This window comes from Abramis brama, assembly GCF_963993115.1.
Source record: "Abramis brama genome assembly, chromosome: 17".
In the NCBI taxonomy this organism is placed as follows: Eukaryota; Metazoa; Chordata; class Actinopteri; order Cypriniformes; family Leuciscidae; genus Abramis; species Abramis brama.
Window position 1 is genome coordinate 2,899,449 of NC_139979.1, and position 144,179 is coordinate 3,043,627.

Genomic DNA, 144,179 nt, shown 5'->3' on the forward strand with positions numbered 1-144,179 from the left:
TTTTTATACAAAGTCCATCTTAATATGAAATAGTGTATAATATGGTAAATGTGATAAATAGTTATCATGATGAAAGACATTCCGGTAAAATAATTTAAAAAAAACACATTTTGGGTTAGAATTGTTTTTATATATATATATATATATATTTTTTTTTTTTTTGTCATTTGAATGAAAAATTGTATATATACACATGATTTAATTGGTAAGTAGCCATGTAAAAAACTGTTTACACAATTTTCAGTTCCCAATTTTGTCTCATATGTTTATTTCTGAGCTGGATATCAGATATTTCAGATGTGATTGGTCACATTTTCCTAAAAATGACGATCAAAACTCGGAAAAACTCCCATTTTCTCAATCAGACAATCTTAAACCGTCAGTTTTAACCACAATAATCTGCATTTTGGACTATAATTTATAAGTCAAAAGTGGACACCGAAGACTAGACGACTTTAACCTTGATATTTCATTACAGATGACAAGTGGGTGAGTTCTTCTGGACAGTAATCAGTATAAACTACATCAGCATGACATTTGCATAATGAGCTCTTTTGTATTCTATAATTATAAAAGTTTACCAATGGGAAAGACGTGTAAAGAATGGTGATTTAAGTATCATCGGTTTCTCTCATTCCTGCACTTAAAGGAATAGTTCACCCAAAAATGATCCCATAATGTACTCACCCTCAAGCCATTCTAGGTGTATATGAAGGTCAAGGTGAAGGTCAAGGTGTCTTTATTAGTCTTTATTACCCAAGGGTAAGTTTGTTGTGCAGACTGGAGATTCAGCGATCCATACTTAAGACAATCCAAAGAACATCAAAACAAACAATAAACATAGAACAATATCCAAAGCATAAAAAACTTATAAGAAAAAGATTATGACAATGTGCCTCTACACACCACCCCCGAATTACCAAACCAAGATACAAGGGAGAATGACAAGACCAATTCAATAAAAGTCTGATAGAAAAGGGTCATCATAGATGTATCAATGTGAAATCTGATGTCCCTTTATACATACAGACTCACAGTTCTTTTCAAAAGTCAATTTAGAGTCTATGACTGTCCCAAGGATGATCATAGTGAAGCACAATTTCTGAAATCTATAATCATGTTTTATGTTTTAGTTATGTTTAACTCCAAATACGATGACCGGACTTCATTGTAACCGTGTCTTCAGCAAATTTCACTATCGTCTTATTTGCATACCTGCTTTGGCACATGTTAGTGTATAAAATATAAAATCAGGCTGAGAGAGAACACCGCCCTGGGGTGAGCCGGTGGATGTACATAGTAAATCTGATAAAATGCCATTTACTTTCACCCTCTGGGATCTGTTTGCCAAAAAATCCAATATACAACCCACCAAATGTTTTGCTCAGCTCAAAATGCTCTATTAATCTCGAGGCTAAAATTCTTCTTTCAGCCGAACACAATCAGAGTTATTATTAAAAAATATCCTGGCTCTTCCCAGCTTTATGATGGGAGAGAATGGTTTTGATTTTGAAGCCCAAAAAACTGCATCCATCCATCATTAAAGTGATCCATACGACTCCAGGGGTTAATAAAGGCCTTCTGAAGTGAAGCGATGCGTTTTTGTAAGAAAAATATCCATATTTATAACTTAATTAACTATAATCACTGGCTTCCGGTAACGGCTGTATGTGAGTCAAGTTCCGGCGGAAGAGTGACCTCTGACCCGACGCATGACCAGTGACCTCTGACCCGACGCATGACGAGTGACCTCTGACCCCACGCATGACCAGTGACCTCTGACCCGACGCATGACCAGTGACCTCTGACCCAACACATGACGAGTGACCTCTGACGCCACGCATGACCAGTGACCCGACGTATGACGAGTGACCTCTGACCCAACGCATGACTAGTGACCTCTGATCCGACACATGACGAGTGACCTCTGACCCCACGCATGACCAGTGACCTCTGACCCCACGCATGACCAGTGACCTCTGACCCGACGCATGACCAGTGACCTCTGACCCGACGCATGACCAGTGACCTCTGACCCGACGCATGACCAGTGACCTCTGACCCGACGCATGACCAGTGACCTCTGACCCGACACATGACGAGTGACCTCTGACGCCACGCATGACCAGTGACCCGACGTATGACGAGTGACCTCTGACCCAACGCATGACTAGTGACCTCTGATCCGACACATGACGAGTGACCTCTGACCCCACGCATGACCAGTGACCTCTGACCCCACGCATGACCAGTGACCTCTGACCCGACGCATGACCAGTGACCTCTGACCCGACGCATGACCAGTGACCTCTGACCCAACACATGACGAGTGACCTCTGACCCCACGCATGACCAGTGACCTCTGACCCGACGCATGACCAGTGACCTCTGACCCGACGCATGACCAGTGACCTCTGACCCGACACATGACGAGTGACCTCTGACGCCACGCATGACCAGTGACCCGACGTATGACGAGTGACCTCTGACCCAACGCATGACTAGTGACCTCTGATCCGACACATGACGAGTGACCTCTGACCCCACGCATGACCAGTGACCTCTGACCCGACGCATGACCAGTGACCTCTGACCCGACGCATGACCAGTGACCTCTGACCCGACGCATGACCAGTGACCTCTGACCCGACGCATGACCAGTGACCTCTGACCCGACACATGACGAGTGACCTCTGACGCCACGCATGACCAGTGACCCGACGTATGACGAGTGACCTCTGACCCAACGCATGACTAGTGACCTCTGATCCGACACATGACGAGTGACCTCTGACCCCACGCATGACCAGTGACCTCTGACCCCACGCATGACCAGTGACCTCTGACCCGACGCATGACCAGTGACCTCTGACCCGACGCATGACCAGTGACCTCTGACCCGACGCATGACCAGTGACCTCTGACCCGACGCATGACCAGTGACCCGACGCATGACCAGTGACCTCTGACCCCGACACATGACGAGTGACCTCTGACCCAACGCATGACCAGTGACCTCTGACCCGACACATGACGAGTGACCTCTGACGCCACGCATGACCAGTGACCTCTGACCCGACACATGACGAGTGACCTCTGACGCCACGCATGACCAGTGACCTCTGACCCAACGCATGACCAGTGACCTCTGATCCGACACGACGAGTGACCTCTGACCCCACGCATGACCAGTGACCTCTGATCGACACGACGAGTGACCTCTGACCCCACGCATGACCAGTGACCTCTGACCCAACGCATGACCAGTGACTTCTAATCCGACACATGACGAGTGACCTCTGACCCCACGCATGACCAGTGACCTCTGATCCGACACATGACGAGTGACCTCTGACCCCACGCATGACCAGTGACCTCTGACCCGATGCATGACCAGTGACCTCTGACCCGACGCATGACCAGTGACCTCTGACCCGACACATGACGAGTGACCTCTGACCCCACGCATGACCAGTGACCTCTGACCCGACTCATGACCAGTGACCCGACACATGACCAGTGACCTCTGACCCCACACATGACCAGTGACCTCTGACCCGACACATTACCAGTGACCTCTGACCCGACGCATGAACAGTGCCCTCTGACCCGACGTAGGATGTAGCGTAAGCTTAGGTGAGAGAAGACTCTCTCGTGAACGTGCGTACGGTCGTTGCTGGAAGCCAGTGATTATAGTTTATAAAGTTTAAAATATGGATATTGTTCATACAAAAACCCTTCAAAATCTCTATTGCACTATTCAATGCCATTATAAAGCTGGGAAGAGCCAGGATATGTTTGTAATAAAACTTAGATTGTGTTCGGCTGAAAGTATAAAGTCTACACCTATGTAGACCTATGATGACTTGAGGGCGAGTAAATCATGGGATCATTTTAAATGTTTGGGTGAATAATTCCTTTAATTTCCGCTTGTATTACATATCTTGTTCGTGTTCCGTATCGTTAGTCTAAATTTGCTTCTGTTAATGTACAATGGAAAGCTGTACTAGCATATTCACAGGTCTTTTCTACCGCTCAATAGCTTATTGCTAACATGAAGAGCGTAACATGTCAAACCGTCTCGGAGGAGCGTACATCCAGCCGTGAGATTCTTCCAGAGACGAATTAGCATTTAGCATATTAGCACTACAGAATCTGAAACAGAAATCACTGTTTTGGCGTCGACACACTGACCCTGTCAGACGAGGAGATCCGGGTGGAGCTTCGTCTGTCACAGAATCGCGATTCATCCCACATAACTGACCTTAACCCACACATGATGGACTGAACGAACACTTTATCCATCACTGCGACAGGACTTTAATATCGGCTGTTTAAGGTCAGACTATTTCTCAGTCTCGTAAGTGATTTATACAGCTTTCATCTCATATTTCACAATAGTTTTATTTTGTACTGTTATCATGTGTGTTAAAAAATCCCTTTCGGTAATTGAAATAAAGATGAGATAAAATGAAATATAAATAATAGGTGAAAAACTTAAAGAAAAAAAAAAATAGAAATGTTTCCAGGCAACTAACTCAAAATAAAGTTGAAGTGCTAATATATTACTCAAATTAAAGCATATATATATATGTACACTATTTAAATGATTTAAAAAAAAACATGAAACGCAAGAAATTCTCTGTATTTCATAAAGCAATGCACTTGACCTGACCTATTTTTATTTTAATGCATCATTATAGATTCATTATTCGATGCGATTGCCAGAAGATAAAATGTGGTAAAACAAAATTGGATAGAATATGAAAAAATAAGTTAAATAACTGGAAACACTCACTGAATTAAACATGCACAAAGTGAGATCATGTGAGCATGCTACTTTAAAAAAAAAAAAACATTTGTTGCATAATCTGCAGTTTTACACACACAAAATGTAGAATTTAATGCAATATGCAACCCATTCTGAACAGACAGCCAAGAGTTAAGACATTTTACACTCAATTAGATTTAAAAAAACAAATGCAAAACAGCCATTTTTAAGTCTAAGCTGAGTGGCCATCATGGTCGTCTTAATGCTCAAGTGTTTAATTTGGTCCATTCTGTTGATGTAGGACAGGTGAAGCTCATATAGTTTGGATGTAATGTCTGTCGATTTAGGATTATAACACAAAATCAATGTGGTGATTTAATCTCCAATGCACGGATGAAATGGACGAAGCCAATGCGTTTCAAAAGCAAAGCTTTTTATTGCAAGTATTAGTGAAAGATACACTCCAAACTGAAGCAAAGCAACACTAAAAGGCCATTGATCTACAAAGAGAGTATTATTAAACAAAGAAAGACATTTCAAAGTAAAAGAAAGATCCCTTGGTACATTAGAGAGACTCTCTGCAAACACTGAGAGAGAGAGGAGAGAGACGGAGACACCGAGATCCCGGAGACACACGGGGAATTACACGCCACATCCCGACTCGCACGGAGAGGAACGGCTGAACTTTGGCTCTTTCGTAAGCAATGGAAATCGCCGACCTCGAGTACCAAGAGACACGGGACGTGAAATGACAGAGACGGAGGATGGACAGACTCGAGGATGGTTCACAGTCTTTTTTCTTTTTGGAATGCTGGAGCTTTGCGTTGCAGTAAACCGTTTTGTAAACATTTTTTTTTTTTTAGGGAAATCGACACGCGCCATTCAAGCGATTTCAGAGCAACTTCGTCCCGGATCTCGGTGTCTCCGTCCTCCTGGAAAATGACAACAACATGACTGTTTTGAAACACAGACTCAAGAGTCTCGAAGCGATGCTTGCAACGAGATCATGGTTTCGTCGCCGCAGTTAGTGGTTTAAAAGAGAACCGAGATGCCACATAGGGAGTTAGTATGCTTCTCTACGCACAACTAAGGCGTTCGACAGATGTCTCAAGTCGAATGGGAAAAACAAAAGAGTACAGTTAAGGCTGAGACTCATATATATATGTATAAATATATATTTCTATATATTTATATATATCTGAGTGGAATGGGACCCCCTCTCTGGCACGAAGACAATTGAACTCAAGCAAATGATGAAGGACAAACAGCATTATCTGCTTCTCGACTCCACTTAAAGCACCGGACGCATCCAACATCCTTCCAGGGAAACGTGTATGGCTAAGAGTTTAGCAGCTCTGGATGAAAACAATCAGCTTTTATCTTTTTGAATAAAGTCAGTGTGGTTCTCCGTCCCATAAAGAGATGAGATGCAACGAGTGGGATGCGACGAGCCTCTTCGCCGGAGAGCTGAAGAATGAGGTGGACCATCTAAGTCGAAGGGCAAGGAGGAAGTGATGTCTTCGAACACTTCGGGCTTGTGCCGGCCCCGCCCACTCTGTGGTTGTGCTTGTGAGAGGATGTCAAGGGGCGTCCGACCCCTGACCCCCAACTCGACCCCCGTGACTCTGGCCGACAATGCGGAGACTCCAGCCGCGAAAAGCACTCCCTCAATAAATACACCGTTAAATATTTCCCATATATATTTCCAATATATTAAAAAAAAAAAAGAAAAAGAAAAAAACACATTTAAATAGGACAACAAAATAAAAGTTGGCTCAATAAAAAGAAGAAAAAGATACGTGTTATGATTTAAAAACAACTCGTTTTCTGACAATTAGACAATTCTTGCTCTAAAATTGTTACGGATATTGTTGTCAGGCATTAGTCAAGCAATATACTGTAATCAAAGTAATATCTGGCTGAATCTCAAAACAAACATAACCACCCCAAAATCAAAAGAAAATATATATATATATTATATATTTTCCACAGGGAAAATGAAGCCTACTTTAATTTATCTTGCATTATTTTCACGACAATTAAGCACATTTTCCCCAAAGTTTTGAGCTGTTTTGTAATTCATCATTCTCAGTGGCGATGGAATGATATTTGCTGCATTGCATTAAATCAGCATAAATGCAACAGATCCTACCATGATGCATGAATGCATTATAATATTATTATTAAAATGTTTGCATAATGAGCAGAGCCGGACAGTAACGGAGTACATTTACTTGAGTACAGTACTTAAGTACAATTTTGAGGGATCTGTACTTTACTCGAGTATCATTTTTGGGGAGTACTCATGACTTTACTCAAGTACATTTGAGAGGCAAATATTGTACTCTTTACTCCACTACATTTCTATCCATAACCGTGAGTACCCGTTACTTCTTCTAAAAAAAAAAAAAAGGAAAAAAGAAACATCTCGGAAACCCTCAATTTGTTGTTTCCCTCTCAAATGTGATTGGATTGTGCAGGCGCCACTGATTGGGACAGCCTATCAGCAATCACCTTCAGCTTTCCGCCAAAGTCAACTCCATGGTCAGATTTAGATAAGAGACGAAACCATGGATGAAGACGCAGCAGGTCCATACCGGGAGTGATATTTTTTTTCCAGGATGGTAGGGGAAGACTCATGAATATTCATTAGGGAAGTCATCCCTGATTGGTCTTAACCCCAGTGACGGGTAGGTTTAGGGGCGGGGTTAGGGAGGTCATAAGACCCCCAGTGACGGGTAGGTTTAGGGGCGGGGTTAGGGAGGTCATAAGACCCCCCAGTGACGGGTAGGTTTAGGGGTAGGTCATCAGACCAATCAGGGATGACTTCCCTAATGAATATTCATGAGTCTTCCCCTACCATCCTGAAAAAAAATATAAAAAAATCGCATCCCGGGAATGTGCCAACCCGTGGCCCACCTCGCCAGACTATTTAAATTTTCTGAACAAGTTAATGATAGTTTTCGCTTCAAGTGTTTGCTGTGTTTACCAATGTAAGCACTGTGGCAGTAGTAATGCAATATTTAGAAAATGTACTCTTGATACTCAAGTACTTTTAAAAACAAGTACTTAAGTACTTTTACTTAAGTAGACATCTGACTGTAGTACTTTTACTTGTACTTGAGTAAAATTTAGCAAGGGGTATCTGTACTTTTACTCAAGTAATGAAGCTGTGTACTCTGTCCGCCTCTGATAATGAGTATTTAAGAGCAGGGGGGAATGCATTTAATCGTCACAAAAATAATCACAATGCCAAAAATAGGCTTCATTTTCTTTATGCAAAGAAATAAATGCTTATTTTTGTTTTGTGATGAGATAGAAATCACATTTTGCATGACAAAAATGAAGCATATTATAGCAACCAATACAATGGTTACATTATTTGTTTTATTTTCGTAACAATTAAGCACATTTCTCCCAAAAGTTTTGAGCTGTTTTGTAATTCCCATCAATCTCAATAGTGATATTTGCTGTATTACATTAAATCAGCATAAAATGAAAAGCAATGCAGCTAATATTAGTGTGTGTACAAATGCATCACAATTTATGCAGAATTTGGGGACGGAGAATTTGTTTAGTTGTCACAACGCAAAAAAATAATAAAATAGGCTTAATTTTTGTCATGCAAAATATAGTTTCTTAGTTTCGCCATGAAATGTGAGCAGGACATGTTCTTTCGTGAGATTCACCCATTCACTATAACATTTGCAGCATACCAAGGTAAGTGAGGTGCAGTGTTTTGAGATCTACATCGAGGTATATCCTCCTGGGCCAACGGGCACCCATGTGACAAAATACAGGCCATGGGGGGCAAACTCATGTTTAAAACATAAACTGTATGTATTTACTGTAGGTTTATATGGGCCATTGCACATTGAGAGGGATCGATAAGCCACGGCATTACAAAAACAAAAACAAAATGACATTTTATAGTCCAAAAAGACGTCACCGGAGCCTTGTGTAAACCTCAATTAATCTCGCTCAGCAAAGATTGCAAGAGCTAGAGACTTTTGCTGGAGGACATGAAAAAAGGGGCTTATGGGGGTAAAAGGAGAGCAAAGCACCGTGACTTTGTTTCCTTGTTTAGGTGGCAGTCTTTAAAGTGCTGTGCTAGGCTTTTCTGTCCAGGGTCAGGCCGTGTCATATGAGTGTCCGCTCTGCCCAATATCTAAAGATAGCACATTCACCTATAAGAACGCTTCCATTGCATTGGTCCGGACTCCTAATACAGTATGATACAGAACTCAACCGTTCGCTCGTATACTTGGCATATATCATCGTCAATATAATATCTGAATATACAAAGAGCCTCCCGATCGAGATAAAAATGTGTTCGTGTGTGTTTGCGTGTGTGCAACACCTTCTTCAAGGTAAGAATAAGACTAATATGCTCTTTGATTTCTCACTTTAGTCTCAGATTATTCAGCACCATCATGAGGAAAGGCACTTTCTATGAACTCTGAACTCGTGTTACGTTTTAGACCCTAAAAGAAGACCCTCCCAAAAAAGCTTGAAATTAAAAGACGAGACATGGAGAGGAGAAAAGGGGGCCGTTTGACTTCGCTTCTGGGTTTATGGGTAACGGACGCAACAAACTCACGCACTGGAACTCTGCTACGCCTTCCCTGCAACATCATCTGCTACCACAGTTACTCCCTCCACTGCCGACACAAGACAAACACACTGTACAATCTTCGGTTCAAAAAAACGTGTTGTCGCTTTAAAGACTCGTTCAGCTAGAAATGAAAAAGTTAAATGATCACGTCGTTCAAGAATTCACTTCTTTCGTGAGAAGCAATTGTGCAGAACGCTTCAGTCTTGAGCTGTTGCAACAAAAAAGGACTGATTTTTACAAGCAAGCCCCTAAAACGAGTGTAAAAATAGTCCCGTTCGCTTTTGTTGCAGCTCACACACTCATTCAACACCACGTCCAGCGACAGAAGAGTCACGTGACGTGTGGCCGAGTAAGTCATGAGAATCACTTATAACCGAACTATCCCTTTAAAGAGACACTTCTTGCCAAAATAAGAGGCAAGGGTTAGTAAAATATATATATATTTGAAGTTTAAACTACACAAAAATAAAATTGCATGACACCTCATCAAGATTGCTAGCTGTTTGGCATCCGCACACTGACGGCTTTACTTCCAAGGCTCTGAAGCACCAATAGTGGTTTCATTCGGGAAGGCAAAATAAAAGAGGGCGCAATTTCAGTAGCTGCTATTTTGATGCTTGCAGCTTCACTTAAACCACTTTTGACAGGCAGAAAACATGATGTACCTTTTCCTCTAACAGGTCCGACCTCTAATGCACACTTTAAAAAAAAATAATAATTAAATAGCAGAAAACCCTCAAACTGCGTTAGTTTCATTCTTACCAGGCAATTATTTATCATTCATACATTAGAGTCTAAAAAGCAAACATCTGATTGCATAAATAGTTCTGGATTTTAAAAGGGCTGAAATTGTTATTGAAAATTCATAATTATGCATTGAAATGTTCCACTTTTTAGCGCTTCGTGCAACTGACCGTAATCGTAATCTGACTGGACACAGTGCTGTACCGCTCTACACAATAAAATCAAATGCAAATCTAACAAACAAACAACAACGAACACACAGGACGACCAAAATGTCTGTCCTGATGAGAAATGTCTCCTCGGAGTGAGAGAAATATATGCAACCAGCACCATTTATGCATCCCATGTTCCCATCTCACACATTAAGTCTCTGCCAATTTCTGATGCCGCCATGGGCCGCACCTTAATAGCACCATGCATTACGCATTGTTTAGTGCAGATTATCACCTTTAAACAGCTGGACATGCTTCAGATGGCGCACAGAGAGACGGTAAGGCACCCAACGCTCACTGCACCGAGATGCACTCTTCAAGTAAAACACTATACTGACCCCTAGTGGCCCTCCAGTGAACGAGCACACGTCAGGTGCTGCGAGAGCTTCTCCTTGAACACGCGGCCCAGAGCTGCCAGTCAGTCCCTCGTGCTTGGGCGAAACCGAAGCATGAACCCGCCAGTCCGGCTTTAACAAGTACAATAGCAGCGAAATCCTTTGAACAGGCAGGGCAGTGAAAATCAAGACGTTGAAACCGCTCTGGCTCGCATTTTAAGAGATTTTGTTAAGGCCGTAGTCGCGTGCGTTCGCAACTGTGCCCTTGGTTGGACTAGATGAGGTGCGTTTGTTAATTCTGACAACATCTATCCGTTTCTGTTCGACATTCCCAACATCAAGCGTTTCTAGCAGGCACTTGTTAACACACTGTGGTCAATCATCGCCTCCGCTTTCAGAAAATTGAACTATAAAAGTGCCAAACATGCACATCTCCACCTTAAAAACCAAGCGCAATGCTCATCACATGCTGCCCTTTTTCACCTCTACGGAGTCTTTGCACAGGAGGTATTCTCATCCCGCAAATGAATTATTGCACTAAACTATGATCTGTCACATAACACGGACTATGCATTTTAAATTGAGACAAAGTGCAGAAGGGAAGTGAACAAGACAAATCTGCGAGGAGCTGCGATTGATCGAGACAAATAAATATTGGAGGGAATTTAGGCGTAAAAAAAAAAAAAAACATATCAAAACATGATCACTTTGCATTGTAGTACATGAAAGCTCACAGGCCAGGTAGATATTACTGAGCGTAAAACGGGAACATTTGCTTTAAAATCAACGGTCAGTTTTCTGCCCCCCCCGGCGGGGTACGTCATAAAGGACTTTACGCTCGGCAATGGCACTTTTCTAACAATAAAAGCTTCTTTTTCTGTTTTAAAACGCTAACGCACGATTGGTTCTTCACGACTGACACTTTAACACGTAGTTAAGTCACCATTGGCTACAAAAATAATTGAGAGCGGGAGAAAAGTACATTGAGAAAAATTGCTAGTAAGAGCGTGTGACGCCTCTATCCCCAAAACTTTCTTTCTTCCCAACTCAGTCTTTCCATCAGCTTCCTTTCTAATCTCATTTTTGGGGGGGAAGGGGGAGGACAATAGGGGGAAAAGTGCTGTTAGAAAACGTTGAGGTACAAGGCGTGACGGGCAGGGAAAGTAATTAAACGGTACGTCTACAGACAGGAGGAGGAGCGGGGATATAAACGGGCTTCCCTTTTGGTTGTTCTCGAGGGTTTGGAGGGGATATGACAGAACGGCCTCAGTTGGCTGGTTTAATATTGCATAATAGTGCAGAGGTCCACGTGTGGAATTAAAGCAGGCTTTCCTCATCCTGCTGCACAGTGTCGGGGTGAGCCGTGCTTCCATCACCACAGAGATCGACCCTTCGGGACGCACAGGCTTTTGGGAGGTGTGACTGCGTGTGTATGTGGTTGTCGGGTTTGTGTGCATGACTAGTCAAACGTGGGCTTGGTGTGAGCTGGCTTAGGCAAAGTACATGGTCCTCAGGGTGTCGTGGTGAATCTGCACAGCTTTGGCCAGCGCTTGGGGATCCCGGCCGTTGCTCTGCCCGGAGACGTGGCTTCCCTCGGCACTGGAAATCAAAAGAGGGAGACTGTGTTACAGAAGGCAGTTCGCAGAACACAACACATAATGAACAAAATTCATTCAATCCTGCATTGTTTGCAAGGGGTTTCTGCAGGTTTTAAGAAGGTAAATATGACACTTTAAGGGAAACACAACATGTCTCTAAATGTAAACGTCTAAGGAGAAACATAATGAGTTGTATTAGCAACACTTCAGAGTTTAAAAATTCAAAATGAGATACAAAATGACGTTTTTTTTCCCTGTAAAATCGATCAAAATGAATTTTACATTTGCATCTCAAGTAAATGTATGGATATTTTATACCTTTGCATTGGGTAAAAGGACAAAAAAATACATGCAACATTTAATGCCATGACTTTTTTTAAGGCCTTAATTTGTGTAACGGCGAATTAAGACGTTTTTAAGACCCGCAGAAACACTGTTGCAATTTAGGGTGAAAACAAAAGTAAAATGTATTACAATCAAAAATGGCTTTTTAATTTTACTAGACAAAAATGCAATAAAAAAAAAGGCCACAAACTCTAATAATGAAAAAACAGACACTAAATGTGAGATAATAGTCACTGCTTTACTGAAAGACAGCAAATGTCTCTCAATGCCCGACTACAATGCTAATTACAGGGGCCATATTAATACCAAAAAAAAAACACCCATCACACACTAAAGTGCTACATTTAACTACATTCAATGCTACATTTGATTTAATTACATGGCAACAGTTAATTTTACTCAAATTAATGTTGTGCAACTGTAAGAGAAAATCTCTCACTGCTCTTTACTGAATATATTTAATTCGTACAAAGAAGAATATTCAGCGTTTTTTTTTTTTACATTTAATTATTCGGTTTCTGTAGTGTTTCCTACTTGGATAGCACAAAAATAAAAAAGCTTTCTGCATTTTCTTGTTTTGTTGCCAACTGTACATCTAACATCATATATATATATATATATATATATATATATATATATATATATATATATATATATATATATATATAAACATCACAAATGTTTGGAAATTACAGCCATAAAATCAGTTATTTTGATCGCAAAAAAATAAAACAAATCCTGGTGGGACTGGAGCAATATACTGAAAATTCACAATACAATGCATAATGTTTCTGCTATATCCCCAGTAACAGTGCAATGCTGAAACACTGGCACACACACACACCTGTCGTGTTCTTTGTCCACCAAGTGGTAGCGGGCACGGAAGGCCACCAGGTGGGCGTAGTAGGCTGGCGCAGGGATGGAGACGGAGCGGGTACAGCGCACGTACGTGTGGCACAACTGGTAAGTGAGCAGCTGGAACTCATCAGCAGTGAAGCAGTTGTCGTCCCACAGGACATGGTAGTGGGAGGGTCGGCTAGTGCCCTGAGACGAGAGGAAGAAGAGTCAAACTCGTGCCGAATGCCTTCAAAAACATCTTATACAATCCTGTAGTTTGATGATGTCTTTAAAACATCCTAGTGCAACAGCCCTGACAATTTAGAGTGACTTTTTTTGTGATAATTGTGTGACATTCAGCCTTTTTATATACAGACTGGATGCGTGTTCTGGATTACGTAACAGTTCTTTGACCTGATAAATCCAAAATCTGCGTGCAAAATCATTTGTCAAGTAAACAAGGAGCCATTTAATACGCAACACTAGACCAGAGGGCAGCTTAAAGACAGGGGGCGGTGGCATTTCAGGCTGTGAGAGTGTGTGTGTCTGTACCTGTATTCCAGCATGACTGCAGAGGTAAAAGTCAAACTCGTAGGGGTGCGTGATATCCGTGTCTACTGTCGTACCAGCAGGAATGTTTCCGCTGCGACCCACCTGTGCGGGAAATACACAGAGTCATTAAAAAACACAACATGTGCAGCCTTCAGGTTCGTCTCATAATCGCCCCTGAAGACAATTTACCAGATGGTAATCATTCCAGAGCTCTTAATAAACTCACAGGTTTTCTGTTGACTTGAATATAGTTATTAACTCATACTCGACAGATAAATCAACTTACCGATAAAAGCATTGTTTTAATAGTGTATCAAAATAAACATTTTAAAAATGTTTTTTTTTTAAAGCATTTTGAGACGCTCTGTTCTTGGTCTACTTGTGTTAAAGCAAGCATTCTTGTTATTGATATCGTTGACTAAAACTAAAATTTGTTAATTAAAAATAAAGCTGAATTTTTTTTTTTTTTTCACTTAGTTGCTAATGCTAAATTTTTTATTCAAATTTTAAGTTAAAGTACAATTTTTTTAAATAAGTTTAAGTACTAAACTTAAAAAACTATCACAAAAAAAAAAAAAAAAAAAACTTTTAGCTAAATAAAAAACAATGGTTATTATATTTAACTAAATCTAAAATATAAAAACATTTCCGTTACTTAAAAAATATTAAAATACTTAAACTTGTTTTGTTTTATTTTAGCTAGTTGATGAGGCAATATTTCTCATTTTTATTTTATAGTTTAACTTGTACTAAAATAACTAAAACAAAAATTTACAATAACTATATAGACATGATGTATGACAAAAACACAACAAAATTAATTAGTAAAATAGACTTTAACTGAAATTAAAATGAAAAAATATTTTTTTTAAAAACTAATAATCTCAATACAAAAATAAAAATACATTTAAAAAAGCACATAAACAAAAATGAAAACTGAAAAAAAATAAAAGCTAATTCAAACTATTAATAAATAGTATAATAACACACATAGTATATACACAATAACAATTTACACATTATTATTATTTTTATATTGTAGTGTTCTCTAATTATAACAAATTAAAATAACCGAAATATAGGCTATTACTGTTGGAAATGTATATATAAAAATGTTTTACACTACGTTACAATAATATTTATATCCTAAATTCTTAACTTTCAAGAGTTCAAACCCTCAAGCTTTTAAAATGTATTTAAATGTGTGTATATATATATATATATATATATAAAATACTAAAATAACACTAGTAAATATATGTCCTGTGTGTTGGCCACTGTCGCTGTCCCAGGCTGCAATTCACCATGTGTGTTCAGTGCAAGAACAACCTGCTGTTTAATGAAGTGGACAGCCAGAGATTGCTCAGTCTCACCCTCTCGTTGCGATCGGCACAGAAGAGGCGCGTGTGGTGCCGTTTCTGCACCACTATATACGTGATGCCGGGCTGGTACTCCTTCTCCAGACTGATACAGGCCTCTCGGATGGCCAGCAGCTCGTAGTACAACACCTGCGAGCAGAAAAAACACATTTTCAAACGAACATGAAACTAGTAATAGACCAATATGTCAGCAAGACAAATGAATCCACACCTGTCTAAACTGGCCCTCGGATACGCCGTCCCTGTAGAAGATGATTCTGGTGGGTTTGTAGCGAGTGGACTTGTAGAACTGAATGAGTAGCTCTCGCACCATAGAGGCCAAGTCCTGAATCACCTCCTGTCTGGGTCTCTGGACACGCACTGTGGCACAATACCTGCTGGGATGAGCGTCCATACTGCCCACAACCTACAGCAAAGTACATTTTATAGTGATTATGTTGCTCAGTTTTATAGTATATTTAATATATGTGTTACATCATCCAGCCTTAAGCTATACTGACTGCTGCAATGGATGGTTTCTTCCCATCTCCTGCTGGTGGATGTGTGACATCCGCCCCCAGAAAGATGACTGGCTGCTGGAACACCGAAGGCCTGAGAAACAGCACACATAAATGTTAACGAGTCCACCATATTGAACACCATCAGAAACCGGCCGTAAGCATGAATACTGCATTTGATAGTGTCTATAAATCAGCTGTCGGTCCTAGGCGGAGGAATAGCCTCCCCTTATCCTTGAGATCCCTGTCCTCTTTACATGAGTTTAAATTTAAGCTAAAGTTTTATCTTTTTGACCGGGCATTTCACTAAATCTCAATTATGGTGTGTTAATGGTTTATTTTGCTCCTTCTTTCATGTTTCCTGGACTTTTACCTTGTAAAGCACAGTGGTCAACTTCTGTTGTGTTTATTTGTGCTATATAAATAAAATGAAATGTAATATAGTCAATAAATTGTGGTTTCTTGATTTGATTTGATGACAAGCAAATAGTTAATTAAATGGAATGTAAAAGTAAACCAGTATTCCACCAAAATAAAAGCTAGAGGGTTTGAACATTTGGAAGGTAAAAATGTAAGATAAATATTAGTATAGTAACTTTTAGAGTGTATATATATTATATAAATAAAGTAATAGCCTTTATTTCTGTTTTATTTATTTTTTTATAATTAAAGATACAACTACTATATAATAATAATAATAATAAAGTTATAATAGTAATACATGTATTATTATTATTGTTGTTATATGTTAAAAAATATCTGACAAAATATTTGCAACAGTAATAGCCTATATTTCTGTCTTCATTTCATATAATTACATATAAAACTACTATATAATAATAATAAAAATGTATTGTTTTTGTTATTATATGTTATGAAATATCTAACAAAATAGTTGCACTTTTTTTTGCCAAGATACAGAAATCCTAAAAAAAAAAAAAAATTCAAAATAAAACACTTGTTAAAAAATTAATAATAAATATGTATCTGTTCACTTGCATGTCATGTGACCATTAACCATCATCTTTGATTTTATGTCAAAGGCTGACAAAAACATTTAGGAATAATTAGCAGCCTGTTTAAAAACAGCCAATGAGCAGAGCCGATTATGTTCTGTTAATCAAAATATGGCCGGGGAAGATGTTTACACACCGTTGATGCGGGACCAGGATGTTGTTGATGCCGCCGAGTTTGACGTTGATTTTGAGGCAGAGGTTGGAGAGCGTCTGAGGCGAGGTCTTCACCACGTTCTTCACCTGCACACACTGAGTGGCCATTCCTAGAAGAGTGTCTCCAACACGCTTCACTTCCGCTGCACAGATCAAGCGTGAGTTGGTTAGTCTGAAGGCATTTGGCGGGAGGTTCGGCACTGCGTGAGACGCTCTTACCGTAGACGGGTGTCTTTCCCGGCAGGATGACGATGATGAGCTGCAGTCCAGAGTAGGTGTTCTTCAGGTGCCGGAACATGGGCTCCACGCTGTCGGCTCCCTGTGCGTACTTACAGAAACACGGCTGACCCTGGATGGGCATCCCAGCATCCTTTGAGATCTTACGCAGTTGGTCGGTGAAACCCCTGTGGGGACAAACATAATTCAGACACTTCGAAGTATGGAAAGTACATACTGCACGATTAAAAGAAATAAAACCGAAAAATTATTGTTGTTTTTCTTAAATACTTGACTTTCTTATTTTACAGTGAAATATTACAATTGTAATATTTCTTATTTTGCTTTTATTTAGAAATGCTAATAATTTTATTTAATAATAATAATTGTATTATTATTATTATTACTACTTCTTAATTTATATTGATGTATAATCACATAATTTTGGCAAAATGTGCAGCCCCAAAAACAAACAGCAAGCCTGAAATCTGTTTTTAAAATCACTTTTTAAATTGCAATTTTTATCAGACAAATCGCAATTAGCAATTACAATAGAAATATTTCTTATTTAGTTTTTATTTAAGAATTTTTTACATTTTATTTATGGATAATTATAATAATAATAATAGATAAGAATTATTATTAGAAGTATTATAATTATTAACAATAACAAGAATTATTGCATTATTATTAAAATTATTTTTATTATTATTTTACAATCATCTGTAAAACAATTATCTGACTATTCATTGGATTATGAACAATAATAATTATAATTTTATAGCCATGTTGATATATAATCACAACATATTGGCCATTTTTTTATCGCATTGCAATCACAATATTTATCAGAAAATTCTTAATAGTTTCCCTTCCCACAAATCACAAAGCCCTTCGGTTGATGAAAAGGAATGCACTTTTAAACGTACAGTATGGAATTTTTTCTCCACTAGGGGTCGCTAACCTATTTACAATAACAAAGGCGTAGTTTGATGACGCAACACTTGCTAAGAATTATGGATCTTGTCGTCAACGTCAAGCCGACCGATCTAATAATGTTTATGGGTGACTGAATACATCAATGTTTTTATCATGACTGTAATATGAAGCAGTTCGGGATTGCTAAGAGACAGCTATCAGCTCCACAAGCGACGCGAGTCCCGCGGATATAAAAGGAATATGGACATTTCATTCTACCGAACTACACGCAGAATCACTACTCACAGGTCAGTTTATTAGACAAATTAAACTTGTGAGGTAACGCAGCGCTGTTTCACTTGGTCTAACATTACACTAGCACACTAAACTGCATTTGAATGTGTTGAAATGTATGTGTTAGTTTGTCTGTATGAGACTAGCAGTAAACTAGATCAACATTAGAATAACATACAGATCATATTCTGACATTTTATCATTGTTGAACTATATAACATTGATTAGTTTTATGTAAATGTGCTCACCTGTTTAATAAAGTACATGTAGGAGCGGTCGAAGTCTCGGACGTGGAGCTCTCGTTTATATACTGTCTATGGGAGCTCTCGGCATCTCGAAAACACCGCGCTGATATTGATTCTCGTTTTAGTTCTCCTTTTTTATCCAAAGTCTGCTTGCCATGGTCCATAATGTTTGAACGAAACAACAACAGCGTGCAGATAGACATTGCGAACTACAGTGGTCCACGTCTGTCGTCTTGGTTACTATCAGAGGGCTCTGGTTCATAGCTCTGGTTGCTATGGCAGCACGAGCGGAAACCAGGGACAACGCGGGTATGACGCCATTGACTGCGACAAAACGGAAATAAAGAAACGTGCCGTGTCTTCGAATTAAATTAAAATTTCTCCTGGTTTGAAAGTTGTTGGAAACAGTCGGGATAATGTAAGTAAACAACTAAAAATATATATATAACATAGATATAGTGATTTTTGCTATTTTTAAAGCAAAAAAGTTACATATTGTGCCTTTAAGTCAGTATGGCGTGGGGTCTTACTTGAGAATCTCTTCTCTGCACTGTCTCTGCGTGGCGAAGCAGGCGATGGCCCACATCTTGATCTCCACCCCGGTGTGAAACTGTTTCCCTCTCATGTCCCAAACTCCATGACTGGGTGTGGCCACAGTGCGATTCTGCAACGACAGCTCAAGGTTGATCTGCTGCACAAGACGTGTGTGAGCAAAAACACAGGGCACACAGATATACCACTGATACTGGAACTGAACATGACTGGAACACATGAATAAATCATTACTAGACTGAACTGGAGGAAAAATACAATTAAAAGTTAACTTTACAAGTACATTTCACAAAACAGGCCTGCACATAGGGAAGAACGGAGGCAATTATAACACATAAACAAAATTATTCAATCATGCTAGTAAAGCTAGTAAGATGACACATATTGAGCACATGATCACTAGATTTATATACATTTTCTTTAAATAAAAAAAATCTGTAAATATGAATATTGTAAGTTTCAGTCAATCAGTATTGCAGTTTGTAGTCAAATTCATTAACTGCACACACAGATTTCTAGAAATCTGTTCCTACAGAATCATTAGGGGTCACTTTCACACTTAAGCTAGTTAACCCTGGGTCATTCTAAACCCCGGGTTAACGGAATCTGGGTTAATGAGTTATCTTGCTTCACGTTTCATATTGCTCATAATTCACCTGGTGTTGACAATTAATCCTGAGTATTTATGAGATGACTTTTCACACTGCACATTTCTAAACCCTGGGTTTAAGTCCTTGTCGCTGATTGGGCAAACGCAGAACATGATATGTTCACATAAAGGCTTTAGCGTTGCGCATACTGATATTATATATTGCCGACTGTACTATCAAGTTTATCCTTAAAATCTGGGTTTAGAACGATGATAACCCTGAGTTAAGCACAGTGTGAAAAGCCCCATTGAAGCCCCTAAACATTATATAATTGTAATTCTGATCAAATATATTTGTAACTTAGAAAACGGTCACTTATTTTACAAAAAAATTATAATATATAAATAATAAAATAATTGTGATTCGACCTTAGGTTTATTAATTAGCCATAATTTCAGACTAAAAAAAAAAAAAAAGTCAAGGTTATTTTTGTTTGTTTTTTGGGATGTCCAGTATTTTTTCTTCTTCTGCCGTCTAAAGTAACGTTCAATGCAATGCAAGTAACTTTCTGCCAAATGCATAAATGTAAAAGTTACATAAAAGTGTTAAAAATGCCTCCAACCACTTTTACATCATAAGTTACCATTGCCTCCGATCTCCTGTCATCTTAAAAAAAGCATGTAATTGTACAAAAATCACACAAAACCATAATTCATTCTCAGACTATATAGACAGCCAAACTGAACTGACTCAAAGACATCAATAAACATTCTTTCGTTCACTCATTTATCTAAAACAACAAGAAAAATCACAGCAAGCTTGTTTACTTTAGGAGTTATTGCACACTTCACACATCACAGCATCAGTGATTAGGAGCTGTTAGTTCCTCCAGGAGAGGCTATTCACTCATTCAGACAGACAGACACAGAGAGATGTGGGTGATTGAAAAGAAGGGTACCATAAAGTGCTCTGTGCTCACCCTGCCCCCGTACTGCAGCATGGGCGCAGGCAACACGCGCCCCGTCACATGGGCCATCTCGTCTCGCACCTTGAACTGAAACTCCTGAACAAAAGGGTCTGCCTCATAGTTAGCACTGCGCACCTGGAAACACACAGATAAAGATCATTAAGGCCTGAAAAATAAATTAAAATTATTTTTTTTCTGTAGTTAATATTTAATTTGCTCTCAAATACTTTGTTTTAAATATGTGATGCATTCGGTTAGTTTTAATGCATCTAAATAAAACAACTTCACTTAGAAATGCATGAAATTATGGAAGTAAAATATGTTTTATGTTGCCTGTAATGTTACAGCCGTTCTCCAGTACAATAATGCTAGTGCCAATATTACGCAATTCTTACATTTCTTACATCCAATTAGTAACAATTAGTTACGAAAGTTATAACAACAGTAAAACAGATTTACCTTAACAGGCACCAAATAATTAGGTTTATATTTAGCACGATTAGCAAGGTTGTTATTGTTAAATAAAAAATTTGCTAATTGTTTTTAAAGCAGAAATAAAATAAGATACAAATATTACTTTAAAAACTTAAACTTTGAAAATGCTGCCTTGGCAACTTACTAAAATAAAATAAGTTACTAAAATTGCAAAAACTTAAAAATAAAAATAAATTCAAGCTTAACAGAAATACAAAAACTAATAAAAATGACACAGGCAAAAACTTACTAAAACTGAAAATATACAAATAAAAGCTAATTTAAAATGTACTATAATAATATATAAATAATACTAAAACATCACTGTCTATTAGGGGTGCGCCAAAATATCGATATGGCGATATCTCGCGATATTTACTCCCACGATCGATTCTCGATGCGCTCTTGCCAAGTATCGATCTTAAAAGCCGTTAGGGCGGGCGTATACGGTGCGAGTTCAGACACTCGGGAGGTCGTGAGATATTGCACACGTTGCGAGTCAGTTTAACTGATAATCGCGTCAAAGCAGCTGGTACACGGCACGACTGTCCTGCATGAATTTTATCCCGAGCCGGCAGCAATCACGTGGGCTTTCGCGATAAACACAGAGACCGTCATGTTGCATGCATGCAGGCAAAGCTTCAGATAGAAAAATGACATAAATGTGTGTGCAAATGATTTGTTGAAAAGCAGAGAACAGTAGCCATTCCTTTCAACATAAAAACTTGTGAGAGAGAGAGAAAGAGAGAGAGAGAGAGAGAGAGAGAGAGAGAGAGAGAGAGAGAGAGAGAGAGAGAGAGAAAAGTGTGCGTGTGTGTGTGTGTGTGTGACAGTGTATGCGCACGCTGTATGGTTGCTGCCACTGAGGTATGGCCCCATCGACGTGGTTGTGTATGATTTGGCAATAGGGGACAGCTGGTGAAAATCGGGCCGACTCCCCGAATTTTTTTAACGTTTAAAAATTATCGGGAGGTCGGGAGGTGCTCGTAACGTGCTCGGCTCGGCTTGTAATTCCTCTCACACGCTGCGAGCCGTGACCATGCGAGCATCACCGATTCCACTCGATTTCTCCCGAGTGAAAAAAATAATCTGCAGCAAAACAAAAATAGTGTCTGTGACTGTTTTGTTGCAACTGATAAGACACAAGTTGTTTTTGTTATTGTTTCATCCAAAAAAATAAATGGAGATTCATTTTCCTAATAAAAAAAAAAATCTTTTTATTTCTTAAAACATGATATATTTTGAGTTATTACTGATAATATATCGATTATCGCAGTATCGCCATATCGTGATATTATCGGTATCGTGAACAATGTATCGCGTATCGTATCGTGAAGTACCCAGTGATTCCCAGCCCTACTGTCTATTAGTCCTAAAATCAATCAATTTTAAAACATAACTAGTTTTATCATATATACACATACATATACACACACACACACACATATATATATGTATATGTATATGTATATGTATATGTATATGTATATATATGTATATATATGTATATATATATATATATATATATATATATATATATATATATATATATGTGTGTATGTATGTATGTATGTATGTATGTATGTATATATATATATATATATATATATATATATATATATATATATGTATATAATATATTTGGATATGGTATCAATTTAGTGTGAATAAATGGTAAAACTGCATCTTAAATTACCCAGAATTCAGATTATATTAGATTTGAAATGAAGAACCTTTCACTGACTGAACACACAGGGCGTTTGTCAGAAACATTTCTTGCTACGAGCTGATAAATCCCAGCTCAGATCCTGCTGTACTTCGGAGTGTGAAAATACTCTCAACCGTGGTATTTTTAGCGCTGTCTCAAAGCTAGACTTTTTCATTTGGGACATTTCATTGGCCTCGTCAGTTGCATTCCACCCACGCGGTCTCTCCGCTCTTGTTTGGAGATCTAAATGAGAAATCAACCACGGCAACACGCAGTCAGCTGCTCGGATTCAGCGCCTGATTGGCTGTCATTTTAATAAGGTATAAAGAGCAGCAGTGCTTCATTTACACGTTAGCAGCTCAAACCCGACGGTAGCGGCAGCAGGCAGACTGTAAATCTGCAGGGACTGAGGTAAAGAGTTCAGAACACAGCTAATCAGCTCGCTATGAACTCGCTGACCTCCATTAATGCAGACAGCAACCTGACTTCATTCAGATCCACCACACGGACACGGCTTTAATACACTGCTGGAAGATCTTACGTGATCCTCAGAAGTGTGCATCTGGATTATTATGCAACCAAATTATGAGCACATCTGGATTATTATAGTTACCTAAAACTGTAAAAAGAATTGCTACTTGAGACAAATTTAACTTGTTTTATTTCAGCTAGTTGCCATGGCAACATTTCAACATTTCATTTAGTTTAACTTCAGGGTCTCTACACGTTTTCCATTTCAAAATTCCATACTTTTCCAAACTTCTCTGCGGATTTTTCAGACCATACGCATTTAACTTTTGATAAATGGTTTTAAAATGAAACTTAACATGCATGTTACATTCTGACTATGTATGCTATTATGTTGCCAAATAATTTACAGAATGTATATAGGTACTGTAGCTGATACGAATCAATTTACACCAAACCCAGACACGCTCAGTGCTTTTTATTAAATCTATAAAGTTAAAATACAGGATTATGTTTGATGCACTTTTTAAAAAATATTTAAAAATTTATATTATACATTTTAAAATTATATAGTGTTTGATCATTTTTTTTTATTATTATTTAGAAGATATTATTTTCATTATTTTCATTTTAATGTTTGCTATACTAAAAATTTACTGCTAAAATAATTTATTATTATTAAAGTCCTAACCCATATAGCATTATTTTCAGTATGATTCAGTATTTTAGTCTATAAACACTCGCACAGTGCAAATCTGACTAAATGGAAATGACTAAAAATCTAATTCCATAATGTGTAGGAACCCTTTAACTTTATGATAACTAAAACTAAAATAAAAACTATATAGACATTTAAAAAAAAAGTCAAAAAACAACAAATTTACTAAAACTTTAACTAAAAAAAAAAAAAAAAAAAAAAAAAAAAAAAAAAAAGGAAAATATAAAAACTATTTCAAAATATTAAAAACTATATAGTCTCTCAATGACACTAAAATAATGACTTTAAAGGCACTCACCAGTCTGCTGATCTCCTCCTGTCGGTCTGGTGCTGATCTCGCTGTGGCTTTGATCATGGTGGAGGTTTGATTATCTGTCAGTTTCTTGATGCACCGCTGCCCTGCTACAATGTTGCACACCTACGAGAACAGCAGAGCGTATAAGAACAGAGACTGTGGTCTATGTCCATCACAGCGTGAGGATGACAGGACTCACCTCCAGGGGCAGGTAGGTGTGTTTCTGCTCCTGGCCCACCTGTAGACAGGGCAGGTGCGGGTATTTGAGCTGCAGGTTGTACTTTTCTCTGAAATACTGAGCTACTGTTCGTTCTACAGTTTGGCCATTCTCCAACTGCAAAGGGAACCTGGAAGAAATCAGGAAACTTGATCAAACAACACACCACCACTAGAGGGCATCAAAAACCAGAGCTAAACTGCTTCCCTCAGTCCAAACATTTGGGCTATGTTTGGAACAACATGCAACTTTTACTATTTCTGCAGTGCATAATGTGTGAAGTGTGCAAATATCCTGCATGCAATGTGATGAGGTTGTGTGGCAACAATGCAATATACATGACAATGCAGTTTTACATACTACACTATTTTTCTTGTAATTATTATAATACTTAATAGTATTACAGTAATAAGAATCATCATTTAAAATATAAGGACCTGTAAAAACAAAATGCTTTAATAATAATTATGAGGAAAATGTAATAGTCAAGAAAAAAATTCAAACCATTTTAATGGCACAAAACTTCATTTTATTTTATTTATTAAAATAAATAAAATAGATAATTAAATTAAGATATATAATGGATGGAAGATATATAAACAGACGGATGGATGTATAGACAGATGGATGGATGAATAGGTGAATAGATGGATGGATAAATAGATGGATGGATGGATGTATAGACGGATGGATGGATGGATGGATGTATAGACGGATGGATGGATGAGTAGGTGAATAGATGGATGGATAAATAGATGGATGGATGGATGTATAGACGGATGGATGGATGGATGGATGTATAGACGGATGGATGGATGGATGAATAGACGGATGGATGGATGGATGTATAGACGGATGGATGGATGAATGGATGGATAGGTGAACAGATGGATGGATAGGTGAATAGATGGATGGATAAATAGATAAATAGATGGATAGATTTCTTTGTCCTAAAACGTATCGCAATAACACGCTTCAGTTCCGGCGGCGGTTTGACTAACGTTTGGTGGCTGGCGGGGCGGCGGGTCACATTGCAGACCCGGTACTTCCTCCGCATGGTTCCGCAGTGGGTCACCTCCACTTTCAGACCTGCACAGAAACCAACCAATGAGAAAGAGACAAGCACATACAGGGGGTTGGACAATGAAACTGAAAAAGCTGGAGGTTTCACTCCTATATATGCGCGGCCTGATCGTAAGAGGAGAGTGTGAAGGATGAATTAGCAGAGCAATAGCACAGCTGTACATAAACTACTGCAATCCACACAACATAATTGGAGACATATGAGAGTTCAAAAGAGGACAAATTGTTGGTGCACGTCTCGCTTGCTCATCTGTGACCAAGTCTTTGTGGTGTATCGAGAGCTATGGTATGCTGGGTAATGGTGCAAGACGAACCACATCCAACAGGAGTAACTGTCGACGGAAGAGGAAGCTGTCTGAAAGAGATGTCCAGGTAATCAAAAACAAAACCACAGCTGCCCAACTCACTGCAGAATTAGATGCACACCTCGACTCTCCTGTTTCCACCAAAACTCTTCGTCAGGAGTTCACGGTCGGGCTGCTATAGCCAAACGCTTGGTCATTCGTGCCAATGCCAAATGCTGGTTTCATTGGTGCCAACAGTGCAAATCTTGGGCTGTGGACAATGTGAAACACGTATCATTTTCTGATGAGTCTTTCCCACATCCGTGTGAGTTTCGGCGTGGAGAAACCCAAAAGAGGCTGAACACCCGGACTGTCGCTGCCCAGAGTTAAGCCAGCGGAGGATCATTGATGGTTTGAGCTGCAATATCATGACAATCCTGACTGTGCTTGATAGACGCGTCACTGCCAAGGACTACCGAACCATTCTGGAGGACCATGTGCCCTGTATCAGCATGATAATGCACCAATACACCGCAAGACTGGAGACCGAATGGTTTGATGAACATGAAAGTGAAGTTAAACATCTCCCATGGCCTGCACAGTCACCAGATCTGAACATTATTGAGCCACTTTGGGATGTTTTGGAGGAGCAATTCAGAAAACGTTTTCCTCCAGCATCATCACATAGTGACCTGGCCACTGTTCTGAAAGAGAAATGGCTCAAAATCCCTCTGGCCACTGTGAAGGACTTGTATCTGTCATTCCCAAGACGAATTGCTGCTGCATTGGCCGCAAAAGGAGGCCCTAGACCATACTAATAAATTATTGTGGACTAAAACCAGGTGTTTCAGTTTCATTGTCCAACCCCTACACACAAACACACAGGAACACACAGGGGAACACGTACCTTTGATTTCTTTGGTGAATTTGACTCTGTGGGAGTCTGTGAGGGGGCGAGGCTGCTCATCGATGTTGTGGATGTCCAGTACCTCACACATGAACTGAATAACTGGCTGTGCTTTGTAGAAAGCCGTGGCTGACACTGCGAGACAAAAGAGATGAAAACTGATGAAAACGCAGTTCAAATCATCATTTAGAAGAGGTCATGAGGAATCCATCCTCTGCAGTAAAAAAATACAAATGTTCAGTGATGTAGAAGCATTGAGGGAAAATTATATATATATATATAAAAATCTTTTTCCCTGGAAATATTAGAAAATCAAGTTGTAACAAAGAGGAGAAGTGGCTTGTTTTTTGTCAGTGATCGCTATTGCAGGGCTTTATGCCAAGTGACTGCTTATGATCTACTTGATGAATTATGACAATATTTACTTTATGGTGTTTGTACTGTAATATGTTTCAGATGGTTGCAAGAGTGCATATTTTATCCACCGCTTCTTTTTGACTGAGCAACTTGATGTAAAGACATTTCAAGATAAGAAGTCCTGGTTTATGATGAGCTTGTTTAAAATTAAAATTTCCAAATGTAATTTTTTTTTCTTTCTGGTTATTATTCGTATTTCGGTTATATAAGAAATTGTACCTGGCATTTAATTCAATGCTTTAAATTAAATCATTTTACTTGTAAATATCTCCTCGTATCCCTTGATTTAATAAATTTCACTGCACCCCTAAAGTTCTTTAAACACGCCTAAAATGTTAAAATTAGGAGCACATGTGCTCCCTGGGAAAAAAGTAAGCGTAAAGCCCTGTATTGGGTGTTTAGCTATAGGTTATCTATATGGTTTTTCCAATTTGACTTCACTAAACTTTAAGCGTACTAAAATATCTGATCCGGTTAAGATGTCGCTCTTTATTAGTCCTGTGAGAAAACAAACACAAATGTTAAAGTGAACTCAAAGCCGGTCTTTCGCGCTCTTTCTGAGCCCATTCACTCCATTATAAGCGTTACAATGAGCCAGTGAAAGGAGAGACGATTTCAGACGGTTAGACTTTTCCCTGCCCTTTAGTGGAGAGGGGGAGGAGTAGGCCATGCAATTGACTTATGGGAGACTGAGAGAGCGGGAAAACATGCAGACGGAGAGACACAGAACTGGTGAACTTGGAGAGAGAGAGAAAGAGGGACTCATTTAACGCCCCCCTTCAATCAAACAAACCCCCACCCGCCATCTTTCATCCCCAGGGCAACAGTGTGAACAGTTCCCACACTCTGTGCTAACACACATGCTAAGCCTCGTCAGGAAACTCAAAGGATGCACACCGTCGATGTTGAGCATCATCTTCCACATGGCTGGCCGAACAGACTGGTGGAAGCCGAACCACACCTCCCTGCCTCCACCCAGAGGATGGTCGTAACCCTCCGGAGCAGAGAAGAACGAGCGGCCCACGGGTGTGTACCTGAGAGAAACAATCACAGAATGTTATATACTTCATGTATACACTAAACCCAGCAGTTCAGAAAGTTATAGTGAAGAAAACGTTCAAGACGGCATGAAATCAAAACTGACTCTATTTGTTTTCTTAGTTAATGCTTAAATGTTACTGTGAAAGATTTATTTATATATATATATATATATACAGTACCAGTCAAAAGTTTGGAAACAGTACTATTTTTAATGTTTTTGAAAGAAGTCTCTTATGCTCATCAAGCCTGCAGTTAAAAAAACTAAAAACTAAAAAAAACAGTAATATTATGAAATATTATAACAATTTAAAATAATGGTTCTCTTTTTTAATATACTTTAAAATGTAATTTATTTTTGTGATGCAAAGCTGAATTTTCATCAGCAAGTACTCCAGTCTTTGGTGTCTTATGATCCTTCAGAAATCATTCTAATATGATGATTTGATACTCAGTTATTATCAATGATGGAAACAGTTTTGCTGTTTAATATATTTTTTTGGAATACTTTTTTCAGGATTCATTTATGAGTAAAACATTAACAGCATTTATTCATAAAAACAGCATTTATTCAAAATAAAAACATTTCTAACAATATAAATCGTTACCATCACCTTTTATCAATTTAATGCATCCTTGTTGAATTAAAGTACTAATTTCTTTAAAAAAAAATAGTTATTGTTCCCAAACTTTTGAACGGTAGTGTATATTGTTACAAAAGATTTCTATTCTAAATAAATACAGTTCTTTTTAACTTTTTATTCATCAAATAATCCTGAAAAAAGTATCTCAGGTTATAAAAAAAATATTAAGCAGCACAACTGTTTCCAACATTGATCATAAATCAGCATATTAGAATGATTTCTGAAGGATCATAAGACACCAAAGACTGGAGTACTTGCTGATGAAAATTCAGCTTTGCATCACAAAAATAAATTGCATTTTAAAGTATATTAAAAAAGAGAACCATTATTTTAAATTGTAATAATATTTCATAATATTACTGTTTTTTTTTTGTTTTTTTTTACTGCAGGCTTGATGAGCATAAGAGACTTCTTTCAAAAACATTAAAAATAGTACTGTTTCCAAACTTTTGACTGGTACTGTATGTATATATATATATATATATATATATATATTTTTTTTTTTTGTGACTAATCTTTAATAAAAATGTCATTACTTGATTTTCCTGTGATATGTTCAAGTCCTTGTAATCAACAACCAACAGATAAAATCAAGAAGACCCAGCCGTTTCACTAGATATTACACTACCGTTCAAAAGTGGTCTATCTTATGAGAAAAATAAACTTGGGAAAAATGCAGTAATATCATGAAATGTAGTTTATTCCTGTGATCCGCATCATTTCTCCAGTCTTCAGTGTCACATGATCCTTCTGAAATCATTCTAATATGATGATTTGCTGCTTGAGAAACATTTCTTCTTATTATCGATGTTGATAACAGTACAGCTTAATTTTTGAATGAATAGTAAGATCAAATAAACAGCATTTTTTGAAACATAAATCTTTTGTAACACTGTAAAATGTCTTTATTGTCACTTTTGATACCGTAAAGTCGATCACAACCTTTATCACTTTGATCACAACCAATTTTAAGCATCTCTTGTTTGCAGAATCCACTTGCTTATTTGCAACTTGATATTTTGATATCTAATGCATTGCCATATGCAAACTGTGTTCAAATAGCTCCGGGGTCACAGTTTAACAATAAAATATATTTTATGAACTATAAGGTGTGTAGGCGTGTCAGGGCGACCAGCTAATGTTTATCTGTGTGTGAGACATTCTGAGATATGGCTGCACGTGCACTCACTTCATGGAGGGTAGATGGCGTAGAACCACATCCACAGCGTGAACTGGGTTGGTGCTGATTGGCTTGTCCAGCTCCAAGGGCTCTGACATACTGCGACCAGTGAGTACCTCGTGCAACAGGTGCCAGCTCACCAGGGACACAAACTTAATACTGACTTTAAAGGGTCGGTCCTTGCCTCCTTCCCCTGGCAGCGTGACATCCAGATCCACCTGTGGACACATAACAAGTAGTAATGCAACAACACTTTTTTTTTTATATATATATATATATATATATATATATATATATATATATACAGTACCAGTCAAAAGTTTGGAAACACTACTATTTTTAATGCTTTTGAAAGAAGTCTCTTATGCTCATCAAGCCTGCAGTTAAAAACAAAAAAAAACAAAAAAAACAGTAATATTATGAAATATTATTACAATTTAAAATAATGGTTCTCTTTTTTAATATACTTTAAAATGTAATTTATTTTTGTGATGCAAAGCTGAATTTTCATCAGCAAGTACTCCAGTCTTTGGTGTCTTATGATCCTTCAGAAATCATTCTAATATGATGATTTATGATCAATGTTGGAAACAGTTGTGCTGCTTAATATTTTTTTATAACCTGAGATACTTTTTTCAGGATTATTTGATGAATAAAAAGTTAAAAAGAACTGTATTTATTTAGAATAGAAATCTTTTGTAACAATATACACTACCGTTCAAAAGTTTGGGAACAATAACTATTTTTTTTTAAAGAAATTAGTACTTTAATTCAACAAGAATGCGTTAAATTGATAAAAGGTGATGGTAACGATTTATATTGTTAGAAATGTTTTTATTTTGAATAAATGCTGTTTTTATGAATAAATGCTGTTAATGTTTTACTCATCAATGAATCCTGAAAAAAGTATTCCAAAAAAATATATTAAACAGCACAACTGTTTCCATCATTGATAATAACTGAGCATCAAATCATCATATTAGAATGATTTCTGAAGGATCATAAGACACCAAAGACTGGAGTACTTGCTGATGAAAATTCAGCTTTGCATCACAAAAATAAATTACATTTTAAAGTATATTAAAAAAGAGAACCATTATTTTAAATTGTAATAATATTTCATAATATTACTGTTTTTTTGTTGTTTTTAACTGCAGGCTTGATGAGCATAAGAGACTTCTTGCAAAAGCATTAAAAATAGTAGTGTTTCCAAACTTTTGACTGGTACTGTATATATATATATATATATATATATATATATATATATATATATATATATATATATATATATATATATATATAAAAGTAGGAGTGCACAATTTGGCCCAAATTTTGTGATTCTATATAAATATGACCATAAAATAATAATAATAATCAGCAGTAGTAGTAGTATAAATAAAATTACAGTAAAATTTCACTGTAAAAACAAAAAAAATTAAAACTAATATGATTTTATTTTACATTACAACAGTAAAATTACAATACTAATATTTATTGCTTGATAATTGTTTATGGCAATTTCTTCATTTTCAAACGTTAAACCATCAAATTTTTATTTTGATGGAAAACCCCTTTAAAGGGATAGTTCACCCAAAAATGAAAATGATCCCATAATTTACTCACCCTCAAGCCATCCTAGGTGTATATGAGTTTCTTCTTTCAGCCGAACACAATCAAAGTTATATTAAAAAAAAATCCAGGCTCTTCCCAGCTTTAATATGGGAGTGAATAGTACCTGAGATTTTGAAGCCCAAAAAAGCACATCCATCCATCATAAAAGTAATCCATACAGCTCCATATTTATAACTTTATAAACTATAATCTCTGGCTTCCGGTAACGGCCGTACGCAAGTCGAAATCTGGCGGAAAAGTGACCTCTGACCCGACACCTAGGATGGCTTGGGATCATTTTCATTTTTGGGTGAACTAACTTTTAAAGCTTCTCTTATGTTGATAAGTGCTTCTCATCACAAGTTTGGGAAGATGGTTGACTAGATCAGAGATGGATAATCACCCTAAGCCAAGCCATATCAAGATTTCGGTTTCATTTTGATTAATCATCCAGCCCTAGAATATCATGATGATTTTAATGTGCACATTTCCTACAGAACATGTCATTGAATAACTGGTGCATCCAAACAGAGTGCACCCATGATGCCTAAATGGGTCGCTCACTATGCTTTTGAACAGAGCGTGTGTTTCTTTACCCCAGCTGGCGCCACAGGTAGTGGGTTGGCGGTGTAGAGACTTTTCTTCCCATCATAAACTGGCCTTCGATCCCCAAAGATGGTGACCTTAAAGTGCTGCACCATGGAGTCCACAACCTCCCTGCAGAGACAACATCACTCATCAGGAGGGCGTCCACAAGAGCCAGTCATAAACTTTGAGTAATCCCTTAAACATCCTACCTGTTCACACGGCGTGGACACTTCTCAGGCTTGATGTCCACCTCATACAGGTAGACGTCCATCTTGGGGATCTCCACCTGGAAGCAGTTGGCCAGCAGCTTGATGGGTTTCCCCATGGTGCCATAGCCGGGCCTCCGTGGCACGGAGAACAGGGACTGGGCCCCAACGGCTCCTGGAGTGAGGAGGACAGAATTTAAGAAGACTTTAACATAACTGGCCAGGCGAGGTGGATATGTCCTCAATCAAGAACAGCTTTCAAAACAACAACGCAAAATAAAAATCCAAAAGAAATCCAAAAAAGCCAAATCCCACCCATCATATAATGAACAAATGCATCAACAATTCAAGCGTCTGATGCAACACACGTTCAGCTGATGGACACACCGTTTCTATTTTTGTTTGCATTGCTACTTCAACTGGTCTTTAATAAAATCATTAGAAATTATCATAAATAAATACTAAATACTTAAATATTCAATATATATTATTAAATATAATATAAATAGCATGTGTGTGTGAATTTACTTTTTAAATTAAATAGTTAAATAATAATTCAATAATAAATAAATGTAACAATAATACTAATAGTAATAAAAAAATATTATACATTTTAAATAATAATGATATTATTAAATAGGGGTGCTCCGATCAGGATTTTTGGGGCCGATCACCGATCCCCGATTGCTGGACGCTGTATCACCCGATACCAATAAATAAATACTAAATATTTAAATATTCAATATAAATTAGTAAATATAATATAAATGTGTGTGAATTGACTTTTTAAATTAAATTTAAATAGTTGAATAATTGTATTTGTTATATATTTAAATAATAATAAGTTTAATAATAATTCAATAATAAATACATTTAACAATACTAATAGTAATAATAATAATAATTATAATTATTATTATTATTATTATTATTATTATTATTATTATATATTTTCAGTAAATTATATTAAAAAAATTATAAAAATAGAAGTAGTAAAAACAATACCAATTCAAATATTTTAATACTGATTACAATAATAATAATAATAATAATAATAATAATAATAATAATAATAATAATAATGACAATTTGTATTATTACAATAATATCAACAACAATAATATATTTTCAAAGCTAGCTTGTAATGGCAAAAAGATGCTGAATCAAATCACATTCTATGTTAAAATAAGGTCTCAAAACAATGAGTAAGAGATAAATTATGTTGATTTATGGACCGACTACAGTCAGTTCAAGCCAGTTACATCATCGCTCAGCTCTCGAGTGAATGGAAACGTTCGTTTGTGAGTTTCACAGTTCCCCTGGCTGAGCACCGGCACCATTTCAGTACAAATTGGGAAAGGGACTAGTTCTGAAGGCTGTCTGCTAGTGACAAAGAAGAAGCCATTGCCCTCGACAGCCGGCTGATGCCCACAGAGAGATGCTGAAACTGTAATACCAGCTTCATGATGGAGTTTGACAGTGATTGCAGTTAATGGTTCCCTGACTGCGAGACGCCCAGGGCACACTTGCAGAGTTCAGCAACTTTGTGGAGGAAGGGGAAAAAAACAATGAATCAATGCTGCCATCCTCAGAAATGGGATTTCTGACCCACAAGTCACTTTTGTGCAGTGACATCAAGCTGTAGTAAACTGATCCTCATGGCCCACACATCCGGCCATACACACTTCGGTTTCAAATACATCTCTCCTGCATGAGCAGTGGTTAGATGTCATCCATTTAAAGATAAAGTTAAAGGTGATGCATGCACCTGATTTCTCCCTTTGCCAGGTTCAATGTGCAAAGACGGGTTAGCACAATAACAATAATTTGAATTTGAACTCCTCAATACTAAATCAAAACCTTGATACAAACAGACTAATAGGCAGACTGTTGAATATGCATGATAGATTTGCATATCACATAAATGGTCCATTTACCAATCCATTTTGATACATGCATGTAATCTGTTATTTTCATTGATCAGCAATGTCCAAAAGCATTTCCAAATACATTCTCCAAAAATTCCACAACATAAACATAATATATTGTGAAGCGAGGGAAAGGTCAAACAGTCGAAAAGTAATGAAAACTCAATTAAAAGGCAGACAAGTTTATTTATATGTCATATTTCACACACAACAGTAATTGTATGTATTTCACCGTAAGGGACCAAAAATAAAATCACAAGAGGCAAGAAATAAAAAGAACAAATTTATTTAAAACGCATTAAAATGAATGAGAGAATAAAAAAACGATACACAAATAAAATAGTAAAATATTTCAAAAATAATAATAAAAGCATATGAATATAGCTATAAACAAAATGAAAAAATACAAAAACACTGAATGTTTGGTTAAATGGTCCAACATGTTCAGGTTCAACAAATGGTGTATTTTTATTTAAAGGAATTAATTAATTATAAAAAGCGATTTTTAAGGGAATAAAGAAAAAGAAAGGCTTATTGTATTAGTGAAATAATTGTAACCATTTGCAAATAATATTTTATTTTTAATTATGCATGCATTCTCTCTAAATGAATCAAGGAAATTAGCATATTTTCAATTCAAAAAGGCAAAATTTTATAAATAAATAAAAAAAGTTGAGTAATTTGCGTCACCGGATGCTGTTGGTAGTTGAACATTTCTATTGTAAAACAGTCAAATATTAAATGTTTATCTACTTACATTTTACCAGGCATTCGTTCATTTCTTTAATCATTTTGACATTGATGAGCGAGACCGCTGAACTTTTAGTCTTCCTAACAACAAAAAGAGCGGTGCGTAATGGAGCGCATCAGAGCAGCATCAAGAATATCAAATATATTGCGGTGAATCTCTTATTTGCATCTTAAGTTTATTGCCAATAATAATGACAGGTTTGCGAAAGTGCAGAACTCGGTGAGCTCGTGCAAAACACATCTTCAGCACAGCGACTCTCTGATTGGCCGATGCGTTCAACAGACATGTCTGTGATTGGCTACAATGCTCAACGCTGCAAAAGCACGGCGTAAGTACCTTTAATGCACAGGGAAAAATATAAATAAAACTGTAATATGCACTTTTCATGATTAGGTAATCGCGGCTGCTGTAATCTTATTCACATTTGTTTTTCTGATTAATTGTTTTGCTCTATGAGAAAGACAAGGTAACAAAATATTCGGGGCTTTACTAAAAACATTCGGGGCTTAAGCCCCCTCAGCCCAGCCCTAGCGCCGTCCCTGCCACTAGCAGACATTATACGCTTCGCCTTTAAGATGAAAACCCAGTGTGTCAAAACACAAGCAGTCTGGCTTCCGCAGCATCTAACAAGATTCTGGTAACGAGACAGCAGAAGTTTACCCAAGGTTCAGTCCGGCATTACCCATCAAATGGCCTCTGAGAGGCGTCTGTGCTAAACGCGTGTCGGGCTGAGAGTGATTCATCCCGGTTTGACTCATAACCGCTGCTCAAGAGGCCCGTCTTCAGAGCTGAAGAGAGCAGGGTCACGTTTAAAATAACAAGACTCGCTCACAGAAGCTGGCGAGGGTCAGAATGAATCATTAGATGGTGTGTGTAATGAGTGCAAACATCAGCTTCCAGGAGAAAAACTTCATTGATTTTAGTGATAACGTACAAACCCTTCATGACAAACCTAACATGAAGAGGTTTGCTACAAAATAACCATTACTCATCTTCTTTTATGTTGCATATAATACATACGCATGTACTCTACCATTCAAAAGTTTGAGGTCAGAAAGTTTTTAAAGATATTAATACTTCTATTGAGGAAGGGTGCACTGAATTGGTTAAAAGTGACAGTAAAAACATTTATAATGTCAGATCTCTATTTCAAATAAACATCGTTCTTTTGAACTTTCTATTCATCAAAGAACACTGAAACAATGTATCAGTTTCTACATAAACATGAAGCAGCATCACAACTGTTTTCAACACTGATAATAATCAGCAAATCATCATATTAGAATGATTTCTGAAGGATCATGTGACACTGAAGACTGGAGTAATGATGCTGAAAATTCAGCTTTGATCACAGGAATAAATTACATTTTATAGTATATTCACAAAGAAAACAGTTATTTCACAATTTTTTAATGAATTTTATATCCAATAATTTCAGCGTTATTTTCATAAATCCCACTGACCGCAAACATTCGTGTACATTTCGTCTTGATATACCCAACGCAAACATCAATCATTAAAAATGCATTAACATTTAGATCTCCTAAATAAATAAATTTAGCAAGTTTGGTGAAACTCAAAAACATTTGATTTGAAAAGTCAAATGTTTCAATCATACAATGAATAAATTAAGTAAATTGTAATGCAATCAATTAAATGTATATAGTGAATGTCCTGTATACTGAACAATTGTTTTTATTCAATTACTTAAAATTTATATTGATACTGATTCATAAAATAACTAAAGTACCATTGGCCGCTTCTCTAACGCTAGTTGTTAAGAGGAATCGTTCTGCCTCCACCTAAGCTCCGCCCACAAAAAACTTCACCATGTTTACTAACTAAAAAAGGGGTCTATACTAAATTGTTTTTATTCAATTACATAAAATTGATATTGATATTGATTATAAAAGAAATAAAGTACCGTAACCCCTATTCGCACGGGATAAGTATTACGTGGTGACCTCTAGTCATTTGTAATAATTGCGGAGGTCGTCTGTGATCTTAATCCCGTGCGAATTGGCCATGTCTGTAATTTGTAAAGTAAAAATCTCCCCGCTAATGACCTGCCATATTTCGCCACACATCGAGGTCCTGTGATAATATTAATCCCATGTGAATCAGCATCTCTGTGATTTGGCAGAGTCGTTTATAATTTTTTCAAGGTTTTTGTTTCCTGTGCGCTTTTTTATCCATCTTTCATGAAGAATAAAGGCTGCGTTGGAGTGTTTTGATAGTATTTTGGGTGCTGGGTCATATCGCTATACACCACACAACTATACAATTTGCAGAAAGAGAAATCTGAAAACCATCAGAAGAGCAAAAAAGAAAAAGAGTGATTAGATGGAGATGGATGACATGTATATCAGCATGCGGTGAGGAACATTCTTCTGTTTATGATATATCATACAGCTAGACCTATAATAACGACAAGACATTTCCAAGCAATAGCCTATCGACAACAAATCCGGGAGATAAGTCAGTAAATTCAAGTAAAATCACAGGATTCGCTGATCCCGTGCGAATGCGCCACACGAAATTCAGATGTGGGGGGTGATTACTAAATCACACGAGGTCCCCAGATAATACTAATCCAGTGCGAATAGGGCATTAGTCTTATTTTCTAACAAATACTTTTTTAGTATTTTATGCAATAAATTAAATTCAATTAAAATTAAAAGTGATTAAACGCGTTTCATCTCGGATCTGGTTGGTAAGGTTCAACTGCACATAAATAAGAAAACTACTTTCAGAAGCGGGGCAGCTAAAAGTGTGCGCTCACTGTTCTGTCAGGAATCTGGTTCCCCTTTTTCACCTGGTGGGCCTCTTCCAGCAGACACGGGCCAGTCCGAGAGACCCCAGCCTTTCACACGCAGCCAGACCAACAGGGGCGTCTGAAACCCCAGACCATTGTGTCTTTGTCATGGAAATCACCCTCTGCCTCCAGAAGACTGATAACCATTTGATTCTATGCCGAACACAGACTCGTGGATGTCTACACCATAGACCAGTGGTTCTCAAACTGGGGTACGCGAGTAGACAGAAGGGGGTACGCGAACAAAATACTGAGTTTTGACATTCATTTAATTCTACCCCACCTTATAAATAACATTAAAACTGAGCATATATTTCTATCAGGTAAAATGCGTTAAATACACGACATCCGGTCAAATTACCTCATCTTTTGCAGTCAAAACTGACTGCATTCACACAAGCAGCGTGCATATGATACTGTAGGCTACGTGCAGATTACGCTGCCTTGGCAAATCCCGCTATACTGCCGTTCTCGACAATGTAGTCTGCCTTTGTAAAAGTGGGGATTTAGTACTTACTAGCACGAAGAACAAATATAGACACTAGACTGTGCACTGAGATCGATTTAATATTCAAACTCTCTTCGATACAGACGCATACCCTGCGTGAGTTCCTGTGTTTAATGTTGATCACATATTATACAAATATCCACACGACTGCAAATGTGACAGTGATTTTATACAACAGCTCAACAAACAAAAGGTATTGATATATTAAGTGATGATCAAAAAACAGTATTGTCAGTATTTTTTGCAACAAAATAACAGCTCAAATGAAAGCCACAGCAGTGTTTGTGAATGAATCTGCGGCTATGAACAAATCGTGAGAGTCAATGATTCAATGATTCATTCATAATTACAGCCACTTGCTTCGTTACTGAATGAATGAATGACTCGATGACTCACTCATAAAGACAGTAGCCGCGTTTCCATTACCCTTCAAATTGCGCAAATTGAAATTGCGAATTGAAAATACGCCCAATGGAAACACGTCAATTTCGCAAAAACTCCCATTTATCGCAAAAAAGGTTTTACGCTCACATGAGGAGGTTTTTCAGGCAATTCGGAAAAGAAATATTTCGCAAAACTGCAATGGAAACCGTTTTTGCGCATTTACAGGTCACCTGACGTAGATGACGCGGTGTGTTTGGACAGAATACGAGACAGAGTTCTTTATTACATTCATAAAAGAATTACAGGAATAATGGATTCTAAACCTCAAATAAATGCCACAATCAAGACCTCGAAGCAGATCTGAGGGAGAAACACCCAGAAACTCCTCATATGTGCCGCTCACAAGGATAATAAGGGTCGTTCCTCACCATTAATGCTTTGAAAACACACATACATCTCCTTTGATTAATAATAATGGCCAGTGCGGTGGCTGGGATATAGTACATAAACCTACCAACGTCCGTTACAATGGTTTTTGGAATGATTTTACTGATCGCGAGAGGAAACAATGAAGTTTTAGTCGCATAACATCGGTTAATGGAAACGCCGTCATTTCACAATATTTTTTTGTCGACATTTAGAAAAAAAACGCAAAAGTTTTGCGCAAATCTGTAATGGAAACGTACCTAGTGAGTTACTGCCACCTACTGGCGGTTTTAATTTAATATTTCATCAGTTCGTTTTACCATCACTGCATATTCCTCTATTGAACTTTTTTTAATTATTTAAAGCATTATTTCTTTTATAAAGGTGTTTGTAAAGGTCGATTTAAAAATCGATTTAAAGGGGCAAATATTGTCCCTTACTGAAAAAGGTGCGACTGCAGAGAGGGGGTACGCAGAGGATGTTAAAAGCCTCAGGGGGTACGCCACTCTAAAAAGTTTGAGAACCACTGCCATAGACTGTAAAAGAAATATGGACGACGCCCCTTCGCTCTCTTCCATTGGTGAGAAGTGAAGCCGCCAGTGTCCCGATATGGCGCTGACATCTTGGGGCTGGAGTCTGCGCAGTAGCGATTTCGGGACCAGACCTGCGCAGAAGTGAGCAGGAAGTAAAGATAAAGAATTATAGAAATTTAGATATTAAATTTAAAGCTCCAATCTCCTCAGTCCTCCGAAGATCCCGAAAAAAAGTCTGTTGGTGCTTCAGTGACTACTTCGCTCAGAGAACCTGTCAATCACAGCTGTCAATCATGACATCACACCACCGTTTTTATAGCATCAAATAACTAACTAAAAACAAACTTATTTTAAAAACAAACCCTTGAACATTTTTGTTCATTCATTTTGTCCTTGACATCAGCGTGATAAAAACTACAGTAAATGACAGAAACCACCTTCGGAAAAAAAGATATTTGAAGTGTAATTAAATTGTTTAGTTGGTCTCAAGTCCCGTTGAATAACACGGGGAGGCGGGGCTTATGACCTATACTAGGACCAGTCACCAGGGGGCAATCGAGACGTTTTGGCTTCACTTTTCAGGGCTTGTGCAGGACGCTTGGTCTACACACACACACACTCTGTACCGGACATCTGGATTCAGAGCAAGTCATGAGGGAGTGACGGTGATCTTGGGAAATGTGTGAGCCACGCTCGGAGTGGGTGGAAAAGGAGGCAGCGAGGCCTTTTCATCCTCCGCACACGCAACCACACACACTGTACTCTACTAGTGAGTCAGTACGCCACACTTCCTCGACTCTGGTCTCGGGGCTGAGCTTATTTTCCCACCGCCACCCACTCACGAGCATACGTGCACCACTCTCTCTCTCTCTCTCTCTCTCACGAGCTCACGGGCTACAGCGTCATCTCCGTTTGTAAGGGAAACATAGTCAAGCGCCAAGGCCGCTCAGATAAAGGAGGGAGAGAAAGCAAGAATGAAATGTGTAGAGATCAGAAAAGGCTTGGCATAAGAAATCGTCACTCAAAATCTGTTAATTTTGCTCTGAAAGATTGATGCATTCAACTTTAAAATGTAAAAAATGTGAAGTTGTTGCTGCATTTTAGAGCTGCACGACTCTTTGTTTGTTTCAAGCGGCGATCACGATTCTCCAACGATTCAAAACTAAACATCGTAACATGTAATTTACTAGAAATTCTGACTAAATGTTATTTGCTGCAGTCCATTTGAAATGTTCAGGCCTAATTACTCTGAATGAATTGCAGCACATTCAAAAAAAAAAATAGTTTTGAATGAATACTTTGATGACTCAATCATAAGAGAATCCCTTCTCGTTTCATTACTGGATTAATCAGCTTTTTTTTTTTTTTTTACAAATCTCTTGAATTAATGATTCAATGCCAATTCAATGTAATCAATTAAATCGCTATTTGAGGCACTATGTTACTTTCTAATGGTGATTTACTCTTCTTTTTTTTATCGCTACCGTGGACATCAGTGTTTATACCCAAACTATAAACTTTTTCCCAGTTCTTCTGTGATAATATGAATATTTGTAACAGAAATAATGATAGTGTGTGGTTTAAAAGACTGTTTGTGAAGCCGTTTCACACACATCTGCTCTCTCTGGCTCAGCGGCAGCATAAACACATTTGAATGTTATGGTGTGATTTTTTTTGTCAAAGGTTTAATAGACACATGCGAATCGTTGTCATTAAGAAATGAGATTGTGTGGGTGTTTGAATCGAAATCAGGATGTTTGTACAGCTCTATTACATTTGCATTTAATTAGATTTATGTATGTTTACTTGAAAACTTGATCTCCAATAACAAAATATCATCTTAGCCTAAATATTTGCCGATCACTATCGTGTCAGGTCATTATGCTCTAAAAACATGAGTTTGTCGGAAATTACTCTGTAATTTCAACATCCTGTCATCCAAATGCCTGTAAAATTTGGGCAGAGACAGCCTGCTTTTGGCATGTTAAAAATGCCTCGTTTGCCTGGCCAAAAACACTCGATGTAACAATACAGAAGCCCACAACATCCTAATGAGAGAGGAGAAAGCTGCCACCGGAGCCATTAGATTACTCCAATCTGTGCTCCTTACTGGCAAAACCCTCTCTGTCCTCAGGTGACCCATAAACAGGGACTAAAGCGGGCGAGAAGTGACCATGTGGTGACCATGGAGACAGACATTTACAGCGAGTACAGCATCAGATACAGCCTGTAATTTTAGGAGGACAACGATCAAACAAGCAATGAGAGAAAAATATTAATAGCCCTAAAAGGAGAGCGTAAGAGTGATTAAGAGCAATTCATCAATCCGCCGAGCTGCTCTGTGCAGGCGGTCCTCTGAATCATTAATGCGAGAGCTCATTCACACTGTGGAGAACACTGTGAGCATGGACAGCAACAGCGACTGGCTGACTGCAAAGTAACACTGTGTCTAGTGATGCACCGATGTGAAAATTGTGGCCGATACCGATAACCAATATTAATATTGCTGTTATGGCCGATACCGATATTTACCGATGTCGATATATCTCTGTATAGAAAACACATTTTTATGATAATCAAATAAAAATCTATTTTCCAAAACACACATGCATTATATTGCATTGCATATAATGTGTGCTGGTCAATTAACTAAAATTAAGAAACCCCTAGAAAACAGTATAAAAAAAAAAACATAGGAACATTGTGTATAGGATAGGCTACTTAATTTATTATTCCAATATCCAAATATGATACTAAAAAATACCACAGGGAAAGGGGCTTCTATTTGTGACGTGCTGTCTTTGCGTTTGAACATTGCACATTTTAAACAGGACACGCATTAGCTGAATAAATGTTAGCCAATACAAACATATTTATAGAAAACAGTTGACAATGAATAGACAGGAGTCCAATAATAGCATAACGAATCACTTATTCTAAAAATAATAACAAGTAGGCTATAAGATGAATCCGACATATGGGCTGTGTTAACAGTAAAACGTCCGTCATTTAACGAATTTTAAAAACACGGATGGATAATACAAAATGCTTTCTGACATTTTGACAGAAAAAAAACTAGCAAGAACAAAATTTAAACTTAGCCCACCAATTTTTCATTTTACAATGATCTTCTCTCTCTGTGTGCGTGCGTCTGTGTTTGTGAGAGAGAGAGCTCGCGCAGCACTGATACAATGGTAGCCTACTTTTTAATCCATAGGCCTAAGTAATGAACGCGCTAGTTTTCATACAAAATAAATATGTAACATAATTAGGTAGGCTACTTTAGTTATTATTAACACAATAACGTAACACATGAAGGCTACGTTTCTCAACACTGAGAATGAATAAATAAACGCCTGTTTCTCCACTCGCGCTTAACAGTAATCCACAAATCACACGTGCTGTCACTTTTGAGCAATAAATATCAAGTCAAATATCAAGCAATATATTCAAATATCTACGAGTCAAAAAACGATCAGTCAAAAATGAAGAGGAAAAAAACATAAGTCGCACTGGACTGCGTTAACAATGTTACGGACGGGACAGTTCTCCGTTATGGACGTGAGCGCTCTGAAAGCGGCACTAAAAGACTGCTTTAAAACTTTCACAGAGACCTCAAACAGAAAGCACAAAATTAATTTAGTTTTGTATTAATTGTATCTTAATTTTGATCAATGTTTCATGGTTTCTGTTTCATCTTTCATTCAATTGCCTGGATTTAATAAATAAGAAGTAAATATAGTAGAAAATATTTAATCAGGACACGGAGACGACGGTGCGTGAACCTGGAGCGCGTCTCATAAATGAAACGAAACCTACCTGCCTCACAGACCTGAGACATATATAGAAAGCTTGAAATGTCTATTTTTAAACAGAACTATTCAAAACGAAAGAAAACAGACTGTTCTCTGCTTATGTCATCTGTATGAAATGTGCATTTCTCTCAGGTGCGTTCACTACTGCAAAGATCAGCATCGTCAACTTCATCTTCAACTTCACACGTCAAATATCGGCCTGTTCACATCGGCCATATTTTGACATCGGAACGATACCGATGTGTAAAAAAATTACCATATTGGCTGATATTATATCGGCGGCCGATATATCGTGCACCACTAACTGTGTCTACACTAGAAGCGGCCGGCGTCAGCTCTGGTTGGAAGCACGTCATCTCAACGTCCAATAACCGGACGAATCAGATGTGAGCTCAAGGCTAAATCTTAACAAAACAAAAATTAGCTGAAAATAAAATCCTATTATGGAAAAAAAAAACACAATATTATCCTATTAATCCAATTCTTAAACACGCATTCTTTGATCAATTCAGACAGAGCACCGTTCAGTGTTTCCTGCATAACTATTCATGTGAATCTTTTTTTCTTAAATGCTCAATCTTTGTGATTAAATGCTCATTAAAAGTAACAGAAATCAGATTAATATTAGCTGATCACATTGTTAAAATATTGGTTATTTGTATAAGCCTCAAATGAACCCTTAATAAAGAGGTTTCAAGCATTTACCAAAGCAAAATTGTCACAACAAAATGAAAAATAATAATAATATGAAAATTATTTTGTGGAGTTGAAAAAACACAAGTTTAAGAACTAAAAATATATGAAAGCTATATGCATGTATATATTTACCAAATAAAAATTACATAAGCACATAATTCAATAACTAAAACAAAATAAAACTGATTCTTTTAAAATAATAACAACTAATTAAAATAATAAATACTAAAATATTACATAAATAATCCTAAAATAACACTAACCCCAATCATGAGAAATCTGAACTGTTTTGCTTTGGTTTTGAAAATAAATACAGGCTGAGCAAAGGTTGCCCGGAGAAATTCACAACTAACTACACTAACTACTGACTAGCCAACCTGGTCAGTTTCCAGATGTCCAGCGATAAATGCACTACTGTATTCTGAGCTCTCTACCTCTTTAGCAAACTACAGAATCACACACACACACACACAATACAGCTGTTGTGGCCCTAATCCACAGAGGCTTGGGTTGTGGGAAAAGGCCGAGTGCTCAGCGGCAGGACACAATGGCGTCAGTCACGGCACCGGGTTCAGACGCATCGAGTGACAGAACACGACGGGAAGCGTGTATGCCTTTTTGCGTGTGTCCAGTTGGCAAACCGGTCGGCAGAGTAACTGTCACCAAACAGCTCTCAACACTTGCTAGGGTAAAGATGTAACCTTTGAAAGACACAGTAATCCAGAGATTAGCACATGGTCAGAACATTTTGCCAGGTTTTTTGTTTTGCACGGTCTGTCTGAACTGCACAGCTGTGGAACGTCACAGAATTTGGCAAACTTTGGATTAATAAATCGAAAGTAGCCGAAAAATCAATGTTTGATTAAATTGGTAAAGTAATGAATTAATTTGACTACCACCATTTTTAACGATAAACGCATGAACGCAGACAACACATTAATTTAATAATTAATTTATATAGTTTAAAGTAGTATAAAGAATTCAATTGATTAGGCATACGTTTTGATTAATAAAATGTATTTCATTTGTATTTCAGAAACGGATTTCATAGAGACTTAACACACTGATTTAAGCCTCACAATCTTAAAGTAATATAATACAGTAACAGCTATTTTAAATCAAACATGATGAAAGCAATAACCTGCAGTTCAGCAAGCAAGTCAAATGAACTCAGTAACCGCTCCGACTGCTTCACAATTGATTTGGTTCACACACACACACACACACTCACTCACAAGTCAACATCTAGGCTACATTAAGCTCAAGTAAATGGAGGTTGGCAAAACAGGGGGTCCGGGGTCTGCAGGGACAGAGGTTGGCCGGTCTACATGGCAGAGGAAAACAGCCTGAACCCTGACCACACCAAGAGTTCGGCTGATGAATAAGATCTATTCTGGGTTGAGACTCCACCACAGCTAGCCTAGGTGAAAGGCTCTCTGTGTAGATAACAGGCTAAAGCCCCGTGCACACCGCCAGCGACTTTGTCACTGTATGTCGCTAGTCTCTGTACTGTGAAGTCGCTTGTGGCCGTTTGTGGTGCTGTCGCTCTAATGTTACTGGTAGACTGCACGTCTGGCCGTATCTATACAAAATACCATCACAAGTGATATACAACTATATCATTTTAATTTGACTAGGAATTAGGCTCAAAAGAAACAGTATGCTGTTGGGAGAGTGTTTTTATATTACCACAGCAGTGTTCAGTGGATTAAATCATTTAGCCTACTAGATTAACAATCGATCAATCAACAAATTTTCTCATACTGTCATCATAAATTACTAAAACGTCATTCAAATTTGACAAATAATCAATTTTCTTGTCCCTAATAGTCAACATAATGCAGGGGAAACTGTAAAATGAACTGCAGCAGTGCTAAACTTGCATCATAAAATTACAACACTCGAACTAAATGTGTGAGTTAAACTCTTTTCCATACACTATTTTATTATATCCATGTATGTGGTTGCAGTCAAATCATATAAAACAGTGAAATCAAATCGCCCTCAAACTCTTCTCTTGCCTGCACTCGAGACGGAGACGTGAGCTCCACTGAAAGTCCTCTTTCCTATTGGTTGTCGCTCGTGAAAATCACTTCTCATTTGCATAAAGACATTTCTGAAGTTTTGTCGCGTGTCTCGCGCCGCTTGACACGCCCACATTCTGTCGCCAACGGTCAATGTCGCCGGAAGTCGCCAGCGCTCCATTGAAATGAATGGGATCATGTCGCTTTGTGTCGCTGGCGGTGTGAACAGGGCTTAATTTGTTACGAGCACAGTGAGAAAAATACATCTGAAAAGTCATAGTTCAGAGTGGGACTCAGAGACGTAACCCAGGTCAAGCTCTTTCCCCCATGTCTACCTCTCATAGTTTAAATTCCCTCAGATCGCCTTTGCCTTCCCCCAACTAACCTTCAAAGGGAAAAAAGGGCCTAAAAGCCAAAGAGGGCCTCATGTACATTTTTTAAGTGCTTTTTATTTGGCTATTGCGTTTCCTAAAAATGAGATGTACTGATCATTTTTAATGGCTTAATAACCAATATTCAGAGATGACAAAAAGCATAAACAGAGCGATAAGTTAATAACCAAAATGTATTTATTGTCCTATTTATGCTTCTTCACACAATAACAAAATCATTCATCAGTAATTTATGAAGGTAAACAGCTCATGATACTGCATTGAATGATAGCAAAAGTAAAATAATAAATGCAAGAGGCCCGTTTGAATATTAAGTTACTTTTAAGAAATGATAACTAAATGTTCATTTAGAGGAATATTTAAAACATGCTTTGATTATTGTTAACTAGACGTTTTACTTAGGGCCGATACCGATAACTCTTTATATCTGAAAGCCGATAACCGATATATTGGCGGATAAATCTAAATCCAAGTTTTTATGTAATTTTTGAGAGCCTTATACAAAAACAAAAGTTTCATCATTATAATCCATGTCCAAACACACCATTATATATAATTTTATGTAGCCGACTTTTTTGTTTTAAGTGACTCCAATCATATTTCAAGCAATTCAAAACCATCATGTTGAACAGTGCACATCTGAAGTGTCTCAGCTGAAGGAAAGAATACATAATTTATCAGCCTTAATATATATCGCACATTTTCTCATCAGGCCAATAATGATAATAACATTAAAAATTAACATATATCGGCCGATACCGATATGGTGGCCGATATATCGTGCATCCCTAGTTTACATAACTGCATTATCCATAATCCAATTAGCTACACTTTTCGATGTGGTAAACAAAACAAAATTATTGAAGAAGGTTTTACAAGAAAAAACTATTTCAGTCTGTCTAATCCAAAATTTCATGTTGAATTCAAAGTGCTACTTGTGAAATATACAAGCAATTTCAGATAAATCAAAAGGGTTCAGTTTTTGATTCAATGCTGACTGAATCTTAAATCATTCAGTGTACAATGACAGTGAAACTAGGTTGAAATTATGGTTCAAAATCACCCTTTTAAAAGTCATGTAAGCGAAGAGATATTGACAGTGACAGACAGCACCGGCGGCACCCAGACTATTTTACCATCACCCAAAAAAACCTTCACTTATACTAGCAGCCTGTGACACCCTCATCCACAATACCAGTGCAAGTCAAACTGCACTCACCATAGAAACCACCCATAGTATGTCATCCGCTTATGGGCGATCGGAGGAGAGAGAAAGGGGCTATTGTTGAAAACTCTCAGAATGAGATGAAGAGCGAAGGACGTAACTCTTCCCCTGCTTTGGCACTGCCATCAAACAAACAGCGACAATCAGAACTCAGTACAACCGCACAAACCACTGGGAAAACCTGGACACCTTGATCATAAAGCGCTGAAGCAATCGTGACAACATGTTCTCAAAAGGTTCGGGTTTATTCATCCTGTGCGGGAAAACAACATCATTTTGTCCTGTACCCACCCACCTGTAGCATTACCTAGAAATGAGACAGACCGGGGCTTCCCCTAGGCAATGGCCCTCTTCACGCTGGCAACAGGAAACATCTGGTATAATTAAACACCTCGATGCCATATTAAGCATCAAACCTAATAAAAGCGCACAGGTTTGATCTCTTCACGGTCACTGGACACTTAGTTCCCACCAGCAACGATGCACAGACTCACAGGGACACAATCATGCACTTTTTTAGGCTGCCAATTATGTTGCAAAAACCACTATTTTTAAACAATCTTGAAAAAGCATGATTTCTCACAATCAGTATAGACTAGGGCTGGGTAAAAAATATTGATTTCTCAATTTTAATCGATTCTCATTTTTACGAACCGATATCGATTCTTAAATCCCAAGAATTGATTAGTCATCCTGTTTTCAGTTGATGAATGAATGTAACATCGTAGCGCGCATCCCATCCAATAAATCGCAATAATCTTTGTGCTTTGTTACTATTGATATGAAACAAAGTCTCAGATTTCAAATTATGTCCATTTTCTTACGAAATTCATTAAATACAGTTTCGGCGCTGTGGCGTGAGATCGCTCTGGCGCAGCTGAAGAGAAGCACGTGCTCTTCTCTTCCGTCTTAATAATACCAGATACAGTGCGAAATAAACATGAATGAGCCTCTGAAAGTGTGTTAAAAGATAGAGTACAACTTATCGAAATCCGTATCATGTCTCATGGAATCGCTCAGTGTTTCAACCGTGGAAAGACGTCAGAGTAAAACAGCTTTTAAACAATGTCATGTAACGTCACATTTACCTCAGAAAAACCATATCCAGTGACCATAAACTCATAAAAAGTCAGCTTGAAAAATTAACTCTAGAGAGGAGAATTTTGTTAAATATATGCACCATATTACATATTCATTATAATTTTTAATGTTCTTCTATTTTGAATGCATGTTTGAATAAATCTGGCAGGTTTTTATGACAGCCACCAATAAAATGTTTATATTTCATATAACTTTATTATTATAAAAATAAGTAAAAGTGTAATTTAAGTGTTTGTATACAAATCAGTTAATTTTTACCTTCAATATTATAGTAGGCTAATGAAGCCTATAGGCTACAACTGACTCCCATTACAGCATTAGTTCAGAGATGTTTTCCTTGAGAAAATTTGCCATGTATTGTATCTGATATCCAAAATAATCAATATTGAATCGAATCGGAATTGAAATCGAATCAAATTGCAAGCTTGTGAATCAAAATCGAATCGAATTGTGAAATTTGTGTCAATACCCAGCCCTTAGTATAGACCTTATGTAGCTCCGCCCCTTTTCAGCACTACGCTTGTTGTCTTTTGTCTCCCGGTTTGTATTTCCACAGCGATCTTACGTATTTATAAATGAACTGCCCATTTTAAAATTTGTTAAGACATCTGCTTTAAATACTTGTGATAACTCTACAATAAGTAAATCCATTCACCAGCTAATTACTCCTCGACAGCGATGCCATTGATATATAGAGCGAACGCACAAACCCAAGTTCAAAGACAATATCCTAAGGATGGCTGCGTGCATGTTTCTCTGGCGCATAAGTCTATAGAACAAATTAATGTGTTCTTAGGGAAAATCCAATGCTGAAGCTCACAAAGCCCCTTCACATGGGGGTATTTCACAGGTGATGAGACAATGAGGACCACCAGAGACTTCTGACATATCGACTTAGTCAACACAGAACACGTATAATTCAAGAAAACAGCCACGAGCAAACAGGAATATGTGACTTAAAAATGGAAATCAAAATGTTGCTGGCTCTGCCAGTAATGAACTTCTGACCTTGTGGTCAGCGAGGCTTCGAGAGGTCACCAACCCGACCTGACTCTAACCCTCTTACAGCTCGTTGCATCATGTCTGAGCAATGCTTCTTCACATCGCAAAATGACTCATACTCTCATATTCAGCCTTTAAAATGCCCACGATGAGGCACAATGAGATAATTGCTCTGATCTAAACCACACTACAACAAGATGTCATGTACTCAGTAATATTGTTTTTCAATCTTGAGTCCTCCTAACGAGAACTCGATAAATCTTTTTTATAACACTTAAAAGTAGAAATTGACCCATACTAACTTTTTATGACAAATAGTATTAAGTGTCTGACAACCTTGTTCAATTAAAAAAAAAATTGTATAGCTTTTTGACAATTATGGCTAAATGTTCATTAGGTCATACGAATTAAAACAAAAACGATATAACTAGTATAATAAGATAATTACTCCTGATAGAAGTAGTAGCATTGTTGTTATGAGTCATGATATTATAATTGTGCAAAGTTGCTTTACAATTCAATTGGTCGCAAAGTATTTTTTCTAATTAATTTTCTCTTTCTCTAACTGGCCGTCTAGTTAAGCTACAGTACTTATTTATTTGAGAAAGGCTGAATGGCTATTTAATAAAAAGTACATTAATTAGTTTCTTGTGTTATGTTAAAAGTTAAAACACTAGTCAAAGCAATCAGTCTCACCCTTGGTTTAAGAGAGTCTCTAAATATTTAGAAAAATGAATTGTCAAAATCATTCAAATTCACAGCAAATTACCTAAAGAATCATTCAGACCAATTTATGAATCGTTTCGACCATCAAGTCAAGTAACTGTCAATCATAAGTCAAACATATTCGGGTCAATGACATGACGTGCATATTTTTGAGTCCAAGTGCATTATTTGCTTTTAAAATAATTTGATAAATTCATGACATATATCACGTTATTCTATAAAACCCATTTAGTTTGAACCCTCCAAATTAAGTGGTGTCTTAATAATAAATAGAAAAATACTGTCATCATTTTAGGTTTGAAACCTAAACAAATTTTATAAATATCAGTAGTTTCAAATTATCTCTGTTGAGATAATAAATAAATAAAATGTTGTACAGCAATTTGTATAATTCTCAAATGTGAGGGTGGCACAACTGCAAACATGGCTCTATTATTATGAATGGACAAGGCAACAGTAAACATGAAGATGCATCATCCAGAGGAGCTCAACTGATCCTGTGAATCAGTGAAAAGGTTGGTAGATCTCTCTAAAATACTGGTAAAAACTGCTCATTTCAAGTATGGGAAGGTTGGTACACTTTCCATGTCAGGTGGTACAACTGCAGTATACAGACAACTATTTGGTTGTACCACCTGACATAGAAACAGTGAAAAGTAATACATTTAAACACTTTGAAATGTTATTTAACAACTGAAACTTGTTGCAACATTGTTCATGACTCAAAAATATGCATTACATCAGTTTTGTAAATATTTTTTGAAAAACACCTTTTTTGAAGCTTTATTTGTCAATGGCCCATTCATAGTTAATGTCATGAACGTCACATCCTCTAAAAAATAATTTTCTTCTAGACGTCATTTAATAGTCAATGAATAAGTTCATATTGTCACAAGAACTGTCAAAACTGACACAGACACCTGCTCAACCATAACGATGCTCAGCATACACACACTCATATAAGGTTAACTAATCAAAGTAACGTTACCCTTGTCATGACGTTAAAAGCATCCAGATGTGCGCTAAAGACCCCACATCATACACACCTGTAGTTCCGATTTCCATTCATGAGGTCTCTGTCCGGTTCCGTCCCCGGCTCGCAGTAGACGAACTTCAGAAACTCTTCTTGGATCCCGACGGCCCCCCGAACCGGTTCCGTTAACCCAATGCGAGCGTCTCCTCCCGTGTTTCGAGCTCCTAATCCACCTTCCCCAGAAGCCCGTAAATCAACGGAGGCCGAGAGAGAGGAGAGAGGTTCGGTGCCTCAGTATCTGTCTCGAAAAATCTGTTCGGGATTTCAGGTTCGGTTGACAGATTGACGTTACGGCCAGCTAGCTAGACAGCTAAAACGAAAAGTTCCCCTCAGCCCGCTCAAATACAGTCCCGAATCGCTGTTTCTGTAACCGCGACGCCTTCAGAAACGCGTCTTTGGAAAGACTGAGGCGGTTTGTTGAGGTGTTATGACGTTATAGCGAGTAAAAGTCCACTTATGTCGCCTCCTCTCTTCGACAGCGCTAGCCTGCTACTGCTAGTGGCCAGGCTAACCAGCTAAGCTACATTCCCATCTGAGAGGAGAAAAAATCCCGTCAAACGCCGTCTTCTCTTAACTTAAAGTCCCCGATCATCACTGGCTTCCACGGTCGAAGCTAGCGGCCTTCCAAAAGCGTATATTCCTTTCGTTTTACGCCAGTGGTGACATTAAATAAGTTGAGAGTTGAACTCTCTCTCAGGGTTTCTCTTGACAGTCTCTGCGAGACTCGCTACGGCTAAATATGGAGCGTCTGATGGTCCGCGAGCGCGACGCACGGACCTGGCGCGAGAGCCGCGCGCTGATTGGCTGCGAGGGGAAGCGCGAGTCCGCGAGGGAAGGGGCGGGGTTTGAGGCAGCCTCCGAGTGACCATCATCATCATCATCATAAGCTTGTGCGAACAACTTATTAGGCCTCATTTATCTTGTTATAATCTATCTATCTATCTATCTATCTATCTATCTATCTATCTATCTATCTATCTATCTGTCTATCTGTCTATCTATCTATCTATCTATCTATCTGTCTATCTATCTATCTATCTATCTATCTATCTATCTATCTATCTATCTATCTGTCTATCTATCTGTCTGTCTGTCTGTCTGTCTGTCTATCTATCTATCTACCTATCTGTCTGTCTATCTATCTATCTATCTATCTGTCTGTCTGTCTGTCTGTCTGTCTATCATCATCATCATCATCATCGCCTACATTGTCATTAGCTTGTGCAAACAACTTATTAGGCCTCATTCATTTTGGTAAAATCTATCCATCCATTCACTGACTAATTTTACTAAGAATTTTCTTGAATAAAAATACTGATAACATGAATTATGATGTTAACTCATTTAATAAACCAGAATAGGAGTGATTGTACTTAGTTCTGGTTGGAAAAGGATGCAGGAAAACAGCAATTATTAAAGTCAACATGACATCAAATTTGACCACATTCGTTCTCTGTCTTTTTGAGCATGATTCATCGATGCATGTTATTCCCAAGAAATACTTTGTCACGGTCATCATTTATCATAATGTAAAAACTTGTTTGTTTTTTTCCCCAATGAATATCTTGGTTTTTCTTGGAAATATGACATTTTGGAAGTAAAGTTGCCAGCAAATGCAATCTACTTCAATAGATAAACATATGAATTACAAATGCTGAGCCCAGGATTCAGCCAGTGATGGGCAGTAAATATTGACATGCCGTTGTATAGTTCAATCCCCAGAACACCTCACATCTGAAACAGGACTCAACACAGTGTTTAATAAAAAACAACTTTAATTTTCTTTAAAAAATAATCATCCTGAACAAAGTCTTCTCACTATTACATACAGAGCCAAAATGACTTGCTTATGTCTCCATTCACTGAATCTATTGGGAAGTGCTATGATACGGACTGTTCTTTATCAGTGGCTTGATATTGCTTAGACGTTGAGGTCGGGTGAAGTTCACTTTCCGATTACGCCGTTACACACCTCCATCTTGTTCTTCACCCACAAGGTGCCTGTGGCTTTTGAGAGTCAAGTACTGCATCAGAATATGTAGTCTAGGACAGACCAGATCAACATTATACAGTGGGGATCGATAAAAATCACCTCGTTGGGTTGGTAAAACCTAATATATAAAGGCATGTCTTTGTATACATTTCATAAACAGGAGTTAAAAATAAAGCATGGTCATCTAAAAATCCCAACACAATTTTAGGTGCTTTGAGGCGTCTTCCAACAATGCCGCCTTGTGGAGATTCTATGCCACTTTTTAGGTTTCCTTAAAGAGACAGTTCACTAAAAAAAATGAAAATTCTGTCATTATTTATTCACCCTATGATCTGTTCTTATACGGAGCCATGGAAAAAAAATGCCAATATCTAGATTTGGAATGACATAAGTGTGAGTAATGACTGAATTTTCATTTTAGGCCGAACTATTCCTTTCACAAGAGGTGAGAAAGTATGGCATCAAATGTTAGTACGGGCACAATCTTAACATGATTACTAAGAGGCTCCGGTTACAACACAAACTCAGTTTAAACATGCATTTCATACATCCACCATATGACATGATTACATGGCATAATGTTCCCCTAACCTTTGTTTTCCTGCATGCTCACTGCACCAACGGGCATCAGGCGAGGGTAAAAGGTGCAATGGTACTGGCAAGTGTGTTGTGTGTGCATGAGTTCAATGTGCTTGCTGGGAAGGGATTGTGGCAGTGTTACCGACTATGGCGGGTGGGAGTGTGTGGTCATGTGACCCAACCGCCTTCACGAGAGCAGTGGGTCACTATATACAAACAGGTATTCCTGCATTGTTCGATTTCTTGGTGGATACAAACACATCTCATTCTCTTCTAGCATCTCAAACGTGCCGTGTGTTTTTCTATCTGACGGATCTCGGTGACCTTGTATTGCTTCGTTTACAGAGGTCAGTGGAAGAAACGTTTTAAAGGAAAAGTTTACCCAACAATAAACGTACACAAACACGTCATATCAAACCCTTGTTATTTACAGTATAACAGGGTTAGTGTGTGGGTATGTGTGTGTGTGTGTGTGTATCTATCTATGTATCTATGTATGTGTTCATGTACAGTAGTAAACATTTGAAGTGGATCCAAAAAGTTCATCAAAGTTCATATTCACCAAGAATGGGTATTGTTCAAAATTCATGTTTCACTTTGATAAAAGGTTTTGATCCACTTCAAATGTTGACTACTGTATATGAACACATACATATATATACACACACACACACATACATATATTTATCCATATGATTTGTGTACTGTATTCCAAGTCTTCTGAATTCACATGGTAGATTTATGTGATGAATAGAACAAAATGAATTATTAACTGATTAACGTCTTCATTGCAGCTCTCAAATCTCACTTGCAGTCACGTTTTAAATGGCCACATGAAACTCGGGAACAAAAGAATAATAAAAACAGTGAATAATTTCAATCTGAGTTTTTTTCTTTCGCATAGCTAAAATATGACTTCAGAACACTTGGACAATAGCATGCAAGGCATGCAGACTAGTTTTATGATACTTGAATGCTGCTTTTTGTCCTTTACCTTGGTGCTGTTTGTCCTTTTTGTATTGAAAAGAGCACATATTGGGCCCTATTTTAACGATCTAAGCGCATGGTCTAAAGCGCACGGCGCAAGTAAACTTAGGGCGTGTCTGAATCCACTTTTGCTAGTTTAACGACAGGAAAAATGGTTGGTGCTCCCGGCGCATGGTCTTAAAGGGATGTCCCTATTCTCTTAATGAGTAATGGGTGTGTTTTGGGCGTAACGTGCAATAAACCAATCAGAGTCTCATCTCCCATTCCCTTAAAAGCCAGTTGCGCTCGCGCCATGGCAGATTCGCTATTTACATGACAGAATTTGCAAGCGGAAAAACTGAACGCTTCTCTAGCGAGGAAACGGATCTGCTTGTACACGAGGTTAAAGATCCGCCTATAGGCGCACATTACTAACGTGCTCTTTAAATAACAAAAAAAATAACAGTCTATTTCAGTTGCCTCAAATGCGCCAGAACACACACCTTGTTTTCATTGGCGCACAAATGGGTGCAAATGCATTTAATATTTAAACAACGTAGCGCAGGACGTGAAAATGATAATTGCGTCGGGCTGAAACTAGCAAAAAACACTTAAGTCGCGCCTGGCCCTGCATTGCACCGGGTGTATGATAGGGCCAATAGTGTTTCATGGAAGAAAGGAAGTAATCCAGGGTTTGCAATGACACGAGGGTGAGTAAATAATGAAAAAAATTGTCATTGTTGGGTGAACTATTCCTGTAAGTTCAAGAAGATTTATGTGCACTGGAAGTGAAAAAAAAAAAAAAAAAAGGGCAAAAATCAAACCCTTCCAGAAGAGCATAGAGGAATCAAGTGCAGAAAAACGCACATCTTACAGACGAGGGCTCTTTTAACGGGTGGCATCATGTTTGGCTGGTGCATAATGCTGGTTTGGGTGTTCTGCTGATGTGAGAGTGCATGTGCAGGGAATGCACTCAGTGGTCCATCTATCGTTACGCTAATTCGGCCACTCTTTAACTAACGAGGCGAGTCTAAATCCGATAAGCGGACACCGCTGCGACCGCTGGAGAGACACCTGCGTCTGCTACAGTTGATCACTGCCTGCGCTGCTTCTGCTTCACAGACAACACGTAAACGCTGGGCTCGCGGTGCTTTACAACTAAAACTAAGTGCTAATGTACCATGTCTTTCACAAAAATAAACATTTTAAAAGAAAATCTCACAACAATAAAAATAATGCCAATGGAAGTAACAACAATTCCTCCACTTCGGGCATTTGAACTCTGGCATCACCCAGACGGACAGGTTAAGAGGCAGCTTTGTGGTGACGTACAAAACGACAGGTTCGTCTGCGTTCCTTCCCTCCGTATTGCATACATACGTACATGTGGGAGTGCGAAGGTAGTATACAATAATACACAATTAAATAAAATAAAAAAAAGAGCATAGTTCAGCCAGACTCAACAAAACGCAAAGAGTGAGACTCCATGTTCAGTTCTGTGGGCTTCGCTGCACTGGTAGCACCAGGTGAGCCGGCTCGAGGAGTGTGTGTCGGTCCGAAGCCCTCCGGCCTGATAAGGTGTGGCAGAGAAGCTTGGCTTAGGCAAAGTACATGGTCCTCAGGGTGTCGTGGTGAATCTGCACCGCTTTGGCCAGCGCCTGTGGATCCCGACCGTTGCTCTGCCCGGAGACGTGGCTTCCCTCCCCGCTAGCAGACGAGAGAAGAGACAGAGGAAGGTTTAACAACTGAGAATGAGACAAAAACCTAGTTACTTTCACTGTCAAAATTAGAAACAGTAAAGGCCTTTATAATGTTCCAAAAGATTTCTCTCTCAAATGAATGTTGTTCTTTTGAACGTTCTGTTCATCAAAGAGTCCTGGAAAAAAATGTATCACGGTTTCCACAGAAATATGAAGCAGCAACAACTGTTTTCAACATCGATGTTTCTTGAGCATCAAATCATCATATTAGAATGATTTCTGAAGGATCATGTGACACTGAAGACTGGAGTAATGATGCTGAAAATTCAGCTTTGATCACAGGAATAAATTACATTTTAAAATATATTCACATAGAAAACAGTTATTTTAAATTGTAAAAATATTTCACAATATCATGTCTTTTTTATTTAAAAAATAATGCAAAGGAGACAATATACAGTTTTTTAAATATTTATTTATCTAATTAACCATATTATCTCATTTATGCATGCTTCTCTTCTTATTATTTGTTATTAATCCATTTTAAATTATTTTAATACATTTTTTTTTTACTTTGTATTGTTATTTTTTATTTCTTATGCATTTATTTATAATTATTATTTAATTCCCTTTTATGTAAAGAGCTTTTAATTACCATTGTGTATGAAATGTGCTATATAAATAATCTTGTAAGCATGTAGTCGAGTTCTAGAATCAAAAGGCTATTCCAAAAAAAAATTAAAATTCGAATGAAAATTAATGCATGTATCCTTTTAGAGAAGGCAATCCAATAATGCATTGTGAAGATCTCAATAAATAAAATAAATGTATAACGGCATGTAAAGTGAGAGAAATGTTGATTATAAACAATTATTCATTCAATACTGAAAGTATACTAAAATTAGACAATTGTTTTGTACAGTATTGGCCAAAAGTGATGTCCTGTCTATAGGAAAATTGACATCTTCACTCTTTATTAGAATATTATTAAAGATTTTGTAAGCATATTGCATAGTTGTGCTTGGAGTCGATTATTTGTTTTATTTGTAATAACACAATGAAACATGAAAAATTGTGCCAGGCTGTCATACAAAGAAATTATAAACACATGCAAATTAAATGCATTTCTAATGCAGTTTAATGGCATCAAAGCTCTCACCTGTCATGCTCCTTATCCACCAGATGGTAGCGCGCTCGGAAAGCCACGAGCCGGGCGTAGTACGCTGGCGCTGGGATGGACACGGAGCGGGTACAGCGCACATACGTGTGGCACAGCTGGTACGTGAGGATCTGCAGCTCGTCGGCCGTGAAGCGGTTGTCGTCCCACAGCACGTAGTAGTGTGAGGGCCGGCTGGTGCCCTGAGACCGGGACAACAGGAGATCAAACCACATTCACAAGCACATTCACAGCCATGAGCGTTTGCACCAGGTCTGTGCGCTTACCTGAATACCTGCGTGACTGCACAGGTAGAAATCAAACTCGAACGGATGCGTGATGCTGGTGTCAACCGTAGTTCCCGCTGGAATGTTCCCACTCTTCCCGATCTGAGCAAAAACACAGGAATTAGAATTAATTATTATCGTTCACTAAAACTAAAACCATAAAAAAACATTTTCATTGCTTAAAATAAACATTTATTTTAATACAAATAATTACATTTTAATGGGGCGGTTTCCCAGACAGAGATTAAGCTTAATCCTAGAATAAAATAACCTTTTAAACCAGATTAGCAGAAATCTGCTTTCTCTCTCATGGTTTTAAATAGTCCTAGACTTAGTCCAGCCCAGAGTTTAATACGCTGATTTCCTGGAGGAAGACTAGAGCAACTCCAGGACTAAACTGAGTCTTACACTAAACCTACGAGGAGGCAGACTTCAGATTAATGTTGCGAAAAGAAGACACATGGATTACTCTCGCACACACACTCTTACACACACACTCTTACACACACTCTCACACACACTCTCTCACACACACTCTCTCACACACTCTCTCACACACACACACACACACTCTCACACACACACTCACACACACACTCTCACACACACTCTCACACACACTCTCACACACACACTCTCACACACACACTCTCACACACACACTCTCACACACACTCTCACACACACTCTCACACACACTCTCACACACACACTCTCACACACACACTCTCACACACACACTCTCACACACACACTCTCACACACACACTCTCACACACACACTCTCACACACACTCTCACACACACTCTCACACACACTCTCACACACACTCTCTCACACACTCTCTCACACACTCTCTTACACACTCTCTTACACACTCTCTCTCGTACACACTCTCACACACACACTCTCTCTCTCTCACACTCTCTCACAAACTCTCTCACACACACTCTCTCACACACACTCTCTCACACACTCTCTCACACACACTCTCTCACACACACTCTCTCACACACACTCTCTCACACACACTCTCTCACACACACACACACTCTCTCACACACACACTCTCTCACACACACACTCTCACACACACACACTCTCACACACACACACTCTCACACACACTCTCTCTCACACACACTCTCTCACACACACTCTCTCTCACACACACACTCTCTCACACACACACTCTCTCTCACACACACACACACACACACACACTCTCTCTCACACACACTCTCTCTCACACACTCTCTCTCACACACACTCTCTCTCACACACACTCTCTCTCACACACACTCTCTCTCACACACACTCTCATGTATTGAATAACTACTATAATGTCCACCCGCAGATTTCAGCAGTAAAAACAGTAAGGTAATCCAGCTGATGATTTAATCTTACCTGAAGTTGTAGATGTGTGTTCATTTGCATTGACTTCATTACAAATAGATTTCCAGGCATTCATTTTCTTTGCTGATGTGTGCAGTTTTTCTCTGCCATTTGCTTTAAAAGAGTTACCCATATTCTTCAAAATATCTTCTTTTGTGTTCATCAGAGGAAAGAAATTCATACAGGTTTGGAACAACTTGTTGGAGAGTAAATGAGGACAGAATTACAATGTTTGGGTGAACTGTCCCTTTAAGGCCTACTCCTGTCTTAACTTAAACCCCGTCAGGGAAACCGCTCCCTAAAGTATAATTCAAAATAATAACAAAAAACTATAATATAGTATAGCATATCCATGAAACTAAAATAAAACACTGCCTCTGGAAATGTCAACTTTAATGTCAACTGGAAATGTCAACTGTTTTTGAGAAACTCACTCGTTCAGATTTATCAGCGCAGAAGAGGCGTGTGTGGTGGCGTTTCTGCACGACTATATATGTGATTCCCGGCTGGTAGTCCTTCTCCAGCTTGATGCAGGCGTCTCTGATGGCCAGCAGCTCGTAGTGCAGGATCTACACGAGGAACACACGTGACAAATCATCATGAGACGCATTCAACTGACCAAAAGTGACAGTACAGACATTTATAATGTTACAAAAGATTTCTGTTTCAAATAAATGCTGTATTTTTTACTTTCTATACATCAAAGAATCCTAAAAAAAAAGTTTCCAGCTTTCCACAAAAATATTAACCTGTTTTCAACATTGATAATATTGATATATAATATATAATTAAACATTTTTGGTGGTTGAGGAGATTCCCTCTTCTATGTAAAGTGCTTTGAGTGCCGAGAAAAGCGCTATATAAATGTAATGAATTATTATTATTATTATTATTATTATTATTATTATTATTATTATTATTAATAATCAGAAATGTTTCTTGAGCAACAAATCTTAATTTCTTAAGGATCATGTGACACTGAAGACTGGAGTAATTCAGCTTTGCATCACAGGAATAAATTACATTTTAAAATAAATCCACATAGAAATTTAAATTGTAATACTATTTCACAATATTCCTGTTCATACTGTATTTCTGATCAAATAAATGCCTTGTTAAACATTGGAAAAATCTCTTTTGAACTGTATTGCACTTGATTGTTTGAATGAATGATAATAGGGCCTTACTTGTGGTAACTGTCCTTCTGGAACGCCGTCCCTGTAGAAGATGATTCTGGTGGGTTTGAAGCGGGTGGACTTGTAGAACTGGATGAGCAACTCTCGCACCATGTACGAGAGGTCTTCAATAATCTCCTGTCTGGGTCGCTGTACTCGTACTGTAGCGCAGTATCTGCTGGGGTGAGCGTCCATACTGCCCACAACCTGCAGAGATCAATGTCAGAAAACGTTTAATAGAATAGAATAGAATAGAATAGAATAGAATAGAATATATTTCATTATATTATATTATATTATATTATATTATATTATATTATATTATAATGAAATAGAATAGAATGGAATGGAATGGAATGGAATAGAATAGCCATAATAGGATGTGGCATTTATTTGATCAAAAATACAGTAAAATTCTGAAATATTATTACAAATTAAAATAAGTGTTTTCTATGTGAATATATAATAAAATGTAATTTATATGATCAAAGCTGAATTTTCAGCATCATTACTCCAGTCTTCAGTGTCACATGATCCTTCAGAAATCATTCTAATATGATGATTTGCTTCTCAAGAAACATTTCTAATTATCATCATTAATGTTTGAAAATTGTATAATATTTTTGTGGAAATCGTGATACATTTTTTTCAGGATTCTTTAATGAATAGAAAGTTCAAAAGAACAGTATTTTGTAGCATTATAAATGTCTTTACTGTCCCTTTGACGTATCTTTGCCGTTATAAAATAATGTTACTGACCCCAAATGTTGGAACGGGACCCTAGTGAAAAATATACTAAAATGTATTTGAAATGCATTTATTGTATGCTAAGTATACTACAAATACATTTACATATTAAGTACCCTGGAATTGTACTTTTGCTATACTAAATAAAGTCTGCAAAAATTGGAACAACTAATTTTGTACTTAATGCACTTTAGTTATCCAGAAACAGTGCTGAGGTCCATAAAGATATGAGCTACAGTGGAATTATTGCATGCATACTTTAGGTACACTTTGAATATCTTGCATTTAAAGACTGATATTATACAGAGATCATACTATCCTTACTAATAGTGATATTAAAACACATTTTAGGCTTAATATTAAGAAATCTGCATTGTGCAATAAAAAACTACTCCAAATAAAGTTGAATTACAGTATAATACATATATCAGTAAGTCTCAAGCAATATGTCCCTAAATATGTTAATGGATTTGTAGTATACTTAGTATGAAATACATGTATTTTGGTATAGGTATTTTCCACTAGGGTGGTGTATGTATTAGATGAAAAACTATATTTCAAAAGTGGCACAAATCGAACGTTTACACGTGTGACAATTTTTTTTTTTTTTTTTTGACAGTGCACATGTGTCAAGTCTGTTTCTGTCTAGTAAGCAACCGCCAACCAAAAAGTGCTAAAAATGAGAGAGAAAAAAATTCTCATCACTTACAAAAAGAAAAAGACCAGTAAAAGAACATGAACAGCTGTTTTCAATGTAAACACAGCGAAAAAGTAAAACCGCATACACCAGAGCAATGCATGTCAGCATCACTAAAAAAATGCAAATAATGCAAAACAGACGCGATAGAGTCAGACGCCTGTGGAGGAGGCCCAGAAACTGAGCAGTTTCCCTACAGAAAGCGTCCTGTCGCCACTCCCACCACACACACGTCCTCTCCATCCGTCTGTGTGACTCAGGCTCTTTGTCACCATCGCTTAGCAACCGGCAAACGAGAACACGCTTTCATGTGGTTGCATGCGCAGGGAGGAAGGTGACATCATTTCCTCCTCGTCTGTGAGTCACCGATGAGCCATTTTCCCTTTTCAAAGCTCCCATCCTGTCCTGTCCACCTCCCTTTCACTCCCGTGTGTGTTCTGAGACACTTCCAGGGTTGTCCGCACCATTAAGTACAGCAAACTGGGCGTCTCTCCGCCACAGTGAGCACTGGGGTGCTAATTACAGCCCTCTATATAAGACTAAGACTAAAATGAAGTGCCTTTCGGCTCAGGTTGGGTTTCGGAGAGACATAACTTCATTATGTCTCAGATCAATAATAGCTCCTCTTGTTATTTAATATATGTGATGACAGGTTAATACAAGAATGCTGCTAGTCTAAACCATCCAAAACGATCATGCATTTTTGATCAGGCTTTGTGTATCTCATAGAGGCGTAACAATATATCGTGTCACAATATATCGCAATACAAAAATGCATGTATCGCGGATAGTGACAATATGTATTGTGTATAATTCACCCAAAATAAAAATTACTGTGTGAGAAAAATGTCTAGTTTTCAGAGTTTTAGTGTCAGTACTACATTAAACAACTATATATAATGTTGAATATAATGTATAATAACGCAATGGGGGAATATTTGTGGGTCCGGATAATGCCAAATGTCTGATTTTACCAGTAAAACGTGGCCTTTTATATTTTAAATATATCTAGTCAGTGACAGAGTGTAAGCATATTCATCTAAAATAATTCTGTATTTTCAGCTTCAGAATCATGAATATTTTAATTCTGGTGTCTCTATTGTCCTGTTCATTGGGTTTCCAGCACCAAGTCCAAGCCTATTCATTTACACCCACAATTCTCCTCATATTCTCCATTGTTGCGGCTCCTCTCTTCCCAGTCTGTCAGTAACGCTCTGTTTAGTTCCTGTCTCTATGAAGCCCCTCCTTCTGAAAAGCACACTGTGCTCTGATTGGTCGACTGGAGCAGTGTGTTCTGATTGGTTGAGCGCTTTGAGCGTGTTTGGGAAATGTCCCGCCCCTTACCATAACCACCAGTTTAACACACTACTAACTAACTCAACCAGGCCCCGCCCCTTTATTCTGCATATTAATTATTATAATGAGGAATATTGTGACGTGTTTATTCCGGAAGAAACTCAAGACTACAATGGAGGCGTTTCAGGGAGTTCAGAAACAGTGACACTGATTGCAAACCTTTTTCATGCTCAAACAGCAAAATTACACACTAATAAATGCAACAAAAAAAGCATAATAGGACCCATTTAACTGTGTAGTTGCTGTCCTGATAATGGTTTAAACCCAATGGTAAATTGCATCCAGACTACCAATCTAACCAACTACCATCAAATGTTCCTTTGACGCAATGATTGTTATTGCTATTATTGTTGCATGATCCATTTCAGATAAACCTGATTCTAGCTTAAACAGCTTCTCAGCCCTACTTGGGTTTAAAATCTCATTCAAAATGCAAAAGAGAATTCATAAGAACATAAGAATGTGTGTGTGTGCCATGCTCACGGCAGTGATAGACGGCTTCTTCCCATCACCAGCCGGCGGGTGTGTAACATCTGCTCCGAGGAAGATCACTGGCTGCTGGAACACTGCAGACCTGTGCAAACATTCAGATAAACTGTTGATTCAGACTGCAGCATTTATGGAAAAATGCTTCTGATAAAAGTGCAATTGCAATTTAAAATGCGATTTTAAAAAAACATATCTAGGTTTGCATGAGGTTGTTTGAAGGGCAGCACAATTTGGCCCAAATATCATAGAATTTATTAAATTTATAATTTAATTTATAAATGTATATATCAATATGGCTATACATTTAATAATAATAATAATAATAATAATAATAATAATTATTATTATTATTATAAAATACTAAAATACTAAACAAAAACAAAATAGTACAATAGTAATATTTCTTATTTAGTTTTTTTAGCATTTTTATTCTTTATTTATTATTAATTATAATTCTAACAAATAATAACAAATAAATAAAATAATAAAATAAAATATGTTTTTATTTAGTATTTTATATTTTATTTATTATTAATAAAAATAACAACAAATAATACCAAATAAATAAAATATAAACAATAAATAACAACAAAATATTACAGTACTATATTTCTTATTTTTGTTTTATTTAGTTTTTGTTTTTACATTTGATTTATTATTTCTACTAATAATAACTACTACTAATAAAAACTATTACAAAAGTAATAGTTATTTTTTTATTTAGTATTTTTATATTTTATTTATTATTAATATAATAAATAAAATAATAATAATAATAAATATGAACAAAATATTACAGTACTAATATTTCTTATTTTGTTTCTAGTATTTTTATATTTTACTTATTATTATCATTATTATTAAAGATAATAATAATAGTAATAATAACAAAAATAAATACAATATAAAAATATGAAAAAAATATTACAAAAACAAAGTATTACAAATATGTTATACAAAAGTTCTTTAAATAATAAAGATAATAAATTATCTAATAATAATAAATAAAATGTAAAAAAAAAAAAACTAAATAAAAAAATAAGAAATATTGCTATTCATGTAAAATAATAATTTGAGATAAAAAAAAATGTAATAACTATTATTATTTTATCTTTCAGTTCATCTGTAAAATTGCAATACTAATATTTATGATTTTCGTAATTTCTTCATTTTCAAACATTAAACCATGGGGAGGTAACTGTGGGGAGGTAAAAACAGTGTAACCACGCTTTACTCAGAAACACATATACTGTATGCATTTAATATAAATGCATCCTTAAAGCCATATCGCGATTTCAGTGAATCGTGGAGCCGTAGTGTGAATGCTTACAGACTGCATGTTGAATCTAAACACATCCAGGCAGAGATACTTCAGTAACACTCTCACCGTTGATGCGGGACCAGGATGTTGTTGATGCCGCCGAGTTTGACGTTGATTTTGAGGCAGAGGTTGGAGAGCGTCTGAGGCGAGGTCTTCACCACGTTCTTCACCTGCACACACTGAGTGGCCATTCCTAGAAGAGTGTCTCCAACACGCTTCACTTCCGCTGCACAGATCAAGCGTGAGTCGGTTAGTCTGAAGGCATTTGGCGGGAGGTTCGGCTCTGCGTGAGACGCTCTTACCGTAGACGGGTGTCTTTCCCGGCAGGATGACGATGATGAGCTGCAGTCCAGAGTAGGTGTTCTTCAGGTGCCGGAACATGGGCTCCACGCTGTCGGCTCCCTGTGCGTACTTACAGAAACACGGCTGACCCTGGATGGGCATCCCAGCATCCTTTGAGATCTTACGCAGCTGGTCGGTGAAGTTCCTGAGGAAGAGATCGTCACAAACATCACCACTGATGTATTTATAGCTGTATTATTCTGAACTCTATGTGGGCGTCCTTACTTGAGCACCTCTTCCCGACACTGTTTCTGTGGGGCGAAGCAAGCGATGGCCCAAACCTTGATCTCGATGCCGTTGTAGAACTGCTTTCCCCTCATATCCCACACACCCTGGTTGGGAGTCGCGATGGCACGGTTCTGTTCACCGACAAGAGAGAGAATTTAGGGATGTCACACTGGAGGTGATGATGATGCTTCATCACGGGAGTCTCTCTACACTGGAAGTGTCAATTCTGCACGGCAACAGTTATGCTTTTATCCACAGTGACTTTGCATTTAAAGTTTTTGATGAATAGAAAATATTTTTTATGTTTTTGAGAGTCTCTTCTGCTCATCAAGGCTGCATTTATTTAATTAAAAATACAGTAAAATCAGTAATATTGTGAAATATTATTGCAATTAAAACAGCTGTTTTCTATATTGTAAAATGTAATTTATTCCTGCGATTTTCCGCATCATTACTCCAGTCTTCAGTGTCACATGATCCTTCAGAAATCATTTTAATATGATTTGCTGCTCAAGAAACATTTCTGATTATTATTAATGATGAAAGTCGTGGTGCATCATATGTTTGTGGAAACTCTGATACATATTTTACAGGATTCTCTAATGAATCAGAAGTTTCAAAAGAACAGCATTTATTTAAAATGCACTGCAAAAATGCTTTTCTTACTTAGTATTTTTGTCTTGTTTCCAGTACAAATATAAAAAAAATTCTTAAATCAAGATGCATTTACTAGATGTGTAAAATTACATAAGATATTATGTCTTGTTTTCCAGGGGAATTAATCAAAATTAAGTGAGTTTTTGCTTAAAACAAGCAACATTATCTGTCCATGGGGTAAGAAATATAATCTTAATTCAAACAGAAACAAGATTATTTTTCTTACCCCATGGAGAGATAATGTTGCTTGTTTTAAGCAAAAACTCACTTAATTTTTATTTATTTCCCCAGAAAACACGACATAATATCTTATGGCGTTTTACTACTTTAGTAAATGCATCTTGATTTAAGAATTTTTTTTATATTTGGATGGGAAACAAGACAAAAATACTAAGTAAGAAAAGCATTTTGCAGTGTGGGATCTTTTGTAACATTATTATCACTTTTGAACAATTGAATGCATCCTTGCTGAATGAAAGTATTTATTAAATGACTTTTGAATCGTAGTTGATCACATTTTCCAAAAATATTTCAAAAATCAATACTCAGAAATGTTTCTTGAGCAGCAAATCCTCATATTAGAATGATTTCTGAAGGATCATGTGACACTGAAGACTGGAGTAATGATGCTTTCAAAATCATAATTATTCCAAACTTTTGACCGGTAGTGTATTTTATACGTTCATGCATTCACTGAGAATCGAACCCATAACATAATGACCCATAACCCGTAATGATCTCCTGTTTAAGCTACAAGAACAGAAGTGGAACAGGAGTCAGATACCGTCTAAAGGCTCTTACCCGACCACCGTACTGCAGGATCGGAGCGGGAAGGACTCTGCCGGTCACCTCGGCCATGTCGTCCTTCACTTTGATTCCAAACTCTTGAATGTAGGGATCCAGGTTAAAGTTAGCGTTCTTCATCTGAGCAAAAAAATTACATAAAAAGATTATAAAAATGTCTGTCATTCAGGCAATATGAACCTGCATTCACAACCCATTTCACTTCTGTACTGTGATGCATTATTGACTGAAACCGGATAGTCGAGAATGAGGGGGAAAATTTAATAATTTCATCCATCAGGAATTGATTTGAAACGTTACAATATGACATTAGAAAAGAAAATAATTTCAGAGGCAGAGCAAGTTCACAAAAGATTACAAAAACTTAGAATAACTTGCGGTGATGAACTGCAAACAATAAGACCAAAACTGTGCATTAAAAAAATAAATAGGAAAGTAAACATTTTCTGTAAAAGTCTACATTGAAAGTTTGTCTTACAATTAGGGCTGCACAATAAAAAAAAACAATAAAAAACAAACTAAAAAAACGACGTATATTGCAATATTTAGTTTTTCTGTGATATATATTGCAATATGAAAACAATTTCTCCAGATGACTTGAATAGCTCTATTTAGAAAAAAATAATGAATCATTCTAGAATGATTGGGGTGATTCTGCGGGCGAGTGAACCTGCATAATAATTGTTTTTTAGCTAAATACAATTATAGAACAAACAGTGCTTTATATTTTTAGGTAAGTCTAACGGAAATTGAACAATCAAAAGTAAAATAACACTACATGGTCCGCTCTGTATAAATTAAGTATAATTAATCGTTGTTAAAGCAACAAAAAAGATTTTGTCTTTTGTTGTTTGATTAATACCAGAGACTATTTATTATGAGACATGCCACTTCCTCAATCCTCAATACAACTATATAAGGAAAACCCGTAACGGCAAAGATGGCGGTTGTGTGCACATGTCCCGCCCCTCCCGCTGGTAAGCCAATCATCTGCTTTTAAAAGTCAAGCCAGGAAACATTTAAGCCTATCGTCTGGTTCCACTGGCGCATGCGCACAGTTGAGGTTTTGCGACAGCGGAGAGAGAGAGAGCGCCCCGGTCGCGCGCGCGCGCGCGCTCTCTCTCTCTCTCTCTCTCAGAGCCAGGCAAAAGTGTAAACAAGACTTCACCGTCTCCAAATTAAGCGCTGTCTTGCTCTCTCTCCCGCACGCGTATTAATCAAAATAAAACAACATTATGGTAAAAGGTCGGAAGACCGAAGTTTCATGTGAAGCATTCTGAGATTTTTTTTCCTGAATTACCGCTGGGTGTGATTTGTGCTAAAATACGTTGCCTTATCTTCTCTGAAATGCATTCCGCACATTCAGCTGACATAAAATTACTCTCTAAATAAACGAAAAAACCTATCCAGTGATGTAATGTTTTCTGTGTTGACACTAACCTTGTGGGATGTCCATGTCCTAACTGCTGGGATAATCACACAACCGTATGACACGTCCAATTCGCGAACTAATGACTCTTTTGAACCGATTCATGTAAATGAATAGTTAAAACAACTTATCTATACAATACATTGTTATTACTGATAAAGTGCAAACCTGCTTATATTTAAATAATGGAGAACAATATTGACATTGATTATTGCACAACACCGGCATTCTGGATAGAGACGTAAATGCCTAAAAGGACTTTGTTAATACTAATGACACAGACGGCATCAGGTTTATTAGGCTGCCGTCACTTTAAGATACGCATCCGTTTTCTTTCTCAACTGTTTACATTCACGTAAGCCATAAGCAACTGTAATACGAGGATACTCGCCGATAAGGGCATTGTGACACCATATTGCATGTAAAAATGTAAAAGACGATAAAGACAACTGAACTGGGTTTAAGGAATCCAGTTTTAATGGAAAGGGAAGTTAATGTGCATTACAAAAAAAAACATAAATTGAATAATGTATCTAGAATACATAATAATATTGAATGATATTTGGGTTTTTTTGTAGAAGAAGAATTTAAAGAGTATTAATGAGTTGTTCTCCCCCTCCTTCTTACAGCCTGCTTCATCACATGAGGTTATGACACTATTTTTATTCAATAAGCATGCACAATGTGGAAATTGAGAATCACAACCTTTTTATTTTTAAACTGAGATCACAATTCTCCCACGACTTTGAATAGACAACTAAACAAAATAGCACAATTTACGTTACGTAATTTACTAGAGGTTCTGACAAAATGTTAATTGCTGCAGTCTAAAAATATTTTAAATATTTATGAATTCAAAACAGTTTGAATAAATGATCACTCTTAAAGATTAAAGGAATCTCTTGAATGAATGATTCCATGACAAATATATTTTTTAATAGTCACTTGTCGCCACCTACTGGCATATCATTGTAATTGATTCAATCTATTTGAAGCGTCAAGTTACTTTCAAAAGGTGATTTGCTCTATTTTGATCGCTATACCGTAGTAGACATCAGTGTTTATATCCGAAATGCATCAGAGAAAATAATATATTCTTGACTCTATATTTGTATAATCAAACCTAAAACAAAATTGGATAATTGCATATGTTTGTCAACACAAAATGGAAGTCCAAGGAGAAAGCACTGGCTCCCATTAAAGGTGTACAGCCAGGGGCGTAGTTTGTGGGGGGGTTGGGGGGGAGATAACCCCCCCCCAATATTTAAATCTATGCATTACAACCCCCCTAATATTTATACCATGATCACATGAAAAGGAGGCATACCCAAACTTCAACCCCCCCAATGTTCAAACCAAATCTACGCCCTTGTGTACAGCAGTGGCCAAAAGTGACGACCGACATCTTCACCCTTCATCCAAATATTATTCAACATTTGATCTTGTAAGCAGATTGCGTAGTTGTGATCGAAGTCGCAATGAAACGCCAAATTGTGCGGAAATCATTTTTATCCAGGCTGTCAATCAAAGAAACTATGATGAACACATGCAAAAACAAGAGAGAACCGAGGAAATATTAATAACTGATCATGCCGTAGTCAATGTACGCTGTTTCCTCTGAGCTTCTATGCATTTTTTTGCCTAGTAAAATAAATCCTGTAGCTGTGGTTTGCCTTTTTTTGCTGAATAATTTTGTCATATTTAAAATCTATTTTAAAATATTTCCCTCATATTTTGATGGTTTAATCGAACTTGTAGGATTATTAAAACCAAACATCCCTCCCGGACATCACTTTTGGCCACTACTGTACATCTTGTTGAGGCTGAAAAATAAAGGCCATATTGTCCAGCCCTATATTATCCTATGGGTAAAAATACTCTGGCTATGTAATGACAATAAACAAGAGGAGTGGCTAGCCGCACACTGATCCACTCAAGACTGGAAGTCTACAAAAACATATTTTATTTTTCAAATTGCATCGTGCAAAAAAGTGCAAAGTGCATGTGGGTTAAAAACAGAATAGACACCAGCAAACGTTTCAGCACATTGCTATCTTCAGTGCTCGCGCTGGTCCTTGTACTACAGGTGCGCGAGCACTGAAGATAGCAATGTGCTGAAACGTTTGCTGGTGTCTATTCTGTTTTTAACCCACATGCACTTTGCACTTTTTTGCACGATGCAATTTGAAAAATAAAATATGTTTTTGTAGACTTCCAGTCTTGAGTGGATCAGTGTGCGGCTAGCCACTCCTCTTGTTTATTCTATATGCCATTGGCTCTACGCACCTGTAGTACAAGGACCTGCAGCACAAGAACTTTTTTTTCTGTTTGGAGCGCTACATATTTTTTCTAGTTTTATATGTAACAATGACAACAATGACACTTAAAGGATTAGTTCACTTTAAAAAAATGTTGCTGATAATTTACTCACCCCGATGTCATCCAAGATATCCATGTCTTTCTTTCTTCAGTCGAAAAGAAATTAAGGTTTTTGAGGAAAACATTCCAGGATTTTTCTACACAGAATGGACTTCAATGGCAACCAACTATACCAATGTTCAAAGAAGGTCCAAATGTCCGTCTCAATGCAGCTTCAAAGTCTCGACACGATCCCAGTCCAGAAATAAGGCTCTTATCTAGTGAAACAATCGGTCATTTTCTAAAAAAAAAAAAAAAAAAAATATATATATACTTTTTAACCACAAATGCCCGTCGTGTACCATCTCTGAGATGCGCCACGCATTGCATATATATATATATTATTTTTTAGAAAATGACCGATCGTTTCGCGAGATAAGACCCTTATTCTGGACTGGGCAGTGGCGGAGCTAGGGGGTGGCCAGGGGTGGCCAGGCGCAAGTCAAACGAGTGCGGAAATGTGCAAGTGCTGAATGAGTTTCAGCAGAACATCAGACAGTGATATGCACATAGTAAATATAGAGTCAATCTCAACTGGTGGGTTGCAAGACCGTTTTGAGGAAGTCGAATAGTGTGCAGTCAACAACAAACGTAATTCTCTTTTTTTCTGATGCTACTTTTATTTTAGAAAATGTGTGTGAAAGCTTGTGACACTTCTGTCAGATGCTGAGAAAAGCGCGTTGTCCTTATTCAGTTGGCTATCTTCGGTAAGATGAGATGTTGTCAGGCCAAATGTCAGTAAAACTAACTAACTTTCCTGTCATACGGCTGACAGCCATTGTACTGTGCTTGCGGTACGCACATCACGCGCAAATGCGGCGTGCTGTAGCCGTAGTTCTGTCGTCAATTAACTCATGAATCAAAAAGGCGATTAAAGCTGTCAAAACTGCATGCATGTATTTGTTATACATGCGTCACATGTGTCTGGATTAAAATATTCTGCTATGTGAGATCACAATATAAGGCACAAATGGATATGTAATGTTTTAATGTCCAAATAAATGTGAGCACTGTGCATTTGTACTAGAAGATAGGCATTCATTTTGCGTTCATTTGTAAAGGACAAACAAAAATGGATAATTTTTAAATCCATAAAATAACTTAATTTTACATTCTGGAAACATTACATTATGAAAAACATAACATTTCACATTATGTGCTGTTGACTTCCGCCTTGTTCACATTCTTGCACATGGGGATTCAAAAGAGAACTTTTGTTTTCCTTTTTAATTTAGGTATGATAGAACTGTTGCAATTATTTATTTTGACAACTAATATAGAAAGTTAAACATTTTTTTTGACAAACTCAGAATTGGTTGAAGAGTTCATTGATTATATAAAACGCATTGAAGGTTCAATAATCTTTGGACTACATATTATCTGCATGTTATCTCATCCATGAAGATGCAACAATGTAGAACAAGCTATTAGAGATTTTGAGAACCAGAACCAAGCTAACAGAGCAAGTTGAACTTTAGCTATAGTGTGTGCCCTTTTATTACTATTTAATTAATTTTAATATGAGGTGGTGGGTAATAATAAAAAATATATAAAATTCACTCAGTATTCCATGATTCCTAATTTACTATTATCTCAATTACAATTAAGTACAAATTAACTTTATTCAGTTGTGTAGGCACTAAAACAGTCCAATACATTATAGTCAAATTATTTTTTATGATAAAATGATTAAGATTTCTGTGCCACCCCAGACTGGTTGCTGGCCCTTGCCTGGCCACCCCTATGAAAAAATCCTGGCTTCGCCACTGGGACTGGGATCGTGTCGAGACTTTGAAGCTGCATTGAGACGGACATTTGAACCTTCTTTGAACATTGGTATAGTTGGTTGCCATTGAAGTCCATTCTGTGTAGAAAAATCCTGGAATGTTTTCCTCAAAAACCTTAATTTGTTTTCGACCGAAGAAAGAAAGACATGGATATCTTGGATGACATCAGGGTGAGTAAATTATCAGCAACATTTTTTTTGAAAGTGAACTAATCCTTTAAAGCACCACTAGCCAGTGCTGGCTATATGTAAACCTGGCCATGTTTCCCACATGCACTCACCAGTCTGCTGATCTCCTCCTGTCGGTCTGGTGCTGATCTTGCTGTGGCTTTGATCATGGTGGAGGTTTGATTATCTGTCAGTTTCTTGATGCACCGCTGCCCTGCTACAATGTTGCACACCTACGAGAACAGCAGAGTGCATAAGAACAGAGACTGTGGTCTATGGCCATCACAGCGTGAGGATGACAGGACTCACCTCCAGGGGCAGGTAGGTGTGTTTCTGCTCCTGGCCCACCTGTAGACAGGGCAGGTGCGGGTATTTGAGCTGCAGGTTGTACTTCTGCTTGAAGTATTGAGCCACGGTACATTCTACCGTCTGTCCGCTTTCAAGCTGCAGGGGAAACCTGGGACATGATTGACAGGATCAAGAGTTAAATCCAGACAGTTATTTTACAAACTATTTGACGGCAGAAAACAAAGACACACTTCATTCGGATACACAGTAAGTGTATGTCGCACATCAATGTTAAACATGCAATGTTAACCCAGGGTTTACTCGTGCACAATGTGAAATTAGTGATGCACCGAATTTTCTACAGAAATACTGAAACCAAAATGAAAGATTTAATTTAGCCGAAAACCAAATAATAATAATTTAATCATGTTTATCAATGCTCAAATAAAACTGTTGCATATAAAAATTTAAATTGCACACAAGTAAATTTTCAAATCAACTTTTTAATAATATGAATTCCAGTTCATTGTTGATATATAGATATTTAATCTATATACAACTCTTTGGTTCACTGCAGTTTTAAGGAAAAAGTACTCAGCAATGGAGTTGCCAAAACACCAAACAGACATTTAAACAACATTAAAAGCTTGCTTTTCATCACAGGGGGAGCTTATATTTAGCAAAATGCTCCTAGAGTTATATAAAGAGACACTGATAACACTGAAATGCAGTTAAAAATGCACCATGTGAGAAGCGCTAAATAAACGTCACCATTTCGGGTTATGATTTCGTCCCTCCAAAACTGTTTTGGCCACCACCGTAATTCATTTTCTAAGAAATATTTTCAGTTGCATCACTATGTGAAATATCAAAACTAACTCAAAGAATGCACATTATGAAAAATGGATCAAGTGTGAACTCCCATATGAAAATGACACTATTGCTCTGTTCCCAGAACTATACTCACGTTTGGTGACTAGCAGGGCGACGCGTGACGTTACAGACGCGGTACTTCCTTTTCATTTGACCACAGTGCGTGACCTCCACCTTCAGACCTGGAAATGTCCACCGGAAACAAACTTAAGCAGCATTAAGAAGCTTATTATGGCTATTGTTATTTGAGGATTTCAAAACAACAGCAGCTCAAACTACAAAACTAGACTGAATGCATTACAAATCAAACAAATCTGTCTACACTTCAAGCATTCGGTTTAATTGACAGACACCTCGTTTCTGTTTCTGTCATGCTGCTCCTCTAGCCAATTTATTTTACAGTTCCCTGCACCAGAACCTGCATCATTTCGGCATTTCACCAGTGTTAGAAACTGGGCGGCACTCACAGACACAGCAGGGTAGCAATTACAGTCTTCAGTATAAGTCTAAAAAGAAGGGTCGATCCACAATAACTCCCTTTGGAATGCTTGATTTTGTTTTTGGGCTCTGCTAGAAGAGGTTTTCATGCTTGAATGTTCAAAAACACATTATTTTCCCCATATTCTCCATTGTTGCAGCTCCTCTCTTCCCAGTCTGTCAGTAACGCTCTGTTTAGTTCCTGTCTCTATGAAGCCCCTCCCTCTGAAAAGCACACTGTGCTCTGATTGGTCGGCTGGAGCAGTGTGTTGTAATTGGTCGAGAGCTTCAAGTGTATTTGGGAAATGTCCATGGCTGGACTGGCCATTGGGCATACCGGGCATTTTCCCGGTGGGCCGACGTGCTTTTCGGGCCGATACATCTCATACTCATATACATAATTATTTTTATTTTTTTTACGGCCCATAAAATTTGTACATCGGCGGCCCATTCGTTTGGTTTTGTTTTGCTTAATTGGCGGCGCTGGGTTTGTGCCGGTGTAATGCATTGGTCCAAAAAAGTCAGTGTTAGTTTTTTTTTTTCTGACAGACCAGCACATGAAACACGCAGATCAGCGGCCCATTGGTTCTTTTCTTGATTGACACTGGGCTGGCCCAATCACAATTTTAAACGAGTGAGCGAGCGTGCAGCAGTGTCAGTGTGTATCTGTCAGAATAGTCAGCGAGATGGAGAAGAAACGAAAGGAATGTGCAGAGAAATAGCGTGAAAAAATAGAACCAGGCCCTTAAAGCAGATGCTTTATGTGTCAAAATATATGTTTTCTGCCCTTCATCAGCTCCTGTGATGATGATGATAGTGAGGAGGATCAGGAGAGAGGTGAGAGAGTGTAGAGTCCTCGGTAAGCAGAACTACTTTCAAAACACTTAGGCTATGTCATGAGTGTAGGAACCCATAACCCAGTTACAGATTATTTCCACATCTGCATAGTTGACGATTACCGCAATTCACTAGAAATCTAATGAGACGCGTTTGTAAACCATGTTTTCCGCCAAAATAAAAGCTTGATGCAGTTTGCGTCAAAATAAAAGATCATGTGCTTATCTCTTTCAAGTGTAGAAATTGGTACAAAACTAATTATGAAAGTTTCCTTTATTTTTTAGTGCATTTGTTTTACAAAATATGGCAATTACTGTCATTGGATTAATATTATAACTATTATTATGTAGTAGGTGTAATGTAAATAGACACTGTAACTAAAAGAGGTTTGAATTTTTCTTTGTTTAATTTGCACACTGAATATGGGTTGGAGCTTTTAATTTTGAACTCTCAAAGTGCACCAGATTGATGAATTTAACATTAAAATGCACAAAATTTTCTCACGGGGGGGCATGCCCCGAACCCCACTAGAAGGACCGAGGTCCACCCACTACAGTTTTACCAAAAATCCTGTAAGAAAAACTGTATTGCTATGCTAATGCAGATTATAGCTTGTTTTAGGATTCACCACTGTGAAGTAATAGTTCAACTGTATTAATAAATGTCAAATTTTTACTTATTTCATCTGTTAACTCTCACTCGTTCCTATACTCACTCATTACATGGCATTAGTGGTTTTAATGAATAGGAGTTGGTATGCATATAATTAGGGGCGTGCAAAGATGGGTGGTGTTTATGATCATAGTGGGCCGGTCTGGGCCAAAATGCCTGGGCCGATTTTTTGTCCCAGTCCAGCCCTGGAAATGTCCCGCCCCTTACCATAACCGCCAGTTTTAACACACTACTAACTAACTCAACCAGGCCCCGCCCCTTTATTCTGCGTATGAATTATTTAAATGAGGAATATTGTGATGTGTTCGTTCCCGGAAGAAACTCAAGACTACAATGGAGGCGTTTCAGGGAGTTCAGAAACACTGATATAGAGAATAACTCCCGCTGGAGGGACTTTGCAGACCCTTTTTCATGCTCAAATAGCAACATTACACACACAGAAGAAAGATGAACAAGCAAAAAAACATTATAAATCGATTTCTGTATAAAAGCATGATATCAAAATGACTCATCCAATTCAATTTAACAAATAAATTACAAGGCAAAGCCGTGGCGGGATGCTGAGATCATCCAATGACCTCACCTGATCCTTCATATCAAACTAGCAGGAGTGTAAAAGCACACATTTTTTTCCCGAATGCAGCATTGTTTTAACCACTGCACATGTGTGCGGAGTAAAAACTCTCGAGTTTCCCACTTGGATGGGATAATACCGTTTATATTGATATACTTTGAGGCGAATGCATCTGAAAAACAATAAAGGATACAGAGTGAACTGCTGTGTGAGAAGTGCATGATCCAAGTTATCCTAAACATGAGATGTGCTTTATATGAAGTGCTTCAAACTCACTCATAACCATACAGTTTACAGCGGCTCGCCCTCCTGTCAGATGTGTGTGCTGTTTAATGATTAAAGTCAGCATGAAACGGAAGCTGCACTAGTCTTTTCTTCTCTATCTGAGTGAAACGCTTCTAGAACAAGAACAAATGTGGGCGGGGCTTAATTATGTCCATGGGGAATTGATTGCATGGTTGTGGTTTGCTATTGGATGATCTCATGTGATTGACAGGTTGCCCCGCCCTCGTCATCAGAGAAGAGAAGAGCTGCAAGAGGGAGGGGAAGTTATTCTGATTCAAGACTATGAGAAACAGAAATTTAACACAATAATGATGTGCACGGATAAATCATTCATAAATACTACAGTATTCCATAAAAAAAAAAGAAGAGAATTGTCATTATTGATTTCATGGTGACACACTCGTTTTCCTCAGTGAATAACTCATATCTTACGGTTTTATCATTTATCTGTAAATGTTAGTATTTCCATTTTGCATAAAGGCTCTTCCTGACAGCAAGCGAATCTCCAATAAACTTCACTGAGCGAACGCAGGCGTACGTCAAACAGACAGAGTGCATTAATAATATACATTTTGTCAAAAACATTTGCCTCTAAAAGTGGAATCACTTTAAATCTCTTCCCTTTTTTACAACAGCACCATAAAGTGTAGTATGAGGAGTGTGTTGCATTGGATGCAGCAGTATTGACAGACCTTTTTATTTAAAGACAGAGCCATAGTTTTTTTTCAGTAAACCACTGTTTAATAGAAAATAAATAGTTTTTCCCTTCGCCTTACCGAAAACATACCGAACCGTGACTGGAACCTGCACATACCGAACTACTTGACATTTTTCTGACGGCTGTTCTCATGCAGTTGCTAAGGTGTTGCCAGGTTATTTTGTGTGTTTGTTAGAATGTTGCTAGGCAGTTGCTAAGGTGTTCAGAATGAAGGAGAACCCCACCTTTGATCTCCTTGGTGAAACGGACCCTTTGCGAGTCAGTAAGTGTCTTGGGCTGCTCATCAATGTTGCGGATATCCAGAACTTCACACATGAACTCAATGACAGGCTGAGCTTTATAAAAGGCCGTTGCGGATACTGAAAACAAAAACGGAGTTTGTATATTTAAGTACAAAACATTGATGTTTCTTGACATTAAATAAGTGTGCAATCAAGAGAAAAAAAAAGACGTCACCGTCGATGTTGAGCATCATCTTCCACATGGCTGGCCGAACAGACTGATGGAAGCCGAACCACACCTCCCTGCCTCCTCCCAGAGGATGGTAATATCCTTCAGGAGGGGAAAAGAAGGAGCGTCCCACTGGAGTGTACCTGCAAATGAGAAAGATGGATGGTCTAAAAGCTCCAAATCTTACTGTAGTGTGTGATATGGCTGTGAATGTAAAAAGCAAAGTTTTAAAGATCAAAGTGCACGACAAATAGAGTCATTAGCCATGTTTCCATTACCCTTCAAATTGCACGAATTGAAAATACGCCCAATGGAAACACATCAATTTCGCAAAAACTCCCATTTATCGCAAAAAAGGTTTTACGCTCGCTTGAGGAGGTTTTTCAGGCAATTCGAAAAAGAAACACTTTGCAAAACTGCAATGGAAACCGTTTTTGCGCATTTACAGGTCACCTGACGTAGATGACGCGGTGTGTTTGGACAGAATAGGAGACAGAGTTCTTTATTATATTCATATAAGACAAAAGAATTACAGGAATAATGGATTCTAAACCTCAAATAAATGCCACAATCAAGACCTCGAAGCAGATCTGAGGGAGAAACACACAGAAACTCCTCATATGTGCCGCTCACAAGTATAATAAGGGTCGTTCCTCACCATTAATGCTTTGAAAACACACATACGTCTCCTTTGATTAATAATAATGGCCAGTGCAGCGGCTGGGATATAGTACATAAACCTACCAACGTCCGTTACAATGGTTTTTGGAATGATTTTACTGATCGCGAGAGGAAAAAAAGTTTTAGTCGCATAACATCGGTTAATGGAAACGTCGTCATTTCGCAATAGTTTTTTGTCGACATTTAGGAAAAAATTAAATAAAATAATAAAAATAAAAAAAAAAATCACAAAAATTTTGCGCAAATCTGTAATGGAGTTGCGCCTATTGTCTCCCAAAAGAAAGCAGCAATTCTGAATTGCCTAAAAAAACGAGTCATCAGCAATTCCTCTATGAACTTATGTAGGTTTGCATGATGCCAGACTATGGTCTTCATTGGCTCAGAAGACGCTGTTTTCTGCTCTGCAAATCCATTCTGATGCACTTTCCAAAGAATGAAACTCTGGCTCGAATTGATATGGTACAACCGACGCCATCATTACTGTTTATAACACTGTGTATCAAGTACCTAGGAAGCCATCACAGGCACAGCTGGAATTTAGATATGGTAATGGGCATTTTGTTTCCGACATGCACTGTAAGCGGTCGACCAATCACAACAGACTGGGCCGTCTGACCAATCAGAGCAGAGCAGCTCGTGGAAAGGAGGAGTTTAGAGAGGCCGAATCCTTGATCGAACCGTTTCAGACACTGTGAGAAAAGAGCTGATGCTGCAGAAAATGTAAGTGTTTTAAAGTGCCCTTGGATGCATGTAAACTTATTGTAGGAGACTCCAAAACAAAATAAGGAGCCTTTAAAATAGCAGAATAGGTGCATTTTAAAAGATTTTAAATAATAGGGCCCTATGAAACATTTTATTTTTCCAGAATTCTTTTTTTTTTTTCGTTAGGGTTAGGGTCAGGTTTCTGTTCTGTTGTATCATTAAAAACAGCAATAAAGACACATTTTTTAACCATTTAATTAATATTTTAACATGTAACTGAAATGTTTACTGATAACACTAAAACATGGCAGAAAAAAAATGTGTGCCATTCCTTGGAACAAAAAGTTAAAAAATATATATATTATCATTATTACTATTAATAATAATAATTTTGCACTTCAAAATTCCTGGACACTAGTACATCTTGTGATTCGACTGATTATACAGCACTACGTTTAATTAATTTGTAAAATTTTGTCAAATTTCGTGACATTCCATTACTGTATTCCATTACTGCATTCCATTACTGCATTCCATTACTGCATTCTAGTGTTGTCACGGTACCAAAATTTCAGTATTCGGTACCAATACCAGTGAAAATCCACGGTTCTCGGTACCAATTTCGGTACCAAAGCTTAATTTAGATTAAATTTACATAATTATATTAAAGTGTATATCACGGTTACAAAGATGGAAACTGTAGTATTAAAAACACTTTACAATAAGATTCCATTTGTTAAATAACATTAGATAAAATGACCTAACAAAAAAACAATAGTTATATACTGTCGCAATTATTCTCCTTTAGGGGTTAATTTAAAAATACATTTTTAAAATCAAAAGTTAACATTATTTCTGTTAACATTATTTAATGCACAATGAATGAAGTGAACAAACATGACCAATCAAGTGTTTGTATTAAATAACATTCACAAACATTAATTAATGTTGTAAAAATATATTGTTCACTCAATGTGTTATGTTAGATAACGCATTAAGTGATGTTAATGAATGGTATCTTATTGTAGCATTACCAAACTATACAGGAGATAAAATATGTTTTATTTGACTTGACTATACTTTTATTTAATCCAAAACTGTATTCATATTTAACTTTAAAAGGGCTTTTTAAACCTGCTAAGAGTTATCCAGCCAAGAATAAGACTAGAACTGCTTTTCTGACGGACTGATATTAATGACGGCTTTTTATTTCTCATCTCCATAAATATATCTAGTAGTAAAGCTAATGCAAGGGCTAGAAATCAATTAATAGGCCTATGTCACACTTCCTCGTCGTCATGGAGAGCGCAGTTCGCACAAGCGTTTGTACTCCCGTGGCGTCTGTCGTTGCTATGCATCCATGAACGCGCATGGAAAAGCGAGCGCGCCATTTGAAATAACGTATCTGCACGCGCAAAAACATCAGCACCACATCAGCAGCAGCACCGCCGATCGCCATCAGCGCTTTTATGAAGAGGACGCAACTGCACGCGCTTCGGGCATGCACGCGCATCAAGTACCGGGTTTGAGAAAACCTGGTACCCTGACGTTTAAAAAAAAATTAGTAGGCTACCGACTTGGTACCGAAGTACCGGGTCTTTTGACAACACTACTGCATTCCATTACTGTATTCCATGTTACACAGTAAATTCCATTTTCACGACTGGATTCCGTGATTCTGTCTGCATTTTCTGTATCGCTGATTCAGATTCCGATTGTTTTATTTAGTGCCATGTCAGCATTCAAAGCTATTTTCATGGCAAAAATTAAATTACAAAAATATGAATACAATAAAAACCAACCAAACAAAAACAGCAAGTCACATTATACAAGATTTTTTAAATTAATATATGATTAAAAAAAAATCCAAAACCTTTTCAGGCATAATCTTACTAAATAAGTCCTTAAGCGAGGTAACTTCATAAAAGAGCATTCTACTTGTATTAAGTCCCTGTACGGCTGAGATCATAGGGCCAGGTTGCCTGTGCCCTGTAAGCCCATGCCCAGCGTACCTCATGGAGGCCAGGTGTCTCATGGCCACGTCGAGGGCTTGGACAGATTCCAGCGGGACCTGCAGACGTCCACTGACCAGCGTCTCCTGCAACAGCCTCCACGACACCTTCGCCAGCCAACGAATGGACACTTTAAAGATGCGATCTTTCCCCTCTCCAGGGATGGTCACCTCGAAGTCAACCTACGACATGAAATGAGAAGCCCAGAATGAGAATAGTAGGAAATTACATTGATTACAATAAAGGCTAGGGAAGGCTTGGCGATATTCATGTCATGTTGCTTTGAAACTGATCAATGAGTTTTAGAACTGATTCATTGAAACATGCTGTTTGAAACTAGTCTAATGAAAGAATTGTATTGGAAATTTAAAAGGTACACTACGCCCTCTAGCGTTTAAAAAACAAAACTGCATGCATTTTGCAGAAGAACATTGTTTTGGTTGTGCTTGGGCACTGCGTGATGAATATGCTTATCCTACTGCTCCTACTGCTCCTACTAGGCTTAAGAGATATAACCAGTTTAGAAGGAAAGATCTCAAGAACGGGAGAGTGACGTATATACGCAATTGTCCACGAAAACCATCCCGTCAGGTGTTAAAATAGGGTTACCATAGTGAATCAGGGTAAGACAAAAACACGTTTTGGAAAAAGGAGTGATGTATATTGACTCATTATTTAAATTGTCAATTTAGAACTAAATAAGTTACATAGTGTACCTTTAATAGCCAAATAAAAGCAATGTTGCTAAAATTTCACCAGCAATCATCATGAATATATCGTGAATCGTATTCTCAACATCTCATCAATCAGATCCTTTACATACCTTTTCGCTGCCTATAGGTAACGCTAAAACGGTGTAGATATTCTTCTTCCCATCGTACACTGGCTTTCGGTCACCAAAGAGCTGTGGTTTGAAATGTTGGACCATGTATTCCACAACCTCCCTGTGAAGAGTCACATTTAACTGTGATTACTCATGTTTCATAAAACCTGATCAAAATATTATTTTGTGATAATGACCGGCTGAATGTACCAGATCTAACTAATACACAACCACTGCCAAATATATACATACACACATAGCTATTCAAATGTTTTGGATTTTAAAATATTCTTCTGCTCACCAAGGCTGCATTTGTTTGATCAAAAACACAGTAAGAACAGTAATATTGTGAAATATTATTACAATTTAAAATAGCTGTTTTCTATGTGAATATATTGTAAACTGTAATTTATTCCTGTGATCAAAGCTGAATTTTCAGCATCATTACTCCAGTCTTCAGTGTCACATGATCCTTCAGAAATCACTCTAATATAAGCATTTGATGCTCAAGAAACATTTCAATTATCATCAATGTTGAAAACAGTTGTGCGGCTGCTTCAGATTTTTGTGGAAACTGATACATTGTTTTTCGATACATACATCTATTCCTCAAGGAACAAAGTTCAAAAGAACAGCATTTATTTGAAATAGAAATCTTTTTGTAACATTAAAAATATATTTACTGTCACTTCTGATCAATTTAATGTCCTTGCTGAAGAAGAGAATTAATTAAGAAAAAAAACTTTTTGACCCCAAACTTTTGAAATGTAGTATAAAATATGATTTGTGTAATAATAATAATAATAATAACAATAATGAATTGTTTCATTTATCTATTTTTTAAAATAAATGAGTGTATTAAACCTACATTTTAAACCCAATTTGATTTACAAAATTAAATTGATTTTTTTTTTATCAAATTGCATTTAAATACGAGTTAAGAAAAACGCCTTTAAAAAGTAGTGGACAAATACTTAATATATAAATCAATACTAATCAAAAACATCTGATGAGCTGTAACAGGCAATGTCGCGGTGTAAATGAAAACATGCTTTTCAGATTATTTGCATCCTTTTCTGCCTCAAAAAGTGGGTCCAAAAGCATTGAAGCGCCTCATGCAGAAGTGCATATCTTGGCTCATCCGCACGAAGACGTCACTTTTCACACTCATCCTCACACTTGTGCAGACGCGTCAAGAATACACCAGGCTTAAGTTGTATTTAACTCAGCAGGCAGAAGGCTTAGCTGAACTGAAATACAGTTGCGGATGAGCAGGATTCAACCGTTGTTTGTGCACGTCTACCAGAATATTTGATCTTAAAACCTTTTCAGGGGAGAAGAGGTTTCTTTCAAGGTCACACTTTACGTGAGTGAGGTAACAGGCCCTCGCCACAGCGAACTGTGCAAATCTGCAGGGTTTAACTCTACTGATCCAAACGTTTTTAGAGAAACAGCTTATAACAGGGAACCTTCATATTGAGGAAAGACTAGGAAAAAAGCTAGCTTTTATTTTCACATTTTCAGTTACCATTTAAAATTTTGTTTCATTTTTAATCATTCTGTTAGGTGCTTTAGTCATTTTTATAAGTTTATTTTTTATATTTATATTTTAATTTCTATTTACTTCAAATTATTATTTGAAATGATTATTCTTGATTAATATGTATAATACATGTGTCTATATATTTTTTTTTTATATACACAATATATTGTATATACACATTTATATGTATACACACACACACATATATATATATATATATATATATTTACATATATATTTTAGCGCTGTCAAAGTAATTAATCGCGATTGATTGTAAAATAAAAGTTTGTCTTTAAAATATATGTGTGTATGTGTATATATTATTATATATAATATATGCACTTATATTATGTGCCTGTCTGTGTGTGTGTATATGTATGTATATATATATATATATAATAAATTAATTAAATAAATAAATAAATAAATATCCATAAATACTATATACACTGTATATATACACAAACATATATTATATATTTACAAACTTTTATCTTAGATGCGATTAATCATGATTAATCTATTTGACAGCACCAATTGTTTTATATTATATTTATATGACATTTAATATTCAGTGAAAATTCCATGCTGGTGAAAACTCCTCAGGAATGACTGTGTGTGTTTGAGGTGACGGGGCGTTTACCTGTTGACCCGCCGAGGACACTTGTCAGGTTTGATGTCCACTTCATAGTGGAACACGTCCATTTTTGGGATCTCCACCTCAAAGTAGTTGGCAAGCAGCTTGATGGGTTTCCCGACGGTGCCCATGCCCGGCCGGCGGGGCGCCTGGAACACCTGCTGCAGGGGCGGGGGGTACGGCCCGACGGGCACTGAGACACACAGAGACATTTACATCTCAATCAGAGACCGCTACTTAAACATTTCACTAACTTAATAAAGAACTTTACAGCAATGACTGAAATAGACCAGATAAAGATCATTCTACGTGTGTGTGTGTGTGCCACAGCCTGAGAGACAGCAGGTGAATGTGTGTGTAATGTGTGTGTCTGACCTCAGTGTGTTTCCCTACTGTCCACCACAGTGACCCTCGGTAATGTGTGTGTGTATGTGTATGTTAAAACACTGTGGTATCAAATGTTCACACATTCTAATTTGTTACACTGTTCATTTAAATTTAAGTTATGTTATAATATTTTATTATTTTGATGTCTTTATTATTGTTCTATGTATTCCAAGCTTTGGCAATATTGTATTATTTACAGTCATGCCAATAAAGCCATTTTGAATTTGAATGAGAGCGAGAGAGAGAGAGAGAGAGAGAGCGAGAGAGCGAGAAAGAGAGAGAGAGAGAGAGAGAGCGAGAGAGAGCAAGAGAGAGAGCGAGAGCGAGAGAGAGAGAGAGAGAGAGAGAGAGAGAGAGAGAGAGAGAGAGAGAGAGAGAGAGATAGAGAGCGAGAGAAAGAGAGAGACAGAGAGAGGTCATTAAGCAGATAGAAGGTTATAAGAGTGGGATACGCTGAAAGGAGGGAGTTCAGGGGGAGTTTGGGGGATTATGGGACTAGAAATATGGTGACAGGAGTGTGTATGGAAACGGGACAAAAGCAGGGAAAAGGAACAAAGAGGATGGTGACTAAAACGGGAAGGGGGTGGGAAGGCAATATGAGGAAAAAACGAATAAAAGAAAGTTGGGAGGATGGCGGTAATAGTAAACTTAAGAACTCAATACTAATGCTGCAATCCACAGCACTTTTGACAATCATTACTCATTCAATAATCAGAGAAAGTTTTCCAGGACTTTCACACCAAACAATGTGCTGTAAATTAAAGGCTATATATATATATATATATATATATATATATATATATATATATATATATATATATATGCATGCTATGACCACAATCGCATTAGAAGTGTATATAACAATATATTTATTTTTGCTGGAAAGTTAATAAAAATGGTTTATATTTCAATAAGAATGTGATTTGTAACCAAAAGATTTGATCATTGATAAGTACATTGTAAATCATTATGAAACCTCTATTTCTATTAACTATTTTAAAACAGTTCAGTTTAGACTTTAACTTCTGATTGGATGAGACTGTAAAGAAGCTGATACCCAAATAGATCAGATTAATACTATATTAATGCAGTAATCTGCAAAACAGAAACAGACTTTTGGACCCAGCTGAAGAACCCACATCAGTCGTCCACTAATATAAAGGGCCTGTTCCAATATTGAGTTGCTTGATGTTTATTAAAGCTTGAAAACAGCGCATCCCAAAGCAAACCTGCTTCACTGTAACACAGTTGTGTACCCATCACTGTTTCATCGGTGTTTCAAGTGCAATCTAGTGTTGTGCAAAAATATCACTTTTTCGATAAATATCCATACTGAAATATCTGAAACTCTTCCGCAGCTGCACGTTCTCGCTCTCTCATCTCTCCGACAGCGAGTTACACACAAACCCGCCTCTCCTCACTCACTCACTCAACATTGTTGGTGTAACAGGGCTTGAATTTATTCGTGGTATTGTGCGTATTGCCCATAATTTGACTCATTCCTGCATATTTTGTGCTCACACCCAAAGTGAGCGCATGTAAAGCCGCCTCTCAGAACTAAATTCAGTTCTTTTGCGCTGCTTATTGCACTTAAACAGTCAAATACGCACAAAATAATGCCAAAATGCTGGTCTTGGCGAGTATTCACGTATGTTTTAAAGGGTTAGTTCACCCAAAAATGAAAATTCTGTCAGTAATTACTCTCCCTCATGTTGTTCCAACCCTGCAAGACCTTCGTTCATCTTCGGAACACAAATTAAGATATTTTTTATTAAATCTGAGATAGGGATGTTAACCGATGACCGTTTGACCGATGGTTGACCGTATCAACGTTAACCGATCAAAGTTGTCGGTAGTTGGTTAAAAAAAAAAAGTGATCTCTAAATTAGGCTATTATAGACAGTAGACTAAACGCTACTACAGTTAGCCATCTCATTCCAAGATCTTTTTTTTGTGAAGTGAACAAATACCTCACACTCAATTTTTCATAACTCGCCTGTTTGTACTTAATAAACCAATAAAAACATTTGGCGCGAGGTCACAGGGTTTGGGTTCGCGTGCTCACAAGGTTTGCGAAAAGTAAAGGCTACAGGCTAAAACACTCGAGGTTAGAGCCAGGGCAGACGGCAGGATGAAGCGTGCAAAGAAAAGTAGTGTGTAGGACCATTTCACCAAAAAGAATGACACAGATGTAAGTTGCAACTTGTGTGATACAGTGCTTAAATACAGTAGTAGCACATCATCTATGATGTATAACCTGAAAACGCGACACCTGATGATCATCATCTTTCTTTATTATTGTTAGCACTACCTCAAACTAAAGCGGCGTCTCTTCGGAGCTGTCATTTTCTTAAATGAGCCGCGGCAATGTTTCAAATGAGCTTCTAACGCTAGACAAACGGCTTTATTTTCAACGCGATCACCTTGTACCCAAACCATTTCGAAACTAAGGAGCCATTTCTCCTCCGATTACATACAAGCTCCTCGGCGCCGCGTTTGCGGGACTCATGTTTCGCGCTGTAGGGGATTTAAAAAAAGTGACGTGAGTGGAAGGGCCGGGAGGCAGAGCGGCAGAGAGATGCGACAGAGTTGCGAAACTGCAGGCGCGGCTCAAAATGGCTGTTATTTCAAATAGCGTAGCATATTTTAAACTAATCGGTTAACCGGTTTCAACCGGCTAATGAGGCTCTGTGGTCGGTCAAGAAATTTTTTAGTTTTCGCCATCCCTAATCTGAGAGCTGGATCACTCCTCCATAGGCTTCTAAGACATTATAACTTGCTGGCCCAGAAAATGCATTAAAGACATTGTTAATATAGTCCAAGTGACTACAATGGCTCAATCTTAAGTTTATAAAGCGACGAGAATACTTTTTGTGCACAAAAAAACTAAAATAACGACTTTATTCCACTATTCATTTCCTTCTCTCTGGGCCTCTAGTTAGTTCACGTAGAATAACTGCGCAGCGCTTCTGTGTTATACGTGACACGTAGGCTCACTATTGGCCAACACTGGTCATGTGTGTGATGCGTGTGACGTGTAACACAGACGCGCTGCGCTAAAACACTACGTGAACTAACTCGAGGCCCAGAGAGAAGGAAATGAATAGTGGAATAAAGTCGTTATTTTGGGGGGGTTTTGCGCACAAAAAGTATTCTCGCCGCTTTATAAACTTAAGATTGAGCCATTGTAGTCACTTGGACTATATTAACGATGTCTTTAATGCATTTTCTGGGCCAGCAAGTTATAATGTCTTAGAAGCCTATGGAGGAGTGATCCAGCTCTCAGATTTAATCAAAAATATCTTAATTTGTGTTCCGAAGATGAACGAAGGTCTTACAGGGTTGGAACAACATGAGGGTGAGTAATTACTGACAGAATTTTAAATTTTTGGCTGAACTAACCCTTTAAGTGAATGTAAACAGTTGAGACAGAAAACACATGTTTAACAGTATAGTGGATCTGTGTTTCGGGTCTTTAAGTGACCGCAGCCTAGTATACATGCTGCAAAATGATGAGATAATATTAAAAATATCTATATATATGGCAGTTTTTCCCATGGTTTTGATGTCAAAACTGTGACCAGTGAAAATGCTGAGTGACTAGTCACATAAAACCACTAGCCACAGTGGCTGGTGGGCAAAAAAGTTAATGTCCAGCCCTGCATAAAACTAACCATATAACCAAAAATACTGATCAACATTTAAAATGGAGAAGAAAAGCTGTTGTTGTTGCTGTTGTCAAAGGTTCTGTGTCCAATCAAACTCTACGTTGTTTTACTGGAAATGTATTTGTCACTTTGCTAGTCCAATTGGACAGATGTCAACAGTTGCGTCACCCGCCCTCACCCTCAAAAACTATAAACATCTACACAAGATCAAAGAAAATACATTTACAATGAGAATAAACACGGTTTGTTCCAAAGGTAAATCACTGGCTGCAGAGAGCATGACACATTTACAATTAAAGAGACGTTTAGAAACCAAAATTGTTGATTTTCCTATTGAGTCTGTGTCTATTAATATTGTTGGGTCTGCTGTTATTTTAGTATTAATATTGTAGTATTTGTTAATATTTTTAATTAGCTTTTATTTCTATATTTTCAGTTTAAATTTAAATTTATTGTTTAGTAATTTTGCTATGCGCTTTTGTCATTTTTATTAGTTTTTTACTATTTATCTTTTTTCTGGTTTAAATATTTATTTCAGTTTTATTTTTAGTAATTCAACTTAAATGTACTTAATTTCAGTTAACCGCCAAGGAAACGTTTTCTAAGTTAAAGTTTTTCATCTAATATTTATATAGCTATATTTCAATAAACATGAATGATTTTTAATAGCTTTGTAATAACAAAAACTGCATGTCTGTGCAGGCATGGTAACTTTAATGCATTTCAAAGTTTGATTGACAAAATTGGCATGGGTAATTTTTTCATGTTGAGATACTTTCAACTTTTGATAAGTTGAGACAGTCAATAATAAGTCATTCTATAGCTTGACACTGTGATGCTTTCAAAACATTGATCTGTTTGCAAAATTGTTGATTTTCCTATTGAGTCTGTGTCATGTTAATAATTTTGAATATTTTTGGGTCTGGTGTTATTTTAGTATTAATATTGTAGCATTTGTTAATATTTTTAATTAGTTTTTATTTCTATATTTTCAGTTTCAATTTCAATTCATTGTTTAGTAATTTTGCTATGTGCTTTTGTCATTTTTATTAGTTTTTTTATTTAACTTTCTTCTCATTTAAATATTTTTTTCAGTTTTAGTTTTAGTAATTCAACTTAAATCTATTTAATTTCAGTTAACTGCCAAGGAAACGTTTTCCCATCTAATATTTATATGTTATTTCATCTATATTTCAATAAACATGAAGAATTTGTAATAGCTTTGGTACAACAAAAACTGCTTATGTCTGTGCAGCTTTTCAACTTTTCAAGCGTTTCAATGTTTGATTTTAAAATTGGCATGAATATTTCTTCATGTTACGATACTTTCATCTATCCCATTTTGAGAGTTGTGTTGAGACAGACAATAATAAGTCATTCTATAGCTTGACACTGTGACGCTTTCAAAACCGTGATCTGTTTGAGCACATCGACCAACTCGACACAACAACACTGAATCAACCAATGGCAGTGAAGGGAATATTTGGGAAACCTGCTTAAAAAAAACAGTTCAGTTTGGTGATGCTATACTGGCACAGAAATTACACACGCCAACATTTTGTGTACTTGCATATAAAAAACAGTTTTGTTAGCATGTTGATGTCCAAAGTCCAAATCTGCATAGCGCTAGTCTAATGAGTTGACGCCTTTAACCTCTCTGTCCATGACGAACACTCCCTCCATCATAACAAAGACCCCAGCTGCCCTCCTCTTCACACCGGGGGGAAGGAGAGGAGAGGAGCCACATCAGCACACACAAACACAGGGGCCCCAAAACATTCCCAGCCTCACCATAGCAACAGAGGAGCAACACACATTGTCATGGAGATCAGGAGACCCAGGCTTACGTGGGGGTTTGGGGAGAGCCGGACCTTCGCCTTATTCATCGTATAGTGCCAGCGAGCACCTCAACATTACACCGAGACAAGGTCATCAATCTTATCCCGCACGGCCAACTTTATAGCTCGCCTATGATTTAAGAGCGCTTCGGAAAACTCTCGCACGCTTTTCTCTTGTTGAGGAGATATACTCCGCTAAAGTCCTGATCAATGTTGCTGAGCATGTTCTTACACCAGTGCAAACGCAAGCAGCAGCAGATGGCTAGAACTGGAGCCAGATCTCAAGAAACCAGTAAACAATGGCAGCTCTCTTCTAGGGATGGATGATATATATAGAGATATAGATGCATAGATGATATACTTGCTGCTAATATAAATCTAAGCATCATTATGAATAATGTGCAGTTTATATTTGCCCATTATATTTACTAAAAGCAATTATATTTACTATATTATTCTGCTGGGAATATAAAGTTATTTTAATGCAATTTAAGCAAAACTTTGTTAGAGTTGGAACTTTAGATTCATTTCTGTGCATCAGTTGATTTCAATGAATCAAAACTTAAAACTCTTAATTTACCACTTATTTTGTTTCCGCGTGCCATTTTTTATTTACCAATTTAAAAAAAGAAATGACAAAATGTTGATGTTGAAAATGTTGAAGCAGTGGAAGACATTGATTTTTAACTAAATTATGGTTCTTCTCACTGAAAAATAAACTTTTTAAAGCCATTTCAGAGCAAATGCATGAATATAAAGATGGTAACACTTTACAATAAGTTCCCATTTGTTAATGTTAGTTAATGCATTAAACTGACAATGAGCAAGACTTCTGTTAGAGTATTTGTTAGTTTTTGTTGTTCGTTTATATTGTCTCAGGTCCACTACATAATATAAACAGATATAACATTTGACTTTAATAATGTATTAGTAAATGTTGACATTTACTAAGATTAATAAATGCTTAGTTCATGTTAACAAATGGAACTTTATTGAAAAGTGTTCCCATATATTTGAATATTGTCAAAAGGCACACACAAAAAAAACATTTGGCCATAGCAAAGAAAGCAGATGTGAGCAGAACCGTGACACAGAAACAGAAGCAGTGTTTTGGCATGGTGCTGACTGGGTTAGCGCTGGTCTGGAGTCCCAGATGTCCTGCTGTTGAGGGCTCAAGAGCATAATGCACTGAAGTGTGTACGATCCACAGAGACGCCACCTGGCCAGTGTGTGACCCTTCCCCTGCCGCTCATTAATACAGGCCACTCTCAGTGTCAGAAAAACTACAAAATCAAGACGTTTTGGTCTTGCAATCTGGGCTTTTCAATGGCCGATGCCATTATACAAGACCAAAGCTATCATTTTAAAATGAGGTACTGAAAAGATATTGCAATGACAAAAGTTCATTCATTGTAAGGGATACAACTTTCACTAGCATCACCAAAATGAATTGCAAAACTAAAGTTTGTTTTCAAACAAGCTTCACAAGCCCGCCTGCCATTGGTCAGACAGAAGAAGATAGTCCCACACTATTGGTTGAGTCAATTCAACAGTGTTGTGTGGCGCAGTCAACAAGTCATGTCAGAAATATCGTATTTTATGATTTGAACGCTCACGAGTGCCACCACAAAGACGTAAATATGAGTGGGAAGCTCGGGATTTTCTTTACGCCCATGACTACGCGTGTCAGTGAGAAACATGATGGAAATCCACTATACTTCGGTATTTAGCGGTGACATTGTCAGGGTTTTTGTTTTTGTTTTTTACAACACACTATAGCATTTTAATATAACAATATAAAATGTAACTATAAAGTTTACGGTGGCTTCATAAATGAACCTAAAGCAAAACACACCTGATGCACATTCTTTGTTCTTGATTTTCTATAAGTAGAGTTTTTAAAGGCACACTATGCAAGATCTGTACCTTAATATAACAGCTTCGAAATCATTTCGATGGTAAACGAACTCGTAGTAGGGCGAATCATCCTGATAACAAAGCGGCAAAACCAGCAATGCAGGTTTGAGAGGTGGCGCCCCGACAAATCTCGTGAGAATCACGACTTGCTTCACGGCACGACGTCACATACATCAACAACATATGAAGCAGCCTCTATGGAAGACACTAGCGCGCATTTCAGACGTGAATCATGGCAGAGTCGACGAAGAAAACGCGGTCGGAAGAGTGCAGAGACGGCTCTGCGTGAGTGGTGTTTACGACAGTAACTTTAAATACAAGTACTCCACAGCGACTCTAGGGGGCGCTGTTTGAGAAAAAAGGAAACTGCATAGTGTGCCTTTAAAAACCTTGCTGTATTTTTGTGTAGTTAATTAAGAGAAGGTACACCGCCATCTTGCTCTGACGAAAGTGACTTGAACGCACCAGATTTTGTAAACACGACTTCCCAACTCTAAAATACGAACTTCCCAGGAGGACTTGAATGGACCATGATGATAAAAAACAAAACAAAACAATGTTCTAAAAATGTCACAAAGTCACAGTTTCAACATACAAATGCCTCTGTATATTAAACTGGGCTAGAAGTATGTATTTCAACACTGAACAATTACAGACTCAGCTTTAATGCATTAAATACCACAAAAATTGGCTAAAAAAAAAAAAAGGAGAATCGGAAAATGAAAATGATTAAATCCATTCCTGAAAAAATAATTTCAAATTAATCCAAAAAAAAAAAAAAAGTTAATTTGTAAATGCTTGCAGGCTCAGATTTAAGAAAGTTTGATCTCCAAGTAAACTCTTTAACATACAGAACTGTAAAAAGAAACATGAAAACTATGACCTGGAATTTTTCAGAATTGTGATTTTACAGTTTCCTTACATTTCCTATTTTTTTCACATTCACCAGAAACTCTGAACTAAAACACCATTTTGCACACAGCTTTACACATCCAATGCAACATCTTGTGAGTCAAACTGACAACTTCCTTCATCTGCATTTAAAGATGCCCTTCTTTGAAACGGTGAATAATTTATCAACCGAATGTTTCTGAAAAAAAATAATCAAATCATATTCCCAAAACCCACTGCAGCTGCCAGGCTGCTTTTATCCCTCCTAATATAAATCATTTATCTGGTCATAAGCTGTACAGTCTTGTCCATTTATACTGTTAATGGAAGTGAAATTGGTAACATTGGCCTGAGCCATATTTTAGCAGGATCAATAAAGACCCCTGGGGTCACTTTCCCCTTCTGCATCTGCTGAAGGCGGGCTTCAACCTCATGTCTTCCCACGACCCCTGACCTGGGACAATCTCTCATCATTTCCCCCTTATGCACAGATCAGATATCCTACACTGCAACCAAATACATTCATTTCCAGGTATCATCTAGCAATGCACATTCTAAATGGAACGTTACAATGTATCATTCCATAAGGAAACAATGTGGAACGTTAGAGTGTATTATTATAGAGTGATACAATCTGTGTAGCAATAATATCACGGGTAAACATTGTATCATTTCAAAAGCTTCACAAACAACTTAAAAGAACCGAACCCACCAGCGCCAGATGGTCCCGGCTCCATCCCATCCACTGAGCCACAAAGGGTTCACCAAAGTCCCGATGCTCAATCTCCACGGCGCCCGGCCCTTCAGGCTGGAAGCGTCCCCGACTTCCAGCCTCTTCCCTGGGCGAGAGGGATCGTCTCCTCCGCCGCTGCTGGAGCCCCAAACCCGCAGGAGTTGAGAGAGAAACAAAAGCTCCTTAGTTCGGATCCCGAATGAGCCTCTCCTCCTCCGGGCTCTGTCCGTCCGTGGCTGGCTGGTGCGGGTCGGGCTTCTCTGCTTCGGGGTGGTGTTCCTCCTGCTCACCGTTCAAGCTGGATCCACCAGCGGAACAAAAACGCTCGCCCCGTCCGTCCGTCACCCCCCCACAGCCCGTGAGCCCGTTCTTCTTCTTCTTCTTCTTCTTCTTCTCCTTCTCCTCCCACTGCTGAGATTCTTGTCTGTCTGCTAGTCTGTTTTGTGTTCGCCCTCTAGTGTACGCTTCCCAATCCCAAAAAAATTGAATCCCAATCCCAATTCATTCATTTAGAACAGAAAGGAATGCAGGCATAATGCTTACTGCACTATACACTATATACTACATACTGACCACCTTTTATTTAAAGTCCCCATGAAATCAAAATGGAAGCTTTTAGTATAATTATATGTTACCCCCTACATTATAAGCAGCCGCTGAAATCTGTTTGTTCACACATCTACTATTTTCAACATGGTGAATGGCACATAATGCACTATGGGGATAGGAAACAATTCAGACAGTGTAAATATGCTTTCCATTGGGGCGAATGAAGTCTGGTTTCATGTTAGAGTCACACAAACCGCCGCAGCTCTGGTCCAGAGACGCGATACACAGAGCGGATCATATGATCAAGTCGATGCACACCAGAAAAAGCATTGGATCCATTTGAATTCTGCACAGAAAGCTTGTATTTTAAAGCGATATGGAGGAAACTGTCCCGCCCTGTCTTGTGTCCTCCTGTTTCAGTGGAAATTGTCAACACATTGAATAACGATGCACGTTTCAAGGCACTTTAGTGAGCCTTTAAAGGTGCTCTAAGTGATGTTGGGTGACGTCACTTCTTGTTGACGTTCGAAGTATTGTCAAACAAAACGGAGGCTAGCTCGACCCTCCCTCCTCCTCATCCGCGCACTAACGCCCCAAACCCCACCCACAAATCCTTCTTGTCGGTTATTGGCTGGAACAGTTTGTTATGTTTCATGGTCCAGGCTGGGCCAGTTTGTTTTTGTTGCTGTTTGTGGAGCCTGTGGTGTCTACAGAGACCATTTTTTTTTTAGTGAGGACCTGTTTGCTGGCTGTGACCAAAAAATGTTTTGGCCTAAAAAACGCGTGACATCGCTTAGAGCACCTTTAAGTCTTAAAACTCACTAATCCTATTTAGTACACTATATGGGTTGCGTATGTAATACCATTTCCTCACTCCAAAAGAATACAAAAAATCTTTTGTAAATGATAATTATGACATAAAAAGTCATATAATTATGGCATAATAATTATGGCATGGCATAATTATGGCATACTAAGTCATGTTTATCAGATGAAAATTCGAATTGATGACACAATAAGCCGAAATTATGACATAAAGAGTCGAAATTATGGCATAAAGAGTCATAATCTTATAGTATGTATGGCTTATTTTACTTTATCTCATAATTTCAACTTTTATTATTATTAGTCAAAATTTTACTAGTCATGATTATGACTTAGTCTTTCATAGTTTCCGACTTATTCATGTCATAATTTTAATTTTTTTCATGTCATAACCATGACTTAGTATGTCATAATTATGATTTACCAAAGTATGTTTTTTTTTTTCTCTCTCTCTTATGTGGCAGAAATTCCATAATTTCCAAAACTTTTCCAGGCAAATATTTGCAAATGCATGAAATGTAAATGACTTAAATAGGCCTATACGGTTTATGCTTCAGATTAAAAGAACTAGAGTGTTTATTTTATTCAAATTAAAAAGGCAAATTTTTCATAATTAAGACTAGGTGTATGAGCAAAATAGAAATGGTCTAAATTTAGATAATTACTTTGTAAAGAATTTTATTTATGAAAACCAATGATTCATTGTACATTATATCTCAAATTATTTATGATAATGTCACAATTATAGGAACTTTCTGTTGCCAAAACATATTTTAGATTTAATTTATTTTATTTTAATTGTCCCTACTAATAGTATGGAATTATTTTTTTAAATAAACAAATGAATAAATAAATAAATAAATGTAACATATTTTCATACACAAATGTATAAAATGTATGTTCTCATTTCTTATTGCTAAGCCCCCCACTTATCTCTTATTACACACTTATCTGGAAACTCTTGCTTCCTCCAAAGCTACAATAACTATTTCATTGTGCAAAATATGACAAATATGTAATGTATTTTTATAGTAGCCTTTGTGTTTTGTTTTCTATACCCCTGCCCTTTTTTGCATTTAATAAAAAAGTATTTGAAAATAATAAAACAACAAAGAAAGTCGAACGTATATTATTTGTATACACTGCAACGTTTTAAGGGACGAAACAATAGTTTAATAATGTGCTGGGACATTTTGCATTGGTCGAATAATAAGAATTTTATTTTGGCGATTGCTTTGCTGTCGCGTTTCTGTGGCGTCACTTCCTGTCAGGGGAATAAGACGTCATCTTACAGACAGGCGGTGAGTTGGAGCTTTACGATTTCTTTAAAAACAGCGATTTAACGTTTTAAATCAAGATGATTTCGCATTCTTTGAATGAAAGCCTGCTTTTAATGAAAGTGATGACAGTGACATGCTAATTTTACTGTCGTAGTATTTACGGTAGTTAGCGTTAGGAACCAGTTATAAGTCATAATAATAATATTGATAAATTTCATTCTGTTGATTTTAATGAGTCACAATTTACTGATATAGTTAAAGGTGTGAGTGTTTTCAGATTGACAATGTTTACTTTGAGAAAACGATTGTGTATTGTGTGCAATATATTGTCTTATTCTGACAAATATGACAGACGTTTATATTTTAATACATTATTAATCCTATGTGGACCATTTCAGAAACAGAGAGATTTGTTTATGTCTGTTTTTTATATATTTTATCTAACGTTATAAGTGTTTGCATTGGCTGTCTAGCACACTGCTTCTACAGACATCAACATCATTTATATTAATCATATAAAATGATATAATGTCATGTCATTTTATTATAAATGTATTTTTTTATGAAAAATGATATAAAATCATATAAAGCATATAAGCTAGATTGGTACAATTGCAGTGCATAAATAAGTTTGATTATAATAAGTGCCTGTTTATGGCTCATGCACAAGATGTGTTTTTAACCGTTTCTTTTGGCCTTGTTCGGTCTTCCACTATTGTACATATTGTGACAGTAACTCTCTTCTTTTTTACACAGAAACAACTGCAATGTCGTGGATTCGAGAGAGGGAATTATCCTTTATAGAAAGGCTCACTGCCAACATCCTGAGGGTGTGTATCAGAGAAGTCTAGAGAAAAACTGTAACAAATATATAAGATAAAATAAATAAATAAAAATGTGATAAAAAAAAGTTATTTATCTGTTAAATATATTACCTTAGATTAAAATAAATAAATAAAAATTAGGTTAAAATTAATTAAATAAATAATACATTAAATAGTACATTGTGTGTGTATATATATATATATTTAGAAAAATATATATTAATGTAACTTAATATAAACTAAATTTTTCAGTGTATACATAAACATGGTGTTTATTAAAGATAGATGTCTTTTAAATATCAAGGTGGGGGTCCTTCACATGAGGATGATCATATTTGTTGGTCATTGTCATCTAAGGGTGTGTTCACACTTGGCATGTTTGGTTGGATTAAAGCGAATCCTAGTGCGATTGCTCTGTTAGTGCGGTTCATTTGAATAAGTGTGAACGCTGCCGTCTGAACCCTGGTGACAGCAAACAAGCGGACCGAGACGCTGAAAAGATGAGTCTTGCTCCGTTTCCAAGCGACTCTGGTGCGGTTCGAATGAAATATGAACGCAACACGGACCAAAAACATGTAAACAAACAAAAAACAGGACATGATGTCAGAAGATGTGCCCCTAAAAAGGACAGAATCCTCAATCAAACCTGTTTTTTCTCATTATAGTCGTGATGTTGCCCATCACAGTTCAGTAGAGGAGTCAGAACCGCGTCTCCTCGCAGCAGATCTTCATTTGTGTGTGACGGAGGGATTCCTGACGATGTTTTGACTCCCTTACAGATTTTATAAGCTCTTCGCGAGTTCTTAGTTGGTCAAAACACCATCATATGTCGGCTACGCACAGTTCCATCGCAAAATATACATAATAAAACCCAACCAATCATGTTGTGAACATATCCCTATCTTTAGGTTCGGTGTTAAAATGCGTTAAATGTGAAAGCAAAAATGGACCAGGAATTAAAGTTTTTATTTCTTGGTCCGAACCAAGCGAACCGGACTACAAGTGTGAACACACCCTGAAAGATTGAAAACCCCTGTACAGAGAATTGAACTGAAATAATCATCTAATTCCCTCTTTTTCTTTCTCAGGCAGGGCCCATGCCCAAACATGTGGCCTTTATCATGGACGGTAATAGGCGTTACGCCCAGAAGACGCATGTGGAGCGACAGGAGGGCCACTCACAGGGCTTTGAGAAACTGGCGGAGGTCAGTGTACAGATATACTCATATACAAACTAGATGGATTTATTAGGCAATATTTGGCCATTTTGACTCCCTGAGCGATTAACAGACATCTTACCTCCCCCTTCTGTCAGTCACACAATCTACGTTATTATTTTTTTAATTCAGCAACTTTGCACTGGCCATGAAACTGTATTTTATATATCTGCATTACACCGGCTGACTCTGTCAGTATCGGCCATTAAAAAATACACACAATACAAAAATACTAGAAAATTGCGATACGATAATACTTAAAGTGTGTAAAATAAACTTAAATTATCTTTAAAATATATTTAAAATTATATAACCTACATGTGTTTCACATTCTTTTTGTGGCAAGAAAACATCCCTAAACTTCTGACATCAGTGTTTTACTGTATATAAGAAGTGTTATTTTAACATCAGTGTAAACCACAGGGTTCAGGTTATCCGACATTAGGGTTATTTAACAACAGAAACTTAATAATCAGATGTAAAAAATAAACACTGCTTAGTTTTCACTGTAGGAATTAAATATATACTGATTCTTATTAAAGCTACAAAAGTTATTCAGCCGAGAGCAGCGAGTGATTTTCTCTCTGTCTTTTGTTCATGACCCCAGTTTTTTGTAAGCTACTGCGATATGCATATCACGATATATACATTTGCGATATTTCTATAATTTCGATATATTGTGCAGCCCTAACGTTAAGCGGTTTCTAATAAACACTTGATATTTGAAATCAACCCAAACACACACACACCTCCCTTCATTGCTCCGCCCCCCAAATGCACAAACACACAATGCAAGCGTGGATGACTCTTCATCATAGCTGAAGCGAAGCAAACTAAGGCTTTGTGAAAAACAAAGTGATGATGACAAACGAATGACAAGTATATATCTTGAACATAGAACAAGAACAAAAAATGAACATACAGCACACAAGAGTATATACAAGCAAGAGTTGGTTGTTAGTCTCCAGCAGCTCCAGACAAACAGTGACACTCAAAACTGTCCTGTTAGGGGTGTAAATCGGACAGTTCATCGCGATACGATATGATATCGATTCTCTCAGCCAGCGATACGATATTTGCCGATACCTCAAAAAATTCTATTCAATTCAATTACAATTATATTCTATTCAGGGCTACATCGATTGATTGATATACCTTGTCACCTGACCTAAATACTACGCTCTGATTCGCTAAAACTGACTTATCGGGTTGTGTTCACAAACAACAAGGGTGCTGCTTGTCGGTTTCTGCTGTAAAACATTAACTCGCGATGCCTTGACAGTGGACAATACCGGCTTTTGTGACAAAACGTGTTTAGGGTTCAGTCAATCTTGTCAGGCGTCTATTTCAGCGTTACAAAGACACACCGGCAGACAGTAAGGTGAGTAAATGAAAATGTGCGCTTTGGCGGAAATGCTTAGATGGACGTTACGCAAGGATGTGGAGAGTGTCAAAATAAAGGTACCTTATTATATCGATGCATCGTATCGTTAGACGTTTGATCGATGCATCGATCCATATCGATGTATTGTTACACCCCTACTACTAGAGCTAACATTACATCAACAGCAGATCTTGCTTCAGCAAAATGTTACTCATGTATAGAGCAGAAACAACATCCTCTTCGCTCTCTTTTCTAATATTAACCCGGGTCCTGAAGCTCTTGCCTGATCATAACCCTTCTTTTTCCAGATATTCCTCTGATCTTTTGTAAAGTCTCTCAGCCATCTCTCTTTCTACTGTCTTTCTTCAGATCTCTCTCTCTCTCTCCTCCCCCAACATGAGTGGACACGCCCCCTACCGCTGATTGGCGTTTCTTAGAAATCGCTTACTGCACCTTTACAATCAATCTCTAGACCATTAATTCACTAACGATCATGCATATTGCACACACAACTGTCAACAAGCTCCCATCAGATGCACCATATCTGAATCTCATATACGTCATGTAAAAATAAAACGAACTGTGCTTGGATCCCTTTATATGACGCTCTCAGTTTGTTTGTTTTTTTCTCTTAATATGCATTGCTTCCACTCTCATAGACGCTCCGCTGGTGCCTGAACCTGGGTATTCATGAGGTGACCGTATATGCATTCAGCATTGAGAACTTCAAGCGTGCCAAACAAGAGGTGGATGGCTTGATGGAGCTGGCCAGACAGAAGTTCAGCCGCTTGCTGAATGAGCAGTAAGTTACTCCTGCACAAGATCTATTCCTCTATCGACTGGCTGAATAGAAACGGTAAAGTGCATATGTGATTTCTAGGGAGAATCTTGAGAAGCATGGTGTGTGTATTCGTGTGCTGGGAGACCTGACTCTACTACCTGAAGATCTGCAGCAGGTTATTGCCAAAGCTGTGGTGTCAACTAGAGCACACAACAAGTAAGCACTGCATACTATTTTCTTTTTATAACTTTTGACCTTGTACTTTACAGATCTCCCATCGCTCGTCTCCAATTAGTGCAAAATTCCTCAAAGGGAAACGTAAATTTGATCACGTTACTCCAATTTTAAAATCTCTGCATTGGCTACCTGTGCATTTTAGAGTTTTTAAATCCTTAAATAATCTGGCACCGAGCTATTTGTCTGAGCTACTCTATCTACACAATCCCACACGAAATCTGAGGTCTGGTGATAAGAGACTTCTCTCTGTCCCCAGATCGCGATTAAAGCACAAAGGAGATCGAGCCTTTGCTGTTGCCGGCCCTTCCTGGCTATATCAGATCGGCACAGTCCTGAACTGCTTTTAAATGATCTCTTAAAACCCATTTCTTTTCCTTGGCTTCCAATTCACTGTGAGCTTCTGTCATAACTGTGTGTTTTGCCCTGTTTTTTTTCCGTTTTTTATGTTGTTCAGCACTTTGGTCAGCTGTTCTTGCTGTTTTTAAATGTGCTATATAAATAAAACAAACTTGAAACTTGAGATCTTCGTCAAAATATACACAAATTTTAGCTGTCGCCCGGCTGTACTCAATAAACAAGTATTAGGGGTTGCACAGACTAGTTGACTTTAATGCTCTGCCATGACGCTTTAAGCTTGACGTTGACTAGTTGCTGATCATGGCCTATAGAGGGCAAAACATGATAATAAATCTTTGAAATCCACTTTAACGCTCCATTTCCAACAGTTAAAATGACAAATAAATGCATAATCTGAGAGCGCTCCACAAGATATGTTTGGTTATACCATCTGGATGCGCAAAATTGTTCGGGTGGATGCATGTTTTAAACAGTTTATTGTACACGTAAGTTAATCGCTGTTCTAAACTAATGCGCTGCTGCATTGTAACACACACACACACACACACACACACACACACACACACACACACAGACAGTAGCTTGGGCATCACATGCAGATCATGCATACAGAAACATTCAGTATTGCATAAATGTAGTCAACACTGTTCTGTAATTTATCAATAAAATAGCTTAGAAACTGAAAAGTTCTTGCATATATTTCATAGTAACTAAAACCCACAGTAGAGAGACGCTGCCAGGTAGAATTAATTCACACGCAATTTCTCTCTCACTAATGCATTCATATAAATGTGATCTTTTACTGTGCTACTTTATCTGTATCTGATTTAGAACGAGCAGAAATCTGTGAGAAATATAATGACCCAAAGACTAAAGAACTGATAAAAATAAGCTGTTATGTATGAGCAATAGCCTTGAGTCATGTGTCAAGCTGTGCACAAGGCAAACTGCGTTCGAGTCTCAGCTTGAGGTTCAGGCTTATTTAATCATCAGCGACTAGTTGACGCCACCTCGACTTTAATCACATGAATGTCACTTTAAACACTTAAAAGTCGTTCAACCCCTAACAAGTATAGATAAACTCTGTTGCATGGTAGTGTATGAGTTAACTAAACATTCGTTGTGTTTTTAGAGCATGATATGTATCTGATGCATTTGCTGAAGTTCATTCATCTCATATGTTGCTGACGGTGTATTTGTTTATACAGGTGTTTTCTGAATGTGTGCTTTGCGTACACCTCAAGACATGAAATCGCAAATGCTGTGAAGGAAATGGCATGGGGAGTTGAGCAGGGCCTGATCAAATCCAGGTAAAAATTGCTTTCCACTTAGTTCTCCTGAAATAATTGTGAGGAAACAATAACATCTGTTGTATTACCTGTAAAGCACTGTTAGTAATTGTGTTCTTCTCTCTGTGATTTGTCAGTGATGTGTCCGAGGTGCTTCTCAGTGAGTGTCTGTATAGCAGTAATTCTCCAAACCCCGATCTGCTCATCCGTACGTCTGGAGAAGTGCGCCTCAGTGACTTCCTACTGTGGCAGGTAATGGAGATTCCCGTACAAATGAGTCACTTGCACAAACATACAAGATTTGAGTTCAGCTGCTATTCATAGTTTCATAGATTCACAGTGGAACAATCTTGATTCAGATACAATCTTTCCAGAGGTGTTTCTAGCCTTTCATCAGGACTGGGCACCGGTCCCCCATCGAAAAAGTCTGCCCATATTTTAATTATTTTTTAAAATACTGTTGTTTTGTCATAAATTGTCTTTAATTGTAGTATAGAGTCATTCACAAACTACACACGCAATAAAGAGCTGCTTCGTCGATGACAAATGATAGAAGACATGGTAACACTTTACAATAAGGTTCATTAGTTAACATATTTACTAACATGAACTAACCATGAGCAATACATTTGGGTTACACTTTATTTTAAGGTGTCAGTATTACAATGTAATTATACATTAAAGTACTGAGTAATAATAATTAACTACATGTACTTACTATAGGGTTAGGATTAGGATGAGGGATTGGTTTAGGGTTAATTGCATGTAATAATGCATAATTTATAGTTATTTCTACTGTAACGTAACAATGACACTGTAAAATAAAGTGTTACCTACATTTGTTACTGCATTTGTTCATCTTTGTTAATGTTAGTTAATAAAAATACAGCTGTTCATGTTAGTTCACAGTGCATCAACTAATGTTAACAAGATTTTAATAAAGTATCAGTAAATGTTGAAATTAACATGAACTAAGATTAATAAATGCTGTTTATGTGCAGTTCAATATTAGTTCATGTTAACTAATGCAGTTAACTAATGTTATCTAATGAACCTTATTGTAAAGTGTTACTGAAGACATTTGCAAGTTTTGTTTCCCACAATGGATTGTAAGTAAATATCCACCTCTTTTCTTTATTATAATATATCCCGTACTATTTCAGTGTGAGAAACCGCTGCAAGCGTTTCAGCGCATGCGTGAACTGTCCTAATGAATCAAACAGAACTGTGAACAATTTCAGTCCTTTAAGCAAACCCGTTTGAATCTGGCATCGCTAATTCTGATTATAAACAGCTGATAGTAAACACATTACATGATTGCTGAAATATTATCAGAGGAAATGATACTCAGGTCTCTCAAATGACACATAAGGATTTATCAGTGTTATTTTACCGGTGACTAGCGATGCCCCTGGTTCTTTTTACCTATGAGTATGATTAAGTCGGGCTGTTAAGAGCTGAGGAATTCCCATCACTGCTTTTGCAAATGATATTTCCCATCAAAACACAGTAACGGCAGCTGAAGGTCTGGCACCGGTCTCATGGATATCAATCTGCCGTGTCCATTGTGCATCAAGCTCATGTTGTTCTTAAAGGAAAACAGTCTCGACTAATCGAGCCACGAACGCCGTGCTAAGTGAGCTGGTTGATAGGAATTACGTTTGTGAAATCTAGCGTAGCACGCCGTTCGTGGCTCGATTAGTCGAGACTGTTTTCCAAGATGGATCCTGTCTGTAAACGCGTAATGTTCTGTCTTTATAAAGTATCTTCTTATTAAACTGTCTGTACACTTACAAAGTTCTCAATGCTTCGGTTTGCATGTAGGGACCCTCATTATGTTACCGTGTTAGTGTGAGGCTATTTTGAGCCTTGTTAGTGGTATTAACTAGCGATTTACTTTTACTTACTCTGTGCCCCATATACTAGTGTTATGAGCTAATCTGTTTTTAAAGATAAAACTCTTTACATTCGATTTTCATGAAAACGCATCGCAGGGAACGATCGACTCGGTAACCATGTGTTAATTACCCCTAGGTTCATTTTTCACTGGATTTGTCCTTTAATATTCACCTGCAACTTTGAAGTGATGAATGTTTTTCATATTTCTTCATTATCTTATTCTCCACAGACCTCATATTCGTGTCTAGTGTTCCAGTCTGTCCTGTGGCCGGAATATTCTTTCTGGAATCTGTGTGAGGCTATTTTGCAGTACCAGCTGAGTCATCGATCTCTCCAGGTATGCTAGATCTCTTTTGTTGTCCTGTTTTTATGTAGCCTGGTTAAAACCAGATCATTCTCAGTAGTAACTGAGTTATGGTCTGGCAAAGCTTCATTAATAACTCATTTCCAAAGTGGCGTCACCAACGGACGTCACGCAATTGGATAGACCTAAAACCAATCAGAGCGATCGTCATCGTGTAAAGCCATATGCTGCGTCTAAGTTACACTACGCCATAAAAGTATGTACTCTTTTTGTGAAGAAAAGGTATTTACTTTTGAATGTGTAGCAAAAAAGTAGGCAAGCTTTGGGACATACTACTTCGTCATCTTTATCGGACGGATCTGTCGCGTGCATCCTGTCACGTAAACTGCCCTGTCAATCATCGTGTCACAGTTAAAATCCTCTATTAAATCTAATTTAATTCCCTACCGTTTCAGAGAGAAATGTAGCAGCACTGTTCATCTGCCAGTGGGTCTTTCATGGAGACTGTCCTCATGTGTTTGCAATTTGAATATAATAATGTGCGCTTCACCAACGGACGTCGCTCAAATGGCTCTGGGCGCAACCTAAAACCAATCAGAGCGATCATTATCGTGTAAAGCCCGCCTCAGCGTTTCTGATTGGTGCCGCGATTTCGACGGATTAGAAATGGGCTTGAATGAGCTCTTTGCCAGACTACTTGCAGAGCAAATCTAAATTTGCCGGAAGTTGTCTGGGTTTTCCCAGGCTAGTTTTTATGGTGATTTATAGATGTAACTGTTGTTTTATCACCTAGAAACATTGGGTCTCATTCACAAAGTGTGCATACACACACATTTGTGAGTGAAATCTGGGTACTAATGTTTTCATGAACAAATCAAGATTCACCAAAAACTGTGACACTAGAATTTATTCCAAATTTAAGGCATGAAACATAAATTGCGATAGTCTTTTCTTCTCTACTGCAACGTATATCTGAGTGAAACGACTTGTCGAACAAGAACAAATGTAGGGCGGGGCTTGATTTTGTCCATAGGGGTTTGATTGGATGGTTATAGACACATATCATGTAAACACAGAGATTCTGCAAGAGAGAGGGGAAGTTATTTTGATTCAAGATAGTGAGGCACATGAAAAATAATAATAATGATGTTGTTACAAAGATCTGTTTTGGGTATCGTGAGGGTCCGTTTGTGAGGAAAATAAATGATGACTCTACCCACAACAGCACTGTCGTGCAAGGTGTCATTTATTGTCGGCACCGAAGATATATATATATACAAAAACTCCACGAGTGCTGGGGTGAAGATATATACAGTGTAGCTTCAAAACCCCAAAATACAAAGTGACAAAGAAACAACAAACTGGAAAATAAAGATGAACAAAAAATATATATAAATAAAATATACACAAAGGGTATCTTCAGTTAACTCGCTTCGATGAATCGCTCACGTCCGACTTGGTTAACAAGTGCCAAATTTGAGTCCGGCCGCCTCTTTTATAGGCCAGACTCCGCCCCCTCTACGGACATACCATTGCTTTGGTAATTACATCATCAATCTTTCATTAAACTTTAATTATATGCAATAGATAGTTTTAAACAAATCCTCATATAAACATAACAAACAAAATGACAAAACAATAACACGCATGTCTGACCGTCTTATTTGTCAGTCCCCCTACAAACAACAAATATGGTTTCACCGGACTCCAAGTGTAGTGCGCCCGCGCTAATAAATCATTTATAATAAATACTGCTGTCAGTTTTCATTTTCATGGTGACCACACATATGCAAAAATCATATACACTGAGTGGCCTTATAATCGTGTTAAGATTAATTTTCTACATTGATATTTTATCACTCATTTGGCATTGCTCAGATCTTGGTGCGTGTCTATAGAGAGCGTGTTTGCTGAGAGTGATGACGGGCTGCAAAGGAAACGTTCTGCAGAAAGCTCTTATGTGGGCATGGTTTGGGCGTGCGGTCGCTCATTTAAAATACTCAAAATGTATTAACATTTGAACAAGGTTAATAACAAATTCATATGCATGAGTTGTGAATTATGCAGACTTTATTTTGTGAGAAGTTCTCCTGTGCATACAAATAAGAAATAATCCACGCAATTATTACTGAATGACAACCTGTTGTTTTGAATGGACCATTCATGTATTTAGCTCACTTATATTCTTAGATTAGTAATGGGACCTTATTGTAAACAAAACACACACACAACTTTCTGTGATTAAGAACCTTTTGACCAGCATGAAGACACAGGATATTGTATTACAGCATGTGCTGTTGTTGCTTAATGCTTATGGTTTTTTTAAACGTTAACTATGAATGTTTCCCTAAATGGTTTCATAAATAACATGATTCAAGGAAGTATAGAAAATGAATAGTGACAATATGTATCGTGAATAGTTCACCCAAAATAAAAATTACTATGTGACAAAAAATGTGAGAAAAGTTTTCAGAGTTTTAGTGTCAGTACTACATTCAAATATTATATATAATGTTGAATATAATGTATAATAATGCAATAGGGGAATATCTGTGTAAAAAAAGTGGCCTATGTTATTTTAAATATATCTAGTCAGTGAAAGAGTGCAAGCATATTCGTCTAAAATAATTCTATATTTTCAGCTTCAGAATCATGAATATTGTTATTCTGGTGTCTCTATTGTCCTGTGCTTTGGGTTTCCAGCACCAAGTCCAAGAATATTCATTTATACACACAATGTAATATCAAATTTATCAGTTTAATAAACAGTACATTTTTGTTAACCTTTTATCATATGACTTGGAGTATCGCAATAATATTGTATCGTGAGTTCAGTATTGTGATGTGTATTGAATCGTGATGTGAGGGTATCGTTACATCCCTAATAGAAAAGTTGAGTAAGGATGCAAAAGCATAAATTTGATGAATGTTACACGTGCAGTTACATTCATATTCTCATTTGCTGCACATATTTCGTGTGTTGCAGAAAGCTGAGGCGCTGCACAGAGAAAGCCAAGCGCTCCAGCAGATGGAAGCAGATCGCACCTGTGTGACTGAGATCCTGCAGCATCGTGGGAATGGAAAGCCCATGGATGGCCAGAGTCGACAGACCGCACTGCTGAACTACACCGCCAGCCGAGAGGAGCGGGTGCGCTGCTTTCTGAATGCCCTTCAGCACAAGAGAGACACTTTCTTCAACGATTTAAGCAGTCAGGCTGTCGTGGCTTAGCTCTGAACTTTTTTTATTTACTGATCTGTAAATACTTTACATCTGGAAGGATGTTTCACCCCGTTTTATGGGGCAGTGGCTATGTATGTTTGTCAATAGAACAGATCTTAAATCTTCAAAATAAATTGATTGACCACAGGGGCTTCTTTTATGGACTAGAAATATGTTGTTCAAAAGTTTGGGATCGGTAAGGTTTTTAAAAGAAGTTACAAAATATTTTTATTTCAGAAAAATGTTGTATTTTTAACTAATCTAAGAATCCTGAAAAAAACTTGTACACAACTGTTTTCAACATTGATAATAATAATAAATGTTTCTTGAGCAGCATATTAGAATGATTTCTGAAGGATCATGTGACACTGAAGACTGATGCTGAAAATTCAGCTTTGATCACAGGAATAAATTACATTTTACAATATATTCAAATAGAAAACCGTTATTTAAAACTCATAATATTTCAATCGAATGATTGGTGAGACTTCTTTTAAAAACATTTAAAAAATTACGATCCCAAACTTCTATATAAGTGTATATATATATATAAATGTAATGTATAAAAATGTATAAAAAATGTAATTAAATGAGATGAGTATATGTGTATATAAAGTTACGACTAGCAGTTTTTCCCTCTGAATTCGGTTTTTAAATTTCCGGTGTAATTCCCACTCTGTCCAGCAGAGGCGCCGTTCTTACCAAGACGAGCATCATCATCAGTCTGAGCTCTGAGTCTGAAACCTGAGCGGGGAATTCTGTCATTGTTGCTTTAAGAGATAAGCGACGCCCAACGATACGTGATAGTTCTAGCAGCCAATCGCTGAACGGAATATGCTAAATCTGGTTTAAACCGGTTTCTATCTTAAATTTCAATATAAAAACTTAATAAAACATATACAGCCGTTATTGTATTTTACGCGAGACGCTGTGAGGCGTGTACGGTTCCGTTGCTCACGAGCATATTATTTTGACAAATATTCTGATTTTTGACATTTTTTCGGGGTTTTTCTGCAGTCAAGATGCCCAAAAGAAAGGTAAGGATGCACTGCAATATTTTTTATTTCTGAAAAAAATCACGAATTTTGTTATTTTGTACATATGTCCCTATAATTTTACATTTTTCTGTTGCTGTTATGGGCTGTGATCGTGTAGTTGTTTTATAATGGCGGACAGTCGATTTTACATATTCACTGTCAGACTGTCAGTCTTGCCGCGCACTGAAGAAAACATGACCAAAAAACTCGACGTTTAACTTAAAATAAACCAGACGGGCATTTTAAAAACGACAAATACTGTAGCCTGTATAATGTGCATTATTATTTCTATAATTATCCGAGCAAAACAAATCCTGTAACATCCTGTAAGATCCGCCTGATCACTTGATAATATAAATGGAGGGAACTTGCATGTCTTAAGATGCTGCTCGAACTCCCACTGGCAACTATTACTAGTATAACTGAACATAAGCCTTCACATTAACTAAGATATTAGCATTTTCACACTGCAGATAAGTGTTTGTGTTGGAATTTTACAGGAAAAATAGCTCTCATTTAATATTTTGCGTTGATATTAGATTGCGCACGTGTATTTTCGGTCCTCAAGTCAATTTTATTAAACATAATAATGTGTTGTACTGTTCTTTCGTGTCATTTAAGCTGCTCCTGTCATTGTTGATGTGCACAACGCCTACCCGAAACGTCAAGCTGCCATCTTTACAGCACCTGTGTCTTTAGAAGACGGTGCCTTGCTAGTTATACGCATTTCGACTGTAAATGTAATTTTTTTCTTTTTACTTCAGTATTCAATGTGCTTTTGTGCGAGTTACAGTGTTTTCGTGACGAAAACAAAGGAACTATACACTGAGAATCGCCCCTCAATCGTTTAAAAGGCGCGTAGTGATGCGGCCAAACAAAAGGAAGCCGTCTTGCCCGCGCGCACTGACAGCCCGGATTTGAATTTGAATATGCGCGGGAAGACAGAGCAGAAATAAAGTCATCCGTTATGGAAAATAACTGCGGCTCATCGCCTGTGACGTAACGCCTTGTAACTGTCACATAGAGCGGTCTATTTTGTGTATTTCGACGAATGCGTTTATGTACAAAATATATATATTTTTTTTTATATTTATAACGTTTTTGTGTTTTGTTATTTTACAGATTGATGGTGAGAAGGCCGCCAAAGGCAAGGAGGAGGTTTGTCCATTTAAATATATAGTATTTGTATATTTTTTTAAATTATTTTTTAATAAATGATCGCATTAAAATTACATAAGAACGTTTTTTTCCATAAATTTGTCCTGCTTTTGCTTGATGAGTAACGCCCTTATTTTTAGTTTATGCCTATATTAGTTACATCAACCCTCTGATAAATTTACTATAATGGCCGATTAATATGATGTCGTTTTTTCACTGAATATAATAATTAGCATTTTATATTGGCTCCCCCACTCTTTAATATTTGGTTACATGATTGATTTTGTATATTTTTTTTGCAGCCAACAAGACGCTCCGCGAGGTTGTCTGCTGTAAGTATCATCTTAAGGATCTATTCAATAAATAGATATTTGTCTAATTTCTCTGTCTAATTAATTTCTGAATTGATTTACAGAAACCAGCTCCTCCTAAAGCAGAACCAAAGCCCAAAAAAGCCGCCGCCCCTAAGGTAAGGATGTAGTGTGTGTGTGTGTGTGTGTGTATATATATAGATATAGATATAGATATATATAGTAGTCAACATTTGAATTTTTAACAATACCCATTCTTGTCTTAGGACAACTTTGATGAACTTTTTTGATCCACTTCAAATGTTGACTACTGTATGTGTGTATATATATATATATATATATATATATATATATATATATATATATATATATATGTGTGTGTGTGTGTGTGTGTATATGACCATTTAGTAATTGATTTTTTGTTCATTGATGACAAGATGCCTTGCCTACTTGTTAACCCTCAAACCGCAGAGTGTTAATGCATCCTAATCCAGCGGTTCGGTGTGTGTTATTACTTCTGCAATCATGTTTTGTGTCATTGCTCACACAGAAGGCAGCCAAGGGGAAGAAGGGCAGCAACCCTGCTGAGAACGGAGACGCCAAGGCAGACCAGGTCCGTCTGAAAACTTCTTTGCTTTAATATTTATTCTAAGCCATCAACACACTTAGAACTGAGCTGAATAAACGAGACCCTCGAGTGCTTCTGCTTTTCGTTCAGTAGCATAGATAACACACCAACTAATTACTGGAGCATATAAGATAATTGCTCAGCCAAATCACTGTTTAACTGACTTGTTTTTAACGTTTTGATCATTTTCCTCTAGGCACAGAAGGTTGACACTGCTGGTGATGCCAAATGAGAAGCTAATGAGTGTCTAATCCTTCTATGTACTTGGTGACTGTACAGTTTGAAATAACTATTTTTTACCAAGTTTTATATTAAGAATAACATTTATAGTTGACTTGTTGACTTGCTTTTGATGTATTGATTGATTTGACAGGAGTTACTATATTTCATTCATATCCATTTGTATCCCATTTTTTTAATCAAGCGTCTATATCTTGCCAGAACGGTTTGCCCTCGCTAATCCGTTGGCGAAACGCAAGAATATCGTCCTAAAGTTTGTTTATTGCTTTCTCTATCTCTTTCTTTCTTGGTTTATCTTTGGATTTTAAACACCAAACATTCTCAAAAGGCAGCTTAAGAGTGTTTCTAAAATGTTTTCAGGAGGGTTTTCACCATGTTGTTAGCATTTAAATGTAGAAATACTGTGTTTTCTTTTCTTTTTTTTTTAGGGAAATTACAATGAAATTGTCACGAGAAAAAAAAATGATTAAGGCAACAATGTTAAATAAATTTACAATGTGAACCTTCAGTTTCTTTAGATCTGTGTGTTCTGAACTTGTCTTTTTTTTTTTTTTTTTTTATTAAGTTATGTTCTGAAACAGTGGAAGGATATTCAGTGACTCTTAAAATGCTTTGTTTTAAATGGTTTTGAATAAAAAAATTAAAAAACTGTCCAGAAATTGTATATCATCTTTGTCATCTTTTGCATGTGATGGTGGGCTAAATATAAATACAATTGATGACCTCATAAAAAGTAAATATATATACAGTGGTGGCCAAAATTATTAGAATGGTAAGATATTTTTTTAATGTTTTAAAAAAAGTCTCTTCTGCTCACCAAGGCTTCATTTATTTGATCCAAAGTACAGCAAAAACTAATACTCTATAACTAATACTTTCAGATAAAAGCTGTTCTTTTGAACTTTCTATTCATCAAATAATCCTGAAAATAAATTGTACACAACAATTTATGATAATACATTCTTAAGGATCATGTGACACTGAAGACTGGAGTAATGATGCTGAAAATTCAGCTTTACCAACATAAATAAATTGCGTTTTAAAATATATTCAAATAGAAAAGTTATTTTAAATTGTAAAGGCAGTTTTTGCGGTATTTTGGATCAAATTAATGAAGCCTTGGTGAGCAGAAGAGACTTATTTTAAAACATAATAATTTTGGCCACCACTGTATATAAATAGATTTGCATTATCAAATGATTATATCACTATAGCAAATTACATTGTGTTTGGAGAGTTTTGCTTTCTAACAGGCAAATGGCAATCAAGTGCAGTTAAAAGGGCAATTACCAGAATAGGTAACTGAGAATGCATATTTCTTATCCGAATAATCTAACAAATAGTGCATGCAGAGTGAATATGATTTCAGATTCCAATCAACCAATCAGATTTGGGTTGCACTTTATTTTACAGTAGCACTTACAGTGTACTTACCTAATAAAGTACTGGGTGATATACGGTAGCCTAACTACAAGGGTTTAAGGGTTGGGTTAGGGTTAGTGCCTATTGTAATTACTACAGTATGAATAGGAAAAAGTTTATTTTACAGTCCTGTCAAGTTTAGGTGCTTCTACGTCGGTGTTATTCACCTCTGATTTTGGGTATAACTTATTAGAGATCGGACTGTTTTCGTATAGGAATGTCGTTCTAGGATCAACAAAATATGATGATCCAGGAACATGAAGGGTGTTGTAGTTACATTTGTTTCTCGCTAGATGTCGCTGCCGTTTAATAAACGAGAGAAAATGATTCAAACGGTAATTCATTCACTGTCCAGCAGGTGGCTCTGTTTACATCGCTCGATTTCCTCAGCGGGATAGGATCAAATAAACATTTCAATCTCAGTAGGCTAATATATGATTTTGTGACACGGTTGGTGTAAAATCAGATTTACTTTCTTTTTTGAGAATATTTTCTGTGGGAGTTGGAATGTGTTCCCTGGAAAGCGCCTCTTGCTCAGCACATGCGGCCTACACACTCCCAGAAGAAATGTTGACCAAATTAAAAACCATATAGGCTAAAGACTTGTATTTCTTGTTGAGACTGGAGAGCACAAAGATCTTGTAGTACTAAATATCAGACCGATTCTACTACATTGTCCTTGTAAAAGGCAAAATATGTTGTGATCGTTTATGAATGAAAAAAAAAAAAATCTGGAAAGTTTATCTTAAATTGTGTTGAACATAGTCGCAAGTTTCTAGATGATCATGTAACTGGTTGACCTGCTAATCTATTGGTCTTTAGATGATCATGTACTGGTTAACTTGATAATTTGTTGGTCTCTATGATCATGGTTGACCGTTACAAAGCGGATACGATCAATGGATAGTCAACATTTTGGACGGATTTCTAGAGCTACACGAGTTGATAAATGGCAATTCGATCGTTTATGGTCTAAATTATATATTAGATCTGTGAAGAGACAGAATTTTACTCCATTAACAGCAAAAGCAAGATCTTTTCTCCGTGTTTGCTGAGCGGAATTCGTTAATAATAACAACAGACAGAACAAATAAATGAAAGCTAAACCCATGTGAATGCCAAGTGAGACGATGATAACACGACGAGTAAATCTCGGTTTGTTGACAAAACAACTCTAGTCCAACACGTAGCTGTTTATTATTGGTAAGAAATCAATAAGAAGATGTCACTGATGTTCCAACCCGGTCTGAAACTCAAACACACGACTTTTGTGACAACGAGGGAAACGTGCAAGATGTGGTCTTCTGAACACAATCATTAATCAGCACTGAGGGTCTGCACGTCTATATGTTGTGCAACGTGTTCAGCCACACCTCCCACTGAATCTATAGGCGGACCGGGCTTCATATATAATGTGGAGGAACATCGTGTTCCTTGCTTCAGTGTTCTGACACTCTCAACTCACGGCGGTCCATAGCCTATCATCAGGTAAGCAAAAAATAAACACAAGATCAATGAGTTTCATGACAGTCATGTTTGCGCCAAAAGCGCAAAAATGTGTCAACGCAAGGTGGAATTTATACTAACGTTACCCCGTTTGTAAAATTACTTTTCTGATTGCCAATTGGCAAATTCTGATACTGGTGGTAAATAACAGTATATTCCTGCACCAAATGCAACACAGTGTTCCCTAAATGGAGTAAGTGAATTTATGGGTGTTTCGGTTCACTTTCTTTCTTTGTTTGTTTGTTAAAACCTTGCAGGATTTTAAAAACGCATTGGCAATGTGCGGTTGATTGGGACGCTTTTTCCAAGTTATCTCAATGGCAAAAAATGTCCCAATCACCCATAAGTATTTTATTTATTTATAGTTTCATATGAGCAAGTTTCTTAATTACTGTATATGGAAAGATTATCAAAACTACCGTGTTGTAAACCTCATACGCTGCTCATTATGGATCTACTGAATACAATATTGTTTGGTCCCAGGTTTTGCATTAATAAGATGTCTTAACCACTACTGGCAATTTGGTTGTTCAGAATGATAAGGGAGAATATATTAATTTGAAGACATTGTATTGAATGCAGATTTGAATAACTGTAAAATCCAGGTTATTTCTGTAATATTTCATGATAGTTTACTATTGTAAATTGGCTCAACAAGATTGTTGGAAATTAAGTTTTGATGGCATTTTCCATTTGACCTAAACATAGCTTGGTATTTTTGATTTGATCTTTGTTTATAGACCAGATAAGTAGATGTTAAAATATGTTTCAGATCAGTGTCGTCATTGTGATTTATTTGAAATTTACTCCTACAACAATTATTACTTATAATAAATTCACCCAAACCTGTGTTTGGCACATTTGGAAGGGACTTTTTGTCCTCAGATGAGGGTTATTTCAGCTGATTGAGTGTCAGCTTGGAGATCAAATGTCTCCTGCAAATGTAATTGTATTTTCCTGTCATTAATGAATAAGTGTGAATGGTAGGCGTTTGGTAGTCTATTGATATTCTTGTCTCTAAGGGCTGAATATTCAGATGCCGCTCACAGCTGTTTACAGTTGCTATCTGTTTCAAGTGATCCAATCACATATGCTCCGCTGAAACTGCTTGACCTTTACACCTGGTATTTAAAGGGGTGGTTGATTATGATTTCACTTTTCTAACTTTAGTTAGTTTGTAATGTTGCTGTCTGAGCATAAACAACATCTGCAAAGTTACAACGCTCAAATTCAAAGCAAAGGGAAATATTTGCATTTAAAGAAATCGCTTTTTAAGTACAACAACAAACGGCTGGTAGAGACTACACCACATTCCTCCCGGGTTAGTGACATCACCAACCCTAAAATTTACATAAACCTCACCCCCTGAACACGATTTATAGATTATCATGACAGAATATGCTAATCAATGACTATAAGATAGTTAACTCCACATCAGCTACATAAATTCACCAACTAACCATTCAGAAATGTCCTGTTGCTTCTACATGTTGTCACTTCTTCTTGAGTCTCTCCATCATTGTCTGACTCCGGTTTGAACATAAAAGGCTAAAAGGTTTTGAAATTTTCAGTGCATGTGTGTGTGAGTGCAAGCTGTTGAAGCTCCGCCCCCTGTGCCGGGAGCAGCAGCTCATTTGCATTTAAAGGGACAGACAATAACGGTGCGTTTTTGCTCACCCTCAAAAAGTGACAATTTTAACATGCTAAATAAAAATATCTGTGGGATATTTTGAGCTAAAACTTCACACACACACTCTGGGGACATCAGAGACTTATTGTACATCTTGTAGGGCTGAACGATTAATCGCACTTTCCATGTAATCGCACTTAAATCGAGATGGCTTATCGCGATTTTAAAATCGCAAAGGCTGCGATTATTTTATTTTTTTATGCGCAGCTTGTCATTGATGTACGGCTCTGTAAACGCTGCTCCATCTGAAAGCACTGTGAGTTTGAGTCATTTATAACGTGCATTTGAAAAAACAACACGCGTCAAACATCTTTCCAAAACATGAGAAGCATTTATGAACCTCGTCCAACAACAGACAACATTTAATAACATGCATTTACTCCAAACTCACTTCATAACGACAGTTGAGCTCCTCCTTCTGTGAGATGATGAGCTTCTTACACAGAGTAAGGCAGTCATGTATTTATAATAAATATAAATTGTGGCATATTTATCGTGTTTGCTTGAGAGCGACCTCTGGCGTTCAAATGGGGCAGTATTTACTACCGATCAGCCTCACTCCACTGACAAGCTGCGCATAAAATAATCGCAGCCTTTGCCAAATCGCGTGATGTTTTATTGCGATTAATCGTTCATCCCTAGTGAAAAGGGCATTATACCAACCCTTTAAATGTCTCGAATCAAATGCATCTCTCTTGACAACTTAGGTCCAGTATGGACTTTCTGGTTTCATAATTGCATTGACAACTTACTAAATTGGCATGTTGCTGCATGTTGGTAAAGTGCAAAAAAGTCAATTTTGTGTGATAAATGTTAAGTCATTTAACTAAAATGAGGATGTGCTTCACATGATCTTGTGTGTTCATATCAGGCATATTATAGATGTTCTTAAGTTTTGTGCATCTATATGTTTGTGCGCTCTGTAACTGGTCATGTTAACTCTTGCACAGTGGATGACTGATGTTTTGCTCCCTGTTTGAACCTTGATTTCCTCATCATAAACCTAGATGATGCTTAATGTTTTGATGTCACTGCCTAGAGCTCTTGCTACAGAGCCATGTGCTCAAACCGTCGAAACTGCACATGCCACTAACATGAGAGGTTAGGATGAGGGCGGAGCTTAAGCTTTAGTAGGAATGGGCATGTTCCGTATGGCTGGGCATCACTCCGATTGGGCAATGATGTAATGCTGAGCAGCATCACGGACACTCAAGCGAATGCAAAGCGAGGAATGCTGTGAACGTCTGCTTTGTTCTCAGTGTATGAGAATGGAGGGAAGCCCCCAAACTCGTTACAGACGAGGGCGAGTTAGACATGGGGGCGGGGCTTGCGGGGATGGTGGGATGAGGAGGAGGAGGAGGGTTTGTTAAAGAGTGAAAGGAGGGGTTGCGCTACGATTGCTTGATGCACAACAAAGCTTGAGGATTTCTCATTCAAACCCTAAACCCTCCAAACCAAAATAATAAAAAGGGTTATATTTTGTACAAGGATAAGGAGTCCTGTTTTAGGGTTCATGAAAGATTCTTTTTGCATATTTTTTTTCAAATTAAGAAACATTTCCACTAAATACTGATTACTACCCAAAAGTTTTAGTTTTATGGTTATATATATATATATATATATATATATATATATATATATATATATATATATATATATATATATATATATATAGTTCTCTTAAAGGGATAGTTCACCCAAAAATTACAATTCTGTCATTTACTCTCCCTCAAGTTATTCCAAACCTGTATGAATTTCTTTCTTCTGCTGAACACAAAAGATGATATCAGTAACTAAACCGTTGCGGGGCCCCACTGACTGTAGTGTTTTCTTCTTTCTTTTTTTTTTCCATACTGTGGAAGTCAGTGGGGCCCCACAACGGTTTAGTTACTGATTATCTTGTGTTCAGCAGAAGAAAGAAATTCATACAGGTTTGGAATAACTTGACAGAATTAAAAATTTTGGATGAACTAACTCTTTAATACTCTCATAGTGCACAAAATTCTTGACAATGTCACAAATTAATATCTACAAATGTAGCCTAAGTTCTCATTTCTCTTTGGTTTTGGGGATGAATGAAATGTTCTTGACAGGTTTTATGAGATTTGCCCTTGTACTTTTATTAACTAAACGATAACTGATCAAAAGTTAAAAGATCTTGTTGTAGAAAATGACTACTACCATGGTTAATAGGTTTTATAGTTGGATTTTTATTGTAGCTATGGCTTGAGATCCGTTTTGGTCGATCGGGTCACAAGTAAACAACGCTAAATACAGGTGTAAACTGGGTGTAAAAAGTTTTGAGCTTGTCCACTTTCAACCACTTCTAGAGGTAGTTGAAAACGCATTGCAACGAATAGCTTTCGTAGTGTAAATGCTCATGTGATCGAATGTGTTCAAACAGCCACAAAAGACCGTCTACTCTCCAAATACTGACCTAATGCGTAAACAGTAGCCCTCAAACCGTATTCACTTTACAGCCCTTAATTCTGTAATTGTAGACAAATGTGGGCACAGAGGACTCAGATGTGATCCTATTTTTTATTTATTATAAATGTTATATCACTCTTCGATAAAATTTTGTCTATCCATTTATGGTGTGTTTTTTTATTTTGGGGGTATTTTTGAATTTATTTACTTCAAAAAGTACCATATTTTCTATGTAAATTATGCTTTATTTTTTTTGAGTGTGAGTTTTTGCCATGATGAGAATGTTGTACAGGATCAGCCCCTTCATTTGTGTGTATGTTAGATATGCGTTGTATTGGATCTATTGATTTATTTTTACAAAAAAACAAGAAGAATGCTCTAAATTACAGTTTTTCCCATTCATTTCTATGGGTGCCCATTTTTGACCCAAATACAAGATTAAGGAGTTTGTTTTTTTCACCCACTTAACATTGTAGAATTGAGTAAAAAAAAAATTGTGTGTGTTCAGGAGGCAAACTTAGGAAAATTAGCCAAGTCTTGTACCGCTCAGATCAAGGGAAGTATTTTTTTAAAATAAATCAAAATTATTTTGCCCACATTTGTCCAGAATTCGGTTTTAGGGTTATGGGAAGCGCTCTAGCCAGACGGGATTTAAACTTTGTCGGCTGAAGATTCAAGTTTGTTTTGAAGACGAAAGGCGTACCAAACACAATGTTCTCTCATCGTTCCTGATTTCTAACACACACTCATAGTGTTCGGCTGGTCTTGCGACTGTCAGAGCAGAAACGAAAGCTCCTGCTCTCCGTATGTTTTTCCGTCGTCTCCGGACGCGTTCATATGTAAATTGTGTGAGCTTACTTTGTGCATTAGATTGAAAGATCTGAAAAAAACATACATTTACCCACCCATAGACCCTCCTCTAGAAGAAATCAGGACAGAAGTGGTTAAAAGTGGACAAAAGAGATGGGTTAAAACGCCGGGTGTAAACGGGATGTCTCTCGTCTACTTGTGATCCGATCGACCAAAGTGCATCTTAATACCGGGTGAAAACAGGGCCTCACTCTGGAAGTTGAAAAGGATAGTCTAAAGTGAAGTGCGTGGTCAATTGATGTTTAAATGGTCTACAGTTTGATATCTGTCAGGTTATTTGTCTTTATAAATAACTCATGCGTGAATAAATGAGACTTTCATTGTCTCACAATCTTTTTATGGAGCTTAATTAAATCCCATCATGATAGAAATTTACACTGGAAACTATTTTTCTCACTGAAGAGAAGAAATCTGTTCCCCTTACCACACCATGCTCCAAAAGACAATAACAGAACCGGAGTAGTGCTTCCCAGTCTTTGTAACTGCAAGGTCCTCCATTGTCAATATTTGAAGGCCCACATGCACAGGCTGTGGAATTTCCTCTTCTGCTGAAATAAAGTGTTTTTTTGTTGTTGTTGTGGTTTTCAAGCTTATTTTTAGGGTTCACATGACAGTCAAGTCACATGGTCTATTTAATCTTTCCTTAAAGCGGTTTTCTTGGCCATAAATGTTAGATTATTTTCAAAATAACGGATATTATAAAGCCCCCTACTGAATCAGGTCATTGAGATGATCTTTTGTTACATCACTCTTTGTAAAATCTGCAGTGATGCATTCTGTAATTCAGACCGGTGAAGTGGAATAGACTTGCATAACGAAAACACTTTGCCACATGTGGTCTGTGGCGTAGAAGCATAATGTTGTGTGAATGCGGTCACTCCGTCCTCACTTAGAGGCAGGATAATGGAGGATGATCTTGACAACATGTTGAGTATTTGACACGATTCCATATATGCAAAGTGTGTTTTTTGTTCACATGGCTATTGAAGTCATTCTTGCAAAGGCAAAGTGGGTGTGTACATGTGCAAGCCAGAAAGCCCATGATGCATTCTGACAGCTGTGCATGGTAAAGAGAGAGAGAGAGAGAAGAGAGAGAGAGAGAGAGCAACACACAATCCGCCAATCTGATGGCAAGAGATCAGGTTGTATAAAAGGGCGGAGCTCCTGAGAAAACTTCCTCTTGGAGCAGCTTCTTCATTTGCTGACCGCTCATGCTGTTTGCAGTCTGACTGGCAGAGGTCTCTGCATTTAAAGTCCAACTTCGGCTGCTAGAAATGTGTTTTCATGGCTAACCTTTGAAGGTCTCATAGGTTTTTCCATTCCAGCTGTTTTTGGAGTTTGCCTAGGAGCAACAACGACGGAGTCATTTTCCTTACCCTGAACAAGCGTGCATTTGCAGCAAGGTTGGTAGATGCATCCCAGACATGTATCTACCATTACCTTCTCACTTCTTGCCACTTTTCAAGTGGTTAATGTAGTTCTAGTTCCTTTTACCCACTTGTATATCATATTTTGAGTACCAAATTTGCAGTCGTTAGTCTAAAACGACAAGCTGTTCTAAACTCTGATGGGTTCGAATCGTTGTTTTGTGATCTGTTCTGAGTAATGGTGCCTTGCAGGCTTTGGATGAGTTTTTCTTCTGTTTCTTATTTGAGTCAGAGTAGGTCTAGTTCAAACCAGCACAGTATGTATTTTCAGACAACAGATTACTGTCACCCAGACGTGATTCTCTGCATTTGTTCGGGATTGTTGCCTATGGCGTGAAGTGTTCCCTTGCTCTTGCATCAGCCATATTCGGTTTATGGCAAAACAAACTTGGTGTTTCTTTTAACCCTAATTTTGAACTTTCCAAGGACCATTTCAAGGTTTTAGCATTCTTTCTTCTAATGATTTTCAGTCAGAATGGCTGAATAAGTGGTCCTTTTTGGCACACTAATTATTTAAATGTTCACAATAGATTGCATTCTGGTTGTTTTTTTTTAATTGACTCGTCCTGTCCGGTCTACAGGTTCACTACAGGCATTGCACAACCCTTCGGGAAGTTCGTTTCAGTCGTGTGGTGCACAAAAACAGCAGTGATGATCATCAGACTCGGCAGACTGACTCCTGGATACTTCCGTCTTCTGCAGGTTGGTATTTGTTAAAATCTTTTAACTTGGTTAAATCTGTGAAAAGTGAACCTTTTTGGATTGCATGTATAAATTGGTCATCTCATGAGGAACCAGATTTTCCTCAAATCTATTGTTAATTGTACTGTGAAAACATACTGGAGCTTTCAGAACTCCATTTCTTTCTAGTGAAAAGAATTCATTTGTTTAAACTAAGCTGCTCAAATCTCTTGATCTGACATCTGAGACCCATCATTAATAATATGATTGCTCACATTTAAACATCAACCTATTCGGTGTTAAAAAAAAGAAAAGAAAAGTGCATCAGAGAATAAATAAAATGATAAAGTATGATATGACCCCTTTAAAATGCATGCATGTGTGACACTTACATAATGGCTTTTGCGAGGACCAAGTAATGTTGGTTAGTTTGGGACGTGTAAATGTCCATTGGAAAGATCAGACTGGTGCCGGTCTGGCTTTTACACTGCATTCCTCATGGCTAAAAGCGACTGAACTAATTATATGAACAATGACCGTGAAGGGCTGAATGAAGGCTGTGTACACATGGGAAATACCAGTTTAAATTCATCTCTCATGAGCTTGATGTAATTCTCATGACTTGGAATATAAAAATAGCGTGAAAGCCGCAGGGGGGAATGGTAGTAAACAAGCAACTATCTTGATTAATTTGTTTTGTCAGACATTCATTTTTAACATTCAAAACATTATCAATCCTCCATCTTGAATAGCAGATTTAATTATTGGACTAATATTGGGGTATAACAACACCTACCTTTTCCATAGTGTCACAATAGTTCAAATTTACAGTATTGAGCTGCTTTTTCCAACAAGTATCTACATATATTGTTTTATGTATTGTGCATGTAGATTCAGACGAGCTAATCAAACACTACTAGAACTACTTTGAAATGTCAAGCTTATTACTTCAAATACTGACATTAAAACCCAAGAACATTTAAAAATTGTTCTTGCAGTTTGAACAAATCCTCCTGTTAGTCAGTTTAATAACCTGTCCTTAGTTTTTAATTCGACAATAATTTTCCATACATCACAAAAATCTGAATCATTAAGTTTGCAATGCATAAAAATCTAGCCTAAAATAATACCATTAAGCAACCTTATTGTCAAGCCCTGCCCTAATGATTAAATGCTTAATCTTTTTAATCTTAAAAAGATTACCATCTTACTTTTCTTAGACCCTTCTAAACCTACTTGCTTTAATGGAGATTGCAGAGACTTGTTAAACCGTCTTAATGTCGTCACCTTGAGGTTTGTGGTGGTTAAACCCGAGTGTGGCGTCATTCAATGAGCTTTTATAGACTCCACTTATCACAACAAATACTGTCGTAATCCTTCATATCTGGTTGTAAAATCATATTTAAGCTACTCTTTGTAACCGCATGAGTCTTGTGGAATAACGGTGTTTTGGTTGTGCTTTGCACCTCTGCATGGATGAATGTGGATACTTTTTGCTCTCTCTCTCATTATAGATGACCTATTATGCCCTTTTTTAAAGTCTCGATTTTGTTTTTGGGCTCTGCTAGAAGAGGTTTTCATGCTTGAATGTTCAAAAACACATTATTTTCCCCATATTCTCCATTGTTGCAGCTCCTCTCTTCCCAGTCTGTCAGTAACACTCGGTTTAGTTCCTGTCTCTATGAAGCCCCTCCTTCTGAAAAGCACACTGTGCTCTGATTGGTCGGCTGGAGCAGTGTGTTGTGATTGGTCAATCGCTTCGAGCGTGTTTGGGAAATGTCCCGCCCTTCACCATAACCACAAGTTTTAACCCACTACTAATGCAACTCAACTTTTTGCATATGCCTTGGGTAGAAATTATTTAAATGAGGAATATCGTGACGTTTGTTCCCGCAAGCAAACTCAAGACTACAATGGAGTAGTCAATGATGTTCCTCTCCTGCTGTTACTTTACTGGCTATAAATATTTAATGATTCCATATATCCCACACAAATAAGCAGGACATTGTGGTCTTTATGAGGAAGTCCGATGATTGTACAAATTTTTAAAGCATTTAGAATATTATGGCCTTGTTAACAATCCTTTTCCCCGTTCTTTTCGCAGAGGCAGGTAGCAGGAGAGGTTCAGGCCCCGGCTCACGACCGCTCCGTCAACCAGATCGCCATGATGCTGGCCATCATGGGCCTTGGCATGTCCTACTACAGTGCCAAACAGATGACCGAGAAGGTTCACCATGAGCCCGCCCCGTGAAGATGCGCTCCTGTCCTTCGGAGTGACGGCATCCGGAGAAGACGAAGCCAAGCGGAAGATGCAGCTGGATGTTGAAGATGTTCAGACACTGTCACACTACACCTTTCTATAACCGTTGGATTTCCAGGGATCGCACACCATGGTGCTTCTGCTTAGGGGTTCTCTTGCTTTAGTTTCGCTCTCAATGGGGTCTGGAAGGGATTGAATGTTGTGGCCTGAGTTTCGATAGCTGCCGTGGTACATGCATATCAGAGAGTCAGTCAATTCTGCTGTAGGTTTACTGGGAAAAAACTCGAGCTCCATCATATGGAGCTCAACTCTGAGCCATAATGTCTTTTAAAGGGAAGGACCTCTGCATTTGAGATGTACCAAGCAACTATTGAAAGCAGGGCCACTGCACAAGGTTGAAATGCTGGATTTCATTTAAGATTTCCCCCGAAAAGATGCTATTGAAGAACGTCAGAGACTTGAGGACTTATAGCGGAGGTACTGCTCTACAATACTACACTTGTTTTAGACACTTTAGGAAATTTATTGCAGTACTAGAGACTGTTCGAGGACCTTTTGTTAAAGTTACTTATCTTTCTTTCATCATAACAAACAATATCTTCATATCATCTTGTTTGTTCTGGCAAATGGCTTCAATCTTTAGATTGTTAAAGCCGACTTTCTATGTGCAATTGCATGAGCTTAAAGCAGTTTTTTTTTTTTTTTGTGAAACCAATCCATATGTTGTTTCTAATACTTTTTATGATAATGTGATTTATGATGATGACGAATGTACTGTATGTTATATTTTTAAGACACAATGATCAAATAAAGCTGTGAATAATTTGAACACGATCAAGTAATGGGAAGCAAGTCATGACTCAGAAGGTTTAGAAGAACGTTAATAAATAAGTTGTTGACAGTGTCTTTCCTGCTGAGTCGAGTTCCACACCGAAACCATATGAAGGTTTTTTGTGTTGACTGAAGCGTGCTGTTGAACAGGAAGTGGGCAAAGCCTCAGGCAACAACTTCCTCTATCTGCACGCAATATTTGTCTACCATCCTGCCTGTTGCTTCTGGCTTGAAGTCTGGCCCACTTACCCTATTCAATAGATGTCGGTTAAACCCAACATTTGTACACCTTGTAACATAGGGTGCATCTGCTCCATCACTCCCCTCAAATACTAAGCAATTTAGACCTGAATCGTACTTATACACGTACAGGAACACTGATGCGTCTACCAAGACGCATTATTTCCCCCATATTCTCCATTGTTGCAGCTCCTCTCTTCCCAGTCTGTCAGTAACGCTCTGTTTAGTTCCTGTCTCTATGAAGCCCCTCCTTCTGAAAATCACACTGTGCTCTGATTGGTCGGCTGGAGCAGTGTGTTGTGATTGGTCAATCGCTTCGAGTGTGTTTGGGGAAATGTCCCGCCCCTTACCATAACCGCCAGTTTAACACACTACTAACTAACTATACCAGGCCCCGCCCCTTTATTCTGCGCATTAATTATTTAAATGAGGAATATTGGCTGCGTCTGACATGACGAGCTCTCTTGAGTAGCTACTTATTTTGAATAAGTAATTACTTCACGACCGCTAAAAAAGTATGTATGAATGTAATCTGGACATACGACATCCGCCGGAAGTAGTTGGTCATCCGGGCACTTTTTGCCTTCTCTTTTATGAGTACTGTTAATTCAGACATACTACTTTTTGTCACATGCTGTTTTCCGTCTACTTTATAGTAGGGACACATGCGAAGTTCCCGGAAGAAAACTCAAGACTGCAATGGAGGCGTTTCAGGGAGTTCAGAAACAGTGACACTGATATAGAGAATAACTCCCACTGGAGGGAAATTTGCAGAGCTTTTTCATGCTCAAACAGCAACATCACACACTAAAAGAAAAAAAAGAAGCATAATCGAACCCCTTCCCGATTTTGGTTAAACCCCAATGGTGAATTGCATCCAATCCACCCAACTACCACCAAATGTTTCTTTTGACGCCATGATTTTCCCATTGTTACCAAGCAGTTAACACACCATTGCTGTGTGGATGGGGGAGCGGGTGTGTTTTTAAGCGTTCGCTCGGATGCTCGCGGCAGATGTGATGTCCTGTGACAAGCCGAGGCCACATTGCATGACACGTTTTATTCCGCCAGTCGCCTTTAGCTCCTCCTCTTTCCGCTCTACTCTCTGATCACTGGGCAAATTTGCCCAAAAAATACTGCTGGGGCAGTTCTGACATGCTAGCTCAGGACATGAACCTCAACACGCTCGTCCCATTGGCTGTCTGGTGATGCATCATCATGGTGTCTTAGCAGTGAAACAAAAGGATGGGGATCACGTTGGCGGCAGCGAAATGCACATGGTTGCTAAAAGGGATGGATAAAGAAATACCTTAATATGAGGTAGCAGAGGCCTTTTGTTTGTTGTTTTGATGGTAATTTGTACATGTAAGAAGCACTTTGAGTTTGAAATATGGTGAGAATCATATTTTCTATATGATTGATTGCTTTGTATTAACGAATGACACTGAAATGTGAATTAAACCACAGATGTGATGCTGTCTGTATGTCCACATAGATCATTAAGTGACTTGTTTTGTTGCTTATGCCATGTTGCTATGTTTCATTAAATTCATTTCAATCATATGTCTAATTTCAGTTGTTGTTTTCATCGCCTCACACATTTGTCCTTATTCAGTGGTTTCAACTGGTGCGAAGCAGGTCTTTTTTGCAAACAGCAGGAAAAAAAAACGATGCAAAATACATGTAATATAATATTCTCATATACACCTCCATTCAAAAAGAAATTAATACTTTTATTCAGCAAGGACGCATTAAATTGATCAAGATGCGGTTCTTAAAAATGTTTTATTCATCAAAGAATACTGAAAAACTGTATTGCAAAAAAAAAAAAAACGACGCTGCACAACTGTTTTCATCATTGATCAAAATGATTTCTGAAGGATCATGTGACACTGAAGACTGGAGTAATGATGCTGAAAATTCAGCTTTGATCACAGGAATAAATTAGTTTAAAATATATCCACATAGAAAACAGCTATTTTAAATTGTATTCATATTTCACAATATTTCTGTTTTTGCTGTATTTCTGATCAAATAAATGCAGCCTTGGTAAGTAAAAGAGACTTCTTTCAAAAAAAGCTTAACAACCACAAACCTTTGAACAGCAGTGCATTTTGTTATCAAAGGTCATGAAGGTCACGTAAGGCGGGTGCCAGTAAGTCTGGGCTCCCCCGCGAGAAAGCAAAAGGCTCTCCTGAGAATTAACATTTGAACTCTCTCTTGCATGTGACACCAACATCCGAGACACAGCTCACACCTCACTTTTACTTATCATCTCCCTCGATCCCCCTCTTCTCCTCCTCACCTAAAACTCACTAAAAACCTATGCAATGTTAAATGTGTACAATAAGTAATTATACATGTTTGGTATCATTTGAAATGTCTCAGTGCGACTGCAAAGGTCTCATTCCCAAAGAAGTAAAACAAAAGGTAATAAAGTTTCTAAGAGTTTAGAGATAACTTTCACACAGAGGAGGGTGCGTCTTCCAGGCAAATGGCATCCGGCTCTCAAAAGGTGTAAACTCTGAATGCAAATTCCCATTGTACTAAATGTGTGACAATTCATAGACCCCCGAAGTACACACACATCTTGGCCTACAGGCCTTGATCGCTATCAGCCCCTCTGTGCCTTTGGGAACTCCAAATGGTCCTTGTGGTAGAAAGAGGGGTGGAAAACAGTAGCAAATGTCTTTGTTTATTTCAAATATCTTGGATTATTTTCAATCCTCACTCATCTAATCATAATCTACAGTATCTCTACAGATCCAGACAACATTGTGAATTTAAAATCTGGGTCTATGAAAACCAGTTGTGACTGAACATGGACTTAAATCATGTCATTAAATATATCCAGACACTCATATCTCTGTTCTTATCCCACAACAAGCACACACAGGCGTTTGACATGATGTCTTGGTTGATGTGCTGGTCTGTGTCTGATGTTCTGTCTGGACCGTGACAAAGATCACTGTGTGTCGCAGCATCTGCTCTGTCAGCCGCTCAGTGAAAATACCCCTTACGAAAAAGAAGTATACTTCAAGTTCATTTTATGAAGTATACTTGAGTAATGTTCAAATATATTTTTAAGTATACTTTATTTAGTAAGTATACTAATGTCAATATGTACTAGTAGTAAACTTGTAAGTGTACTATTTTAATACCGCTTGGGACTAAATTGGCCCACTTGAAGTATATAAAAGTGTATGTTTAAGTGTACTATAAGTGTAACAGTAGTAAACTTTAAGTGCACTGCAAGTGAACTTATGGGTATACTAGTAGTTTACTATTTTAATACTTGTAGCAACTTTGAAGTATACTCTCAGTAAACTACTAGTTTAGTAGTTTTATACTACAAGTTTTCTTTTAGTGTACTCTCAGTAAACTACTAGTTTAGTAGTTTTATACTACAAGTTTTCTTTAAGTGAACTTAACATTATACTTATAGTTTACTATTTATATATAATTTTTGCAGTTTAATTTGAAAAAAATGTATTAGCTTCATGCATCCTTTTTTATCAACACTTGAATGTTCGTAAGTTTCATAAATAAAGGCAACATTTTAAACAAAAAAGATGAGAAAAATCTCGTTTTTGTCAAAGACTACGCCTTGATCAGATTCAGAACGATGATCAAAACACAGGTGGAGTAGATCGAGTCCAACACCAACAAAGCTTCACAGTCGTTTTCTCTTCATGGGTTACACTTCCTTTCATTTGGAAACATTAAGCAGTTTTGATTTACAAGCTGTTTAATGTTTGATGATCACATTATTTTACATTTGAGTGAGCAATCTTCTATCTCTTGTTTCAGCTTCTTCTTCTCCTGTATTTTGATCCGGAGATTCTGTACTAGAAGATGTGTCATAGCGCCCCCTACCGTATACCAGTGAAAACATGGATAGCTGGAAAATTCAGTCAATGGTGGGAAAGAGTAAAGTAGAATAAAAGTAAATTCCTACACACTACCAGTGGTCTAGCCTACCCAAAAATTCAGATACGCAGAATTAGAAACATATCTGTTTTATATCAATATTTGAATCAATATTTTTCAAACAATGTAAGTTTCATAAGACTGTATATGAAAAACTATGTAAAAAAAAGTATATTTAATAGGCTACTCGATCAAAAGAGTTAACACAACTACAAGCCAAGTATATTTTGAATAACTAAACTTTTAAGTATATCTCGATCAAAAGATTGAGTACAAGTAGAGGCCAAATATACTTGGGCTTTTCTCTCAGTATAAGTCAAGTACACTTAAGTATATTTCTGAGAAGTACATAAAGTATATTTTTGAGAAGTATATAAAATGTAGACTGATAGTATGCTTTCTTTTTAGTTGAAAAGAAGTATAGTAATAGAACACTTGAATAAACGTATTTTTTCGTAAGGGAATTATTATCGCTGTGTACAAGATCAGGTTCAGTTACTCTATAAACTATTCCACCCGAAAGCTTGTTACTATATAAACTTGAACATGTTAGTTTATAAGACAGTGTGTAATATTATGTTGTTGTTTTTTTTAAAGTATTTAATAAGTTACTCAATCAAACTAGTAAACACAAGTACAAACCAAGAATACTTAGTATACTTAATTATACCTTTAATTATATCTCGATCAACAAGTAGAGGCCAAATATACTTAGACTTTTCTGTCAGTATAAGTCAAGCACACTGAAAAAAATTTGGAGTAGGATTTACTTGAAAAAAGCTAGGCAACTTTTTTCACTCAGAAAATGCTAGTAAATTTACAAAGATTTGCCAAGTAAAAACCTAAACATATTCATCAGTAGCTTTAATTAGAAATCTTTAAGTTAAATTTACTTGGAATATGGAATTAGGTAAACTTTACTTAACCTAGTTAAGTGAAAGTAACACAGAAAATAAGTAATTTTAACTTGGCTAGTTAAAGGTTGATTAATATCGATTTAGTTGAAATTTCCTTTGCATTACATTTCACTCAAACAATAATATTGAATTATAAGAGTCATTTATAGTATGTGTTTTACTTAGATTATCTAAGTAATTTATACTACAGCATGTCAGATGTTAAGCATCATGTGAATGCAAAGACCTCAATACTTGGTAGACAATACACAATGACGGTAACATTTGATGGATCGTTTTTGTGTTTGAATGTGTCATTTTGAGCAGAAAATTTACTCGAAATGTCACAAAATGGCAAGTTACTAATCCTAAGAACAAAAGCAATGATAAAACAGTGTGAATACAGCTGGAAACCAGTGAAAAATTAACCTCATTAATTATTCAAGGTCCAGTGCATGATGGGAACACCAGCATCAGAAAAGTTGAGTAATTTTTACTTAATTTTATTGAGTTGATATTTACGCTTTCATTTCTACTCGCTTGAATTAAGTACTGATATGGAATTTACTTCGTTTTTTTAATTCTTGCCTGAACTAACTTTTTCATGTAAATTACATTGTTTTTTTCCAGTAGTATTTACTTCACCAAAAAATCATTTTTTTACAGTGTATACTTAAGTGGAATTTGAATATTTCTGAGAAGTACATAAAGTGTATTTCTGAGAAGTACATAAAAAGTAGACTAAAAGTATACTTTCTTATTTTTAGTTGATAAGAAGTATACTAATAGCACACTTGAATAAACTTCTTTTTTGTAAGGGACGCCATCATGTTCTCATCCGCGTGTTTGTCCTTCTCTCTTTCATCAGGGTTTGTAGGAGAGAGTTTATCACTGCAGCAATGCTGGATAATCCTGCCTAGAAACATGATATGGTAGTGGGATACAGTAGTGGCCAAAAGTGATGTCTTCACCCTTCACCCTTTATTTCAATATTATTAAATATTTAAGCATAGTTGTGCTCGGAGCCAACAGTTTTATTTGTGATAATAACGCAATGAAACATGACAAATTGTGCGGACATCATTTTTGGCAAACAAAGAAAATCTTCATACGAAAGTATATCCTCATACAAAGAAATTATGAACACATGCAAAAACAAGAGAACCAACACAATATTTATAACTGATTATGTTGTAGTCAATGTATGCTATAAAATCTGTAGCTGTTTTTTTTGCCAAATAATTTTGTAAGACGAATACCTTAACCAAGTTTAGTGTTTTTTCTTCCTTCACATTTAAAATATAATATCCCCCTATACTGTATCTGACCAAAAGGCAAAGCCAATATGAAATTAAAATTTATACTATTTACTACTTAAATATTCACTTACATGTTATTTAAAATCTAAAACTATTTTTATATATATATAGATTTTTTATATATAGCCTATTTGTCTTCAATAGTTTTTTTTTTTGTTAATTAAAAGATATTATACAAAATATATCTTAAAATCTGTTTTGTTTTTTTTCCAGCTAAAATCACACATACCTTTTCCCTTTTTTGATCTGACTCCATTATGGCATGCAAACCCCATTTTCACAATCTAATTGATCCTGTTTCACTCAAAATACATCAGATTGTGGAGGTAAAATAGGTTGCAAAGAGTATTTCTCATTAACTTTGTCAGATTTTGTTTTGGCTGTTAGCGAATTAAAAGAGATCCCTAAATACAAATAAACACAAATACATATTTAACAGTTTTATTTTTCATATTTTAATGTTTCTGCTACACAGTTTTTGAAGAGGTCTCTTGCTGCTCTGCAGATTTGATCAGATTTGTCCAGAACTGTGCATCATGTGTGTATTTATCAGTGTTGGTGTGTTTGATGCAGAATCATACAGTAAAACCGTCCCTCTGCATGTGATTGCAGTGGTTGCTATAATAAAACCACATGTATTTTAGTCAAATACCCTTGAAAGGCAAATAAATCTGTGCGGTCTGCTGATCAGCCATGCGGGTCTTGGCGATGGACGTGGCCATTTTGGGGAATGCAGCTTTGGAAAGATTACATACAGCATTTGAGCCCTGTTGCAAAATAGAGAAGTTAAAATGATGACTCAAGGTAATGAGGACCATAACATAATCGTATCATTTTTTTCATCAGCTTATTTAAATCTGAAGATATGCAAGTTATACTCTGCCATCTGTTAGCGCGTTCTTTTGTGCTCTGAAAACATCCTGACTGAATTTTAACCAGATGCAGTCAGAAGGAAACTTCAATGTTCTTTGTATTTTCAACCATTGAATATTTAAGGTATATATGACTTTAATAAAACTGCATTAAGTTCTTTAAAAATAACACCTTAAGTACACACTGTATAGTATGTATGAAGTATAAAGTACACTACCATTCAAATGATTGGGGTCAGTAAGATTATTTAAGGTTGTTCTCACCAAGGCTGCTGTTATTTGACCAAAAAGTGGTAAAAACAGTTAAATAGTGTTCTCTTACGAGAGTCCTCTCGTACTGCGTTTTTATCAAAACGCTACGGGAAAAGTCTCTTTTCACGAAATACTGAAGCAAAAAATTATCCTTAATTTTCATACATGTAAAGCGCGTTGCAGCAGTAGTCAACTATGGCGAGACGGCTTGCTCGCTCATTGGCTGCTCTGCGGCAACTGCATAAGCCTATCGAGCGAGGCCTGAGGTGACGTCAGGCCAATGAGGGCGCTTCGCGCCCTCCTTGCCATTTCCCGCCGAGACGGGTGTGGCTAACCTCTATAAAAGGAGCTCGAAAAGGCTGATTCACTTGATTTTCATCTCTTCAGCGAAGCACACGCATCGCTGGATCACGAGGAAGCAAGCGTCGTCTGAGGCAAGCACTTCAGCGGGACGAGCCACTTGAAGCCGCTGGCCTACGCCGCCTTCTACAGCCGTACCTGCTGCGCTTTCCGACGCATATCCTTTCATTATCCTTTTTACTGTTCTTGTGTGTGTGTGTGTGTGTTCGCCTTGCGACACTCACCCCCTAAAAGAGCTGCGTCTTTTTAAAGATGCCTTCATGCGGCTCGTGCCGAGCCCCACTCACCGAGGGAGACCGCCATGTCATCTGCGTCTCCTGTTTGGGTGAGGACCATGCAGCGCTCGCGCTCGCTGACGGCGGCTGCCCTCACTGCGAGCTTTTGCCTATGGTGACTCTGCGGACTCGCCTGGCATTCTTCTCAGAGCCTGCATTCCCCGCCGCGCTGCCGCGCCGTAAGAAGCGCCGCTCGCAGCGGGTCCCGGAACCCGCTCCAGCCCGACTAAGCTCGCCGGTTTGCCCGCCTGCTTCACCGGCTTCTCCCGAATCACTTCCTGATGCTCAGCGCCCGCAGTCTGCCGCCGCTTCATCACAGGAAGTCGGTTCCGAGGCCGCGTCGGGGGAAAAGGATTCCTGCTCTCTGCTAGCTTCAGGCAGCGAGGACTGGGCGAGCTCCGAGGATCTCGCGCCTGCTGCCCGCAAGCCCACTACGAGAGCCAACATTGAGAGAGAGCTCATGCGAGTACTCGCGCTGGCCGCGGCGAGCCTCGGCCTCGAGTGGTCTGCTCCGGAGCTCCCCTCTCGCACCCGGCTGGATGGTAGCTTCCTCCCTGGTGAGCGCACTTCTCCGGATTCAAAGCCCGCTCCTTTTCTTCCTGAGCTGCATGAAGAAGTTGCGAAGGCCTGGAACGCGCCCTTCTCTGCGCGAACGCGCTCGTCTGTGTCACCAGCATTTTCCTCTCTGGATAATGCGAAAGACCGAGGCTACCTTTCACTTCCGCCGGTGGAACAGGCGATAGCAACCCACCTTTGCCCGCCCTCTGCTGGACGGCGGACTAAACCGGTGTTGCCTTCAAAAGCCTGCCGCATGACGTCGACGCTGCTCGCGCGAATTTTCTCCGCCGCTGGGCAGGCCGCGTCAGCGCTACACACCATGGCTACACTGCAGATATTTCAGGGTGATCTCCTCCGTAAGTTGGACGAGATGGGACCTGAGGCTATCTGCATCGCGGATTTGAGGAGCGCTTCAGATCTAACACTCCGCGCTACCAAGTCTGCTGCACAAGCCATGGGAAAGTGTATGGCTTCCGCCACTGTTGCTGAGAGGCATCTATGGCTGACGCTCACGGAGATGGCTGATTCCGAGCGCAACGCGTTTCTCGACGCCCCGCTGTCTTCCGCTGGCCTTTTCGGTTCTTCTCTCTCCGAGTTCGTGGAGAGATTTACTGAAGCCCAGAAAGCGTCTCAAGCCTTCAAGCACTTCCTCCCGAAGCGCTCTGGTTCTGCAGCGGGTCGTCAAAAACAGACTCCGCGGAGCTCTCAGCCTCAGCCCCCGCCTTCGGCCGAATCCTCACAGCAGCGACAGCAGCGCAGCTCCGGGCCCCGCTCTCGCTCAACCAGCCGACGCCCCGCTCCGCGCGGGCCGCGATCGAGGATTGTGGTGAAGCCGGAAGCCCCGAAGAAGTCCTAGCTCGCCTAGGAAAGCGCAGGTGTGTGAGTCCCGCTGCGGCCGGTCTCTCACCCAAGCGCGCCGCTGTTTCAGTCCCAAGACTTGCGACTGTTCCAGCGTTTTCTGCAAGATGCAAGCCTGCTCAGCCGCCCGCTTGCCTGCACACAAAAGCCGTTTTTACGGCTACCCAGATATATCCCGAAAAGAGTGTATTTTCTGGTGTCCCGGCCACGGCCGATGGTGCTATAAGTGTAGTGTCTATGCCCACTCCTCAGTGCCCATCTCTACACACAAGCACAGCCCTACACTTAGGGCTCGCGCACATAAAATCGACTCAGGTCGATTGCGCTTCCAACATAGTGAAAGTGCCCGCACAAACACTATGTCTCACAGGCCACAGGCTCTCTGTAAAAACGAGACCTGTGCGCGCTCGCTCTGCTCAGTCAGACAGTGCGCCCAAAGCAGTGAATGTGCCCGCTTCCCGCCCACATTTACTCGCAGACATGAGTCCCACGGGACCCGCTCAGCCCTCCCTCACTCAGTCAAGCGCTGTAGTAAGGTCGAGGACGAGCGCTCTGCCCGCTGTAATAAGCGCGCCCCCCGCCTCGAATGCCACAGGCATAATGCCTACGTTATCGCGCCCCGAAGCGCCTCTGTCGCACGGCGAGCAGAGCGCGCTTCGCATCCAGCCCTTAGCCAGCCATGCAGAAGCATGGGCAGCGCTTCCAGGGGTTTCGGACTGGGTGCTAGGCATTATAGAGAGAGGCTTCTCGCTACAGTTTTGTCGACGCCCTCCCCGCTTCACAGCGCGCGTCCAGACTACGGTGGTTTCAGAAGTAGCACACCTACTTCGCGCCGAAATATCAAAACTGATAAGCAAAGGGGCGATAGAGCGTGTTCCCCGAGCTCAAAGCGAAGGGGGGCTATACAGCAGATACTTTCTAGTCCCCAAAAAGGACGGCGGTGTCAGACCCATTCTGGATCTAAGACGGCTAAACAGAGTATTAGTGAAACGCAGTTTCAAAATGCTCACGACCAGCAAAATTCTCGCGCATGTTCGCCGAGAAGACTGGTTCATGTCGATAGATCTGAAGGACGCGTATTTTCAAATACAGATAGCGTCACATCACAGGCGATACTTGAGATTCGCCTTCGAGGGTCAGACATACCAGTATACAGTCCTGCCTTTCGGCTTGTCCCTGGCACCTCGTACATTTACGAAATGCATGGACGCAGCGCTCGCTCCTCTCAGACTCAGAGGCATGCGAGTGCTGAACTATTTGGACGACTGGTTGATCCTAGCTCAATCACGATCTCAGCTCGTGAAGCACAGAACCATTTTACTCGATCACCTCGAGAATCTTGGTATCACGGTCAATTGGGCGAAGAGTTCACTGAACCCCAGTCAAACGATTTCGTTTCTGGGTATCGTTCTGGACTCGCAGTCTATGACGGCGCGGCTGTCGCCACAGCGCGCGCTGCACATTCAGCGCGCGGCGAAGTCTTTTCGCCGCGGCGTTTTCACCCCGCTCAGGAAGTTTCAAAGGATGCTGGGTCTCATGGCCTCAGCATCATCAGTTCTCCAGCTGGGTTTGCTCCGCATGCGCCCGCTGCAGTTCTGGTTGAAAGCGCGAGTAACGCGCGGAGCGTGGGTGTCCGGCCGGTTACGCCTCAAGATCAATCAAAGCTGTGTGACAGCCCTGATACCTTGGTTGGCGGACGGCTGGTACCAATCAGGTGTAAGCCTGGGGACTTCCTCGAGAGTGAGGATGGTGTCGACAGATGCATCCACCTCGGGATGGGGAGCGCTGCTCGAGGGCAGACCGTTCTTCGGCCTGTGGTCGGAACGAGAAAAGCTCCAACACATCAACTGCCTGGAAATGCTGGCAGTGCACAATGCGCTGACGCGTTTTTGTCCCCATATCAAGGACCAACACGTCGTAGTCCGTTCGGACAACACGGCCGTGGTGTCCTATATAAATCGCCAGGGCGGTCTGAAATCCACATCCCTGTACAGGCTGGCGAAACGCCTCCTAATATGGGCTCAGCACAATTTGCGCTCGCTGAGAGCAGTGCATGTGCCTGGGCTCCAGAATGTGGGCCCAGACAGACTGTCCAGGAACAACATTCCCCTGGGCGAATGGTCTCTACACCCACAAACAGTCCGGCTGTTGTGGGAGAGATTCGGCAGAGCGGAGGTGGACCTATTCGCGTCCCGCGAAAACGCTCATTGCCCCGTGTTCTTTTCCAAGAACGACAGCGCGCTGTCCCAGATGTGGCCGCGCTGCCCGTTATACGCTTTCCCCCCCGTCTCCCTCCTGCCACAGGTGTTAGAGCGGGTCAGGGAAACAGAATGCCCAGTGCTGCTTGTAGCACCGTTCTGGAGGAACCAAACATGGTTTCCAGTCCTGATGCAGCTAGCAGACTTCGCTCCATGGCCAGTGCCATTGAGGAGAGATCTCCTCTCGCAGGCCGGGGGCTCGATTTGGCACCCACACCCAGAGCTGTGGTCCCTTCATGCGTGGGTGCTCAACGGATATCCGTTGACCTCGCAGAGGGAGTGATAAATACCATCACTCAGGCCAGAGCGCCGTCGACTCGGCGGCTTTATGCCTCAAAGTGGTCGGTTTTCTCCGGCTGGTGTACAGCTCGGAGCCTATCACCTCTCGATTGTGAGGTGACGGAGGTTCTCTCCTTCCTACAGGAGCTGTTGGATAAGGGCAGATCCCCTTCCACGCTCAAAGTTTACGTGGCGGCTATTACAGCGTTCTCCGGAACAAAGCTGGGTCAGTCACTAGGAAGGAACGATTTAGTCATCCGCTTCCTCAGGGGAGCTAGGAGGCTGAATCCACCCAGACCTCCTTCAGTTCCTATGTGGGACCTTTCTACAGTCTTGACGGCCATGAAAGGTGCCCCTTTCGAGCCTATCCAATCTATTAGCCTCAAACATTTGTCTTTCAAAACAGTGTTTTTGATGGCTCTCGCTTCGGTGAAGCGCATAGGCGACCTGCACGCGCTCTCCGTGAGCCCAGCGTGCTTAGAGTTTGGACCTAATGACTCTAAAGTCATACTCAAACCTAAGCATGGCTATGTGCCAAAGTCCCTCAACACGCCGTTTCGGGCTCAGGTTATCTCCCTGTCTGCCCTGCCGGGGTCAAGTGAGGAAGGGGACTCAAGTTTTCTTTGCCCTGTTAGGGCTTTAAGAGCTTACGTGTCCCGCTCCGCTGTCTTCAGACAGACTGAGCAGCTTTTTGTCTCGTTCAGTGGACGTTCCAAGGGAATGGCTGTTTCGAAACAGAGCTTATCCAGATGGATAGTTGACGCCATAGCGCTGGCTTATACTGCCAAGGGCATTCAGTGCCCGTTGGGAGTCAGAGCGCACTCCACGAGGGGCGTTGCCTCCTCGTGGGCTTGGTCCAGCGGGATTTCCTTACAGGATATATGTACGGCGGCAGGCTGGGCCTCGCCGTCTACATTTATCAGGTTTTACAACCTAGAAGTTCCCGCCTTGCAGGCTAAGCTACTATCGGTGTAGTCGATTCAGCTGTTTAACTAGAACACTGAAATCGCATGCGCAACGCGCTACCGACTGTCTTATGGGCAGAATTGTGTAAGACCCACATTTCCCACATTCAGTTCAGGTTCCCCACCCTGTCTATGTGATGTCATATTCGCGTCTGCTGGCGCGACCATATAAGGACGGAGGGAATACCCTCTTGTCTCTAGACTCTCTCTGTGAGGTCATGTTTACGTCTGCGGACGTTACAGTTTAGGGAATTAAGGTCCCCCATCCCTTAATCCCGGATTCTTTGTGAGTCTATCTGGTGATTATGCACTGTACATCTGGCTTAGCTTCCAGTGATCGGTGTTTTTATCCCAGCACGCACGGCGTTTTACAAGGGGTTCCCGTAGCGTTTTGATAAAAACGCAGTACGAGAGGACTCTCGTAAGAGAACGTACTCGGTTACTAACGTAACCTCGGTTCTCTCTAGAAGAGGGAACGAGTACTGCGTTCTCTGCCGTGCGTACGGTTCACTCTGGTTTGCTTCGGCTATGAAAATCAAGTGAATCAGCCTTTTCGAGCTCCTTTTATAGAGGTTAGCCACACCCGTCTCGGCGGGAAATGGCAAGGAGGGCGCGAAGCGCCCTCATTGGCCTGACGTCACCTCAGGCCTCGCTCGATAGGCTTATGCAGTTGCCGCAGAGCAGCCAATGAGCGAGCAAGCCGTCTCGCCATAGTTGACTACTGCTGCAACGCGCTTTACATGTATGAAAATTAAGGATAATTTTTTGCTTCAGTATTTCGTGAAAAGAGACTTTTCCCGTAGCGTTTTGATAAAAACGCAGTACTCGTTCCCTCTTCTAGAGAGAACCGAGGTTACGTTAGTAACCGAGTACGTTTTCTATTGTAAGGAATTTAAACTGTAATGTATTCCTGTGATCAAAGCTGAATGTTCAGCATCATTACTCCAGTCTTCAGTGTCACATGATCCTTCAGAAATCATTCTAATGATCTGCTGATTATTATCATATTTTTGTGGAAACCGTGATACATTTTTTTTTTCTTCAGGATTCTTCGATGAATAGAAAGTTCAATGAACAGCATAAATTTGAAATTGAAATCTTTTGCAACATTATAAATATATTTAATGTATCTTTTGATCAATTTAATGCATCCATGCTGAATAAAAGTTTTCGTTTCTTTAAAAAAAACTACTGAATGTAAGTTTATATCTTCATTTAAGTGCACTTTTTTCCCACAAGCGGTTATTTGTGAAGAGCTTGACTTCATTTGTAAGCGAGAACATCTTTTCCCTGGAGCAGCTTGAGATCAGCATGTATTTAAATCACACAAAGCATGTTTTAGTAAAAGACTGAAAGCTTAATTAAATGCTGCAAATTCATTTTGCACAGAAGCAATTTTATAGAACCTGAGTGTTATATGAGAAAATGAAATGCAAATAAAATGGTCATTGAGTGTGAGAATTCAATATTTTTCATATCATGATCTATATATCTTTCTTCTCACATGATAAAACAATTTCAGCACAGATGAAACACTGAGCTCAAACTCAAGCACCTTCATTGAACCTTGAGTGCAGTTGTGTTTTGCTCAAAGGTGATCACTGACAGCCTCATTACAACACTCACACTGCGCTATTGAAAGACGTGTGCAGATCAGCTCATCTAAACTCTGACGTGAGGGCTGGATCATTTCAGGGAACAGGTGCTGGGAGACATCAGAGTGGTTCAGGTGGAAACACAGGCCTGGCATGTGGAGAGACAGCCAAAGTGTGTTTGACATGGGACACTATTGGTCAACAGATGCGCCGTCACAAATGCTGCCCTGAATAGGATGAGAAGAGGATTTTGTGTGAGATTCATCATAGTGACAACAGCTGAATGTGGCATGTGCTCTGTGATTGGCTGGCTCACGTCACATGACTGAGTTACATAAAAAGTACATGAATCTGCCCTACATTCTGATGTAAACAAACTTATCCCTCATTTAAATTGATGCCTTTGGCAGATTAATTTCATCCAAAACTACTTATAATGCATTTAAATAGTTTACATTTGGTAAAAATGTATATAAATTCCAAGACAAATTTGTATAGCCTCCTGAATCATATCATTTGACACGCATATTTCTCTGGCCTCTGAATGATCAACATGATCAAAGCTTTGCTGAAAAACCTGTTGCACACATGCTACCACATGCCTTCTGTCCTCTGACTGATAGTTTATATATTTCAGCAAGTAAAAAGGTTTTTTGTAAAAACGCACCTTCAGCTTCAGTGTCTTTTTGCTGTGAAATCTTTTTTATAAGGTAATCATAAGAACTTGTTTGTAATATTTCAAGATGAACATTTACTGAACTGAAGCAATTGTTTACTTTATTATCCATACATCATTTTTTTTTTTTTTTTTAGAAAAATCATGTTCAAATATAATCCATCAGGCTTTTGAGGAACGTTTATTTTTTCATCTCTCGATCATCATTGTATGTTTTGAAACTACAGAGCTTTGATTATAAAAGTAAGCATTTAAATATCATCTTAATAAGAAATGTTATTGGCCAAATTAGAGTGACGACTGATATTTATATGCATTTTATGTGAGTACTCTGTTCTGCTGTTGAAAAGATCTCATTGCTTTACATTAATGCATCAGATATTTTCATATTTTTGTCCATATAAATATCAGCATCTGCACCAAATTGCATATTTTTGGTTAGTTTGGGCTTCTGAATTTTTTTTTAGCGGTTTTTCCCTTCCGCATATTCTCACTATTTCATACGATATGAGCCATAAAAGCCTGATGTCAAATATCAAATGATCAAATATGATACTTAACATAAAAACATATGCAAACTTTTGATTCGATTTTGTTTTTATATACATCTACATATACATATATATATATATATATATATATATATATATATATATATATATATATATATATATATATATATATATATATATATATAATTTTTTGTCAGGCTTTACACACTAAAAAAAACTGGTCAAGAAACAGTTTTTACTCCGAAATTACTATTAATAATTACAAAGAAGTTACAAAAAATAATTACAAAGAAACTGCAAGTAACACTTTGAATTAAACATAAAATTTTGAAGTAGAAAGACTGAAATACTTTCTTGAAAAACATACAATAATCTTTGAAACTTTGAAAAATCTTTTTTTCTTTACAGTGCAGTGTTAAGAAGCACTTTTGCCTCATTTTGTTTTGTTTCATTGGCAGATTTGTATTCACTTGTTTTAATCACTAAATGCTTGATTCTTATTTTCTGTCAGCCGTTGCTTCTGTGTAGGAAAGGAAACTGTTGAGCACGTTGGGTTGTGTAATGTTGTCACATTCTTCCTATGAAACTCTAGGGGCCATTTTTGTTGCAGTTCAGTGCCATGTGATATTTTGGTCACTTATTCTGTGCACATGAGGCCCGGGGTCCCATTTCAACAGGTTACAGCTATAATTGTGGCAGATATGTGGAATGAATATGTGTGTAGATCCAGGACATCACTGGAGGCCTTTGAATAAGAAGTGAGTTCAAACATGCAGGAAAACCTGCTGAATAACTGCAGAGCAACCAGTTTGAACCAGTTACCAGAGACGGGTGGGGGCAATACAAACAGAACCAGATCTCAGTACGGAGAAACACAACACTGGAGTTTCAGAAATGTGTCTTTGGGAAGGTTTAACCTGTTGCATTTTAGCAGCAGTTCTGGGAAGAGTGTCAATATGTGCCGAGATCCTCTGGCTTAACTGCAGGGTCACGGTTTGATTGGCAGGTAATAAATATACAGATCAAAGGGATATCTGAATATAGTGTGAATCACTTTGGATAAACACATATGCCAATAATGTAAATGTAAAATGTAATGTTATATTAAGCACAAGATCACTGCCTCTCAAACTAAAAAAATAAATTAAATAAATTAACACTTATATTCAACAAGGATGCATTAAATTGATGAAAAGTGACATTTATAAAGTTACAAAAGATTTCTGTTTCTTTTGATCTTTCTATTCATCAAAGAAAACTGGAACAAAATGTATGATGTTTTCCACCAAAATATGAAGCAGCACAACTGTTTTCAGCATTGATAATAATCAGAAAAGTTTCTTTAGCAGCAAATCATCATATTAGAATGATTTCTGAAGGATCATGTGACACTGAAGACTGGAGTAATGATGCTGAAAATTATGGTGACCACCGAGCCTCATACTGAGTCAGATAACCATACGTTACATGAGGGGCAGAGGTCAAATGGTGCTTGCGTAACAGAGGAGCTCTGATTTATGAAATCTCTGTCAAGTAAACAGCAGGTTTGGTAATGTGGAAGTCACCCCTTTATTAGTATCTATGGTCTTTAAACACATTTTTAAAAATCTGAGTTCTGTTCCATTACACTTGTTTTTGAATACATGTACAAAAGCATAGGCCCCAATATTCCCATAAACCCATACTTCTAGCGAAGCGAAGTGGAAAAACAAACTGGTGTGATGTAATTTCAAACTAAATCAAGCCAAAATTAAGTTGCTTTCGGGAGTTTGAAACAGCTTGCCAAAGCAAACTTTCCAGAAAAGTTCTTTCCAGCTGTTAAACACCTTCGAACTACCATTGGTCCATGGCGATGATGTAACAGGTGGGTGTGGCTCAGAGGCTCAGAGGCTCCGCCTTCTTTGATGTGGAAATCTTCTCCACTTGATTTCTTCTGTTCAGTCTGTCGCGTTCAGACGTCTACGAGTGCAAACACAAACACGCTGAATTGCTGCTTTATAGTAGAAAACTAAGTTGTTTTTTCATTTTTTTATACTGTAAAGCTGCTGCTTTAAAGCAATGCATTGTATAAAGTGGTATGTAAATGAATGCGACGTGACTCGACTGTGCTGAATTGCAGAGCTGGTGCAAACATATTCACATCATTATGATCAGATGCTTTCTTAACTGCTGTTTTCTCACCACTGTCATTTTGTTGTGTGTTTGTTTTGGTATTAAAGGTGCAGTAAGAGATTTCTGAGAAATATTTGAAATCAATCAAACAAACACACCCCTCCCTTCATTGCTCCGCCCCCAAAATGCACGACCACTCTATGCAAGAGTGGATGTCTCTATCATATAGCTACGGTGGCCGAGAGAGCTCAACGCGCTGCAACTGAAGAAAACACATGCAAATAGAAAAAACACCCGCAAATTAAGAAAACATCTTCATCAGTTTCACAACACATGTGTGCTCCAAATACTCACAACACAACCAAATACAGAAACGCGCTGCAAATAGGACAGAACACAACGGAAATGTTTCCGGGAAACCCAATAAGTGACGGACCCGGCTGGGACGTGCTTACAGCTGTCTACTTTTATTTTTCTTACTTTTTTTTTGCAAAACATACAGAGATGACACGTTTATGACATATAACTTTGTAGACAATATACAAAATGTATTTACAATATGTTCAATGTCATAAGAATACTAAAAAGAACAATGAGCTGCAGAAGACTAAAATAAATAAATAAATAAAGATAGAGAAAAAGAACATGAGGGAAAGACATTAATCTATACATCAGTTACATTGTACACATTTTGTCATGTTATGTTCAAATAAGTTTCATAAGAAATGTTAGAATGCAGCTAGGGTCCAAATATGAGACGGCAAGTTTTAAAGTTGAGACACTCACACACAGATATAACGCATATTTTAAAAACTTTGTTGTATAAAATGTA

The 144,179-nt window shown here is 38.0% G+C and overlaps 6 protein-coding genes across 7 annotated transcripts in view; 4 read left to right on the plus strand and 2 right to left on the minus strand.

The window, feature by feature from the left end:
- Positions 1-96, plus strand: part of LOC311067238 (uncharacterized protein) — an 8,169-nt gene extending 8,073 nt beyond the window's left edge. Inside the window, exon 6 of the mRNA XM_084088967.1 lies at positions 1-96. This exon is cut by the window's left edge and continues 361 nt beyond it. The gene's annotated coding sequence lies outside the window, so the exon portion shown is untranslated.
- An 11,465-nt stretch (positions 97-11,561) lies between these two features.
- ago3a (argonaute RISC catalytic component 3a) lies at positions 11,562-52,783 on the minus strand. Of its 2 annotated transcripts, none has more exons than XM_084088969.1 (19): positions 52,047-52,783; positions 32,678-32,849; positions 32,477-32,597; positions 30,279-30,487; positions 28,305-28,441; positions 26,991-27,125; positions 25,718-25,805; positions 24,699-24,846; positions 24,503-24,622; positions 20,849-20,971; positions 19,258-19,391; positions 17,274-17,458; positions 17,038-17,197; positions 15,889-15,979; positions 15,600-15,794; positions 15,383-15,517; positions 14,010-14,111; positions 13,465-13,664; positions 11,562-12,276 (listed from the first exon to the last, which is right to left on the minus strand). In XM_084088969.1, exons 1-19 carry the CDS (start codon positions 52,063-52,065, stop codon positions 12,168-12,170), a joined length of 2,583 nt encoding a protein of 860 aa, XP_083945095.1. In that variant the 5' UTR covers positions 52,066-52,783; the 3' UTR covers positions 11,562-12,167. The 2 variants fall into 2 exon arrangements, with proteins under 2 accessions (XP_083945095.1, XP_083945094.1); XM_084088968.1 differs by having other exon boundaries at positions 20,828-20,971.
- A 1,007-nt stretch (positions 52,784-53,790) lies between these two features.
- On the minus strand, positions 53,791-95,145 carry ago1 (argonaute RISC component 1). The gene is made up of 19 exons (XM_084088970.1): positions 94,713-95,145; positions 85,306-85,492; positions 83,120-83,240; positions 82,297-82,478; positions 78,908-79,044; positions 78,676-78,810; positions 74,983-75,070; positions 74,037-74,184; positions 73,841-73,960; positions 67,924-68,046; positions 66,463-66,596; positions 66,198-66,382; positions 65,962-66,121; positions 64,569-64,659; positions 61,298-61,492; positions 60,545-60,679; positions 58,715-58,816; positions 58,431-58,630; positions 53,791-57,278 (listed from the first exon to the last, which is right to left on the minus strand). Exons 1-19 carry the CDS (start codon positions 94,735-94,737, stop codon positions 57,170-57,172), a joined length of 2,577 nt encoding a protein of 858 aa, XP_083945096.1. The 5' UTR covers positions 94,738-95,145; the 3' UTR covers positions 53,791-57,169.
- A 2,226-nt stretch (positions 95,146-97,371) lies between these two features.
- dhdds (dehydrodolichyl diphosphate synthase) lies at positions 97,372-109,526 on the plus strand. The gene is made up of 9 exons (XM_084088222.1): positions 97,372-97,408; positions 98,144-98,217; positions 99,300-99,416; positions 101,472-101,614; positions 101,693-101,809; positions 103,396-103,497; positions 103,614-103,728; positions 105,605-105,712; positions 108,666-109,526. Exons 2-9 carry the CDS (start codon positions 98,155-98,157, stop codon positions 108,906-108,908), a joined length of 1,008 nt encoding a protein of 335 aa, XP_083944348.1. The 5' UTR covers positions 97,372-97,408; positions 98,144-98,154; the 3' UTR covers positions 108,909-109,526.
- Positions 109,527-109,659: 133 nt separating this feature from the next.
- hmgn2 (high mobility group nucleosomal binding domain 2) lies at positions 109,660-112,937 on the plus strand. The gene is made up of 6 exons (XM_084088223.1): positions 109,660-109,936; positions 111,059-111,094; positions 111,397-111,426; positions 111,510-111,563; positions 111,956-112,018; positions 112,230-112,937. The coding sequence occupies exons 1-6, from the start codon at positions 109,922-109,924 to the stop codon at positions 112,263-112,265; spliced, it is 234 nt and encodes a 77-aa protein (XP_083944349.1). The 5' UTR covers positions 109,660-109,921; the 3' UTR covers positions 112,266-112,937.
- Positions 112,938-115,043: 2,106 nt separating this feature from the next.
- On the plus strand, positions 115,044-125,393 carry LOC311067134 (putative transmembrane protein ZNF593OS). The gene is made up of 3 exons (XM_084088755.1): positions 115,044-115,183; positions 122,200-122,320; positions 124,404-125,393. Exons 2-3 carry the CDS (start codon positions 122,270-122,272, stop codon positions 124,548-124,550), a joined length of 198 nt encoding a protein of 65 aa, XP_083944881.1. The 5' UTR covers positions 115,044-115,183; positions 122,200-122,269; the 3' UTR covers positions 124,551-125,393.
- Positions 125,394-144,179: the final 18,786 nt, after the last annotated feature.

What these genes read in the sequence shown, in the direction of transcription:
- LOC311067134 (XM_084088755.1), top strand. Translation starts at nt 122,270, where the DNA reads ATGATCATCAGACTCGGCAGACTGACTCCTGGATACTTCCGTCTTCTG. An exon ending in GATACTTCCGTCTTCTGCAG is followed by an intron (nt 122,321 to 124,403) that starts GTTGGTATTTGT and finishes TTCTTTTCGCAG; the next exon opens with AGGCAGGTAGCAGGAGAGGT.
- hmgn2 (XM_084088223.1), top strand. An exon ending in CCGCCAAAGGCAAGGAGGAG is followed by an intron (nt 111,095 to 111,396) that starts GTTTGTCCATTT and finishes TTTTTTTTGCAG; the next exon opens with CCAACAAGACGCTCCGCGAG. An exon ending in AAAAAGCCGCCGCCCCTAAG is followed by an intron (nt 111,564 to 111,955) that starts GTAAGGATGTAG and finishes TTGCTCACACAG; the next exon opens with AAGGCAGCCAAGGGGAAGAA.
- ago3a (XM_084088968.1), bottom strand. An exon ending in GATGATGCTCAACATCGACG is followed by an intron (nt 27,126 to 28,304) that starts GTGTGCATCCTT and finishes TTTGTCTCGCAG; the next exon opens with TGTCAGCCACGGCTTTCTAC. An exon ending in GGGAAAGACACCCGTCTACG is followed by an intron (nt 17,198 to 17,273) that starts GTAAGAGCGTCT and finishes TGATCTGTGCAG; the next exon opens with CGGAAGTGAAGCGTGTTGGA.
- ago1 (XM_084088970.1), bottom strand. Translation starts at nt 94,737, where the DNA reads ATGGAGCCGGGACCATCTGGCGCTG. An exon ending in ATCCTGGTCCCGCATCAACG is followed by an intron (nt 64,660 to 65,961) that starts GTGAGAGTGTTA and finishes ATGTTTGCACAG; the next exon opens with GTCTGCAGTGTTCCAGCAGC. An exon ending in GCGCTGATAAATCTGAACGA is followed by an intron (nt 58,817 to 60,544) that starts GTGAGTTTCTCA and finishes GTTTTTGCTCAG; the next exon opens with ATCGGGAAGAGTGGGAACAT.
- dhdds (XM_084088222.1), top strand. Translation starts at nt 98,155, where the DNA reads ATGTCGTGGATTCGAGAGAGGGAATTATCCTTTATAGAAAGGCTCACT. An exon ending in AGCCGCTTGCTGAATGAGCA is followed by an intron (nt 101,615 to 101,692) that starts GTAAGTTACTCC and finishes TGTGATTTCTAG; the next exon opens with GGAGAATCTTGAGAAGCATG. An exon ending in TGAGTCATCGATCTCTCCAG is followed by an intron (nt 105,713 to 108,665) that starts GTATGCTAGATC and finishes CGTGTGTTGCAG; the next exon opens with AAAGCTGAGGCGCTGCACAG.